Source organism: Dendrobates tinctorius, unplaced genomic scaffold (assembly GCF_039654945.1).
Source record: "Dendrobates tinctorius isolate UK_male_01 unplaced genomic scaffold, ASM3965494v1 ptg000358l, whole genome shotgun sequence".
Classification (NCBI taxonomy): domain Eukaryota; kingdom Metazoa; phylum Chordata; class Amphibia; order Anura; family Dendrobatidae; genus Dendrobates; species Dendrobates tinctorius.
In genome coordinates, this window is record NW_027362024.1 from 585,427 (window position 1) to 701,811 (window position 116,385).

Genomic DNA, 116,385 nt, shown 5'->3' on the forward strand with positions numbered 1-116,385 from the left:
GACACTGGGGCTTTCTTTGGAAGGTGTCTTCATTGTTTGAGCTTTCTTTCTGGGTTCATATTGTTCACCGGTTATTAGACTGGTGAGACAGTTTATATTTTTCTTTGCTCTCCCCTTGGGATTATTCTCCCTTTGGGATTATTATTCTATCAAGCTTTCCAGGTCCTATTGGACAGCTTACATTTGTAGGTTTTGCTTTAGCCTCATGAGCCACTAGGGGAGGGGTTATTTTAGGGTCATTTATTGCCTTCTCTCATGTATGTGGGTCGCCCCTCACACCTAGGGCAGTGGGGTACTCGGTACCGGGCCGGTGTCAGGGGGAATGTGTGTCACAGCAGCGGTGACCCAGTCCGTGGCCCTGGGCACCCAATATCAATGGGGGTGATGTTAATGGTGTAATAGTTTATTTGGATAGTTCGTGACGCCACCCGTGGTGTTTGGCAAGTGAGATGTTGAGCCAACGCTGCATGCAGATCCACTGGGACTGAGGGTGTGAGCACAGAATGGTATAGATGCTGGTACCCAGGTATAGCGGTGCTGGAATAACTGGAGGACACCAGAGTATGCGGTTCCAAAGCTTTACTCACTGTTTGCAGTTCACACAAATGCCTGCCTCCGCACTGTGTTCTTCAGGTCAGGGCCCCAGCCAACCTCCTGGCAGGATAGGATTCTCCCCTCCACACTCCACCAATATGTACCTTACTGAACGACTCCTCCAATGCGCCTTTAGGTGCGAAGCACTCCAGTACTTAGTTACCCTGGAATGCCTCTCTCTAGGTGTTCCTACTCTTTACTTGTATGACAGACAGCTGTAGCCTGCTTCGGGGACTCCTCTCTGCGTCCCGGCTCACTATCCAGTTGCTGTTGTGACCCAAGTCTATGATGGGAGTAAGGCATTAGTGGCTCACTATTCCTCCGTTGTCTGTTGCCGGACATAAAGATCCAATCAACCTCGGGGACTGGGCCCCGGCCTTTGCGCTCTGGACTGGAAGGGTTCTCTCTCTTTCTCAACCTGCTTCCCACCGTCCTTCTAATCTCCTTCGTTCCGATCTGTTCTATCTCTCTTATGGAATCTGTAGTCTCCAGTCTACGTCTCCTTCCTTCTGTTCCTTTCCCGTACCAGCTGGCTCAGGTCACTGAGGCAGCTGCAGCACTCCTTCCTCCATCCCTCTTCCAGGGATCCTCACTCCTGTCTGAGTGACTTCCTTTCTCCCTCACCCTCTGTCAGACTGCCCTGAAGTCCTACACCTTCCCTCTCTTTTATATCTAACTCCACCTGCCTCCCCAGCACCTCATGTGTTACGAAGTCAGGGACCACAAAAGGCATCCCATGACCTTTCCAGCATAAAGCATGGATGATTCCCTGCTGAACTATCCTGTGTGTGAGGTGCAGGTGTTGGAATGTGAAAGGGAGTTCCCACCCTACCTGGATGGTGGGGCACCACACCTTAGGAGAAGGTGCAGTACCTCTGTGGCGACTGAAGCCTCAGGGGCGCCACATATGGGAGTCATTATTGAATTAATTTGTCTCTGTGTACACAGCTCTATGGTTTTTAAGTGTTTTAATTGTAATTGTGTGCCAATAAAATTGTTGTGATTTATATTTTTCATATATAGTTGTGTTGTGCGTTATTCTGGTAGTGCTTTTTTTGCTTCTTTAGTTACAGTCTTAGATGACAACTTGGTTGCATCCCTATATCATACATATTTTCATTTATATAATGCGGTGCGCCAAAATACTTTTTCTCCTTGTATTTGTTTCAATATTAAGTTCATCAATTTTTTTGAATGGGTCACCAGTATCACAAATAAAAGATAATAACATTCAAGTAGAGGCTGTAGTTTGGCATCAATGAATTTACTTGTGGTCTCCAAATTATTACCGCTACCAGAAATAATTGGTCTTCCAAGTGGTGCTATCTCGTTTTTATACATTTTTGGTAAAAAGTAGAGACTGTATAAGTTGGTTTGTCATATTGTAGGGCCAATACCAATTCTTTTGTAATGATTCCATTATCTTTGGCTCCTTTTATCATATGACAAAATTTTGTTGAATATGAACGCTGGGGATTATAGTGAGGGGGGAGGATTCAATGGCCACCACTTTGATCGGAACCTTAAGTCTAACTGTCCCTATCTTACAGCGTGTGACCAATTGGGAGTCAATAAGATTGATGGATGATCCGCAGTCCACGAAAGCTGTAGAGGAAAAAAAACAACCGTCCACTTACAGTTCCACATGAAGCAACACCTTAGAAAACGAGGAAAAGGGTACCTGAGGGTCTGAGTAGTCTCCCCGCTGACTACCCAGAACTAGTCGTTTCCCGTCAATCGGGTTGAGGATGGGCAATCAGGACACTCCCTTTTCCAATGTCCCGTTTTACCACAGTAGAAGCATAACTGCTTTTCTTTCAGGCGTTGTCTCTCCTTTTCCTTCAGGGAGAAAGCCCCTACGTCCAAGGCACAGAAACAGTCTCTTTTGCACTAGGGAACAATGAAGTCTCCGCCTGCATCACCCCCCTGGCCCACAGCCTGCGGTCCATCTGGATGGCCTGGGTCATGGTGTCCTCGAGTGAGTTAGGTGGGGGATGTAATGCCAAGGCATCCTGTAACCACTCGGACAAGCCTCCACGAAAGAGTCCTCGGAGTGCGTCATCGTCCCAAGAGACCTCTGCGGCCCAGCGGTGGAATTCTGTACAAAACAACTCAGCCGAGTGTTTCCCCTGACAGGCACTCATCACCATGTCCTCTGCCAATCGCACTCGGTCCGGCTCATCATATATGTGCCCAAGGGCCTCAAAAAACGCATTCACAGACACTCTCTCAGGGACAGTGGGAGGAAGGGAGAAAGCCCAAGCTTGTGGGGACCCTCTTAATAAAGACATGACCCCAACCTTCTGACTTTCGTCCATAGAGGAACGTGGCCTCAAACTAAAGAAGAGTTTGCAACGCTCCATGAAGACCCTGAACTCCTTTTTGTTCCCAGAAAAGAAATCAGGCAGTTTAACAGGTGGCTCTGGGGACACCAAAACAACATCACTCGCCCCAGCCCCCAGAGACCCAGCAGATAAAGCCCCTCTCACAGTCTCAGAAACCTGCTGCTGAGAACGAGCAAGAGCTTGCTGCTCCAGAGATAAACCCTGAAACATCTGACTCAGATTTTTCATTTGTTCAGCCAGAGATTGTATGGGATCCATATTTCTCAGCAGAGAAAAAAAAAACCCCAAAAAACTTAACGGTCAGTTATAATATCACGGTCCTGTTAAGGTCGGCGTGCAGCCACCGCTGAGCAAGGACTCACCCACACTACAAAGGGGCCCTGGGTCAGACACGGCCGGATAGTTCAAGCAAACAGGACCTGGAGAAGCTAAAGTCAGTGAGCAGTGAAGGACCACAAGGGGGCGGGGCTTAGCATCCTGCTGTCAGAGATAGGCAGAACACTAGTACAAGAATTCTCAAAGTCAGACAAACCGGGTCATACACAGAGATAACAGTAAAGTAAAAGGGATGAGACAGAACGGAGAGTCGGGGCCAAGCAGAGGTCAAAACCAAACAGACATGGAAGGTACCAAGCAGAATCCAACAAGCAGTATCCAGAGAACAGACCGAGTCATACACAGAGTATCAGATAAACAAGAACACAGCACTAACACACTCAGGGGTCACCACACTATGCCAAGGGCGAAAGTATAACTGACGGGGATAGGAGCTTCCTGAGGCTATAAGAAGCCTCTCCCAGAACCAGGGAGAGGCCACAATCATAAGCCCCAGGTGTCCAGGTAAGACTGCACTGGGAACACAACCTTTAACCCCAGAAATGCCAGTCATCAGCACTGGTTCCAGACATTAACCCCATGTGTGCGAGTCAAACCCGCACTGAGATCATGACACCCTGATAAAGAGTTTTGTAAACAAATTTGGTTTCCTAAATCCTGCATCTCGTGTTATTGCGTCACAAAAAGATTCTTTATTTGAATGGGCGCAATCCCTTGATTTTGCTAGGAAATGTGAAAATAATGAAAGGAGGATAAATCATGCTAATTTTGTAAAGACAGGCAGAGTAAAATCTTATCAGAAGCCTGTATCAAAGTGTTCTAAATTGAGTTATCCCCGAAATCAAATCTATGAAGAACGAAGAAAATCACATATTTGCTTTAAGCCTTATGGAATAATGAGTTCTGACCTTCTTTCTGTAAAAAAGATGGCGTTATCTGATGGACAGAAGCAGGTGGTGAGGGAGATCATTGGCTTTAAACTGAACACTCTGCTCAGAGAATCCGTCAGCTTCAAAATGGCAAGAACTTTTCAGGACATTTTTTACAGAGAAATAAGATTGGGTTTAGGAATTGGCTAAAAATGTAATTATATGTTGTGTAAAAGTGTTATACAATGTATTAGTCAGTTATATGTAATTATTATATAGAGTATAATTCTGTAGTTCTATAGTTTTGTAGAGATACATATTCATACAGTATATATAGAGTGTTTGTAGAAGTAGAGATTGTAGAACTGTATTTTTTAGTGAAAATTAAAATTTACTCCAGTAATAATATTTATAATTATGAATATGATATTAACCTTATCTTTTATTTTTCCTTAGAATTTTCATTTCAAAGCAGGACTTAATCGGAAAAAATTCTCTTACAAGGATTTATGCCTTTATTTACATAGGAAGTTGCAATAATTGCATGATTTTATATATTTAACACTTAAAAGAAAATAACTGCATCTTAAATGTGTTCTGTGTGTATGTCTTTACTGCATGGCATGACATGACAACCACAGCATGTGAAATCTGAACCTTGTTCTAATAATAGGTATACCATGTCCCTGTTCCTTAGTGAAAATAATTTTTGGTTTTGATGCCAGCCTTTACTAGTCAAAGGAATTTTTTTTTCTAGGCCTAAAGTTTCAAGTATAGCTAATACAACATATATTTATGTTATGTGTATTTGGGGAACATTCAAAGAAATATTAAGATACTAAATTTAATAGTTTACAATGCGTATTGATAATTAGGACAATTATTTTAGGGTTTGTATTCATGTATTCACACCTTTGTATGTGGAATAATTTGGTTTGAACTTATATGTGACACAGTCTGAGTGACAGATGACAGATGCATGTATGAGCAGCTGCTAAGGGGTAATGTGATACGTTTGATGTATGAAAGAGGCCTCAAGACTATGTATGTTAGAGAAAAAACTTTGTCTTTATAAGAAATATGCAGGTCAGCTTAATTATTAGAATATTAAGATACATAATGAAATATTATCTACACAACATATATTTCTATATTTCTTTAGTAATTATTTCTTGATTTAGTTAATTGTGGATTAGGCTACTTTCACACATCAGGTTTTCGGCGTCAGGCGTGATCCGGCGTCGTGCCGGAACGCCGGATCCGGCAAATGTTTTGTAAAACCCGATGTGATGGATCCGGTTTTCTGCCGGATCCGTCTTGTTCTTGACAGACAAAACCGGATCCGTCTCATCCGGTTCATCCGTTTTTCTATCCATTTTTCGACGGATTACGCCGGATCCGGTTTTTAAAAACACCCCTTGTGGCCTTCCGAACGGGATTGGCTACTGGAAAACTATATATAGTGTGTTCCTATAGCCCTTCTTTGACAGGTTGTAGAGGAGAAAGTGCAGGTTGGAGAGAAGAGCAAGTTACTGGCGAAGATGGATGTTGTCATTGGAAATATTTTGAAGAATTTGGCGGATTTTATAGCGGAGGCGAATCGTTTGAGGGTGATTGTTCTGGAGAAGGAGAGAGCGAGACAGCAGCACATCAGGCATCGTAGACGACGTTTGTGGATCCACCCCATCACAGCCAAGAGAATGACGCGTGGGGTCTATTCTACACTCTGCATGGACCTTCGACGAAACCCGGATACATTTTTTGGATATGTTCGGATGAAAATGGAGAATTTTGATTACTTGGTGGAGCGCATTGCACACCTCATAAGAAAAGCGGACACCTATTGCCGCTTCTCTGTTTCACCCGCAGAGCGTCTGATGGTGACTTTAAGGTAAGCCACATTTATTGGATATGATCGCATCAGAGCACACTTTCACTGCAATCTTGTTGGTGGTAGTTTGTATCTCCAAGTGTTATAGCTGAGTTTTGGTATGTAATGCCGTGATTTAAAACTAATTGATTGTTTTTTAATTCCCCACAGATTTCTTGCAACTGGAGAATCCCTTTCGTCACTGCATTTCCAGTACAGACTCGAGATTTCCACCATATCTGGAATAGTGAAGTACACATGCCGTGCACTGTGGGACTCCTTAGCTGAAGAGTTTTTACCAGAGCTCACAACAGAGAGGTGGATTGAAATTTCAGAAAAGTTTCAACAGATATGTCAGTTTCCCAACTGCTTGGGCGCTGTGGACGGGAAACATATCCGCATTGTAAAGCCAGCCGGATCGGGATCGGAATATTTCAATTACAAGAAATATTTTTCCATTGTCCTCATGGCCATCGCTGACGCGGAATACAAATTTATTGCTGTTGATATTGGGGCCTATGGCCGCTCCAATGACTCTCAAGTTTTCAAACTGTCTGCCATGGGGCGTAAACTGTATGGAAACACCTTCCAGTTCCCACCCCCTAGACCGCTGCCGCAAACATCTGGTCCACCTATGCCATTTGTCTGTGTAGGGGATGAAGCCTTCCAGCTGTCAGAACACCTTTTGAAACCGTACTCTAGCAGAGGATTGACAAGAACAAAACGCATTTTTAATTACCGCCTCACAAGAGCAAGAAGAATGGTTGAATGTACCTTTGGTATTCTGACAGCCAAATGGCGGGTCCTATTGACTGCGATCAACCTCAAGACAGAAACTGTGGACGAGGTGATCAAAGCTTGCGTGGTACTCCACAATTTTGTTATCTGCAAGGAACCCATTTCCATTGAGGACACCTCTGAAGAAACCACCTTGCAAGATTACCATGACATTACCACTAGAAGTTCTGTGACGGTTTCAGTAATGAGGGACAATTTTGCACTATACTTTATGTCACCTCAAGGCAGAGTACACTGGCAGGATGACAGAGTGTGAAAGATTTGTGCCCTTAACCAAACTTGTGTACCTTCTGTACCAACAGTATATACCTTTGCCAACCAAAGTTGGCTATCTTGTCATGGTCTCTATTTTTAGCTTTAGGCCACAGGTGTGTACCTGGTTGTGTTTTATGCAAAGTATTTCACCTTTTAACAAAAGTTGTGTACATTGTTAGGAAATCACCAACAATAAACACAACTTTTTAGGTGAAATACTTTGCTTCAAACGCAACCAGGAACACAACTGTGGCAAAAAGCTAAAATTTACCCACAGTTATATACCTGGTTTTGAATACCTTTTTACCTTTTAAATACCCTGTATTTAACCTTTTTTTAAAACATATTTCGCCGCAGAAAGAAATGACAGACAACCAGTGTAAACAATAATTTAACTTTTATTTAAAATATTTTTTTTTTGTAAACTGTTTTTAAAGTTAAAAAAACTTTTTTAATAAAGGTTTGAAACCAACTGGGCATTTTTATTACAAAACACATCATAAATCTGTGTAGTGTGGGGTGGAAATACTGCTGGAGGGGCTGCGGGACACTTCGACAATGGGAGTGTGGAGAGAGGATTGGGATCGTGGTGGGGAAGGAACAGTTAGAGGTGATGGTGTGGAAAAAGCTACAGAATGGGTGGACATGTGGGAGGCAGAAGAGGTGGTGGGCGGTGGAGTGGAGGGTTGGGCAGGGACTGTAGGAGCAGATGATGTTGATGGCAAGTTGTATGGGGAAGGAGTTTGGTACGGGGAAGGAGTTTGGTACGGGGCAGGTTGCTGGAAGTGGGGAGATGTCTGGTACTGGGGAGGTTGCTGGTACTGGGGAGGTTGCTGGTACTGGGGAGGTTGCTGGTACTGGGGAGGTGGATGGTATGTAATAGGAGGGGGAGGATGGAAAGTGGCTGGAGGGGGTGCAGATGTAATAGGAGGGGGAGGATGGAAAGTGGCTGGAGGGGGTGCAGATGTAATAGGAGGGGGAGGATGGAAAGTGGCTGGAGGGGGTGCAGATGTAATAGGAGGGGGAGGATGGAAAGTGGCTGGAGGGGGTGCAGGTGGAGGAACTACTGTGGTGGGAGGAGGAGGTTGGGAGGTAACTTGCTGGAGAGCACCGTGGCATGAATGCATTACATGCATCTGCTGGGTAGGAGATAGCGTTTCCATGCGCTCCACAACAGACCTGAAAAAGGTGTGGTTTGGCGAAGATCTTGCTTCTGAGTGCATGGTTTGCAGAAGTGTCTTCACCTCCAGAATGCTGGAGTTGATCTGCTGAAAGCCTGTGGAGATTTGCTCTGACAAGACTTTTAGACAGTTCTGGAAAGATGCATTCAGATGCAAGAACTCTGGCGCATAAGTCTTTTCCTGACCCCTCTGCCACTGCCGCCCAGTACCCGCAGGTGTACTAGAGGTGGCAGGGGCAGAAGGGTGGGGTAAAGGGAAAGCGATCTCCTCACCAGCAGCTTCATGTAATGTAGGCGGCCACGATGCTCCTGTGCTGGTGGATGGGACAGATGGGTCAAATGTGTGGGAAGGCTGGGAAGGTGCAGATGTACCGGGGCGGTCGAAGTGTCCCTCGGTGCCGGTCTCCTCAGGGATCGCCTCAGAAGGGTCCAATCGTGCAGGCTCCCGAGTGCTGCTCACCGTGCTGTGGAATAAAGAGAAAAAAAAACAATTAAAATAGTGACATGGTATGGCCCTGGCTGAAAAAAAATTGTTACATCTAAACATTTTTTTTCACATGTGGTGTGTAATATTTACCTTCTAGTGACCATTGTTTCCCGGAGGAACGACAGGGCTTGTGCGTACTTGTACTTGCTCCTGCGTCCTCTAGATCCACTCGGGGCCCGCATCTCTTTATTGAACTCCTTCTTGAAACGATCCCTCACAGACCGCCACGGATTCACAATTCTGTTCCCTGAAACGAGAAAGGAGTGGTTAGTATACAACATCAGTGTTTCCCAAACTCCAGTCCTCATGGTCCCCAGGAGTCATGTTTTCAGGATTTCCATAGTAAATAGAAATCCTGAACACATGATCCGTGGGGACCACGAGGACTGGAGTTCGGGAAACACTGGTTTACATCAAGCAACCGGTACTGTATATACATACGCTCTTTAATCTGGGCCCGAGCATCGAGGTCCTCCCAGCGGCCCACAAGGAGCGAACAGATTTCCTCCCAGAGTCGTCGGGTAACGATCAGGTCAGCGTGGCGGCGGTCAGCCATATTCCAGAGCGGCTCCCTTTCTCTGACGAGATCGATGAGGTGGTCCACATCGATTCCTCCATCCTCACCGTCAGAGTCGGGAGCACGCTGTGAAGGCTGTTAAAGAAAAAGACAAAAATAACATAATTAGCCTCCACAAAAGAAATGAAATAAAAAGTGCAAAAAAACAAAGCAAAAATATTTATACTTACACGCTGGTGACCGCCGCGTTGCTGTCGCCGACGACCCTGGAAGGCACTGCGAGGACCTCTTGGCCGAGCACCAGATTGGGAAGACTAGAGAAGAAAACAAAAAATGTTATGTCTTTGGATGTAGGCATTTGTTTGCTGTGTGTGGTCTGCAGAACATTGTTTTCTATGTGTTGTGTGTAGTGTGATGTTGTGTTTCTGCGTTTGATGCCAAAATCTTACCATTTGTGAGCCCACTCCAGGTGTCTGTCCACCCCTTCCTTCTTCTTCTGGGAGCTCCTCTTCATCTTGTGATTCCTGTTTTGAAATAAAAGCCAATGAATAGACATATATTTACAGAGATGATGGATTTTGGAAATAAAAACTTACCGTCAAACGCTGACGATGCGAGGGAGGGCTCCCAGAAGAAGATGTGCTGTCTTCCTGCTGGCCAGACTCCATGGCTGTGGGTGGTGTTCCTGCTGTTGCCATTGCTGCTGCTGCTGCATCTATTGGGCGGCTGTTGAATAAAGATAAACAAAGGGCCAATGAATATCTTGATATTCCATGGCCCTAGTTTGGAGGAATGGGGGATTTGATAATTACCGTCTCTCATCTGCTGCTGGACTCCCCTCCCGTTGTTCAGCATGCTGCTCCAATTGGGGTGGTGCTGATGGTGCTGCTGCAGATGTCTGCTGCCTTCTCCTGCGCCTGGTTGCTGTCTTGGGTGGCATGTTGGGTGTGGCTGAGGGTCCCACTGTCTTGCTTTTATATATGTCTTGTGGGCAGAGCTACTGAGCATGCTCAGACCAAAAAAACCGGATCCGGCCGCCGGATCCGGCTTTCGCCGGATCCGGTGCATTGCGGCGCTCATAGGCTTTCATTGTGTGAAAAAGCCGGACGCGCCGGATCCGGCGTGTCCGGCTTTTTCGCCGGAGACAAAAAACGTTACAGTAGCCGTTTTTTCCAGACGCCGGATCGCGACACATTGCCGGATCCGGCGAAAACCGGATGAAACGCATGGCCATCCGGCTCGATCCGGCACTAATGCAAGTCAATGGGGGGCATTGCATTTCGCCGGATCCGGTTTTTGTCAAAAGCGCCGGATCGCGCCTGACGGCGAAAACCTGATGTGTGAAAGAGGCCTAAGTGCAATCACACATCAAAATGGTTTATTAAGAAAATCTACATTTAAATTAATTTTTCCAAAGGATAATTTTATGATATTCAATTTTATTTTTGGTTACATAGATAGTTACACATCTTCAGACAAATAAATGGTATAAAGCAAGTATACAATTTACACAATTTATAAATTAATGATTTTTAATTTTGGTTTTGATAAATGAATTATTTCATGAAACAATATTTTTTGGTATTAAGGGGGAATGTGTTTTTGATCCTGACTACATCATCACATTTGATTAATACCTCTTCTTCACACATTTTAATAAAGAAGAAATATAAATAAGGTACAATGGTATAAGTATTGGGTATAATAACATTGAGTATTATAAAGAGTCATTTCTTTACACTAAGAGGAGTATTACATGCAAAGTTGCATAATTTGAATATTTTGGTAATACAAGTTTATGACAATTATGAGATAATCCAGATCATGGAAATATTAAGGGTATGTGTTACTGAAGACATAACTATTCTGCATTTGGTATCAACATAAAGGCCTTATTTTTTATTCTTATTTTTATTCTCATTTTTATTTTTCATTTTCAATTTTTATTATTCTATTTTTATTTTTAATTCTTAAATTTTTATTTTTTCTGTCAATCAAGAAAAAAACAAACAAAAAAATCAATATTTAATAAAGTAATATCTACTATGAGAATATTGCTTCATTAAATATAACAATGATATGGCCATTACAAAGGAAAATGTTTCAATTCTGAGTTATATGCAACAATTCTTTCATTCATTCATTCGCTCACTCATATATTCTTAATTTGGTTCATGGCTATACATTCTAACATATTATTGGTATAATAAATATATTCTATTAATAAAGTTTTATTAATAAAGATGAAAACACTTGTTACATAAAACACACTGACACCTATGGGTTGAAAAAGGTAATTACACCTATGACATAAAAAAATGTTCCATATATAGAAAGAATATGGATAATAATGTATTATCACTTATTATTGTTTTATTATTTCAAACATTGAAATCCATATATGGTACATATTATGATAATAATTATATGGATATTACTGACTGCTATGGTACGCTGTGATATTATAGGTTAGGAAAATTGCCAGATTTGGTATAGAAAAGGGAATGAAGACTTCAAGCAAGATACTGAAACTACAATAATAAAGACTTTTCATATTTCTAAACTTTATTGATTCTTATCAGTTGCAAGAAGAAGAATGCCACGATCCAGAAGTCCCAGAAGGTAACAAAGCTGTGATTTCTGAGTAATAGACTGTGTTAATTACAAATGCAGAATTCACCACTGACAGTCACAATTAAAGTGTCTAATGTGACAACCAGAGGACGATGATCCTATGATGCTGAGATGAACTGTGTTATCACTCTCTTATCAAGTTCCAGGGGTTTCCAATCACCTGTAAAGCTGGTGAACAATAAGGTAATTGTGAGGAAGCTACAACCCTGACCTGTGTCCTGTGCATTAGGACTGAGGACTGGTTATGGTGCTATGTTTAGCAAGGAAGAGTCATTTTAACCCTTGCTTTGCTGACCAAAGACGTCACACCTATTCAAAGACCAGTGCCGATGGAGGATTCCAGAATATCCAAGGCGAGCCAATGTAAGTCCAGGTTTTTAAAAGTGACACTGCACAGATATTAAAGCTACATTTCATCTATGGACTTTGTTTTCTTATCAACATTTGAATTTATGGACTTTGATTTGACACATGACACACGACATGATTTCTACAACATCTATAAGCTATCTCAAAGGAATTATCATATAAAGACTGTTCTAAAAAAGAACCAAGGAAAAGACAGAAGACATCAAAATGAAGACCAGATGACATCTGTCATGTCCCACGACTTGGGAAATCATTTAATATTTGCATTGTTTGTGTTGCATCTCTGTTGCTAGGCAGAAGTTTGCCTTTCCCTGTATTTTGTTCCAACTCTCTCCCTGTAGTCCTGTGATGTACTGTATGTTTGTTCCCTCCTTTATTCTCCATTTTGTGATCGTCCCTCCATCTGTATGCATCCTGTTACATGTCCTCTGAAGAATATTCCTTTTTACCTGCTGCTTTCATCATAATACAAGAATTTCAGTTAAAGCATCCCTCTTTTCCTGGAGTCTTCTTACATGAGATCGTGGCTGAGTTAAGCTGTCTGATTAATCGGTATGAACGTGAGTACAGGTCGATACAGAAGGGGCCCAGAAAGAGAGGTCTATCCAGGCACCATACATTCTACATATCCATGAGTCAGAATAGTAAAAAGGAATAACCTGCCTTCAGAGACAGTAACTCAAGGTCTGTGCTAAATCTCAGTGGAAAAAGACATTTCCCAGATAGACTGTAACCCAGTTCCAGCCAGACCCCAGCGTGCATAGAAGCTACACACTGCAGCTGAACAGAGAGGAATATAACTCCCATCATTACACAGGACCCTGCAGCTGCTCCAGCATTAGATACAAAGTATCAACTCTGTGCAGAGTCTCTGTGTATTTCCTGTTGCTGAACAGTGGGAAGTATAACCCCCATCATCAACTCTTCCTGCCTGCAATCTAATCATGTCTGAAGCAAGGAATACAATGTCCCTACCAGACTTACAAGCACAGGAAAGAGACCCAGACCCCCATCCACCATCTAGTGAACGGGGAAAACGTACAGTCAAACCCACATGGAAAGTCATGGAGAATTTAGAGACTGCAAAATGTGAATTATATAGTGATGTGTCTTCAGTATGGAAGAAAGTGCTGAGTCATATAGATACTGCATCAAGGCCTGCTTCTCATGAGTTACCACCAGAGGGAGTTCTAGAACAATTATGCACAGCATACCAAATGTATATGGAGAAGAGTGACCAATACATTATTCTCCTGAAGAAACTGAATCTCCCAGAGACTTTAAACGAATTGCAAGGTTTCCAGCAGCTTAATTCTGAAAGAGACTGCACTGTACGTGACATTAAAGCCAAGATAGAGGCTAGAATCGCACGGACACCAGATGCATCAACTCGCTCATCCAAATCGTGTAAGCACTCAAAATGTTCATCTAGGTCAAGTTCATCAAAATATTCTACTCTTACTGAGCAGCTTATAAGAGCATGTGCTAAGGCTGAAACTACTAAGGTACAAGCTGCCTTTGCACAAAAGAGAGAAGAAATGGATGCAGCTGCTGCACAAAATAGAGCAGAAATGGATGCAGAAGCGGCACGCGTGAAAGCGGAAATGGAAGCTCTAGAGAAGGAATGTGAGCATGCAACAGCCATGGCAGAATTAAAGGTACTCGAGCAGGCTATCAGTGGGAGTCAAAGAGACAGCGTCAGTTTGTGTGAAATGGAGGCAGAAGACCCTATTGAACGCACAAGAGACTAGGTGCTAAGCCAAGATGGCGAACCGCAGATCATCACTAACACTCTTGATGGTGTTGACGCTTCTCTAGAGCACCAGGATGCTGATCCACTTACAGAATCCTGCATTCAAGGTCATTATACCCTCGACAACCACACAGTGCCACCTCCACATGTAGCAGAAACTATACCCACCAAACCAGTTGCTGGACTAAATGCATATGCCACTCCATACTTCCCCATGTTTCAAGGCCAAGACGTCTCCACCCCTATGTACAACACCGCTCAGCCTACAATTGTGTATCCTAAGTCAGAAAGAACAGACATGTCCGACTTCGCAAGGTACATGATTCGCCGTGAACTTACTAAAACCGGTCTCACAAGGTTTCGACGACCAACCTGAAAATTACAGAGGTTGGAAAAGTGCCTTTAGAACCGTAACTGGTGACCTCGGCATCACTGCTGCGGAAGAGCTGGACCTGCTGATCAGATGGTTAGGACCACAATACACAGAGCGTGTCAAGAGACTCAGGTCTGTACATATCAGTAATCCAACGGCTGGTCTCATGGCTGCATGGGAAAGACTAGAGAGAAACTTTGGCAGTCCAGAAGCCATAGAGGATGCACTATTCAAGCGACTACAGAGTTTTCCAAAGATATCAAGCAAGGACAGTTCAAAGTTCCTAGAGCTCAGTGACCTGCTGTTAGAGCTCCAGCTGGCCAAGGCAGACACCCACCTACCTGGCCTTAGCTACCTGGACACTGCTCGTGGAGTAAACCCCATTATCTCCAAGCTACCATACAATGTACAAGAGAAGTGGACTGCAAAAGGGTCAAAATACAAGAAAGACCATCAAGTGTCATCTCCTCCGTTCTCCTACTTCTGTGAGTTTATAAAAGACATTGCAGAGCGTAAGAACGACCCAAGCTTTTCCTATGGAGAATCCAGTGGCCCAGCTTCACCTCCCTCTAAATACGTGAGCACACGCTGGAATGACAGAAACCGCAGGGGTCCAGTGTCAGTGAAGAAGACGGATATTCTTCCCTTACCAACATCAGCCCCATGCAAGAGCAACAAGGGTGAAAAGATAGAGAACCCAAATTGTGAGTGTCCCATCCACAAGAAGCCACATCCCTTAAAAAAGTGCATCGGCTTCAGAAAGAAACCGCTCCAAGAACGCAAGGAACTTCTAAAGAAGTTCGGGGTATGCTACAGATGTTGTGCTTCTACTGAACACCTTGCTAAAGACTGTAAAACTACAATTAAGTGTATGGAGTGTGACAGTGAGGATCACGTACAAGCACTCCACCCATACCGTCCTGACTCTACACATACTCCTTCCCCCACCACGAGCCATGGCGGGGAGGACGCAGCTCAAACTGCAAGTCATACCACAATATCTTCTTCATGCACAGAAGTCTGCGGAGAAGGTCTCTGGGACAAGTCCTGTGCAAAGATTTGCCTGGTGAACGTATATCCCAACGGTCACCCAGAGAAAGCCGTGAAGGTGTACGTCCTCTTGGATGATCAGAGCAACCGATCACTTGCAAGGTCAGAACTCTTTGATATGTTTAACTGAAAGGGAAATGCTTACCCTTACACCTTAGGTACCTGCAGCGGTGTTACAGAGGTCTCTGGGAGAAGGGCCAGTGGTCTTATAGCGACATCCCTCGACAACACCGTGGAGATACCCTTACCCACACTTGTCGAGTGCAACCAGATTCCATCCAATCAAGAAGAGATCCCAACGCCAGAGGCTGCTCTTCATCACCCACATCTCAAGGGGATAGCAAACAAGATACCAGCCCTCAACAACAGCGCAGATATCCTGATTCTGCTTGGCAGAGACATTCTCCGGCTGCACAAGGTACGTCAGCAAATTAACGGACCACACGACGCACCATTTGCCCAACGCTTTGATGTAGGCTGGGTAATTATAGGCGATGTTTGCATACACAAGATGAAGAGACCTAATAACATCTCCTCTTACAAAACACATCTTGCCAAATGGTCGCAGCACTCATTTTCAGCCATACTCACATCATTACTGGGTGAAAGAGAAAGTGAGCAACACCAAGAGGCAACAGGAATCCTTCAACAACATGAACATGCTCCAGCCCTGGGACAAAAACCACGGGTCAACAGTGTTCGATTCCACAAGTGAAGACAACAAGATAGCACCCACAAGGGAAGATAAAGAATTCATAAAGGTTATGAACAAAGAATTTGTTCAAGATGACTCCAACAGTTGGGTAGCTCCTTTACCCTTTCGTTTCCCAAGAGCGAGGTTGCCAAACAACCTGCAGCAAGCAACTGCAAGGTTATCATCCTTAAAACGTACCCTAAAGAGGAAACCAGAGATGGAGAAGCATTTCATTGACTTTATGCAGAACATCTTTGACAAAGATCATGCTGAACCTGCGCCACCACTGAAGGAAGGAGAAGAATGTTGGTACCTTCCATCCTTTGGTGTCTATCACCCTCGCAAGCCTAACCAGATCAGAGTGGTGTTTGACTCCAGTGCTCAGTATGAAGGCCTCTCTCTCAACAACCTGCTACTAACTGGACCCAACCTGAACAACAGCCTCCTTGGAGTATTGATCTGCTTCAGACAAGAACCTGTTGCTATAATGGCCGACATCCAGCAGATGTTTGGTGGGAGACATGGAAGAAGTCCTTGAAGTTCTTAGAGCAACTCCAAGTCCCACGTTGTTATTCTCTAAGATCATCTTTGGCTGCAACCAGAAGAGAAGTCCATATTTTCTGTGATGCATCTACAGAAGCCATAGCCGCAGTAGCTTATCTGAAGACCTTAGATGCTGATAAGGTGCATTGTGGTTTTGTCCTGGGTAAGGCCAAATTAACTCAGAAGCCTGCACACTCTGTACCCAGACTCGAACTTTGCGCTGCAGTACTGGCAGTAGAAATTGCTGAAGTTGTAAGAGACGAAATGGACATTGCAATTGATTCCTTTACCTTCTACACAGACAGCAGAGTGGTACTCAGGTACATACACAACCAAACAAAGCAGTTCTATGTACAGTATATGTGAGCAACAGAGTAGAGCGCATCAGAAGTTTTTCTACCCCCGAGCAGTGGCATCACATCTCCACCAATCTAAACCCAGCTGACCGAGGTACAAGACTTACATCTGCTTCTAAGTTTGGTGACAACATGTGGTTTACGCCTCCCAGTCTCCTGTACGAAGATTTCTGTGCGAGCAACACCAACAATGCTTATGAGCTGTTGGAACCAGAATCTGATAAGGAAATCAGACAAACTATCTCTGTTCACTATACTTCAACGACACCTAGGCAAGGGTTGAAGTCTCACCGCTTCGAACGCTTCTCTAGCTGGTCCTCCGCTGTACGAACTATAGCTCGTCTCATCCACATTGCTCGCTGTTTTACAAAGGACAAGCCCTCAGGGTGCCATGGTTGGCATGTGTGTAAGAGTCGTCTTACTGCCGACCACATAGACCATGCTGAACAAGTCATCATCAGGTGTGTGCAACAAGAAGAATATTCACACGAGATTGACAGTATTACAAAGGGAGTCGGTATGTCTAGAAACAGCACTCTGCTTGGCTTGAACCCAGTAGTCGATCATCGCCAGTTACTAAGAGTGGGTGGACGTTTAAATAAATCTGACCAATACGATAAGGAGCAGAACCCTATCATCATTCCAGGTTGGCATCACGTCACTACTCTGTTGATTCGGCACTATCACGAACGAGTGCAGCACCAAGGCAGACATCTTACTGAAGGTGCCATCAGGTCTGCTGGCTTGTGGATCATGGGGATGAAGAGGTGCGTCTTCTCAGTTCTCCATAGATGTGTCAAGTGTCGAAGGTTACGAGGAAGACACCAACAACAAATGGTGAACCTTCCAGCAGATCAACTGAGCACAGACCAAACATTCTCATACGTTGGTGTAGACGTCTTCAGCCCATGGTCAGTTGTTGCCAGAAGAACCCGTGGAGGAGCCGCAAAGAGTAAGCGGTGGGCTGTCCTGTTCACCTGTCTCAGTATCCGTGCAGTTCACATCGAGGTAATTGAATCCATGGATACCTCTAGCTTCATCAACGCCCTAAGAAGATTCTTTTCCATCCGGGGACCTGCCAAGCAACTCCGGTCCGACTGCGGCACCAACTCTGTAGGAGCCTGCAAGGAATTTCAGTTTGACAATTTCTTGTCCGACAATGGATGCACTTGGGTATTCAACCCTCCACACTCTTCACACATGGGTGGATCCTGGGAACGCATGATTGGAGTTGCACGAAGGATCCTTGACTCCATGTTGCTGGACCATAAACTTCCTCTTACTCATGAAGTTCTGGTCACTTTCCTCGCAGAAGTGTCAGCCATAATAAATGCTAGACCTTTGGTCCCAGTATCATCTGACCCTGATGCTCCAATGATTCTTACCCCAGCTACACGTCTTACACAGAAGATTGGAGCTGCTACAGTTCCTCTCGGGAATTTCGATAACAAGGACATTTACAAACGTCAGTGGAAGCACGTACAACACATAGCCAACGTGTTTTGGCACCATTGGAAGACCGAATACTTGCACCTGCTTCAAAACCGTCACAAATGGCAGACACCCAGTCCCAATCGCCAAGAAGGAGACCTTGTTCTCTTAAAAGACAAAGAGGCTCATCGTAACGACTGGCCAATGGGTCTTATCACCAAGGTCATGCCCAGCGAGGACGGAAAGACTCGTAAGACAGAAGTTAAGGTGACAAAAGGGGGCTCTACCCGAACCTTCCTCCGTCCGGTCACCGATCTCGTGCTGCTACTGCCAAAGGAGGATGTCACATGAACTGAACATTGCTCCTGGACGTTGCTCACGGCGGGGAGCATTCCTCCTCATTCCCCAGTTTTTAATTGAACATTGACATTTTACATTGGATTGCTGGGTTGGTGGAAGAGTTGGCATGTTTCCAGCTTCCCCAATCCGAAGATGGGTTTATAGTCTTGGACTTATCTTCCGGTGTGATCTACGGGTCAACAACAACGAGTTGGACTTTAAAAATGTTTGATGTGTATTATTGCATACATGTTTTTTTTTCTTTTCTCTTGTTTTTCAGGTTCGAACGACTTCGAAGAATTACGGACATCGTGAAATCCAAGGATTTCAGACGGGGAGTGTCATGTCCCACGACTTGGGAAATCATTTAATATTTGCATTGTTTGTGTTGCATCTCTGTTGCTAGGCAGAAGTTTGCCTTTCCCTGTATTTTGTTCCAACTCTCTCCCTGTAGTCCTGTGATGTATGTTTGTTCCCTCCTTTATTCTCCATTTTGTGATCGTCCCTCCATCTGTATGCATCCTGTTACATGTCCTCTGAAGAATATTCCTCTTTACCTGCTGCTTTCATCATAATACAAGAATTTCAGTTAAAGCATCCCTCTTTTCCTGGAGTCTTCTTACATGAGATCGTGGCTGAGTTAAGCTGTCTGATTAATCGGTATGAACGTGAGTACAGGTCGATACGGAAGGGGCCCAGAAAGAGAGGTCTATCCAGGTACCATACGTTCTACATATCCATGAGTCAGAATAACATCAGATGATGATGACTGGACCTGAGATGCTTCAATTTAGATTTAGGGAAATATAATTATACATATTTTATATGAATATTGTTCACGGCTTACCATAACATTAATTCACATCATTGAGTACATATAACAATAATCTGATATTATTATTATTGATATTAAATTATTTTGTCAAAGAAGAAGAAAATAAGAAAGATCTTATATTTTGAGGGTTCCAATTAATGTCTTTGACCCTCAAAAGGGGGAATTGTTAAATATTAATTGGTTGTTAATTTCTTACACTCAATTCTTTACTGAAGAGTGCCTTCAGCTGACACTGCATGTGTTTTTTTGCAAGTTTAGCTCATGGTAGATGTCAACTCCATTTATAGAGACCACGTGCTTTAGAAGACGTATATTTAAGGTGGGGGCTTACTCTAGGGGTCGCTCGCTCCTTCACCACCATGAGACACAGACTTGAGGAATGATCCTTGCACGACACTACGGACAGCTGGTATGTAACTGAATCACCATGTGACTTCGCTTAACAGAGACAGACGCCATTTACCATGCAGAGTTCCAGGAAAAGAAGGGTACAAGCTTTGCTATGAACAAATGGACAATCTCTTTATAATCATGCACCTATTTTTTACAGTTTTTCTGTAATAATCTTTTCTTTAATGGAAGAATCCAAATAAACCACTACATTTTTTTATAAGAAATTGTCATATCGCATCTGGTAATAAGTCCTGAATAATATACAAGAATAAGCATTTTTTAACAATTATATTTTCTTGTCGTAACTATATACTATAACATTAGAAGCTGTGTATTTTTGTAATTATTTGTAAGTATGCATGATTGATTACCACTTCTGTCTCTGTAAAAACAATCCCCTTTAACCCCTTTCTGACATTGGGCATAAATGTACTTCCCCCTTTGATGTGGGCTATGGCGGTGAGCTCACATCTTTTCCGGCACGTCAGCTGTTTTGAACAGCTGCGATTTGCCCCTAACAGCCTCTGACAGCGGCACATAATGCGCACTTCCAGCAAGCATGCTGGAAATCCCACCCATCGGTGACCCCGTCACATGATCATGGGTCACCGATGGGTTGGCATGACAACCAGAGGTCTCCAGCAGGCCTCTATGCTTGTCACTGCCGGAATGCTATGAGCGCTACCCTCTAGCCAAAACCACATGGATCAGGGATTGTCCCACCAAACTCCCACTCTCCTTTTTATGGGCAAAACGCTACTCAGACAACACAGGGTGAGGGTAAAACAGTGTGGCAATGCTTTAGTGTACCACAAAACAGGCAGATATCACATAGAACAGTCCCAGCAAAATACCCAAGATGGGGCACATTACAGAGTCTCACCCTTCCACTGACCTGCTGGGATAATAGCTACTGTGACTTCAGATCTTCCAGGGTCACTACCCCAGCTGTGGCACAGACACAGAGAGGAGGTAACAAGTGTAGGAAGATGACAGTCCACACATGGCCAGTTGTTCCGAGGATCACAACCTGGCTTCATATTCCAGGGTCAACTACTCCACCTGTGGCACGCACACAGAGATGAGGTAACAACAAGTGTAAGAAGATGACAGTCCATTGATTCTATACAAGGTACAAGGCCAGTTGATCTGAGGATCACAACCTGGCTTCAAACGTATCCATGGTTCAGTGAAGGTCAATGGAGTAGATCTGTATTCTTCTAAATGAGGCCGAAAACCCCTAGGTTGTTTCCTATAGAATGATAGATCCGTGTCCCTTGTGACGATGTTGTGGCTGCTGTCCTGTCTCTTGTCCTTTGGATGAATAGATGTCTTGGCAGAATCTCTCTGGCTGTTTCTCTCTCAGTCTCTTTATACAGAGGAATGTAACCTATTTTTAGACTTAACAAGTGTCCCTCATTCAGTATTTACATAAAGGGTAAGAATGGAGATGAGATTATTATAGCAATACTTGATTATTTAAACTATTTGTATGCCTTCACCCAACCCAAGATCAACCCAAGATCATGAAAAATGGACATGAGACGAATATCGGAAAATGGCGCAATTCTTTTATACTTTACCTAATAAAGATGAGTTATTTTTACTGATACAGTGGGTATGGAAAGTATTCAGACCCCTTTAAATTTTTCACTCTTTGCTTCATTGCAGCCATTTGGTAAATTCAAATTCATACTATATATTCTTGTTATCTATTTTCCTGCTTTGGAGCAGTGCATTTATGGGTAATAGTGTGCTGTGCTTGTTTTTAATTATTTTTATTTTTCTTATTATTTTTTAGATTGTGCACATATACATTCTGTCTGGATTGAAGGCGCTTCATGAACACATGGAGTCCTCCCACCTTCAGTTTCAACATTGGGATCGGAATTTGCCATATTATATACTGTCTCTATATTATGGATTTGATGCCACTTTTATATATGGATGCTTTTGCCATCTATTGCTATAGAATACTATCTTGGATAACATGTCATATGTGTACTTATAAAGTTATATAACTAATAGATGATATATGGTAGATAATGCGATAGGCTGATTTATAGATTCTTACAATAAGTGGATCTAGGAAATATTATGACATAGCTTTTTGACTTTTTATGGTAAATGAATACATTATCTTTAGCAGGTCCCTTACTTGAGATTTGTATCTTCACATATTTTCAATATTGGTGGTGATGCAATAATGTGGGAGGATCTGATGATGCCGCGGCCCTGTACGCGTGTGCGCCCTGCCCCGACACGCCTGATGGTCTGCAGCATCTCTATATGGGGGCGGTTGCCGAGTGACCCACCTGGTTCTGCCTACCACATGATTCTAATGCCACCAGGGAATTCCAGGTTGCTAGGACTACAGATGTGTCATTTCCAGCTGCGGTGTCATCACATCCGGTAGATGGCAATTTAAACCAGTGTCTCTTATTCACTGTCACGCCCCCTGACGAAGGATTCAGTCTCCAAAACGTGCGTCAGGGTGACGCGCTGACTGGGTCTGCCATAATGGGAGACACCACTTTCTAAATGGGCAAAAGGAGAGATGAGACCGGGAAGGATATTAGATTCATATTCATGTGATACAATAGCTGCTATCCTAATTTCAGGTGGTTGCACGACTCATTTGATGGCCCTAATACCTTTGGCCCATTTCCTAAGAGGTATTGCTATTTTTTCAGACTTTGTATTCTTTATCTCTGATGTAACCTTTTAAATATAACTTGGGGGTGGTGATGATATAACAAATATGGTTGAGATACATTGATGGTGGTGGTTCATTGGTCAGCGCGTCCTCTTGTTGCACTGTGGCACTTTTTGCTTATTTTTGCACATGCTCTCCACGACCTTCCTTTTTCTGTCCAATTATCCAAAATAAAGTATATGTTTTTCTAAGATTTGGGTGTTTTGATCATTTATGTGGTTTTGCCACACCCCTGTGATTTTGCATATGTATGACTGATCCATTTATATGTCCATGATTTTCAGCTAGCATGACCTGTTTATTTAAAATATAAATTTGTTACATTTATAGGATGCAGCTTTCTACCATTTGTATTGTTCTATTCCTGACACTGGAGTGGCTTATAAACTTATGAAGTATATAGTTTGAGGTCTGGGATTTGACAATATGTGGCTAGTTTTCTGACTGTTTCGGATAACATGATAAATGATTTTAGTTTTTGTCTAGTCTCACTTGAACATAGGTGAATACTAAATAGTCTCCTGATGAGTTGCCTTTGGTGAGGACAATGAAATGAGAGGCTTGGAGTGTGAATACGTCACCTCACCCTATATACTGAACTGTGGGGTACATGTTTTTTCTATTAGTCACCTACTAACTAACCTTCAGGGGGTGAATTATGGGTATAGTTTTACATTTGGAGTTAATAAGGTTTAGTTTTATTCTTTTGTCAGCAAAGATGAGGAATCTCAAGAGACAACCCATTTAAGAAGATTCAATTTTGGTTAAAACTATTCCAACATTTTGAACATAAAAAAGGCTTCTCCCCTATGTGACGTCTCTGATGTTTATTAACAGTTGATTTCCAAGTAAAATATTTCCCGCATTAAGAAAAATGAAAATGGCTCCTTCTTTATGTGACTGCTCTGATAGCGGTCAAGAAGATCCTTCTGGTTAAAATATTTCCCACAGTCTTAACAGGAAAAAGGCTTCTCCCCTGTGTGAGTTCTCTGGTGGGTAACAACATTTGATTTCTGTGCAAAACATTTCCCACATTCTAAACATGAAAAAGGCTTCTCCCCTGTGTGGATTCTCTGGTGCTTAACACAATCTGATTTACTGTTAAAACATTTCCCACATTCTGAACAGGAAAAAGGCTTCTCCCCTGTGTGAGTTCTCTTATGGGTAACAAAATGTGATTTCTGTGCAAAACATTTCCCACATTCTGAACATGAAAAAGGCTTCTCCCCTGTGTGAGTTCTTTGGTGGGTAACAAAATATGATTTATGTGCAAAACATTTCCCACATTCTGAACAGGAAAAAGGCTTCTCCCCTGTGTGGGTTCTCTGATGGGCAACAAAATTTGATTTCTGTGCAAAACATTTCCCACATTCTGAACATGAATATGAATTCTTTGCTTTAGGAGCAGTTTTTTTTTTATTGCTTCTTTTGTGACTTTGATTTTCCTTAGTAGTCAGTAGTGAATCAGAAGATGGGACCTGTTTCATAGGATCAGATGACAGATCTTTGCTGTGAATGGATGATGGTATATCTGGAGTAATGGCATTCACTTCAGTTGTATCTTGTAGGATCTCAAGAACATCAGATTTAAAAACTGAAGATGTCAGCTGTCCCTCTGATCTCCTGGTACAGTCATCTGCTAAGATAAAAAAACAATTCTTTTTTAATAAAATATCCTTGAGTTTTATATTTTTGAACATTTCTACTTAAACTGTCCATAAAAATGGCAAGCTATGTAAAAAACTTTAATTATTTACCAAGACAATGACACTTCACAGTCTAATAGAAAACCTTGTTGGATGAGCCAGTAGTGTGCGGTGTTCAACTGTTTGTTCATTCTGCCTCCCAAATATCGAATAAAAAGAAACCAATCAATGTTATGTAGGCGAAAAAAATACCAATTCTCATCTCACAAAAAACAAGTCCCCACTCAGGTCCATCATCTGTCAATGGAAAAACAGAGGTTCCCACACTATTAGTGGCTCAAAGGCTGTTGAAAAGCAACAGGTTTTCTATAAACCAATCCAGCAAAATCCGCTCTCACTTCGGAGTCTTGCAGTGTGCGCAAACAACATTTAGGATCCCTGTATTTAGCAATATTATAGTGAGAAGAATCCACTTAATTTGCGGTGTCTCCTGGAGCACAATCTGGGCACTATGTGCTGGGTAATAAAATGACAAATGTGTAATTTTCACTCTCCAACATCCACTGAGTGTTAATTTCCAGAAAGTGGCTGTGGAGTCACAATATTCACTCCTCCTAAGGATTATAACCCTCAGTGAATTAATTTATAAAATGGAATCACTTTATGGGGATTTCGACTGTTCTGTTTTTCTGTCATTTAGTTATATTAGGGATTCTGCATATGGTGTGTCCAATCTCATCTGGGATCTGTTCCTGCTGTCCAGCTGGAGTAATCTGCTCCCTACTTCAGCCAATTGGAAAGTACCACACCCTACTAAAGCGCAAAGCACATGGCCGGAATCTGCCAGATACAGCGTTGTTCTCCTCTGGTTCAGTCCTCTGTGCTCAGCTTGCGGCTTGTGTATTTGTTTCCTGCTGTGACCGTGGCCCGTTTACTGACTACTCTTGTGTCTTCTGATCCTGTATTCTGTCCTTCTGGTTCTGACCCAGCTACCTGACTATTCTTCTTGCCATCGAACACCACAGAATAGCAGATAACACCATGGTCCAAGCCTAGGGGTCCCTGTGTAATGTCAAATCCATGTGAGGGTGTTATAGGGTGATGAGCGAGGCAATCCTTGGGATATGGAAAGCAGAGAAGATAGAGCCAAGCATGTTCATGGTGGACATCTTTTGAGCTTCCAGGTGACCATGAACAGTGCTCCGAATACATTGTGTCTGCAAACTATTCCAGCAAGATCTGCATTCAAATAGCTAAATGGCACTCCTTCCCTTCTGAACACTGCCATGTGCCCAGACAGTAGTGTACAATCGTATGTAGGGTATAGTGCGAAGATGGAAAATAATTTGTAAGATCCATTTATTTTCTATTATCCTTTGTGAAAAATTCCAAACTTACCACCACATAAAGTGACACACGTCAGATAATAATAATGGGGCCTGATTAGGAACTACTGAAATGATCAAACTCCACAGTCTCCATCAGTAATAAATGAGTAACTAGTGGTGAAACCTCTCTGGCGTACGGGTCTCAGAGACTTCACAATCTATACTATTGTAAGCTCCAATATTTTCTGTCAGATGAGTTTCAAGAAGAAATATTAGGCATTTAAAGAGAACTGTGTATAAGGCCGGGTTCACACGTCCTGATATTTCCGGTACCGGAGACGTCCATGTGTGTAATATTTGTGGCAAAATGTGACAACCGTATACCGCCCGTGTGCAGTATCAGTACCACATGGGCGGCCGGCAGGGAAGAAGTGCTACAGTAAGCGCTGTTCCCCGCCGGCGGGTGCTGAAGACACTCTCATTATTCTCCTCTGCTCTGCCAACGGGGAGAATGAGGAGAGTTCTATTAAAGTCAGAATGATGACTGCAGGTGGGGGCTTTTGGGATTATTACTCCCATCAACCTACACCTGCTGCTGCTAAGTACAGTGACAGCAGGAGCGGATGATGGGAGTATTCCTCACCCACCGCCTGCACTAAAACTAAATAAATGAATGAAAATACCGGTGTTGGATCCCCTGTATTTTCTATAACCTGTCTGGCAAAACTCACAACTGGGGGCTGCAACCCTCAGCTGTCAGCTTCAGCAAGGCTGGTTATCAAGAATAGAGGGGTCGTCACACTGTTTTTTTAATTATTTAAATAAATTATTTTAAAAAAACGGCATGGAGTCCCCCCCTATTTTTGACAACCAGCCTTGCTGAAGCTGACAACTGGGGGGCTGGTATTCTTAGGCTTGTAAGGGGCCATGGATATTGACCCCCAGCCTAAAAATAGCAGCCTGCAGCTGCCCAGAAAAGGCACATCTATTAGATGCGCCAATTTTGGTGCTTTGCACTTAGGTGTTAGATGAGTATAACTGTGTTTGCTATTTTTGAAAAAGGAAAACTGTTTTGTTTTATTTCTAATAAAAGACCTTATTCTGGCTGTGTCTTTATTTACCATGTAACTATGGGGTTCGTAATGGATAAACACTTTTCCATTATTAAGGCTAGTTTCACATTTGCGATTCTGGGCGCAGCGACGGCCTGCGCACGGCCGCCGCTAAGCCCCGCCCCCTGCCGAGCCTCCTCCGGTAGCTCCACCTACCGGCGCACGACGCTGCATGCTTCCTGCGTCCCCTATCTTTATCACTGGGGACGCAGGTCATGCGCAGTCTGTTTGGCGGCGCATGGGTCCTTCTGACGGTGCGCCGACCAGCGCCGAACGCAACCTGTTGCATTTTGGTTGCGCTCGGCGCACCATCAAAAGGACGAATGCGCCGCGAAACGCAGACTGTTCATGACCTGTGTCCCCAGTGATAAAGATAGGGGACGCAGGACGCATGCAGCGTCTTGCGCCGGTAGGCGGAGCTACCGGAGGAGGCGCGGCAGGGGGCGCTGTGCCCAGAATCGCAAATGTGAAACTAGCCTAAGCCATGGGCTTGATGTCACCTGACAATACAAGGGTGACATCAACACCACAAACCCACAAACATACAAATACGAACCCCATTTCCCACAGCTACAGGGCAAGTGGGAAGAGCTAGGAAAAGCATCAGAATTGGCACATCTAATAGACATGCTTTTTCTGGGAAGCTGCGGGCTGGTTATTGTTGAATCTGTATTTGTAGTTTTCAGTTAATGAGATTCTCGTGCTTCGGGGTGGGGTTGTGGGAGTGGCTGTGGGTTGGGCTGTGGGTGGGGCCTTATGTGGTGCTCTGCGTACATATTCATCTGTATTGGTTTATGACACTGATCTGCTGTGAATGCATTTTCTGGTTCACCTCTGGCTTCTGGTGAGGGTGATGGAGCTGGCTGTGCTGACAGAGGAGTAATGAGTTCTCTATCTGGACTCCCTCTGTTGGTGAAAGGAGGTAATGAAGCTGATCTAAATGGCAGAGACCTGCCACCTGAGGAGGAGGACTGCGATTGGACATTAGGAGTCTTTGATTGGATTTAAGGCAGCCGACTCCCTATTTTCTTGCTGGTGATTTCTCCTGCCTGTGGCTTCTGGTTTCCAGTTCGGTTCCTGCCTTCTCAAAGCCAAGTTTGCTCTGCTATTGTTCATTTGAGTTTTGGTCTGGTTACTTAGTTTTTTGTGTTCAGCCAGCCCCGGCTGGGGCTGTGCTGAATTCCCATTTTTGTCTCTGATTATTTCAGTTTGTTTTTGTCCCTGATCAGTTGATCTCTTTTGCTCTGTCTTCAGAAATGTTTTGCACACACATTTGCTGTGGGTGGTGTACAACCTAAGTTTCTTTTGGCAATTACTCTGATCTGCTCCTTATCCACATTTTCCGCTAAGGTTTTTGTGGATTCAGGAGTGGCTCTGAACCTGATGGACTTGGATTTTGCTAAACGTTGTGGTTTTCCTATGACACCTCTGCGGACGCCTATTCCTTTGAGGGGTATTGATGCTACTCCTTTGGTGAAGAATAAACCTCAGTTTTGGACCCAGGTGATAATGCGTGTCGCCCCAGACCACCAAGAAAATTGCAGATTTTTGGTCTTGCATAATTTGCATGATACCATTGTTCTGGGTTTTCCCTGGTTGCAAATTCATAATCCAGTTTTGGATTGGAAATCTGTATCTGTGGTGATTTGGGGTTGTCGGTGTGCTCTTGGCAACACTCCTGTTTTCTCCACCTCTCCCCAGTCGCATGATGTTCCCGACTATTTGGCTGATTTTTAGGATGTATTTAGTGAGAGTAAGTCTGCGTCTTTGCCTCCTCATTGGAGTTATGACTGTGCAATTGAGTTGAGGCCTGGGTGTAAATTTCCCAAGGGTCGACTTTTCAATTTATCTGTACCCGAACACGAGGCTATGCGATCTTATATTAAGGAGTCATTGGAAAAGGGTCATATTAGACCATCCTCTTCACCCTTAGGTGCAGGGGTTTTTTTTGTGGCCAAGAAAGATCGTTCATTAAGGCCTTGTATTGACTATCGTTCCCTCAACAAAATTACGGTTAAATATCAGTATCCGTTACCCCTGATTTCTGATTTATTCTCCAGAGTTAAAGGTGCTTGCTGGTTTACTAAGCTTGATCTCAGGGGGGCGTATAATCTTATTCGCATCAAGCATGGGGATGAGTGGAAGATGGCGTTTAATACTCCGGAGGGACATTTTGAGTACCTGGTGATGCCTTTTGGGCTCACTAATGCCCCTTCTGTCTTCCAATCCTTTATGAATGATATTTTCCGGGACTTTGTGGATAAGTTTTTGATCATCTATTTGGATGATATTTTGATCTTTTCTAGTGATTGGGATTCTCATGTGGAACATGTTCGGACTGTGTTACGGATTTTGAGGGAGAATTCCCTGTATGTTAAGGGATGGAAGTGCCTTTTTGGTGTACAGAGGATTTCATTTTTGGGATTTATTTTGTCTCCGTCAACTACTGAAATGGACCCGGCCAAGGTGCAGGCCATTTATGATTGGGTTCAGCCCACTTCTTTGAAGGCTCTCCAGAAGTTTTTGGGTTTTGCTAATTTTTATCGTAAATTTATAGCTAATTTTTCTGGTATTGCCAAACCACTGACTGATTTAACTAAGAAGGGTGTTGATGTGCTGAATTGGTCTTCAGAGGCTGTTTCGGCCTTTCAGGAGCTGAAGCGGAGGTTCACTTCTGCTCCGGTTTTATGGCAACCTGATGTCTCACTTCCTTTTGAGGTAGACGCTTCAGAGATTGGTGCAGGAGCTGTTTTGTCCCAAAAAGATCCAGTGACGTCTAAAATGAATCCCTGTGCCTTCTTTTCCCGAAAGTTCTCCCCATCTGAACGCAAATATGATGTGGGGAATCGGGAATTGTTAGCCATGAAATGCGCATTTGAGGAGTGGAGACATTGGTTGGAGGGAGCTAGACATCAAGTTGTGGTCCTCACTGACCACAAGAATTTGATTTACCTTGAGTCGGCCAAATGCTTGAATCCTAGACAGGCTAGGTGGGCCTTGTTTTTTTACTCGTTTTAATTTTGTGGTCTCCTTTCTTCCAAGAAAGTTAAGGCAGATGCCCTTTCTAGGAGTTTCTTTGCTGATTCTCCTATTGTGACCAAGCCTACTACCATCCTAGGTGAGGGGGTAGTTCTTTCTGCCATCTCGTCCGATTTGAGACGTGCTCTGGAAGAATTTCAGGAGGACAAACCTGAGCGTTGTCCTATGGGAAAGTTGTATGTTCCTGACCAGTGGAGGAAGAGAGTGATGTCTGAAGTTCATTGCTCCGCATTGGCTGGTCATCCAGGTATTTTTGGTACCAGAGATTTGGTGAGTCTGTCTTTTTGGTGGCCTGCCTTATCTCGTGATGTCAGGAATTTTGTGCAGTCCTGTGGGACTTGTTCCCAGTCTAAACCCTGTTCTCGCTCTAGTGGGTTGTTGATGCCCTTGCCATGGATTTCAATGGATTTTATTTCTGATCTTCCTGTCTCTCAGAGAATTACTGTTATCTGGGTGATTTGTGATAAATTCTCTAAGATGGTCCACCTTGTACCACTCCCAAAGATGCCATCTTCCTCAGAGTTGGTACCCTTGTTTTTACAACAGGTGGTTCAGTTGCATGGAATTCCTGAGAACATTGTATCGGACAGAGGAGTTCAGTTTGTTTCCAGATTCTGGAAAGCTTTTTGCTCCAAGCTGGGAATTCAGTTGTCCTTCTCTGAGTTTCACCCTCAGACTAATGGGCAGACAGAGAGAACAAACTAGACTTTGGAGTCCTATTTAAGATGTTTTATATCTGCTGATCAGGATGATTGGGTCTCATTTTTGCCCTTGGCCGAATTCGCTTTAAATAATAGAGCTAGTTCTGCCACCTTGATGTCGCCCTTTTTCTGTAACTTTGGGTTTCATCCTCGATTTTCTTCAGGGCAAGTGGAATCTTCAGCCTACCCAGGTGTTGACACTGTTGTAGAGAGAATGCAGCAGATTTGGGACCAAGTGGTGGATAAGTTGTCTCTCTCCCAGGAAAAGGCCCAGTGGTTTTCCAACCGGCATAGGACCATTGGTCCCCGGTTTAAAGTGCGTGATATGGTTTGGTTATCATCAAAGAATATCTCTATGAAGGTGGCTTCTCCAAAGTTCAAGCCAAGATTTATTGGACCTTGCAAGATTTTGGAGATTCTTAATCCGGTTTCTTTTCGATTGGCTCTTCCTGTTACGTTTAAGATCCATAACGTGTTTCATAAGTCGCTGTTGAAGAGGTTTGTTGAGCCAGTAGTTCCTATGGCGGCACCTCCTGACCCTGTATTGGTTAAAGGTAATGTGGAATATGAGGTAGAGAAAATACTGGATTCTCGTCTGGCTAGACGGAGACTCCAGTATTTGGTCAAGTGGAAGGGTTATGGCCAGGAGGACAATTCTTGGGTCTCTGCCTCTGATATTCATACCAATAGATTGGGCCCATCCTGATCGACCTGGTGGCGTGGATGAGGGTTTGGCGACCCCTCCTCAAGGGGGGGTACTGTTGTGAATGCATTTTCTGGTTCACCTCTGGCTTCTGGTGAGGGTGATGGAGCTGGCTGTGCTGACAGAGGAGTAATGAGTTCTCTATCTGGACTCCCTCTGTTGGTGAAAGGAGGTAATGAAGCTGATCTAAATGGCAGAGACCTGCCACCTGAGGAGGAGGACTGCGATTGGACATCAGGAGTCTTTGATTGGATTTAAGGCAGCCGACTCCCTATTTTCTTGCTGGTGATTTCTCCTGCCTGTGGCTTCTGGTTTCCAGTTTGGTTCCTGCCTTCTCAAAGCTAAGTTTGCTCTGCTATTGTTCATATGAGTTTTGGTCTGGTTACTTAGTTTTTTGTGTTCAGCCAGCCCCGGCTGGGGCAGTGCTGAATTCCCATTTTTGTCTCTGATTATTTCAGTTTGTTTTTGTCCCTGATCAGTTGATCTCTTTTGCTCTGTCTTCAGAATATACCTGAGTGCTGATATAGGGATTTTTCCTATCAGACGTGTTGGACATCTTTTTGGCAGGGTTTTTTTGGATTGCAGACAGCAGCTTTCCTTTGCTATCCTTTCTAGTTAGTGTGGGCCCCACCGTTTGCTCATCCTATCTTTCTATCTGTGTTTGTGTTTTCATCTTGTTTCACCGACAATACATGTTGGGCGCTGTCTATTCCTTTGGGGTCTGCTCTGGGGCAGGTTAGATTTTCCCTTTTCTTTCTTTAGGCTTATTTAGTTCTCCGGCCATGACAAGGCGTCTAGGACCACCGTAGGCATGCTCCACGGCTACTGCTAGTTGTTGTGGATAAGATCAAGGGTCTGCAATCCGCTAGTTACCAACCTCTCCGGTTTTCTGGGCTTAGCATGCTTTTTGTTTTTCCTCCTCGGTGACTCATTAATAACACTGATCCTTCAGTGACCTGCCCCCTATTTTACATAAAAAATTACATCCAGAAAAATGTCACCGGTGATGGCGGCACCTGCGCAGTACCATCTATAAGTAAGAGGTAGAGGCTATTGGACAGGCGCCGCCAGTGTCATGTGAAAATTTTTTTTTCTAAGCCTCACAATAGCCACAATATTATAGGCATTATCAACAATAATATCAACACTATTATATGCATTATGTAAAAATGGGGGGCAGGTCAGTGAGGGATCAGTGACCTGTCATAAGCCAATACAGATACATATGTAATTAGAGCACCACATAAAGCCCCGCCCACAGCCACGCCCCAGAGCACGAGAATCTCATTAACTGAAAACTACAAATACAGATTAAACAACAACCACAAGACGGATTTCACCACCAGGTATCAATGCAATCAGTATAACAGCGCCGACCTGACAGTGTCTGTAGGTTACTGAGCACAATCCTGCTGACGGGTTCCCTTTAAATTTAGATCTTAGACATTTGGAAGAGGCAATGGAGAGATTTTTTTCAAGACTATCAGGGAGTTACAGACTCACATTAGGCAGGAAGGCCGATCCCACCACAATCAAACTATCATACAGAATGAGCAGGTTAAAAAAAGACATAGAACAAAAAAAATGTTATATCCCCAACAACAACGTATGTACTAGGGGTGAACACTAAACTGGAGCTGCCCTCATTTATGGTGGACCATTGGAGCTACTATGAATCCTGACCAGAAGAGGAGAGAATGTATTAGCGCCACCATTTCAGGAGAGATTGTGCAGTAATCTGAATTCCTTAGGATGGAAAACATAATGGAATTCATGACGTTTAGTAAATCTATGAAACCAGGGCTGGAGCCAACACATCTCCTGCAGGCGGGAATAAATGTATATTACAGCCCTCAGCCACGCACAGCTTAGAGATCTATCAGGGCACAGGTGGAATGTTTGTCCTGTTGATTATCACAATCCTCCTTGAAGTTAGTTTGTTTTAAAAGAAATTGAAATTTCAGGCTAAAGGGAAACTCTGTTATTGTACAGAAAATTGACACTTACCGTATTTTTTGAACGATAAGACGCACCTAGGTTTTAGTGGCGGAAATTAGGAAAAACAAATTGAAGCAAAAAATGTGGTCAATTCTGTACTTAATATCCCCTATCCTGGTATATATGGTCCTCACATCCCCATTCTGATACACATGGCCACCTCATCCCCATCCTGGCATGCATGGCCTCATCCCTATCCTGGTATGCATGGCCCCTCATCTCATAGAATCGTAGAGTTGGAAGGGACCTCCTGGGCCATCTGGTCCAACCCCCTGCTCAAAGCAGGATTCGCTAAATCATCCCAGTCAGATGTCTGTCCAGCCTCTGTTTGAAGACTTCCATTGAAGGAGAACTCACCACTTCTCGTGGCAGCCTGTTCCACTCATTGATCACTCTAACTGTCAAAAAGTTTTTTCTAATATCTAATCTGTGTTTCCTCCCATTCAGTTTCATCCCATTGCTTCTAGTCTTTCCTTGTGCAAATGAGAATAAAGTTGATCCTTCTACAATGTGACAGCCCTTTAGATATTTGTAGACAGCTATTAAGTCTCCTCTCAGTCTTCTCTTTTGCAAACTAAACATTCCCAAATCCTGCAACCTTTCCTCATAAGACAGGGTTTGCAGACCGGTCACCATTCTGGTCGCTCTTTTCTGAACTTGCTCCAGTTTGTTGATGTCTTTTTTAAAATGTGGTGCCCAAAACTGGACACAATATTCCAGATGAGGTCTGACCAAAGAGGAGTAGAGGGAAATAATGACTTCACGTGATCTAGACTGTATGCTTCTGTTAATACATCCTAGAATTGCATTTGCCTTTTTTGCTGCTGCATCACACTGTTGACTCATATTCAGTCTGTGATCTATTAGTATACCCAAGTCTTTTTCACATGTGCTGTCACTTAGCCCTATTCCTCCCATTCTATATATGCTTTTTCCATTTTTATTGCCCAGATGTAGTACTTTGCATTTCTCCCTGTTAAAAACCATTCTGTTAGTTGCTGCCCACTTCTCCAGTTTATTTAAATCTTTTTGAATCCTCTCTCTCTCTTCTCTAGTATTAGCTATCCCTCCTAGCTTTGTGTCATCAGCAAATTTAATCAGTTTACCCTCAATTCCTTCATCTAAATCGTTGATAAAGATGTTGAACAATACAGGGCCCAGGACAGAGCCCTGTGGTACCCCACTTGAGACATTCTTCCAACTGGATGTGCAGCCATTTACGACCACTCTTTGGGTCCGATCACTAAGCCAGTTATGAATCCACCTAACAGTTGCCTTGTCCATTCCATACTTAATCATTTTTTCAATAAGGATTGTATGAGAGACTTTGTCAAATGCTTTGCTGAAGTCAAGATATACTATATCTACAGCATTTCCTTGATCTACCCAATCAGTGATACCGTCATAGAAGGAAATTAAGTTAGTCTGACATGACTTATTAGTTACAAACCCATGCTGACTCTGTTTAATCACTTCATTCTTATCCAGGTATTGACATACATGTTGTTTAATAATTTGTTCAAAGATCTTTCCTGGTATAGAAGTCAGACTCACCGGCCTATAGTTACCTGGGTCCACCTTCTTCCCCTTTTTGAAGATAGGAACAACATTTGCTCTTCTCCAGTCTTCTGGCACTTCTCCTGTTCTCCAAGAATTTTCAAAGATTATAGAGAGGGGTTCAAAAATTTCTTCTGCTATCTCCTTCAGTACTCTGGGGTGTAATTCATCTGGACCTGGAGACTTGAATTCATTTAGGTTAGCTAAGTGTTTCCTCACTATCTTTCTGTTTATAGATATCCTGGATTCTTCTATTCCCTTAATAGGACAGTGAATAACAGTTGATGTTACATTTCCTTTCTGAGAGAAAACACATGCAAAATAGGAATTTAAAAGTTCAGCCTTCTCAACATCCTGTCTTACCATTTCATCATTTTCATCCTGTAAAAATCCTATAGCATCTTTGACTTTTCTTTTACTTTTGACATATCCCCAAAATCCTTTATTATTGCTTTTGACATCTCTTGCAAGCCTCAATTCATTTTCAGCTTTAGATAATCTGATTTGTGCCCTGCAGGTTCTGCAGACAGCATTATATTCTTCTTTAGATATGCCTCCCTCTTTCCATTTTATAAACATTTTTTTCTTCCTTTTTAGCATGTGCTTAAGTTCTGTGTTCATCCATCCTGGTTTCCTTAACTGCTTCCTATTCTTCCCTCTTTTCGGAATTAACAACTGTGCTTTGAGAATTTCATTTTTCAAGATTTCCCATCCTTCCTGGACATTTTTGTCTTTAAGGATATCCAGCCATTGGATCCCTCCAATTCTCTTTCTGAATCCCTTAAAATCTGCCTTTCTGAAATCTAACCTTGACGTCTGAGTCTTCACAGGTCTTCCGCCTCTAGTTATCCAAAATTCTAAAATAGCATGGTCGCTACCTCCTAGGGTCCCAGCCACTTTTACCTCCTCAACCATTTCCTCCCAGTTTATAAGGATTAGATCCAAGGTAGCAGTTCCCCTTGTTTTCTCCCTTACCTTTTGGAAGATAAAGTTGTCAGCAAGAGAGGATAAGAATTTCCTTGACCTGTTAGTTTTGCCTGAGAGAGATTCCCAACAAATGTCTGGATAGTTGAAATCTCCCATGACAACTATGTCATATTTTTTGGAGAACTTGGCCATTTGATGCATAAAGAGTTCATCCATAGCTTCAGCTTGCACAGGCGGCCTGTAGTAAATGCCTACAATGGTGTCCTTTCCGTTGTTCTGTCCTTGTATTCTTACCCAAACAGTTTCCACAGAACTCCCAGTCTCTGAAGCTTCAATCTCTGTGCAGATATACGCGTTTCTAACATACAATGCGACACCCCCTCCTCGTTTATCAAGTCTGTTTCTTGCAAATAAGTTGTATCCTTCTAGTCTTGTATTCCAATCATGTGTATTGTCCCACCAAGTTTCAGTGATTCCAATGACATCATATTTCTTTTCCTGTGTTAGTAGTTCCAATTCTCCTTGTTTGTTGCCCATGCTTTGTGCATTAGTATAGAAACATTTTAGTTTGTGATTGGTTTCTCTTTCTCCAATATTTTTATTAATTAGATTCTTTCGTCTTTGTTCTTCCTTTCCACTTCTAATAGCAGAGTTCTCAATAGCATTTGTCAGGTGTATGGCTTTTTCTGGTCTTTTGCTTCCCTTCCCATGTTGTTCTAGTTTAAAGCTCTCCTTACAAGTGTAGCAAGGCGACTTCCAAATACATGCTTACCAGTCTTCGTAAGGTGCACCCCATCTCTAGCAAGTAGTCCATCGTATAAGTAGTTCACTCCGTGATCCAGAAATCCAAATCGTTGCTGACGGCATCATCGACGTAGCCAGTTGTTCACCTGCAGAATCTTATTCCACCTCCTTGTTCCATGGCCATCCACTGGGAGGATGGAAGAGAAGACCACCTGCGCTATCCAGTTCTTTCACTTTCTTGCCTAAGTCTTCAAAGTCTCTGCAGATGGTTTCCAGGTCGTTTCTTGCGGTGTCATTTGTCCCCACATGTAGTAGCAGGAATGGGTAGTCATCTGTAGGTCTGAAGAGTCCTGATATCCTGTCAGACACATCTTTAATTTTTGCACCTGGAAGACAACACATTTCTCTTGAAGTTATATCCGGTCTGCAGATAGCGGCCTCAGTTCCTCTCAACAGGGAATCCCCCATGACCACCACTCTCCGTTTCTTCTTCACAACATTTTTCTTTCTCCATCCAGGAGGACTCTGAAGGCGTACAAGGTTGCTGCTTGTTAGCAAAGTCTTATCCTGATGTATTTCTTCATTGTTTTCCTGCGTGAGAGCCTGGTACTGGTTTCTGAGCAGTATGGGTGCTGACTGCCTCCTGATCCTCCTGCTTCTCTGGGTCACATGTCTCCATTTCTCTGTTTCTTCAGGTGCACTTCGAATTTCTTCTCTTTCTGTAACATGAAGAGATAATTCTGCTCTGTCCAAGAACTCTTCACCTTCCTTAATGATCTTCAACGTAGCTAACCTCTCTTCGAGATTTTGCAACTTTTCCTCCAACAGGGACACAAGCTTGCATTTGTGGCATGTGAAGTTTGGCTTTTCCACTGGTAAATCTGTGAACATGTAGCAAGAAATGCAGCTCACCAAATGGCTCCTGGCCTCTTCCATCTTGAGATTTCTTAAAAACGATGAAAGATGAGCCCAAATTTTTCCGATTTCCTCTTTTCAGCTGCAACGGCCAAAACCCAGTGATCGTTGAGCTCGCGGAGACTCTTCACTTATCCCAGAAGGCACTGGGAATATGCAAATGATCTCCTCAAGACTCTTCCCCTAGTATGCATGTATCCCTCATCCCTATCCTGGTATGCATGACCCCATCATCCCTATCCTGGTATGCAGGGCCCCATCTCGTCCTGGTATGCATGGCCCCATCTCGTCCTGGTATGCAGGGCCCCATCTCGTCCTGGTATGCATGGTCCCATCTCGTCCTGGTGTGCATGGCCCCATCTCGTCCTGGTATGCAGGGTCCCCATCTCGTCCTGGTATGCATGGTACCATCATCCCTATCCTGGTATGCATGGTCCCATCCCTATCCTGGTATGCATGGCCCGTCATCTCATCCTAGTATGCATGTATCCCTCATCCCTATCCTGGTATGCATGACCCCATCATCCCTATCCTGGTATGCAGGGCCCCATTTTGTCCTAGTATGCATGGCCCCATCTCGTCCTGGTATGCAGGGCCCCATCTCGTCTTGGTATGCATGGCCCCATCTCGCCCTGGTATGCATGGTCCCATCTCATCCTGGTGTGCATGGCCCATCTCATCCTGGTATGCAGGGCCCCATCTCGTCCTGGTTTGCATGGTACCATCATCCATATCCTGGTATGCATGGTCCCATCCCTATCCTGGTATGCAGGGTCCCCTATCTCCTCCTAGTATGCATGGTACTATCATCCCTATCCTGGTATGCATGTCCCCATCCTTATCCTGGTATGCATGGCCCTGTAGGAGGAAGGACCGGAACAATAAAGGCAACAGTGTGGGAATGCCACTAGTGTGGCAGGGGAACAGAGAACCTGACCGGGACAGACCTGTGACCTCTGCTGCAAAGGGCGAGTCTGATATAAAAAGGGGGGTGCGCTGGAACCTGGGGCTTCTGGCGGGAAGACAGGAGGTGCAGCAGAGGAAGGTTTGCTCCCTCCCTGCGGATAACACTACTGACGACAAACTGCGCTTGTGTGCGCACCCCCCAACATCCAGCAACAGCACCAGTGACCACTTACTGCTGCCGGATGCCGACCCTACGCGACTGCAGGCAGGAAGCGCTGACCATACTGTGCAACGCTTAACAGCAGACAGTGTAGAGTGCATGACTCCCGTCGGAGACTTTCACTTTACATCTGCGGCTGCGGCCTTGATACTAGAACCCTCCACCTCATCTGGACATACAGCAGCCCACCAAAAGGTCCCGGACTCTTCTTCGCCGCTAAGAGACAGCGCCTCCGGTACATCGAGGACCGCTTCCTCAACGTGACGCGGCGTCTGCGGCGCCATCGTGGAATCTTTCAACCACCTCCCTTCGGACAACAGAGTCTGATAAGTTGAACCCTACCGTTTTTTCCTCTCCCGCCGTTAGCAATTCTTTTTTTGTTGTTACCACTGTTGACAGCTGAAGTCAAGCTGTCACTGCATAATACTGAACTTCCACATATTTGCCCGCCCAATACTTCTGTGCATCTTGTATATATTAACTCCCTGCATGGAGAAAGCGTTGTTATCTTTTCCTCTGGGTATATAAAAACACCCATTAACACTTGCTCTGTTTTCTGCTCGTCACTGCATCCAACGCACCTGCTGGTAGCCTACAGCCCCATCCCGTCCTGGTATACAGGGCCCCATACTTATAAGTGGCCCCCACCCCCATTCCTATCCTGGTATGCATGGCCCTATCAGAAAACATTAAAAAAACAAACCATTACACTTACCTACCCGGCGCTCCCTTGCAGCCTCCTGCTCCGGTGCCAGCAACTGCTTTATGCTTGTAAGCAGCGCTGAGAACAGTGAGAATTCATGAATATTCATTTCTCTTACGTAGTGGCACACGTGACCGCCAGTAGCAGCAGGAAGCCGGTGGCTGACACTGCGCGCTACTGAAGAGCAATGAATACTCACTGTCCTTTGTGTCCACAGTCCTGGCAGCTGTGCTCTGCTTGTGAGCAGTACATGACGTCCCTGCCATGCGCTGCTTACAAGCATATAGCAGTTCCTGGCACCAGAGCAGGACGCTGCGAGGGAGCACGGGGTAAGTAAGTGTAATGATTTGTTTTTTAATGTTTTCTGATGGGGCCATGCATACAAGGATTTGGATGGGAGCCAATTATAAGGATGGGGCCATGCATACCAGGACCGAGGTGGGGGGTGTAATCAGATCAAGATACTATTATTAAAGAGAAATGAATATTCATTGCCCTTCAAGCCCATGGGAGTGGAATGCAGTGAATATTAATTTCTCTTTAGCAGCGGGAACAGGAGTTAGCCGCAGCCACCGGCTCCAGCCTCCTGTGACCCGATGCTCCGCCGATGCCGTTCCCCCACCTACCCATCATAGCCAGAGTCGGTACATCCGGACTATAAGATGTACCCCCCATTTTCCTCAAGCATCTTATAGTCCGAAAATTATGCTACTTTTAACACAAATTGAAAAGTCAGGATAAAGAGAAACTCTGCTGTTATTGTACAGAAATTCACACTCGGCCTCACTGCACATTTACTGTTGTCGATCATAAAAGGGAAGTTTGGCCAGAAAGACTGGACCTGGTCTTGTAGGGACCATGAGACATTCAGCAGCACAGAAGGGAGAGAAGATTCATCCGATAAGATCTCAGGGATCTAGGAAGCCAACAGCATCATTACCCTCCGCTTTCTCTTACAGGCCCATCATAATATTTTTCTTCAAGGGATTTTCTAACCTGTCAGCACATTCTACGTACGCTGTCATTAGGCTTTATAGTTACAGATCTGGGCAGGTAACGGTCAGCGTCTCCTAATCACAGGGGTTAGGTGGATCCTCCAGGTTGTAAGTTCTATAGAAAAGGGCTTTCAATGCCCAAAGTCATTTGAACAATTTTGGGTGGAGGAGAATGTTGAGGTCTAGAGGCAAAATGGTGATCATGGTAATACGGCTGGACTACACCACCGTTAAAGCAGCCACAGCCGGTGACTGAGAGGAATCTGTGACTTCTCTGCATTCAGTGGTTACTACTCACCTGGGTAGTCATATGTGGGAATCTCCTCTTTACACCGCTCATCACCCCTCACATATGTCTCTGTAGTATTAATATGGGTCAGATCTTCTCCCTGAAACAAATATTGTAAAAGTCACCGACAGATAGAGAAGTCCCATCTATGATCAGCTCTAATCCTGCCATCTCCACCGCTCTCATTACACAAGTATAAAACATATAATACTGGTGGATAAAACAAGACTGAGCACAAGACCTTCACAGCCGTCTACACATCATAGGGGAGATCTCCTGACACCTTCTCTCCATCTACCTGATGATCCTGAGGAGCACTGGGATCTTCTTGGTTACAGTCCTGTGGAAGAAGAGGACGGGGACATCTCTCTGGTGTTGTCCTCTTACTGGATAGATCTGGAGGAAACACATACAGGGACTGAATTCATTCTCTACATACAGATAATTATAGGCCGTGTGTATTTAGTCCTGTCTATTACCTGGTGATGTGAGGGGCTGGGGAACCTCCATTATGACGTTCTTGTGCAGATCTCTGTGTCCTTCTAAATACTCCCACTCCTCCATGGAGAAATAGACAGCGACATCCTGACACCTTATAGGAACCTGACACATACAATGATACCGTCATCCCCCCGATCCCTTCATAGTGTTACTGTATAATGTCACAGCATTCCCAGCAGTGTCACCTCTCCAGTCAGCAGCCCAGTCATCTTGTAGGTGAGGTCTAGGATCTTCTGGTCATTGATGTCCTCATGGATCAGGGGGTGAGGTGGAGGCCCCGTGATTGGGCTCAGGGGTCTTCCACATCCCTCAGACACAGGGTCCTGAAAGCGATCACTAGAGGTCTTCTTCATCACTGTGTAATCCTGGTTATGGAGAGACACATTAATAAATCTCACTACAGACATTTCCAGAGTCCTCACCTCTCCAGTTCTGTCCATCTGTTATTCCCATAGATAAGAATGATGTAATGTGACGTCATCAGAATCTCTCACCTCTCCAGTGAGACGGAAGAGGATCTCTAGGGTGAGGAGTAATATCCTCTCCGCCATGTTGTCTCTGTCCATATCCATCCTTGATGGGGAAATCAGGAAAATTCTCTTTTGTAGAAGATCTTCACTGAGAGGATCCGATATTGTAGAGACCTGAATGAGAAGAAGATGATCCGATGTAACATCATAAGAATCCTGTGTAATAATACAACGACAGCTGCAATCTGCAGAGTCGGGAGATATGACTCTGACAAATATATATATACATACATACACATATCTATCTATATATATAATTTCACCAAAAAAAGTAAGGACTGCAGCACTCACTGATCCATATTGAAAGTCCGTAGTTTATTTGTAGCAAAAGTGTAAAACTTCATGGCCGGGAGGCTGAAGAAAGGAGTGAGCAAACTCTGACGACGGCCTAACAGCGCTTCCACGGGTCAGCTATATATAATCGTCTAATTCTGTCTGTCTGTAACGGAAATCCCGCATCGCTGATTGGTTGCGTCTGGGGACATCACTGAAGGTGGAGGAAGATGGCGCCCGCAGCAGTCCTCCACTGAAACTTCAACGATGTGCCCTGCCTTAACTTGAGCAGAGGGCGAAAACCCCCCGGTCAGCAAGGGGCAAGCCTAAGGCAGGACGCAGATGCTGTTCAGAAGGAAATCTCCACACCGCCCGAACACCGGGTAGCGGTGATGTCACCACAGAGTAGGAAGATGGCGCGTGCAGCAGGCAGAGACGGAACCTTCACCAGCGGTGTGCCCATGGAAAACAAGGTCAGATGAGGGTCCAGCCCCCCAGGTCTGCAAGGGGCAATCCCAAAGTCGATCCCAGAAGCTTTTCCAAAGCAATTTTCTACACTACCCGAACATATATATTTGGCAGAGTCATAACTCACGACTCTGCAGATTGCTGCTGCCGTTGTAGGCCCAGACCAGATGGTATAGAGATGAATGAGGGAGACCAAAGTTCAAAATAGACTTTCCTTTATTTAACAAGACCTTGATGAGAAGTATACACATTGTTAGCGAGGGTAGTCTGGAGCCGGAAACTCCAGGAGTGGACCCTCTGGACCGTGGCACCGAGGGGCCCCGGGCGAGCTGCCAGGTGGAACCGACCCCTATACAGGGACCGTTAGGAGCAGGCCCAGGGGTTCGAGTACCACGGTAGCCGGTACTGAGAGGGGCGGCTCAGGATGGACCGGAGTAGGACTGTGGGACAGAAGTATAGATGACGGAACAGGAACACTGGAGGCAGGACTGGAGTAGGACGGCAGGACTGGAGTAGGATGGAACAGGAACACTGGAGGCAGGACTGGAGTAGGACGGCAGGACTGGAGCAGGATGGAACAGGACCACTGGAGGACGGCAGGACTGGAGTAGGATGGAACAGGAACACTGGAGACAGGACTGGAGTAGGATGGCAGGAACACCGGAGACAGGACTGAGAGGCTGCTGCGGAGAGCAGGCAAGAACGGAACTGCAGGAGCTGAGAGCACACGATGCAGCGAGGCCAGTGTGCTTGGAAACACAACAATCAGGCACCTCCCACAGGGGGAAGCGGCCTGATATGCTCCTGTCTGGTCTGCCATTGGTCAGGGAGGTGCTTCCAGGTCAGGGCATAGCCAGAGCACAAGAAGCTGGAGGGAGGCGCGGCCGCGGCCTATGGCGCATGCGCATTGCATGCAGGGATGCCGCCGACCGCGCACCTGCCAGAGGCGACCTACGTGGATGTCGGGCAGCGGGGGGCTGTGGCGTGGGAGCGATGGCCGGGTGAGTACGCAGGGACGGTGTAACAGTACCCCCTCCTCTAAGTCGCCCTCCCCGGACATTAGCAAGAAATCTCTTGAGGATACGGGGAGCATTGATATTCTCCTGAGGCTCCCAGGATCTCTCCTCAGGACCAAAGCCCTTCCAGTCAACAAGGAAAAATGTCCTACCTCTAACCTTCTTCATGGCGATAATGTCCTCCACTTCAAAGACATCATCGGCACCCACCGGCTGAGGACCAGAAGCAGGCAAGGAATGGAAGCGATTCAGCACCACAGGTTTCAGGAGAGAGACATGGAAGGTGTTCGGGACCCGGAGCGAAGCAGGCAACCTCAATTTGTAGGCGACTTCATTGATACGTCCAAGAATTTCAAACGGACCGATGTAGCGTGGCCCCAACTTGTAAGAAGGCAGTTTCAACCGGATGAATTTGGATGAGAGCCAGACCTTGTCCCCAACACGATAGGGTGGAGGATCCAATCTCTTCTTGTTGGCAAAGTTCTTCATCCGATCAGCGGATTTCTTGAGTGACGTGTTGGTCTCGGCCCAGATCTTGGAAAACTTGGAGGACAAAGGGTTGGCCGCGGGTACCTCGGAGGCAGGAGTTATCGGAAGAGGAACACCAGGATGTCTGCCGAACACAATGAAAAACGGAGACTTGGCCGAGGACTCACTGGCATGGTTGTTGTAAGCGAACTCTGCCCAGGGAAGTAAGTCAACCCAATCGCTCTGGTGTGCGTTGGAGAAATGACGTAGGTACCCAGTCAACGTCTGGTTGGTGCGCTCCACCTGCCCATTGGACTGTGGATGGTAGGCTGAGGAGAAGTCAAGGGAAATGTTCATGAGCATACAAAGCGATCGCCAGAACTTGGAGGTAAACTGAACCCCTCGGTCCGACACTATGCGTTGAGGTAGTCCATGGAGTCTGAAGATTTGGTGGACAAAGACTTTAGCCAGCTCCGGAGCCGAGGGAAGAGCGGGCAGAGGGACGAAGTGGGCCATCTTGGAAAAACGATCCACCACCACCAAGATGACTGTGCAGCCAGAAGAACAGGGGAGGTCTGTTCGAAGAGACATTTCTCAATCTTCGCATACAGGCGGTTCTCCCGAAGACGCTGTAACACCAAGCGGACACTCTTTCTGTGGGACAAGATATCCGGCGAGAAGACGAGGATGTCGTCCAAGTATACGACCACACAGGAGTACAAGAGGTCCCGGAAGATCTCATTGACGAACTCTTGAAACACCGCAGGAGCATTGCAGAGGCCAAAGGGCATGACCAGGTACTCGTAATGGCCGTCTCGAGTGTTGAAAGCCGTCTTCCACTCGTCTCCAGCCCGGATGCGGACCAGATTATAGGCTCCTCTGAGGTCCAGCTTGGAGAAGACCCGGGCTCCTCTAAGACGATCAAACAGCTCCAGAATGAGTGGAAGGGGTACCTGTTCTTAATGGTAATTTCATTCAGACCCCTATAGTCAATGCATGGCCGTAGAGCTCTGTCCTTCTTTTTGACGAAGAAAAACCCGGCTCCCGCGGGTGACGAGGATTTCCGTATAAAACCCTTGGCAAGGTTCTCTCGAACGTATTCGGACATAGCTGTGGTCTCAGCGGGAGACAGGGGGTAGATTCTGCCCCTTGGGGGAGTTGAACCAGGAACAAGTTCAATTGGGCAGTCAAAAGGCCGGTGTGGAGGAAGGACCTCCGCTTCCTTCTTATCAAAGACATCGGCGTAGGAACTGTAGGCTGGAGGAAGACCCAGAAGGTCTGGGAGCGGCCTAGGAGCGGCCACCAGGTGGACAGGAATCAGACAGCGAGCTTGGCACTGGTGCCCCCAGCGGAGTATCGCCCCAGAAGACCAATCGAGGACAGGCTGATGAGTCCTTAACCATGGGAGACCGAGTAGAATGGCATGGGAGAGCTTAGGCAAAACGTAAAAGGCTATCTTCTCTCGATGTAAGGCACCAACTTGCAACTCCACTTCCTCAGTGACCAAGGTGACGGTCACCTGTAGCGGTTTGCCATCCACCGCGGCAATCTGGAGAGGGTTAGATAGGGCAACCACGGGAAATTGGTATTTGTCCACCTCTTCTGGCCGAATGAAGTTACCTGCCGAACCCGAATCCACGTAGGCCACCTCGGACCCACGTCTCTCCCCGGAAACCAGAAGCACAGAAATAGTAAGAGGTTGAGAGGGACCATCGTCGCCTAGGGAGGCCTCTCTTACCAGACCTAGGCGGAGGAGTTTCCCTGTCTCTTAGGACAGGTGCGGATATAGTGCGATGAAGCTCCGCAATAGAGGCACAGACCTTGTGCCCGCCTCTCTTGCTGACGTACCTCGTGAAGTTGAGACGGTCAATCTGCATGGGCTTGACTGACTGAGGACTGGCAGAACGGATGCAAAAGGGGACTGGCCTGGTGAATCTCCTCTCTCTCGCTGACTCCCGAGCGCGCTCCTGGAAGCGTAGGTCAATGCGGGTAGCCAGCGAAATAAGGTCCTCTAATGAGTTCGGGGTCTCTCGACCTGCGAGTTCATCTTTTATTCTGCCTGAAAGACCGCGCCAGAACGCCCCTACCAAAGCCGTGTTATTCCAGCCGAGCTCGGAGGAGATAGTGCGAAAGCGAATAGCGTACTGACCGACCGTGAGAGAACCCTGATGTAGATTAAAGAGTGATTCAGTGAGGACAGCTAACCGACCCGACTCATTGAAGACCCTGCGAAAAGTATCCAAGAAAACCGGAAGACTCGAGACAACGGGATCGTCACGTTCCCAGAGGGGATTCAACCAGGACAGGGCCTCTCCCTCCAGATGGGACATAATGAAGGCTACTTTGGCCCGGTCAGAGGGATATTGCTGCGGCAACAATTCAAAGTGGAGACTACACTGATTTAAGAACCCCCTGCAACGCTTAGGATCCCCAGTGAAGCGAGGCGGGGTGTTGGGAGAGCTGTAGGAGCGGGGGGAGGAGTCAGAGCTGCGGCGGCAGAACATAGGGCCGACAGGCGGCTATCAAAGGAGGCCATGTGAGACAAAATATGACGCTTGGGTATCTTGTTGCTGGACCAGCTCCTGTTGAAGACTGGTCAGTAACGTGGCAGTTCCAGGATCGGTCACCTGCAGGGCCGACAAACGGGTGTCCATGGACTTCATGATGGACATAATGCGTCCCTGATTTTCCCGCAGGAAGAGTAACTCTTTCTGGGTGGCAGCTGTGGTACCGGCGGGATCCATGGCCTGATTGTACTGTTAGCGTGGGTAGTCTGGAGCCGGAAACTCCAGGAGTGGACCCTCTGGACCGTGGCACCGAGGGGCCCCGGGCGAGCTGCCAGGTGGAACCGACCCCTATACAGGGACCGTTAGGAGCAGGCCCAGGGGTTCGAGTACCACGGTAGCCGCTACCGAGAGGGGCGGCTCAGGATGGACCGGAGTAGGACTGTGGGACAGAAGTATAGATGACGGAACAGGAACACTGGAGGCAGGACTGGAGTAGGACGGCAGGACTGGAGTAGGATGGAACAGGAACACTGGAGGCAAGACTGGAGTAGGACGGCAGGACTGGAGCAGGATGGAACAGGACCACTGGAGGACGGCAGGACTGGAGTAGGATGGAACAGGAACACTGGAGACAGGACTGGAGTAGGATGGCAGGAACACCGGAGACAGGACTGAGAGGCTGCTGCGGAGAGCAGGCAAGAACGGAACTGCAGGAGCTGAGAGCACATGATGCAGCGAGGCCAGTGTGCTTGGAAACACAACAATCAGGCACCTCCCACAGGGGGAAGTGGCCTGATATGCTCCTGTCTGGTCTGCCATTGGTCAGGGAGGTGCTTCCAGGTCAGGGCATAGCCAGAGCACAAGAAGCTGGAGGGAGGCGCGGCCGCGGCCTATGGCGCATGCGCATTGCATGCAGGGACGCCGCCGACCGCGCACCTGTCAGAGGCGACCTACGTGGATGTCGGGCGGCGGGGGGCTGCGGCGTGGGAGCGATGGCCGGGTGAGTACGCAGGGACGGTGTAACACACATCAGATGGCAGGCACAACACTTTATTAATGCTTCTTCTGCATTATGCAGTCAGGAACTTTCCGGTGACATGCGGCAGTACATAACCTTTGTTATAAGCCACAATAGTGCAGCAAACCTGAGCTACTGACCTCTTCCTGCTCTGTGTCTCCGCTATGCTCCCTGCCTGGAATCCGAATTCTTACTGCCATTATATCTTTGCTTTCCTTCAGAACGTACTATCTGATGTCTCTCTCCTGGCACACAACACCATATCAATTCAGGAGGACGGCAATCAGATAGACCAAAGGCCTGGATTTCTCACTTTCTATCTGACTCATCACAAGGAAATTGTTCTCCTGTGTGGCCATGTAGCTCAGTATGAGGTCTCCCACACAGTATGACGGCCCCACAGCACCTCACACAGTATTATGGCGCGAGATGAGCAAATATTTCAATGTTCGGTTCAAGATCGCCGAATTTGCAATATTTGCCGATTTAATCGCAGAATATAGCGGAAAATGCACAGCACAAAAGCCGGTGTTTCCCAAGCTGTGTGGCAGTGTGGTAAACACTGATGTAGCGCTTCTGATTGGTGGTAAAATCATCCCTGCCGGTCACAGAGCCGCGGTTCACACACTGTCAGAACACAGCATGACCGCTCAGCTGTGATCGGAAGTAAAAAGTTTATCTCCGGTCACTGGTGTCACCTCTAATCCTGCCATCTCCACCGTTCTCATTACACAAGTATAAAACATATAATACTGGTGGATAAAACAAGACTGAGCACAAGACCTTCACAGCCGTCTACACATCATAGGGGAGATCTCCTGACACCTTCTCTCCATCTACCTGATGATCCTGAGGAGCACTGGGATCTTCTTGGTTACAGTCCTGTGGAAGAAGAGGACGGGGACATCTCTCTGGTGTTGTCCTCTTACTGGATAGATCTGGAGGAAACACATACAGGGACTGAATTCATTCTCTACATACAGATAATTATAGGCCGTGTGTATTTAGTCCTGTCTATTACCTGGAGATGTGAAGGGCTGGGGAACCTCCATTATGACATCCTTGTACAGATCTCTGTGTCCTTCTAAATACTCCCACTCCTCCATGGAGAAATAGACAGCGACATCCTGACACCTTATAGGAACCTGACAAATACAATGATACCGTCATCCCCCGATCCCTTCATAGTGTTACTGTATAATGTCAGTCTGTCATTCCAAGGATGTCGTTCTAAGGATAACATCTGAAATATGCCTGAAAATGACTCCCTGCTATAGATGCTTCATTATTATTATTACTATGCTTCACTATTACTATCACTCTGACAATCGATCTGCTTCATCCACAGGTATGTGTTCTGGCTGCAATACCATCATCACCCATCTTTCCGAAATCCCAATCACCCCAATATCTGTCTGCTATCTATGGTATGTGTTCTGGCTGCAATACCATCATCACCCATCTTTCCTGAACCCCAATCACCCCTGTATCTGTCTGCTATCAATGGTATGTGTCCCGGCTGCAATACCATCATCACCCATCTTTCCGGAACCCCAATCACCCCTGTATCTGTCTGCTATCAATGGTATGTGTCCCGGGTGCAATACCATCATCACCCATCTTTCCGGAACCCCAATCACCCCTGTATCTGTCTGCTATCAATGGTATGTGTTATGGCTGCAATACCATCATCACCCATCTTTCCTGAACCCCAATCATCCCTGTATCTGTCTGCTATCAATGGTATGTGTCCCGGCTGCAATACCATCATCACCCATCTTTCCTGAACCCCAATCACCCCTGTATCTGTCTGCTATCACTGGTATGTGTTCTGGCTGCAATACCATCATCACCCATCTTTCCTGAACCCCAATCACCCCAGTATCTGTCTGCTATCTATGGTATGTGTTCAGGCTGCAATACCATCATCACCCAGCTTTCCTGAACCCCAATCACCCCTGTATCTGTCTGCCATCACTGGTATATGTTATGGCTGCAATACTATCTCCCTTTGCATTTCCTCTTGTGACTTTAATTAATCGTCTCCTGTGTCTGCATCCAGTCTCCCTGCTGCACCTCCCTTTCTGATCACACCTGGGCCCTTTCATGTGCTGTTAAGTTAGTATAAATTCAGACTTAGAGGTCTGTCTGACCTCGGTCTGTCGTTGCAAGGATGTCTTCTAAGGATAACATCTGAAATGAGCCTGAAGTGACCAGAAGGTACGACTAACCGCTGCATTTACATGTTCTAAATTTCTTTTGCCTTCTAAATTACTCTCACCATGCTGACATACGCACTAACAGTTTTGGCTCCACTACTCACTCTCCATCGCTATCTGCAAACCCCAGCACCTGCTAACCAAATAATACTCTCTCCTTCCCTCTTGCCTCCCCACCTGACCTCCTCTGCTGACCTGCTCCTCGACCTCAGAGCTCTCCTAATAAAATACAAAACAAGCCACCAACCCTCCTTCTCCCATATGCTCTCCCTTTCTCTGCTTCTCCTCACTGCTGGTGACATATCTCCCAACCCTGGACCCCCACAGCCCATACCTCCCATCATTACCCCCTTCTATCATTTCCAAACCAACACAAACACCAGAAATCTTTCCCACCTCAAATCCGTGCCCTTGACACCCACCACCCTGTTTCCACTCTTTGGATCACTCTGGAATGCCCGCTCCGTCTGCAATAAACTCCATGTGATTCCCAACCTCTTTACCTCTCGTAATTTTTCCTTCCTTGGCCTCACTGAAACATGGCTGACACCCTCCAACACAGCCTCCCCTGCTGTGCTAGGTTACGGCGGCCTCCACTTCATCCATACTCCTCGCCCTGGCCACAGACATGTCGGAGGAGTGGGCCTTCTCCTTTCTTCCAACTGCACCTTCAACCCAATCCCACCTCTTCCCTGCCTTGTCCTCCCCTCTTTTGAAGTCCACTCTGTCCGCATCTACTCTCCCTCCAACCTCCAAGTGGCCGTCATATACCGACCTCCAGGCCCGACCACTGCCTTCATTGACCAATTCTCCACCTGGCTCCTTCACTTTCTCTCCGCTGACATTCCCACCATCATCATGGGTGACTTCAACATCCCCATTGACACCCAACATTCAGCAGCCTCCAAACTCATGTCCCTTACTTCATCTTTTGGACTCACTCAGTGGTCCTCCTCAGCCACCCACACAGACGGACATGCATACATTAGACCTGGCCTTCACCCGCCTCTGCTCTCTTTCTAACTTCACCACCTCCCATCTCCTATCTGACCACCCTCTACTCAGTTTATCATCCCTGTCCACCTCACCTGTCACCGATGTCCAGAAGCATGCACACCCCCGCAGAAACCTCACACATCTAGACACTCGCACACTCTCTGACTCTATTCTACCACTGTCCTCCATATCTTCACTCCACGACACTGACACTACCACTACTTTCTACAATGCCACTCTTGCATCAGCCATCAACTTGGTCGCCTGTTGTGAATTCGCTTTCTGGCCTGCTTTTGAGTACCCTAGGATCTGCGGTTTAGGCTGGTGAACTAAGACCTCAGGAGGCACCGCAGATCCTAGGGTACTCAAAAGCAGGCCAGAAAGCAAATTCACAACAGTTGTGGTCAGCCAGCCCCGGCGGGGGCTGTGCTGAATTTCCATCCTTATGTTACTGTTTGTGCCAGTTTGTTTTTGTCCCTTATTAGATTGGCCTCTTTTTGCTCTGCTTTCAGAATATACCAGAGTGCTGATATAGTGGGCGAAGTTTAGTGACTTCAGTATTTTTCCATCAGACGTGTTGGGCATTTTTTGCAGGGTTTTTTGCGTGATTGCAGACAGTGTCTTTCCATTCCTGTCCTGTCTAGTTAGTGTGGGCCCCATCGTTTGCTCAGTCTATTTTCCTACCTGCATTTGTGTTTTCATCTTGTCTCACCGACAATATATGTTTGGGGGCTATCTATTCCTTTGGGGTCTGCTCTGGGGCAGTTTAGATTTCCCCTTTCTTGCTTTAGGCTTATTTAGTTCTCCGGCTGTGTCGAGGCGTCTAGGATCATCGTAGGTACGCTCCACGGCTACTGCTAGTTGTGTGGATAGCATCAGGGGTCTGCAATCCGCTTAGTTACCAACCTCTCTGGTTTTCTGTGGCTTAGCTTGGGCCTGCTCTCCTCCTCGGTGACCCAATCATAACAGTCGCCCCTGTCATGCATAACAGAGTGCGACGAATCAATAGACAACCCTGGCACAATAACACCACCAAAAAGCTTCGGCAAGCATCCAGAATTGCAGAACGGCGCAGGAAGAAAACACATTCCCAAGACGACTTCACTGCACTCAAACAAACAACACTTGCATTCATATCGGCTCTCACCTCTGCTAAATAGGCCTACTTTACATCCCTTGTATCTTCCTTATCCCACAACCCCAAACAGTTGTTCAATACTTTTAACTCCCTCCTCCGCCCACCACTGCCCCCTCGACTTCCCTAATCTCTGCCGAGGAATTTGCCGCACCACAACCCCTTTGTATACCAGACCAATGCCCAAACCCCATAACCTCCCTATATAACATCACTGAAGGGGAGCTTGCTCATCTTCTCTCCAAATCACACCTCACCACTTGTGCACTTGACCCTATCCCATCCCACCTCCTCCCCAACATCACCACCACCCTTATCCCCTCCCTAACCCACCTCTTCAACCTATCACTAACTTTGGGTACCTTCCCTTCTGCTTTCAAGCATGCCACAATCACACCTATCATTAAAAAGCCAACCCTCGATCCAACAGCCACGTCCAGCTATTGCCCAATATCGTTGCTCCCATTCGCTTCTAAACTCCTGGAGCAGCATGTCCACACTGAATTTTCCACCCACCTCTCATCTAACTTGCTCTTTGACAATCTACAATCTGGCTTCTGCCCCCATCATTCTACTGAGACAGCCCTGACCAAAATTACCAATGACCTACTTACAGCCAAAGCTAACCCACAATACTCTATACTCCTCCTTCTAGACCTGTCCTCTGCTTTCGACACAGTTGACAACTGCCTCCTACTACAGATCCTCCTCTGCCCACCACTGCCCCCTCCAACCTCCCTCATCTCTTCGCGCACACTTCAAAACCAAGATAGACCAAACACGGCATGTCTTTGTTGCTCAACCACCACAACCCCTTTGCACACAAGACCAATGCCCAAATCCCATAACCTCCCTATCTAACATCACTGAAGGGGAGCTTGCTCATCTTCTTTCCAAATCACACCTTACCACTTGTGCACTTGACCCTATGCCATCCCACCTCCTCCCCAACCTCACCACCACACTTATCCCATCCTTAACCCACCTCTTCAACCTATCACTAACTTCTGGTACCTTATCTTCTGCTTTCAAACATGCCACAATCACGCCTATCCTTAAAAAGCTAACCCTCGACCCAACAGCCATGTCCAGCTATCACCCAATATCGCTGCTCCCATTTGCTTCTAAACTCCTGGAGCAGCATGTCCACGCTGAACTTTCCTCCCACCTCTCATCTAACTTGCTCTTTGACAACCTACAATCTAGTTTCCGCCCCCATCACTCCACTGAGACAGCCCTGACCAAAATTACTAACGACTTACTTACAGCCAAAGCTAACGGACAATACTCTATACTCCTCCTTCTAGACCTGTCCTCTGCTTTCAACACAGTTGACCACTGCCTCCTACTACAGATCCTCTCCTCCTTCGGCATCAAAGACCTCGCCCTATCCTGGATCTCCTCATACCTCTCCAACTGCACATTCAGCGTCTCCCACACTACCTCCTCATCCCACCCTCTCTCTGTTGGAGTCCCCCAAGGCTCTGTTCTAGGACCCCTACTCTTCTCAGTCTATACACTTGGCCTGGGGCAACTCAAAGTCCCACGGATTCCAGTACCACCTTTATGCCGATGATACTCAGATCTACCTCTCTGGCCAAGACGTCACCTCTCTGCTCTCCAGAATCCCAGAGTGTCTATCAGCCATATTCTCCGTCTTCTCCTCTCGCTTCCTCAAACTCAATGTGGACAAATCTGAACTAATCATCTTTCCCCCATCTCAAAGATCTTCCTTACCCGACCTTTCTATAACAATTGACATCACGCTTTCCCCCCTACCGGAGGTCCGCTGCCTCGGAGTAACCCTTGACTCTGCCCTGTTCTTCAAACCGCACATCCAAGCTCTCTCCACCTCCTGCCGCCTCCAGCTCAAAAATATTTCCAGAATCCATCCTTTCCTCAACCTGCTAAACTACTTGTGCATGCCCTCATCATCTCCCGCCTCGACTATTGCAGCATCCTTTTCTGTGGCTTCCCTGCTAACACCCTTGCACCTCTCCAGTCCATCCTTAACTCTGCCGCCTGACTAATTCATCTCTCTCCTCACTACTCCTCCGCTTCTCCCCTTTGCAAATGTCTTCACTGGCTCTCATTCACTCAGCGTATCAAATTCAAATTACTAATACTGACCTACAAGGCCATCTATAACCTGTCTCCTCCATATATCTCAGAACTAATCTCCCGATACCTTCCCTCACGTAATCTCTGGTCCTCCCAAGACCTCCTTCTCTCCTCCACACTTATTCACTCCTCACCCAACCGCTTCCAAGACTTCTCCCGAATAGCCCCCATCCTCTGGAATTCCCTGCCCCAACACGTCCGGCTATCATTCACACTCAGATCCTTCAGACGGAACCTGAAAACCCACCTCTTCAAAAAAGCCTACAGCCTGCAATGATCCCGCTGCCTCCTCATCACTACTGGAGCTACCGCCTAACCATCACTGGAGCTACTGCAACCCCCTAACCTACTGTCTCCTTCCCCACCATCCTGTAGCATGTAAGCCCAAAAGGGAAGGGTCCTCTCTCCCCTCTGTATCAGTCTGTCATTGTTAGTTTGCTTACTGTAAGTGATATCTGTAATTTGTATATAACTCCTTCTCATGTACAGCACCATGGAACCAATGGTGCTCTATAAATAAATAATAATAATAATGTCCCAGCAATGTCACCTCTCCAATCAGCAGCTCAATCATCTTGTAGATGAGGTCTAGGTTCTTCTGGTGATTGATGTCCTCATGGATCAGGGGGTGAGGTGGAGGCCCCGTGATTGGGCTCAGGGGTCTTTCACATCCCTCAGACACAGGGTCCTGACAGTAATCACTAGAGGTCTTCTTCACCACTGTGTAATCCTGGTTATGGAGAGACACATTAATAAATCTAACTACAGACATTTCCAGAGTCCTCACCTCTCCAGTTCTGTCCATCTGTTATTCCCATAGATAAGAATGATGTAATGTGACGTCATCAGAATCTCTCACCTCTCCAGTGAGACGGAAGTGGATCTCTAGGGTGAGGTGTAATATCCTCTCCGCCATCTTGTCTCTGTCCATATCCATCCTTGATGGGTAAATCAGGAAAACTCTCTTCTGTAGAAGATCTTCACTGAGAGGATCCGATATTGTAGAGACCTGAATGAGAAGAAGATGATCCGATGTAACATCATAAGAATCCTGTGTAATAATACAATTACTGGAGATAATAAGGGAAACATATGAGATTTATTATTTTACAGGGTTTAGTTTTCTCCCCTGACATCTACTAATAAAACCTATATATTTAGGCCACAGACAAGAAGTAGTTTCCTCCTCGGAGTCGGCAGCTGAACACGTTCCTCATAGACTCATCTTCCATAACGCTAATTCTCGTCTCATTACCGACACTGGAATCCGCATTAGCAATACTGCAGGAGATATTCATTACACGCGACATGAGAAATAACTCCTTCATGATGAGGACGACATCTTCATCTTCTACTACGGCTCTAGAGACAGATTTGGCCAGAGTCGGTCACTGCCTCCATCCCCACCGGCCGTCTATATGAAGGTTTCCCGTCTTCCCCGCACTGGAATCTTCTATCCCGTTAGATCTCAGCTCTGAGTCACACACAGAAGTTTGAGGCTTTTAGAAAAGATTTTTAGTTTCCACAATCAACGCGGACAGAAATGATCTGATCCCAAAGTCTCCATGTACAGTGATTTATGGGGTTTATTTCTGGCCTTAGGCTTTCCTACATTACAAGAAAAACTCCAGAAAAAGCCGATATTAAAATGTTTCTCATGTGTATGGGGCCGTTAGTATTACACTGACAGGCAGTGATCATACACGGCACTACAGTAGTACAGGGCATCACTGGAGCCATCAGAGGCTTGTATGTTGTATGATCGCACTGATCAGAGGGGTTTAAAAAAAGATTTAAAGTGGAAAAAAAATCACAGTTTCAGCAACAAGAAATATCCATTACTATATGGAAAGCAGAGTCACTGCACAATGTTAGTTACGTCACCTCCATAACTACTTTATTATACTCTATTATCCTGTACACAGTGGAGTAGATAGAAATCACAGATCCCACAGCAATAGCTGGAATTGGACCCTCCAACGTAAAGAAAAAAAATCTCTCTATCTATATACACTATTCAAAAAAAATAAAGGGAACACTTAAACAACAGAATATAACTCCAAGTAAATCAAACTTCTGTGAAATCAAACTGTCCACTTAGACCTGTTTCACACTTCAGTTTTTTGAAGTCAGTCAAAATCCGCCAGTTTTAGAAAAAACGGATCCGCCCCTTTTTTGGCGGATCCGTTTTCTTTCCCCCTTAGACTTGCATTAGCGGCGGATTTTGACTGACAGTCGCTCTCTCTCTCTCCTTTTTCAGACCGCGGTTCCTTTAAATTTCCTGCCCTTTGCAACTTCGGTGGATCCGTCCAAAAAACTGTCCGCTGACATCCGTTTGTTCCAAAACAGAAACGGATCCGTTTTTTTCATCTTTGGCGGATTTCAACTGATTACAAAAAACTGAAGTGTGAAAAAGGCCTTAGGAAGTAACACTGATTGACAATCAGTTTCACATGCTTTCGTGCAAATGGAATAGACAACAGATGGAAATTATTGGCAATTATCAAGACACCCTCAATAAAGGAGTGGTTCTGCAGGTGGGGACCACAGACCACATCTCAGTACCAATACTTTCTGGCTGATGTTTTCATCGCTTTTGAATGTTGGTTGGGCTTTCATACTCGTGGTAGCATGAGACGGACTCTACAACCCACACAAGTGGCTCAGGTAGTGCAGCTCATGCAGGATGGCACATCAATGTGAGCTGTGGCAAGAAGGTTTGCTGTGTCTGTCAGCGTAGTGTCCAGAGGCTGGAGGCGCTACCAGGAGACAGGCCAGTACACCAGGAGATGTGGAGGGGGCCGTATGAGGGCAACAACCCAGCAGCAGGACCTCTACCTCCAACTTTGTGCAAGGAGGAACAGGAGGAGCACTGCCAGAGACCTGCAAAATGATCTTCAGCAGGCCACAAATGTGCATGTGTCTGCACAAACCATTAGAAACTGACTCCATTAGGATGGTCTGAGGGCCTGAGGTCCACAGATGGGGGTTGTACTCACAGCCCAACACCGTACAGGACGCTTGGCATTTGCCACAGATCACCAGGATTGGCAAATTCTCCACTGGCGCCCTGTGCTCTTCACAGATGGAAGCAGGTTCACACTGAGCACATGTGACAGACGTGACAGAGTCTGGAGACACCGTGGAGAGCGATCTGCTGCCTGCAACATCCTTCAGCATGACCGGTTTGGCAGTGGTCAGTAATGGTGTGGGGTGGCATTTCTTTGGAGGCCACACGATGTTGGGCTGTGAGCACAACCCCCATGGAGACACAATTGTGCCTTTACCTGGAGATAAATTCCCAGTGGGGGGCAATCTCCAAAATGCAATAACTTAAGTGGGGAATTCAGCTCTTTTCTCACTTAAGGGATCTGTATATCAATCAATCAATCAATCAAATTTATTATCGCCAAGTACATATTACATATATACAAGGAATTCTTTGTGGCAAAGAGGCAACATAATATATAACAACAGATACAACAAGTAACATCTAACAAGACAGATACAGTATATAGTCTACACATGACGATTCAATTGTTGAACAGAGAGTGGATAGAAGCTGTTCATATGGCGGTTGGTACTGCATTTGGGGACTCTGAAGCGACGTCCTGAAGGGAGTAGTTGGAATGAGGAGTGTCCCGGGTGAGAGGGATCGGATGAAATTTTCAATGCGTGGGATCGAATACTCTTATCATAAAGATCCTGGATTTTAGGCAGGGGGAGCCTATAATTCTCTCTGCTGTTCTGAAAGTGCTTTGTAAGCGGAGTTTGTCATGCGCAGTGGCTCCCCCATACCAGACTATCAGAGAGGAACAAATCACAGATCTGATGACAGCATTAAAGAATAAGATCAGGAGATTCTTAGACAAACCATATCTTTTCAGCTGACGCAGGAAGAACATCCTCTGTTGTGCTTTTCTTATAACAGCATCCACGTTTTTCCCCCATTTAAGATCATGAGAGATGATAACACCAAGGAATTTGGTCTCTGTGACCCTAAGAACCACTTCGTCATGGATGTAGATTGGAAGTATCTCATGTTGATCTTTCCTAAAATCCACAACCATCTCAGCAGTTTTTTTAGTGTTGAGTACAAGATTATTGGCTTTACACCAGTCACATATTCTTTCCACCTCACTCCGATACAAGTCTTCAGCATTTCCCCTGATGAGACCAATCAGTGTCATATCATCGGCAAATTTCAAGATTTTTACTGAGTCTGCTGAAGAGATGCAATCATTCGTATAGAAAGAAAACAGTAACGGGGACAAAACACACCCCTGAGGTGCCCCGATGTTTGTGACCAAGGTGTCCGAAGTGAATGGTCCAACTTTTACACTCTGTATCCTGGCTGTCAGGAAGTTATAAATCCACAAGCATAAGTTGAGAGGGACTCCAAGAGCTACCATTTTCTTATGAAGTAAATTCGGAGTCTACAAACTACAGTGGGGGAAATAAGGATTTGTTACGCTGACAATTTTGGGGCTAATGTCACATTTTTGTGAGGAAAAAAAAGTAAAATTGTCATTTTTTCCTTCCACATTGCTTAAATTCCTGTCACACTATCCGGATTCAGATATTGTCCTGTCAGAAAGGAGAATACAGAGAGTGAAAGGGTTAATAGGACTCAAAGGAGGAACCGGCCCAGAAAGCAGAAGATCCAGGAGTGTCCGCCACATATATGACTGCTCTGTGCGCACAGGACCTGTGATGAGGTCACAGGAGGGGAGGAGTCAGGGGTCACATGATCAGCGGCCTCAGTGCGTGCAGGACTCAGTGTGCTGGAGCGCTCCCGATTATCAGCTGCGTGTGTCGCGCTGTGTGATAGTCACAGCACCTGCATGGAGGGCGACACATGCAGCTGATTATCGGGAGCGCTCCAGGGATCCGGGGTCCCGATGCAGCTATTCGGTAAGCGATATTAGCCAATAACAACTTCTCCGACAATATTCGCTCATCTCTAGTAATAACAGCTCAAAGGAATTCACCAAACTTTTCATTAAGTTTAATAGTAAGACCCTATTAAATATTGAGCACCAGCGGGATGAAGCATTGACAGTGGCATGTAAAAGTGTGGGCGCCCCTGGTCAAAATGACCGTTATTGTGAGCAGTAGTAAGATGAAGATGAAATGATCTCTAAAAGGCCGAACCTCTAAGATGACACATGGCCTTTGTATTTTAGGCAACTATAATAATAAAAAAATATATAGACTTTTTTACAATTTCATAATTGCAAAAAGGAAAAAGGGCGATGCAAAACTTTGGGCACCTTTAGAGATTTGTGTACTGAGATAATTTTGATCAAGATTTCACACCTTAATTAGCTTGTTAGGGTTATGGTGAGATCACATGGTGACCAGGAGCTACAGTCTGAGGAATGGGCTAAAAAGAGTTCACTAGACCCATGCACAGCTGTATAATGAGGCCCAGGCTTTATAGTGAGGGGACAGGAGTGAGGGCCTGTGCCCAGGAGCTACAGTCTGAGGAAAGGGCTAAAAAGCCTTCACTACACCGCTGTTCAGCTGTATAATGAGGCCCAGGCTTTATAGTGAGGGGACAGGAGTGAGGGCCTGTGCCCAGGAGCTACAGTCTGAGGAAAGGGCTAAAAAGCCTTCACTAGACCCCTGTACAGCTGTATAATGAGGCCCAGGCTTTATAGTGAAGGGACAAGAGTGAGAGCCTGTTCCCAGGAGCTACAGTCTGAGGAAAGGGCTAAAAAGCCTTCACTAGACCCCTGTACAGCTGTATAATGAGGCCCAGGCTTTATAGTGAAGGGACAGGAGTGAGGGCCTGTGCCCAGGAGCTACAGTCTGAGGAAAGGGCTAAAAAGCCTTCACTAGACCCCTGTACAGCTGTATAATGAGGCCAGGCTTTATAGTGAAGAGACAGGAGTGAGGGCCTGTTCCCAGGAGCTACAGTCTGAGGAAAGGGCTAAAAAGCCTTCACTAGACCCCTGTACAGCTGTATAATGAGGCCCAGGCTTTATAGTGAGGGGACAGGAGTGAGGGCCTGTGCCCAGGAGCTACAGTCTGAGGAAAGGGCTAAAAAGCCTTCACTAGACCGCTGTACAGCTGTATAATGAGGCCCAGGCTTTAAAATGAAGGGACAGGAGTGAGAGCCTGTTCCCAGGAGCTACAGTCTGAGGAAAGGGCTAAAAAGCCTTCACTAGACCCCTGTACAGCTGTATAATGAGGCCCAGGCTTTATAGTGAAGGGACAGGAGTGAGGGCCTGTTCCCAGGAGCTACAGTCTGAGGAAAGGGCTAAAAAGCCTTCACTAGACCCCTGTGCAGCTGCATAATGAGGCCCAGGCTTTATAGTGAAGGGACAGGAGTGAGGGCCTGTTCCCAGGAGCTACAGTCTGAGGAAAGGGCTAAAAAGCCTTCACTAGACCCCTGTACAGCTGTATAATGAGGCCCAGGCTTTATAGTGAAGGGACAGGAGTGAGGGCCTGTTCCCAGGAGCTACAGTCTGGGGAAAGGGCTAAAAAGCCTTCACTAGACCCCTGTACAGCTGTATAATGAGGCCCAGGCTTTATAGTGAAGGGACAGGAGTGAGGGCCTGTTCCCAGGAGCTACAGTCTGAGGAAAGGGCTAAAAAGCCTTCACTAGACCCCTGTACAGCTGTATAATGAGGCCCAGGCTTTATAGTGAAGGGACAGGAGTGAGGGCCTGTGCCCAGGAGCTACAGTCTGAGGAAAGGGCTAAAAAGCCTTCACTAGACCCCTGTACAGCTGTATAATGAGGCCAGGCTTTATAGTGAAGAGACAGGAGTGAGGGCCTGTTCCCAGGAGCTACAGTCTGAGGAAAGGGCTAAAAAGCCTTCACTAGACCCCTGTACAGCTGTATAATGAGGCCCAGGCTTTATAGTGAGGGGACAGGAGTGAGGGCCTGTGCCCAGGAGCTACAGTCTGAGGAAAGGGCTAAAAAGCCTTCACTAGACCCCTGTACAGCTGTATAATGAGGCCCAGGCTTTAAAATGAAGGGACAGGAGTGAGAGCCTGTTCCCAGGAGCTACAGTCTGAGGAAAGGGCTAAAAAGCCTTCACTAGACCCCTGTACAGCTGTATAATGAGGCCCAGGCTTTATAGTGAAGGGACAGGAGTGAGGGCCTGTTCCCAGGAGCTACAGTCTGAGGAAAGGGCTAAAAAGCCTTCACTAGACCCCTGTGCAGCTGCATAATGAGGCCCAGGCTTTATAGTGAAGGGACAGGAGTGAGGGCCTGTTCCCAGGAGCTACAGTCTGAGGAAAGGGCTAAAAAGCCTTCACTAGACCCCTGTACAGCTGTATAATGAGGCCCAGGCTTTATAGTGAAGGGACAGGAGTGAGGGCCTGTTCCCAGGAGCTACAGTCTGGGGAAAGGGCTAAAAAGCCTTCACTAGACCCCTGTACAGCTGTATAATGAGGCCCAGGCTTTATAGTGAAGGGACAGGAGTGAGGGCCTGTTCCCAGGAGCTACAGTCTGAGGAAAGGGCTAAAAAGCCTTCACTAGACCCCTGTACAGCTGTATAATGAGGCCCAGGCTTTATAGTGAAGGGACTGGAGTGAGGGCCTGTGCCCAGGATCTACAGTCTGAGGAAAGGGCTAAAAAGCCTTCACTAGACCGCTGTACAGCTGTATAATGAGGCCCAGGCTTTAAAATGAAGGGACAGGAGTGAGAGCCTGTTCCCAGGAGCTACAGTCTGAGGAAAGGGCTAAAAAGCCTTCACTAGACCCCTGTACAGATGTATAATGAGGCCCAGGCTTTATAGTGAAGGGACTGGAGTGAGGGCCTGTGCCCAGGATCTACAGTCTGAGGAAAGGGCTAAAAAGCCTTCACTAGACCGCCGTACAGCTGTATAATGAGGCCCAGGCTTTATAGTGAAGGGACAGGAGTGAGGGCCTGTTCCCAGGAGCTAGACTGAGGAAAGGGCTAAAAAGCCTTCACTAGACCCCTGTACAGCTGTATAATGAGGCCCAGGCTTTAAAATGAAGGGACAGGAGTGAGAGCCTGTTCCCAGGAGCTACAGTCTGAGGAAAGGGCTAAAAAGCCTTCACTAGACCCCTGTACAGCTGTATAATGAGGCCCAGGCTTTATAGTGAAGGGACAGGAGTGAGGGCCTGTTCCCAGGAGCTACAGTCTGAGGAAAGGGCTAAAAAGCCTTCACTAGACCCCTGTGCAGCTGTATAATGAGGCCCAGGCTTTATAGTGAAGGGACAGGAGTGAGGGCCTGTTCCCAGGAGCTACAGTCTGAGGAAAGGGCTAAAAAGCCTTCACTAGACCCCTGTACAGCTGTATAATGAGGCCCAGGCTTTATAGTGAAGGGACAGGAGTGAGGGCCTGTTCCCAGGAGCTACAGTCTGGGGAAAGGGCTAAAAAGCCTTCACTAGACCCCTGTACAGCTGTATAATGAGGCCCAGGCTTTATAGTGAAGGGACAGGAGTGAGGGCCTGTTCCCAGGAGCTACAGTCTGAGGAAAGGGCTAAAAAGCCTTCACTAGACCCCTGTACAGCTGTATAATGAGGCCCAGGCTTTATAGTGAAGGGACAGGAGTGAGGGCCTGTTCCCAGGAGCTACAGTCTGAGGAAAGGGCTAAAAAGCCTTCACTAGACCCCTGTACAGCTGTATAATGAGGCCCAGGCTTTATAGTGAAGGGACAGGAGTGAGGGCCTGTTCCCAGGAGCTACAGTCTGAGGAAAGGGCTAAAAAGCCTTCACTAGACCCCTGTACAGCTGTATAATGAGGCCCAGGCTTTATAGTGAAGGGACTGGAGTGAGGGCCTGTGCCCAGGAGCTACAGTCTGAGGAAAGGGCTAAAAAGCCTTCACTAGACCCCTGTACAGCTGTATATTGAGGCCCAGGCTTTATAGTGAAGGGACAGGAGGGCCTGTGCACAGGATCTACAGTCTGAGGAAAGGGCTAAAAAGCCTTCACTAGACCCCTGTACAGCTGTATAATGAGGCCCAGGCTTTATAGTGAAGGGACAGGAGTGAGGGCCTGTTCCCAGGAGCTACAGTCTGGGGAAAGGGCTAAAAAGCCTTCACTAGACCCCTGTACAGCTGTATAATGAGGCCCAGGCTTTATAGTGAAGGGACAGGAGGGCCTGTGCACAGGATCTACAGTCTGAGGAAAGGGCTAAAAAGCCTTCACTAGACCCCTGTACAGCTGTATATTGAGGCCCAGGCTTTATAGTGAAGGGACAGGAGTGAGGGCCTGTTCCCAGGAGCTACAGTCTGAGGAAAGGGCTAAAAAGCCTTCACTAGACCCCTGTACAGCTGTATAATGAGGCCCAGGCTTTATAGTGAAGGGACAGGAGTGAGGGCCTGTTCCCAGGAGCTACAGTCTGAGGAAAGGGCTAAAAAGCCTTCACTAGACCCCTGTACAGCTGTATAATGAGGCCCAGGCTTTATAGTGAAGGGACAGGAGTGAGGGCCTGTTCCCAGGAGCTACAGTCTGAGGAAAGGGCTAAAAAGCCTTCACTAGACTCCTGTACAGCTGTATAATGAGGCCCAGGCTTTATAGTGAAGGGACTGGAGTGAGGGCCTGTGCACAGGATCTACAGTCTGAGGAAAGGGCTAAAAAGCCTTCACTAGACCCCTGTACAGCTGTATAATGAGACCCAGGCTTTATAGTGAAGGGACAGGAGTGAGGGCCTGATCCCAGGAGCTACAGTCTGAGGAAAGAGCTAAAAAGCCTTCACTAGATCCCTGTACAGCTGTATAATGAGGCGCAGGCTTTATAATGAAGGGACAGGAGTGAGGGCCTGTTCCCAGGAGCTACAGTTTGAGGAAAGGGCTAAAAAGCCTTCACTAGACCCCTGTACAGCTGTATAATGAGGCTCAGGCTTTATAGTGAAGGGACTGGAGTGAGGGCCTGTTCCCAGGAGCTACAGTCTGAGGAAAGGGCTAAAAAGCCTTCACTAGACCCCTGTACAGCTGTATAATGAGGCCCAGGCTTTAGGCTGTGTGCACACGCTGCGGATTTTGCTGCGGTTCCGCAGCGGTTTTGGCCGCTGCGGACCCGCAGCAGTTTCTACTGCGGTGTACAGTACCATGATTCCCTATGGGAATCAAAAACCGCAGTGCAGACGGTGCGGAATTTTCCGCGCGGATTATCTGCGGTTTTCAATCCGCAGAAAGAATTGACATGTCAATTCTTTCTGCGGATTCTCCTGCGGTTTGCCATCTCCTCCATTGAGGAGATGAAAAACCGCAGGGCAAAACCGCAGAGCAATCCGCAGGTAAAACCGCAGGTCTTTTGACCTGCGGTTTCACCTGCGGATTTTACAAAATCCGCGCGGATGAATCCGCACATAATCTGCAGCGTGTGCACACAGCCTTATAGTGAAGGGACAGGAGGGAGAAAAGTGGGGGAAGGAGCCAGAAGAGCCGGACTGCCCATCACTAACCTGCAGAGCCGCACTCCACATATATGGCTGCTCTGTGCACAGGACCTGTGATGAGGTCACAGGAGGGGAGGAGTCAGGGGTCACATGATCTCCGAAGTGCAGACCTCCATGGAGGCTTCTCCTCAGTCAGTGACATTCCCGCCATTATTCGCCCCTCACTACTGGCACAATTACCCCGCGCCGCCTTCTCTACACAGTGTTATGTGTGGAATGTAACGTGTGATTTCTCTGGAGGGAAATAGACCCCACACAGGAGGGAATTCTCACCGGTTACCGGCCGTCTACTATATGGCGGCATATGATTGTGCTATCGACTCCACACCAGGAGCTAAAATGCCCAAATCTCGGTTATTTCCCCCTTCCGAGTCCGGCTGAGGCCGGGGTCACACTTGGGAGAAACTCGCCCGAGTCTCGCACCTCAGGGCCCTTGTGGATTATCCTCTGTAGGGGAAACGACACCGGCTGTCAGGGACAGGGGGCCCCAATATAAATCCAATATTCGTTGTAAGAAAACCCAACCTGATGCCGCCATTCGGGGTAACCAATGCTCCGGCAGTCTGTGACAATGTCAGTAATTATATTTTCCTCACTGATTGGTAGATTTGTGGTAATTTTCCTGGATGATATAGTGAGTTACTCCCGTCCTCTGGAGGAGCATGCTGAGCATGTCAGACAGGTTCTCCAGGTTCTACGTGACAACTATTTATTTGGTAACCTGGAGAAATGACAATTTGTGGTCCAGCAGGTCCAGTTCTCAGGACATGTGGCTTCTGCATTGGGGTCTCAGATGGACCCCGTTACGGTCCCAGCAGTCCCTTCATTGGTTTTATCCAAGTAACCTGAAAGTGTTACAGAGATTTCTTGTAGTCGAGATACTGAGGAACAAACAAGCGAAAAATAGGGTCTTACCTGATAACCAGATGTAATGAGAGTAGGGGAGTATTACACTCACCTGATGGAGTGGCGCCTTTACACCATGCTCAATGCATAAATCAGCTGCTGCAGGACCCGGGGCCAAAGACCGAGCAGAAGAGCTGATCCGGGTATAATGTGTCTGTACCTGCGCTGCTGATGGAGACGATCGGAGATGGAGATTTTCACTAAAAATGTTTATTCAAACAGGTTTTCAAAGTCAACGCGTTTCACAGTCACACAGGACGTCTTCCTCAGGACGAAACCTGAGAGCGGATAAACATGTCAAGCCTGGAACGTTTTATATGCAGTCTTTATAATAATAATAATAATAATCTTTTTATTTATATAGCGCCAACATATTCCGCAGCGCTTTACAGTTTGCACACATTATCATCGCTGTCCCCGATGGGGCTCACAATCTAAATTCCCTATCAGTATGTCTTTGGAAGGAAAAATGCCAACAAAGCACAAAATGTCAAAGTTCATGAGAAAGTCCGCCACACAAAGATAAATTATAGTTCCTGAGAAAACAGAACACACTTACATACAATAATTATATTATAAAGTGCCTATGAATGAAGTGAGGTCACCTAAAAGAATGAATAAAAATATACTGTATCTTCTGACTATAAGCCGCACCGGACCATAAGACGCACCCCAAATATTCAGAAGGAAAATAGGGAAAAAGTTAATGTGTGAAATGGGGGTCTGTCCCACGGTCTGAATTCAGTAAACCCGGGGGGGATCGGCAGCGCTGGTGGAGCCGGGTCACAGGAGGTGTTCGGGGATCCAGCGATGATCTGACTTATCCCAGGCTGGTGCAGCAGGAGGCCCTGTAACATCTGTAATCTCACTGAGGCCATTTGGAGTAAGGGGGTTTAGTTTATAAATCCAGAAGATTTCTTCCCGATGTAGTTGTCCAATGCGATTCTGTTCCTGTGGGGGAATCTCCTCTGTGGGGAATATTCTCAGTTGTGTGGAATCTTTCTTGTGTTTGATGGTGCAGTGACGTGAAAGCCCATGTTGGAGAAAACCCTATGGAGTATTGGAGCGGTGTGAGTTCAGCCTTTTGTGGAGGGGTTGGGTCGTCCTTCCCACATATAATTTCTGGTATGAGCATATAATCACGTGTGTAACACAACTGGTGGGACATGACATGGGAGTTTTGGTCGATAAAATTTCACCAGTAGAAATAAGGGTGAATTCAGAGAGACCATGGCAGATCGAGTCACAGCAGAGGCAAGTTTTCAGATTGCATGTAATGAGTTTATTCGGGAGACAGGCGATTTTTAGCAAATCTTCCTTCGTCTCTTTTATGTTTCTTGGTGCTAGGACATTTTTCAATGATACAAATCTTCAAAATGTCAAAAAGGGATTGCTGGGTAATGTTTTTCCCACTCCAGCTGTCTGACATGCTCATGATGCTCCTGCAGAGGACGTGAGTAACTCAATATATCATCCAGGTAAACTACCGCAAATCTACCCATCGGGGAGAAAAAAAATGACATTTTTAAAGACTGCTGGAGCATTGTTTAATCTGAATGGCATCACCAAATTTTCACTATGCCCCTCCGGTTTAATAATAATAATAATAATCTTTATTTATACAGCGCCAATATATTCCGCAGCGCTTTACAGTTTAACAGTTTCAAAACACAAGTCATAAGTAACAACGTTAACAATACAATAATTAAAGCAAAATAAGACGCCCCTGCTGGTGAGAGCTTACAATCTACAATATAATGCGGCCTTCCATTCGTCACCATTGTGTATAAATGTAAGAGAAATCATAAGAGATTGAAAGAATTGTCACCCAGATCCTTCTTGCAATTTTATTCCATGGTGAAACGTGACATCAAACCATATTAGAGTGCGGCGTGCAGGTAGCAGGGAGCTATACAGATGAGAGAGCCTGACAGACTACGGCCGTTTCGCACTTGCTTAGCGCTTCTACCGGTCCATGCTTGTCAGGGGGTTACACCACTTTTTTTTAACAAGGGTTAGGGAATGGTTAACTGAGAAGTGCAAAACATTTACAGTGAGTACAGTGAAATGATTAATACAAAAAATGTAAAGAAATATAACATAGATCATAGCCACACAGACATATTCAATGTATCACTGAGGCCAAGGGGAACTTGTGCACCGCAATCCACAATCCATGCTGCTTCTCTTGTTAGTAGTAATCTATTCTGGTCACCGCCTTGTACGGGATAATCAGCGGGCTCAATTCCTGCAGATCTCAGCACATTGGGGTCCGCATTATGGACCTCTCTTATATCATTAATGTCACAGATCCTTTCCCTGTGTGACTGAATGGAAATGTTCTCTGAGCCTGATGTGCCGCGGTCTAATAGTCTGGGCAGTATAATAATTGTCCTGGGCAGTATATGACATAAAGCACTTGCTCTGTGCGGCCCGTGATTAGTTTATCTAACGTCATCGCACCGATCCTCAGATTTCTCCTGTAAGATGGAGATGACAGAAGGAGCAATCCCCACAATGGAAATGGCCTCTTGGGCGTCTTTCATGTAACCAGGTGACTTTATTGTTCTTCTCCTGGAATCTTTCCTGTAGCGATAAGTCATCTAAGTCACCGCTTCTTCTAGAAGCAATCGAGGGTTGTTCTTTGCTGCTACGGCTAAATCTTTATCTCCTCACAAATGCCAATTCCTTTTTATCGCTGATTTTATTACATTCATATTGGGATTAGGTATAAAAGTAACAATAAACCTTTTATTATCTCGTCCTTTTTTCTGATCTTCCTCCTGGATCTTGTAACTAGACCCACATGGGTTCCTCCATCACTCTAGCAGAGTGTAATACTGTTGGCAGATGACCTCTGTGTAATAAGTCGTCTGTCAGGTCATTCGCTTGTTGTAGGAAACCTTCTTCTCTACCATTCATTGTTCTCAGCCTCAGATACCGGCTGTATGGTCGGCCTCTGTTAGTATGTTCCAGGTGCGCATTATTAGAATGGAGGGACATATTGATGGCTGCAGGTTTTTATAGGTGCTGGTTATTATTCTACCATCCACTATTTTATTATTCACGTCTGAGAAAAAAGTTATTCCATCCAAATTGTGAATAAATCTCATATTAACCTTATTCTCCTCGTTCATATATTTAATGAAATCATTAACCCCTTTCTGTACCCCTTTCTGTCCCAGCCCACACCAGAAACACATCATCCACGTACCGGTGGTCCACACGGAGGTGTCAGGTGGGGGTTTTACACTATAAATATATTTATTTTCAAAGTCTGGCAAGAACAAATTAGTGAAACTGCAGCATCTGGCGCCCCCATCGCTGTCCCCGTCATCTGGGTGGACCAGCTGCCCCCAAAAGAGAAGGCCTTATGGGACAATATAACATTCAGGCTTTCCAGGATGAATCCAATATAGTCATCTGTTTCAGCAGTTTTTTCCATAGATTTTTTATTGCTTCCAGTCCTGTGATTTGTGGAATTCGTGCATACAAGCTCCCGACGTCGATCAAAGCCAATTTATAACCCTCCTGCCAATCTATATCGGACACAATTCTCTATAAATGTCATGGGAAGCCTAGGTGACTTTAGGCTAAAACCCCGGGGCCCCTGCGGTGTCCCTCAGACTAGGGGAAACCCTGTCTGTCCCTCAACCCAGGGTTTACACTGAAGGTGTGCCTGCCTGGGCCTCCACCCTGTCCTTGTCTCCTGTCCAGCCCTAAGCTGAACCCACCACCCTCCACCCAGTGAGGAGACCAAACACCAGACCCCACAAATAAGTATGGACAGGGATAACGGAAATGCACCACACCGCGTACACACAGGGGAATACAGTAATGTGCAAGGGCAACCAAATAATACAACACAGGGAGGCAAAATGGCAACAATGGAATATACTACACCAGCAACCGTATGCTCCTTAGACCACCACTCCAGACCGGTATCGCTTAGCACAAGGCAAGAGCTATAGTCGGCGACGCCCATAGTCACGCAGGACAATTTAAAGACAGTGGGCGTGGCTAAGACCTCAGCCAGAATGACAACCTGGTTAACCCAATCCAAGCCGGATCAGAGGAACAACCAGCGCCGCTGAGAACAAAGTGGTAGGATGGGGTATTACCGCTGTCTGCCGGACACCCTGGTGCGAACAGTGTCCAACATGACAGTACCCCGTCTGCTACGAGGGACCCCAGGAACCTCACAATGTCGAGGACCCGGCTTGTCCGGATGGCGGCGATGAAACATTGTAACCAGTCAGTCCGTATGTATGTCCGAAGCCGGCACCCAAGTCCTCTCCTCCGGACCATAGCCACGCCAGTGGACCAGGTACTGTAGAGTGCGACGCACTACCCGAGAGTCCACCACCTTGGACACCTCAAACTCCAATGTGCCATCCACCCAGACGGGAGGTGGTGGCACGGGCGAAACATCAACCGCACCCACGGCCTTCTTAAGTAACGCCCTGTGAAACACATTATGTATCTTGTATACGGCAGGTAACTCCAAACGAAATGCCACAGGGTTGATAATTGCGGAGATCCTAAATAGACCAATGAACCTGGGACCCAACTTAAGCGATGGTATTTTGAGTTTGATGTTCCTTGTAGACAACCACATCCAATCACCCACACACAGGTCCGGACCTGGCACACGTCTACCGTCAGCCACACGTTTGTACCTAGAACCTACATTCAGCAAGCGCTGCTTTACTCTCCTCCAAACGGATGACAATTGTGCTCCCAACTGGTCCTCCTCAGGGATGCCTGCCGAGCACCCTTGGCGCAAGGTACAGAATTGGGGATGTTGACCATAAACACAAAAGAAGGGAGATTCCCCAGACGATTCCTGACAATGATTGTTTATCGCGAATTCAGCCAGAGGAAGAAACGCCGACCACTCCTCCTGATTGTCAGACACAAAACAGCGTAAGTATTGTTCTAGGTTTTGGTTCATACGCTCAGTCTGCCCATTCGACTGCGGATGGAAAGCCGATGAATGAGACAATTTAATCCCTAGGCGTGAACAAAAAGCTCTCCAAAATTTTGCCACAAATTGTGTACCTCTATCAGATACAATGTCAGACGGGACACCATGAAGTCTGACCACCTCGCGAATAAATACCTGAGCAAGGGTCTTCGCATTGGGCAAAGATGGCAAAGCAACGAAATGCGACATTTTAGAGAACCGATCAACTAATACCAGAATGACCGTGTTCCCAGCCGAGGAGGGCAAATCAGTAATGAAATCCATGGAAATATCAGTCATTGGCTTACTGGGCACACAGAGAGGATGCAACGTGCCAGCAGGACGGGAGCGTGGTGTCTTGGCCCGTGCGCACGTGGTACAGGCTGACACATATGAGGCCACTTCCTGCCGGATTTTGGGCCACCAAAAACGACGTGATACAAGTTCCAGAGTGCCCTTAACCCCTGGGTAGCCCGCCAGGACAGTATCGTGATGTTCCCCTAACACCTTTAAGCGTAGGTGTAGTGGCACAAACGATTTATTAGGAGGCAGATCCGGCGGTACCTCCTCCTGAGCCTCAGCAATCTCTGCCTCAACTTCTGTCGTGAGAGCCGAGACCACAACACCCTTTTGGAGGATAGGCGATCCTCACGTGGCTCTCCACCCGGGAAACATCTGGACAAGGCGTCCGCCTTAATATTCTTAGAACCTGGTCGGTATGTCACAAAAAAATTGAACCGGGTGAAGAATAACGCCCAGCGAGCCTGTCTGGGGGACAGGCGTTTAGCAGACTCTAAATAAAGCAGTGTCTGTTATAACAGTAATCTGATGGACAGCCCCCTCCAAGAAGTGTCGCCACTCCTCAAATGCCAACTTGATGGCCAACAATTCCCTGTTACCAATATCGTAATTATGCTCGGCAGGCGACAGCTTCTTGGAGAAGTAGGCACACGGATGCAATTTGCCCAAGGATGGACCCTGAGACAGTACCGCCCCCACTCCAACTTCGGATGCATCCACCTCCACAGTAAATGGTAGGGAGACATCAGGCTGAACCAGGATGGGAGCTGAAGCAAAACTGTTTTTCAGGAATTCAAACGCGCGCACAGCAGCCTCAGACCAGTCAGAAAAATTGATACCTTTTTTAGTCATGTCGGTGAGCGGTTTAGCAATCATAGAAAAATTCTTAATAAATTTCCTATAATAGTTTGAAAAGCCCAGGAATCGCTGAAGCGCCTTGAGATTATCAGGCCGTTCCCACTGCAGCACCGCTTGCACCTTAGCGGTGTCCATTTTAAACCCTGCGGCGGAAATTACATAACCAAAAAAAGGTAATTCTTGGACGACAAATACACATTTCTCAAGCTTGGCATAGAGCTTGTTTTCCCTGAGTAACTGCAATACCTGCCTAACATGCTCTATGTGTGCATCACGGTCGCGTGAGTAAATAAGAATGTCATCAAGGTATATAATAACAAATTTCCCCAAGAGATGAGAAAAGACATCATTTATGAAATGTTGAAATACTGCTGGCGCGCTGGTCAACCCAAATGGCATCACCAAACTCTCAAAATGACCCTCAGGGGTATTAAATGCCGTCTTCCATTCATCCCCTTGATGGACTCTTATGAGATTGTATGCCCCCCTGAGGTCAAGCTTGGAAAACCATTTGGCACCAGACACCTGGTTGAACAAATCGGGTATCAGTGGCATCGGGTATGGGTCACGAACCGTGATCTGGTTGAGTTCCCTGAAATCCAGACAAGGACGTAATCCGCCATCTTTCTTCTTGACAAAGAAGAACCCAGCCGCCAATGGAGATGATGAGGGCCTGATGTGCCCTTTGCTTAGACTCTCTGCAATGTATTCCTTGAGCGCTTGCCTCTCAGGACCTGAGATATTAAACATCCTGGCTTTCGGTAACTTGGCCCCCCGTTTTCATCTAATAGCACAGTCATAGGGTCGGTGCGGTGGCAGCTCAGAACAACCTCTTTCAGAAAATACATCAGCAAAGTCCAGCAGTGGCTCCGGGATGCTGGGAGTCACAGCGGAGATACACGTGGCCAGACAACTCTCCTGGCAGTATCTGCTCCACTGAATTATGTCCTGGGTTTTCCAATCAATCACCGGATTGTGCATAGACAACCATGGAAACCCCAGAGCTATCTGAGCAGGTAAATTACTGAGCACCTTACATGTTACCCGCTCAGAGTGTAGGACCCCAATGTGGAGTTTTACATCAGCCACAAACTCTTTAATCTCCCCTTGTGAGAGAGGGGAGGCATTGATGGTAACCACCCGGATAGGATTAGGCAGCTCTTCCACCTTAAATCCCGCTGTACGCGCAAACTTTTCATCAATGAGATTAGCAGCTGAACCACTATCTACAAATACAGTAATTGACAGCTCTTGGCCCCCGATAACTACCTTGGCAGGGAGCATGCACTGGGAGACCACCACGGAGGATATGCAAAGGCTCAGACTAGACTCCTCCAAACCCTCTGAGTCTAGCAGTTTTTCCGCCGACGCGTCCTTCTTAGGTACCAGGGGGCATGCATTAATAAAATGTCCTTTTTTGCCACAAAAAAACAGACCCCTTGCTTTCTGGGCAAGGGACATTTATGTTTGTTATTATGTGTATGAGATATACCAGTGATCTGCATAGGTTCCACGGATTCACCCGAAGCAACCTTACCAGAAACTGCCCCCCCTCCCATAGGCAATGTCTCCTGCGACCTCTGACAAAAGTGGCGATCAATGCGTACAACAAGTACCATAGCAGCCTCCAGAGAGGCGGGAGTCTCATACATTAGCAGGGCTTGTTTAACCCTTCCAGAAACCCCATGCAAAAATTGACTTCTTAGAGCAGGGTCATTCCATTGAGTGTCCACAGCCCAGCGACGAAATTCAGTGCAGTAATCCTCCGCCAGTCGCTCACCCTGGAGCAGAGAGCGTATTTTAGACTCTGCTAACGCCAGTCTGTCTGGATCGTCATAGATTAAACCAAGAGCAGAAAAAAAAATGTCTACGGACTCAAATGCATGTGAATCCGGAGGTAGTGAAAAGGCCCATGCTTGTGGGTCACCACCCAGCAAGGAAACTACCAAGCCCACACGCTGAGCCTCATCTCCTGAGGAGAGAGGACGCATATGAAAATACAATTTGCAGGATTCACGAAATACAACGAACTTACAGCGATCACCAGAAAATCGTTCAGGGAGAGGTAACTTGGGTTCAGCTGCCCTGGCTGCTGTCTCAGTTTGCACAGCAGGAACTGACAGGCCTTGTTGCTGGACCGCCCCCCTCAGTTCAGTGACCTGTGTGGACAGAGCCTCCAGCTGCTTAGTAATGGAGACTATGGGATCCATGGTAAATAACCCCTTTTTTTTTTTTTTTGGGCCGACTATAATGTCATGGGAAGCCTAGGTGACTTTAGGCTAAAACCCCGGGGCCCCTGCGGTGTCCCTCAGACTAGGGGAAACCCTGTCTGTCCCTCAACCCAGGGTTTACACTGAAGGTGTGCCTGCCTGGGCCTCCACCCTGTCCTTGTCTCCTGTCCAGCCCTAAGCTGAACTCACCACCCTCCACCCAGTGAGGAGACCAAACACCAGACCCCACAAATAAGTATGGACAGGGATAACGGAAATGCACCACACCGCGTACATACAGGGGAATACAGTAATGTGCAAGGGCAACCAAATAATACAACACAGGGAGGCAAAATGGCAACAATGGAATATACTACACCAGCAACCGTATGCTCCTTAGACCACCACTCCAGACCGGTATCGCTTAGCACAAGGCAAGAGCTATAGTCGGCGACGCCCATAGTCACACAGGGCAATTTAAAGACAGTGGGCGTGGCTAAGACCCCAGCCAGAATGACAACCTGGTTAACCCAATCCAAGCCGGATCAGAGGAACAACCAGCGCCGCTGAGAACAAAGTGGTAGGATGGGGTATTACCGCTGTCTGCCGGACACCCTGGTGCGAACAGTGTCCGACATGACAATAAATCTCCGGTGTCCTTGATGTGAGCAGGTGCTATTCTCAGTAATGGTCTCAGACACCGGTCTATAAATGTAGATAAAGATTCTGTTACTGATCCAACCCCGCACACTATCGGGCGACCTGGTGGGGGCGCTGCGTCTTTGTGGACTTTAGGAATATAACACCAATGCGGCTTGTGTGGAAATTCAGGGAAGAGTTTCTCTGTTATTTCTTAGACAATCGTCCCTTCTCTATGTGAAATCTCAGAGAAGATCTTAGTTGTTCCTTCTCGTTATTTGTGGGATCAGCGCTTGTTTTCCTATCTGCTGCTATCTGATCGCTGTCTTTCTGCTCCTTACTATATTGTCCATTGCTACTAAAGGTACTGTCACACTAAGCGATATCGCTAGCAATATCGCTGTGTCTGATACTTACCTACGACCCGCTCCCCCGCTGGTTATCGCTGATCACGCGAGAACGTCCAGGACTGTTTCTCGTCGTCAGCTTCCTGCGGCACTTCCTGTGGAGAGACGAGCGACGAGCGTGGAGCTGGGCGGGAGGACGCAGGATCGCCTAGTGTGACAGGTAAGTAGCGACCCCCGTCCCCAGCGACGTCGCTGGTGAGATCTGCCTGTGTGGCAGCTCACTAGCGACCACTTAGCGATGCACCAGCGATCCTGTCCGCATCATATCGCTGGTCGGGATCGCTGGTGCATCGCTAAGTGTGACAGTACCTTTACAGAGGGAAATGAGATCATTGGGGGTGAAACATAGAGCCACAAGTCACCTGTGTATAGAGCGAGTGTATAGAGCTGTGAGCCTATAGTGACCCCACTAATATCGGGATTTATACGTAATGCCACCACTAACTGCTCCATCACCGGTGTGTATAGGAGAAGTGATGAGGGACGCCCTCGCCTCTTCCCATTATTAATAGATAATGTGTCAGATAGAAGGCCATCTCCCCTAATTATCAGTTTAGGGTCAGTGTATAAGGAGAGAATGATAGATAACAAGAAAAGGCCCAACCCAATATGTCGTAGGGTGATCTTCAAGAAAGTCCGGGCTCTATGTCCAACGCTTCTTCAGTGTCGGCAGAAACAAGACACATTGGGATCCCCGGGGTTTCTGCATGTGACATTAATAACAATGTTTTCTCACGAGCTTCTCTGTCCTTAATAAAGCCAACCTGATGGTTGGTAACAATTGGGGGCAGGTAGTGGGAGAGCCGGGCTGTAATCACTTTAGAGAATATTTTCACATCTACAGTAATTAGTGATATTGGATGAAAATTAGGGCAGACATTTGGTTCTTCTCCAGGCTTTCAGAAACAATGTTATGTCAGCCTCAAGTAATTAAGGGGCGAAGAGGGAGTCTTCTGAGATATTACTGAACACTTTTCCTAAAATGGTAATAACTGGGGTGCAAACATCTTATAAAATCTATTATTGCCTCCATCCGGCCCAGGGCTCTTCCCGATAGGGAATGATGTAATGGCCTCTCCGATCTCTTCCTCAGTGACAGCTTTGTCTAGTTCCTCCTGCTCAGGGGTCTGTAAGGAAGGAAGAGCAGCGTCCATAATATATTTGTCAGTTTTTCTTTCCAGAATATTAGGTGGCATGTCGTGGTATTATCCATGGATATTATATAGCGAGCTATAACAGCAACAACATGCCTCAGCTGTGTCAGAGGGGTTATGCATTTCTGGCCCGGGTGCCCCTTTTATTTTGGGTACATATGTCCCTTGCATACATGGATATAACCTCCTTGCCAATCAGCGACCACATTTATCAGTGAATTCGTACGAGCACCTTCTCATGTGATCTTGGTATTTTCTATACGTTTCATCTATTAACAACTTTATCACCTTTCTTTTTTCAATCAGATCCTTTTTATTAAAGAAAACAAAGAATTACTAACATTGTGTTTTTCTTATACAAATATTGTGAGAAAAACAATAAAAAGAGAGAAAAACCAGTAAACAATACAACAACCGGTTACAATGAGATAAATCCCGATTTCGCTCTATAGTATAAAGCTTTGGAATAGTAATTTTACATTTGTACAGACATAATATCTGAATACTTAATGACTGATTATTTTTTCCCTATTGGGGCATCAAAAGAAAAAGAATAGATCTAAGAAGGATCAGTTTTGTGGTCTGAGAGAATTATTATCTTCGGACATCTTGGGTATAAATATATAAATTCCCAGTTTACTGTAAGGGAATGGAGAAACGGTCCAGTGTAGGATTTCTGAGAAGGTTTTCTGAAGCAATACCTGGGGTAATGTGGTATGTGGATGGATTTCTTGAGAGCGTTCCATTAATATAAGCTTCCCCTTTCCAAGCATAGAGTGATATATATCCTGGATTTTAGCCCTTTTATCATTGGGTGAGAATTGTGTATCCAATGTAGAGCCAACAACTTTCTGGCTAGAATAATATTCTTGAGCTATTCCCATATGGAGTCTGGGTCTACACCCTCTCCCAGGAGTCCTAGGAGAAAGATTTTAGGCTCCTACTGAAGTTGTATCCCAAATACAGAATTACAAGAGTGAACACCCCCTTCCTGTAGTCGCCAATATTACCACGTCCAGGGCCGGCGTTTGGGGCAGGCAGACCAGGCAGATGCCCAGGGCCCGCACCCACAAAGGGGGCCTCCTGCATCTGCAGCCCCTTTATGAAGTGCACAGAGGGTGCACAGCAGTGAATAACACTGTGCATCCTCTGTAGTCCTAGAGCTTCTCTCCCAAACCCCCTCCAGCCTCCCTCTCTCTCTCTTTCTCCCTACAGTCAGGTTAGAAGTTGAGAGTGAGGTGGAGGGGCCAATTACAGCACAGCAGAGATCAGAGCAGGGCCAGAAAGATGCCTGCAACCCTGTGTCTCTGTGTCATTTCCTCCAAGTGCTCATCATGGCTGCTCATAAAACAATGTCCTGGGAATGGATCTGTACAAGTGAAGCCACAGAACCTTGTAAGTATACATGTATATGTGTATCTGTGCATGTACATGTGCAGTATATAGTGTGTGTGTCTGTATATAGTATGTGTGTGCATATGTGTGCATATATATAGTATACAGTATGATTGTGTATATCTGTGGTGCATGTGAGTATATATAATATATATATACAGTATGTTGTAAGGTTCCACCATGTGAGTGGATGGGGATTACTCTCTTGGCAGGTCTTTGAGGTAAACACTGGCACGCTCAGGGTTAAAATTAAGCCATTCAGTTTATTATTTAGACAGTTCCAGCAGTCATTTGCACTGTCTGTTAAACCTTCAGCTTTAACACATGGATGCAGATACATGGATGCTTATCCACAGAGGCACCCTATAGCCACTTCTCACACAGTCTTTCACTGACCCGGTCAGTATAACACACAGTTGTCAATACCGTTACCTGTTGGATCACCACACAGGTTCGCGGATACCTCTTGTCCTCAGAGGCATCCGATAGATATCAGTTCACACACAGTCTCTTTCTGACCCCGGTCAGTATCACACGGTTTTCAAGACCGTTAACAGTTGGCCACACAGGTTCCCAGATCCCTCTTACCGCAGAGGCACAAACACGTCTCCACTCTGTACACCGTGTACACATGTCTCTGCTCCGTACACCTCGTACACATGCGGCTCCGGTCCGTACACACCATACACTCATGGCTCCGCTCCGTACACCTCGTACACACGCGGCTCCGCTCCACACACTCCGTACACTCATGGCTCCGCTCCGTACACCTCGTACACACATGGCTCCGCTCCGTATACCTCGTACACACACGGCTCTGCTACGTACACCTCGTACACACACGGCTCCGCTCCGTACACCTTGTACACACACGGCTCCGCTCCGTACACCTCGTACACACACGGTTCCGTTCCGTACACCTCGTACACACACGGCTCCGCTCCGTACAACTCGTACACGCGGCTCCACTCCGTACACCTCGTATACAGGCAGCTCCGCCCCATACATCTCGTACACACACGGCTCCGCTCCGTGCAACTCGTACACACCCGGCTCCGCTCCGTACACCCGGTACACACACGGCTCCGCTCCGTACACCACGTACACGCGGCTCCGCTACGTACACCTCGTATACAGGCAGCTCCACTCCGTACACACACGGCTCCGCTCCGTACAACTCGTACACACTTGGCTCCGCTCCGTACACCTCGTACACACTCGGCTCTGCTCCGTACATCTCGCACACACGGCTCTGCTCCGTACACCTCATACACTCTCGGCTCCGCTCCGTACAACTCGTACACACTCGGCTCCGCTCCGTACACCTCGTATACACTCGGCTCCGCTCCGTACACCTCGCACACATGGCTCCGCTCCGTACACCTCGTACACACTCGGTTCTGCTCTGTACACCTCGTACACATGGCTCCGCTCCGTACACCTCGTACATACTCGGCTCCACTCCGTACACCTTGTACACACTCGGCTCTGCTCCGTACACCTCGTAGACATGCGGCTCCACTCCGAACACCTCGTACACACTCGGCTCCGCTCCGTACACCTCGCACACACGGCTCTGCTCCGTACACCTCATACACACACGGCTCCGCTCCGTACACATGGCTCGGCTCCGCTCCGTACACCCCGTACACACTCGGCTCCACTCCGTACACCTTGTACACACACGGCTCTGCTCCGTACACCTCGTACACATGCGGTTCCGCTCCGTACACCTCGTACACACACGACTCTGCTCCGTACACCTCGTACACACGCGGTTCCGCTCCGTACACCTTGTACACACACGGCGCCACTCCGAACACCTCGAACACACTCGGCTCCACTCCGTACACCTCGTACACACGCGGCTCCGCTCCGTACACCTCGTACACACACGGCTCCGCTCCGTACACCTCGTACACATGACTCCGCTCTGTACACCTCATACACACGCGGCTCCGTTCCGTACACCTCATACACACACGGCTCCGCTCCGTACACCTCGTACACACGCGGCTCCGCTCCGTACACCTCGAACACACACGGCTCCGCTCCGTACATCTCGTACACACGCGGCTCCGCTCCGTACACCGCGTACACACACGGCTCCGCTCCGTACACCTCGTACACACACGGCTCCGCTCCGTACACCTCGTACACACGCGGCTCCGCTCCGTACACCTCGTACACACACGGCTCCGCTCCGTACACCTCGTACACACACGGCTCCGCTCCGTACACCTCGTACACAGGCGGCTCCGCTCCGTACACCTCGTACACACAGGGCTCCTCTCCGTACACCTCGTACACACACGGCTCCGCTCCGTACACCTCGTTCACACGCGGCTCCGCTCCGTACACCTCGTACACACGCGGCTCCGCTCCGTACACCTCGTACACACACGGCTCCGCTCCGTACACCTCGTACACACAGGGCTCCTCTCCGTACACCTTGTACACACACGGCTCTGCTCCGTACACCTCGTACACACGCGGCTCTGCTACATCCACCCTGTAAACCCCTCCTGACCCCACACATAAACTTCCCCTCATCCAGCACCATGACAACCAGCACAGCAGAGTCCTGCACACACTGAGGCCCCTGATCATGTGACCCCCTGACTCCTCCCCTCCTGTGACCTCATCACAGGTCCTGTGCGCACAGAGCAGCTGTAGAAATCTCCGGCCTCGGGGGTCTCACCAGACTTCGCTCTTTTCTTGCAGGGGCCGCAGTGGATTTCATCCTGGATCCATAGAGCTGAATAGAGGAGCGATGTTCCTTCACTCTGATGGGAATTGATGGTGACGTTTGTCCAACGTCCACGTTACCGAGTAAATCCCCCCAGGACTGCAGCCGGTAAAGACCCCGATATCCACAGGTGTCCCCTCTAATTGGGGGAAAGGGATAGAAAAGCCTCTTATCCCGAGGGGAAACCCTGTACATGGAGACATCGGCCTCAGATCTCTCCTGTCCTGTTCTTCCAGAAAAGCCTCAAACTTCTGTGTGTGACTCAGAGCTGAGATCTAACGGGAGAGAAGATTCCAGTGCGGGGAAGACGGGAAACCTTCATATAGACGGCCGGTGGGGATGGAGGCAGTGACCGACTCTGGCCACATCTGTCTCTAGAGCCGCAATAGAAGATGAAGATGTCGTCCTCATCATGAAGGAGTTATTTCTCATGTCGCGTGTAATGAATCTCTCCTGCAGTATTGCTAATGCCGATTCCAGTGTCGGTAATGAGACGAGAATTAGCGTTATGGAAGATGAGTCTATGAGGAACGTGTTCAGCTGCCGACTCCGAGGAGGAAACTGCTTGATGTCTGTGGCCTAAATATATAGGTTTTATTAGTAGATGTCAGGGGAGAAAACTAAACCCTGTAAGATAATAAATCTCCTCATATGTTTCCCTTATTATCTCCAGTAATTGTATTATTACACAGGATTCTTATGATGTTACATCGGATCATCTTCTTCTCATTCAGGTCTCTACAATATCGGATCCTCTCAGTGAAGATCTTCTACAGAAGAGAATTTTCCTGATTTACCCATCAAGGATGGATATGGACAGAGACAAGATGGCGGAGAGGATGTTACACCTCACCCTAGAGATCCTCTTCCGTCTCACTGGAGAGGTGAGAGATTCTGATGACGTCACATTACATCATTCTTATCTATGGGAATAACAGATGGACAGAACTGGAGAGGTGAGGACTCTGGAAATGTCTGTAGTGAGATTTATTAATGTGTCTCTCCATAACCAGGATTACACAGTGGTGAAGAAGACCTCTAGTGATCGCTGTCAGGACCCTGTGTCTGAGGGATGGGGAAGACCCCTGAGCCCAATCACGGGGCCTCCTCCTCACCCCCTGATCCATGAGGACATCAATGACCAGAAGATCCTAGAACTCACCTACAAGATGATTGAGCTGCTGACTGGAGAGGTGACACTGCTGGGAATGCTGGGACATTATACAGTAACACTATGAAGGGATCGGGGGATGACGGTATCATTGTATGTGTCAGGTTCCTATAAGGTGTCAGGATGTCGCTGTCTATTTCTCCATGGAGGAGTGGGAGTATTTAGAAGGACACAGAGATCTGTACAAGAACGTCATAATGGAGGTTCCCCAGCCCCTCACATCTCCAGGTAATAGACAGGACTAAATACACACGGCCTATAATTATCTGTATGTAGAGAATGAATTCAGTCCCTATATGTGTTTCCTCCAGATCTATCCAGTAAGAGGACAACACCAGAGAGATGTCACCGTCCTTTTCTTCCACAGGACTGTAACCAAGAAGATCCCAGTGCTCCTCAGGATCATCAGGTAGATGGAGAGAAGGTGTCAGGAGATCTCCCCTATGATGTGTAGACGGCTGTGAAGGTCTTGTGCTCAGTCTTGTTTTATCCACCAGTATTATATGTTTTATACTTGTGTAATGAGAACGGTGGAGATGGCAGGATTACAGCTGATCATAGATGGGACTTCTCCATCTGTCGGTGACTTTTACAATATTTGTTTCAGGGTGAAGATCTGACCCATATTAATACTACAGAGACATATGTGAGGGGTGATGAGTGGTGTAAAGAGGAGATTCCCACATATGACTACCCAGGTGAGTAGTAACCACTGAATGCAGAGACGTCACAGATTCCTCTCAGTCACCGGCTGTGGCTGCTTTATCGGTGGTGTAGTCCGGCCGTATTACCATGATCACCATTTTGCCTCTAGACCACAACATTCTCCTCCACCCAAAACTGTTCAAATGACTTTGATACAGGAAAGATATATAACTTTGTACCGTGTTAGCCAGTAGATAGAAGAATATTTAGAATTGAGAGTCCTCAGTGGTTGATACCTTTTAATGGCTAACTGAAAAGGTGGTAACACATTGCAAGCTTTCGAGACTACTCAGGTCTCTTCGTCAGGCTAGACTAATACAACATCTGAAAAATCACATATTTATACACAAAACAACACAGAAATATCGCAATAGATAAGACAAGTGACATTTAGCAGAATTGTCATTATGGGAGAGGGATAAACATAAATATTGGAACAGTTCACAGATAAGGAGTGTGAAAGTTTTATTATCCACTGATTGGGGTCTAGTTCTGTGTTGTGTGATGACCCCAGAAGTTCTGAAGAGCAAATTCCTTAATTGATGTAAAAAGACATAAATCCATGTGACACATTCATTCCTGCACTGAGTGTGTCAAAAGATGTCACAAATTTATACTCCCAAACCCTCCTGTCTCTCTGAGAGTTGAAGTTACCATTTAATACAAGTAATTTAATGTCCATCATGCTATGACCGGGGATACAAAAATGTTTTGCCACAGGTAGATCCCTTCTTTTTTCTCTTATTGTGTGACGATGAGCATTCATCCTTGTTCTAAGCTTTTTCCCTGTCTCCCCCACATACAGACCCCCAGTTGGACATTTAGTACAAATAATTAAGTACACCCCATTAGATGTGATGCAGCTGAGAGTACCTGGGATCTTGTAGTCCTGATGTGAGTTGGGGATCTTTATCTTGTCGGTGGTCATTATAAATGGACAGGCTTTACATTTTTTCTGGTTGCAAGGAAAGGTTCCTGCAGCTGTTGGAGAGGACAGGGAGCTTCTGACAATGATGCTTCTTAGATTTGGGGGCTGCCTAAAACACAGTAGTGGGGGGTCTGGAAACATGGATTGTAATCGGGCATCTTTTTGTAGTAAAGGTTGTAATTTCCGTGCCGCTCCCCTTAGCACCTCCAGATTTGGGTTGTAGGTGACCACTAGAGGCTCCCGGTTATTCTCTTCTTTAGCTTTGTAATGTAGCAGGTGATTCCTTGATATTCTGGTGGCTCTTGTAATTTGGTTTTCTATTGTTCTTGGATGGTAGCCCTGACTCAAAAAGGTCTTTCTGAGGCGACCAAGGTGTTTGTCTCAATCCATGGGGTTGGAACATACGTTATATGTTATATATTGGTAACGTATGATATTCCGATCACACTCAGTAATGCAATACAATGAGTGCGTGGAAAACACCAAACCACTCCGATGACACAATGGAGAAGAGTTTGATCTCCATCTTTTCCTCAGTGTTCTCTGATTCTCTCATCCTAGACAATCGGACCACACTGTACTGACACTCGGGTCAGATCCTGATCCAAGTGTCAGCTGTACAGTATAATTGGCCGATTCTCTCAGATCAGGGAATATATATGGCCGTCTGCATTGGCCCTTAGAAATCCATACAATCACAAAATTGGCGCAAAAAGCATGAATCCATGCATAAATAATACACCACAGAATCATATTATTACTTTTGTGGTAACAACGTAACAAAAAATGTTGACCCCACACAATAGTGTATACTTGTTAAAAATTTATATTTTATTGCACAAAAAGACACAAAAATATATACACAGGAAAAGTGCTGGAACATAAAATAAGGAGGGGGCCTACAAGTCCATGGAATCTCACATCCTAACACCAAAATTCACCAAAGAAAAAGTAAGGGGGTAAAAGAACAATGCACCTGATATCCTACAGATCATCACCTTGCAATGGTAAAACATTTGCTGGCCACATCATTTGTATTATGACATTTCATTGCTGCATAAAAGCAGCTATATCCAATTATCCCAAAAATGAACCTCAATTGAGGTAAAATTAATGCCGGTGAATATAATAAAGGCTAGACAATTCTATACCTGTAAATGCGGGTGGAGATGCCTGGACGTCCCTCGACCCCAACGCGCGTTTCGCACTGCTTCTTCGGGAGGCGTGTCAGGGCAGGGGGAGATCCGATTTATATACCAGTACCACGTGTGCATAATCATTAAAAGTTGCGCAAACCTGCGTTCACTATGTCCACCATAATAGATCGCTACTGGCGCCTGCGCAGAAAACAATTGTACCGTTGTGGGGGATCAGTGGCGGCGCCTGCGCAGCATAGGTCTATAGTCACTATACCAAATGATCAGCTGCACCTGCGTGCGATGAACACCAAAGGTCCTGCTCAAATCCCAATACTGAGGTGTTTATGACGCATGCGCTGCATCACGTGGGACATAGAGTCCAATGGGAATAATACTTTGCGGTCACATGATAAGGCATCGCCAGGTCCTATGTGGAGATGTGCGCACCTAATTCATGAACAGACCGCTTTGCATTTTCCACCGTCCCCGTATACCACGCACGCGTGCTACCACAAATGGGTGGGCATGAAATAACACGACCACAATTCCATCATATCATATTAGTGAATACATAGCTATAATAAAGTGACGGTGCAATTAAAGTATCAGTAAATCGATAAAAGAGCTATGTCTAAATATTCATATCTAGTGCAAACATGAACTCGATTATGATATTCCAATGCCCTGTCAATATCAAAAAAGTATATATAACGTTTATACGCTGTACTAGGATTAACCAATACATTTGTTATTAATATCACATGATAATATTCCTCAGTAATATCAGACTTTTGATTATAGTATTTAACTGACAAGACAATATCAAAAACTATACATAATATTTGAATGCCGTACTAGAATGGTATTATTAATATCGCATAGCGGTATCACTCAGCAACATCACCACTCAAGTGCAAAGCACAAGAGATGATAATGTCACACAAGGCGTCACTGCTGCGGTGTCAACCAAAAACAGCATAACACAAGATCTCATGGTCATTTCATATCCATAATGGCATCCATCCATCTATTAGTGCAGGACAACGAAACCCCATCGTAAAAAATCCTCTTCATGATCCCATCTGAGGAAAGATGTACATCATTCTGCGATATGAACAGGAGTGGAGGCAGGAGTACTAAACAAAAATAAATAAAATTAAAAACAGACACACAAACTAATTGACACATTAAAACCCCCTACCCTCAAAGTAGCCACCCCTAAAGTTATCAGAGATAAGCGCTAAAGCCAAAGCTTTCATCTAGACCCTGGGGTGTGAGGGTCCCCAGCCTATAAATCCATTGACATTCTTTTTTGGCCAGTATTTTAGAAACATCCCCCCCCTCTAGGGCCAAGGGTCACCATATCATTCCCCTTCACCTTAAGCAGTCTAGAATTACATTGATGGAACTTCCTGAAATGCCTAGGAAGGGTCTTTAGAGAGCTGATGTCAGTGGCTGTTTTAGCTTTCTCAGTGGTCTAAACAGTGCTCACGGACATGAACTTTGAGCTCACGACTGGTCATACCTATGTAAATTTTTCCACAGGGACACTCTGCATAATACACAACCCCCTTAGATGAACAGGTGATATTGACCCTAATGTCAAATTTTCTAGACTGGTCAAAGTTAGAGAAACTAAAGCCCTTTTTCATATTAGCACAACCCTTGCAAAACCCGTAAGGGAAAAACCCTGTTAAGAGTGGCGGAAGGCACTAAAAAAAATAAATAATTAAAGTGCCTTTGCCACTCGGGGTCCACCGTGCGGCAGATGGCAAAACCGCTGCTAAGGGAGGCAGTGCACTACAGCGGTAGTGTGCACAGGGTTCTAAATCACCCAAGTGCAAAAGAGGCAGTCTCTGTTATGGGACACAGAGCTGCACAGGAAAATAATAAAGAAAAGGTAACGCTGAGCCTGTTAAACGCACAGCGGCACACTTACGGTAGCCGAACACAGGAGTAGTTAAAGTGGCACTACAACCAAACGGACTTACCGTAAATGAGCGTGTGCATGGCGTCGCAACTGCGAATGCCACAGAAGTCTGCAACCGCAATAACGCAAGCGCGATGCAGGACGCTTTGCTGCTGAGATGGCTTGAAGCTTGAGCGCGCTGGCGCTAGCGCTGCTACTGGCTGACCCAATCACTCACACACTCGTAATAACCGAGGGAAGGGGTTTCATAATAAGTCATCCACCAGACCAAGCATCCATCAACAAACATACAGCTGCAAGTATCAGAAAATACTAGCGCATGGCATAATGGCCATGCGCACTTTTTATAGTGACCGGGACCTTCCGGAAATCTCCAGAGACCTCAGCTGAACCAATGGAATCAGGAGCAGGACCTGAGCACCTGACTCCTGAACTCCAATGGGAGCTCATTCCAGGAGCATGCTCACAAGCTGGCAGAAAGGACTTAGCCTCTGGAGATGAATGTGAGGATCTGGATCTCTGCATTAGTATGGCAGGACACAGATTCCTAACATTACCCCCCCTCCTAAGGCCCCCTCCTCCCCGAGCCCTGGTAGGAGTTACAGTAACCCGAGACACCTGGAAGGCATCAGAGGAACCGAGGTCACCAGGTTTCAAGAGGGACACTTGGGAGATAGTAGGAGCGGGAGTGACAGAGGCAGTTGTCGCCACCCTCTGTCTAGGAGGGTTAGGCTGAGCACACAAGGTGCAAGCCTGAATATATCTTTTTATGTCCCGAGCTCAATGGGGCCACCAATACGCACCAGCCAACAGTTTTGAGACCTGCATATAGCCCCGATGGTGGTGCGTGTTAGGTGCATGCGCCCAGGCGAGCACCTGATCCCTAAGATGAGGAGGAACAATGGTCTCGATAACTGGTTCAGACTCCAACCTTTGCGGGGAGACGGCTTCCGGAGAAACCGCACAGACAGATGACAACCGCAGATGGATTCCTGGTCGGAGTCTGAATTAAGGTTGGTACGAGATATCTCCATGGGCTCAGGAGGTAGAACCTCTGGCTCCGCCAGCTCAAGGGGTTCAAAAAATTTGGGAGCTGAAACGGATTTGCGCTTGGAGTGCGCCCGCTCCATACCGCGCTCCGAAAAACGGAGGTCAATCCGTGAGGAGACGGAGATTAGCTCCTCTAAGCTGGTGGGGATCTCTCTAGTAGAGAGAGCATCCTTCACATGCTCCGCTAGACCTCGCCAAAAAACGGGGATTAGGGCCTTGTCGGACCATTCCAACTCGGACGCCAGTGTCCGAAAACGGACGGCATACTGGCTAACCGAGAGTAACCCCTGAGTAAGGGCGAGTAGCTGCAGGGACGTATCATGCGTGACCCGAGGACCGAGAAAAACTTGCCTGATGGCAGTCAGCAAGTTAGCCGCGGACCGAATCTCGGGGTCACCACGCTCCCACAGAGGCGTAGCCCATTCCAGCGCCTTGCCCGACAGTAGGGAGATGACAAAAGCCACCTTAGCCCGCTCCGTAGGGAATTGCGCAGCCAGCAGCTCTAGGTGTATCGAGCAATACTGATAAAACCCCTACAGGAGGCGCCATCCCCAGCATATTTATCGGGCAACGGGAGGTGGGTAACTGTCGGCGCAAGGGCGGACATGGACATACGCCCTACCGCGTCCGTAAGTGCCTGGACGGCAGCATCTGTGGCCTGCGCAGCTGCGAGAGACCTCTCGAGGGAGGCCAAGCGAGCCTCGAGCTGACGCACAAGCTGTAACAGCTGCTGCTGATCCGCCATCTCTAGCCAGACCCTGGCGCTAGTATTATGTTAAGAGTGGCGGAAGGCACTAAAAAAATAAATAATTAAAGTGCCTTCGCCACTCGGGGTCCACCGTGCGGCAGATGGCAAAACCGCTGCTAAGGGAGGCAGTGCACTACAGCGGTAGTGTGCACAGGGTTCTAAATCACCCAAGTGCAAAAGAGGCAGTCTCTGTTATGGGACACAGAGCTGCACAGGAAAATAATAAAGAAAAGGTAACGCTGAGCCTGTTAAACGCACAGGGGCACAGCGGCACACTTACGGTAGCCGAACACAGGAGTAGTTAAAGTGGCACTACAACCAAACGGACTTACCGTAAATGAGCGTGTGCACGACGTCGCAACTGCGAACGCCACAGAAGTCTGCAACCGCAATAACGCAAGCGCGATGCAGGACGCTTTGCTGCTGAGATGGCTTGAAGCTTGAGCGCGCTGGCGCTAGCGCTGCTACTGGCTGACCCAATCACTCACACACTCGTAATAACCGAGGGAAGGGGTTTCATAATAAGTCATCCACCAGACCACGCATCCATCAACAAACATACAGCAGCAAGTATCAGAAAATACTAGCGCATGGCATAACGGCCATGCGCACTTTTTATAGTGACCGGGACCTTCCGGAAATCTCCAGAGACCTCAGCTGAACCAATGGAATCAGGAGCAGGACCTGAGCACCTGACTCCTGAACTCCAAAGGGAGCTCATTCCAGGAGCATGCTCACAAGCTGGCAGAAAGGACTTAGCCTCTGGAGATGAATGTGAGGATCTGGATCTCTGCATTAGTATGGCAGGACACAGATTCCTAACAAACCCCTTACGTTCTGAATTTTTCTTATTTTTTTCTTTTCTTTTGGGGTCATATGCACTGTGGACCAATATATCCCGCAGGTTGGGGGCCCTTCTTGCCACAAAAGACGGTGCATCTGGCAAGCATTGTTTAAGAATGGGATCAGTGAGAAGGATTTTCCAGTGTTTGTCAATAATTCCTCTCAATTCTGGCCACCTACTGTTATAATTGGTAATAAACCTTACCTGCTTGTCCCCCTCATCACACGACACCAGGGGCTGATTTTTGTGAAGAAGTGATTCTCTTGGCGTATTTTTGGCTTTATTATATCCCCTTTGAATGGCCTGGTGGCCGTACCCTTGATCTTGGAACCGTTTTTAAGAATACTGGATTGTTCCTCAAACTGAGGATCTTCCGAACAAATCCTCCTGATGCGCAGAAACTGGCCAATTGGTATGCCTTGAATTGTTGATTTAGGATGAGCGGCAGCGGCGGATTAAGTGGACTATGGGCCCGGGGCTGTTCATAAAACCTGGGCCCCTGTACCCCCCTTCCCACCTGAGCGCTGCGGTCCCCGTGCGGGAATTGACAGCCGTACGGACCGCAGCACTTGGTTTGCTGCGGGTCCATACGGAAAACCCGTCACCATTCCACCATGTGAAGCCCCCACTCATCCCCCCTTCATCCTGTGAAGCCCCCACTCACCCCCTTCATCCTGTACAACCCCAGTCACCCCCCTTCATCATATACATCCCCCAGTCACCCCCCCGTCATCATATACAGCCCCCAGTCACCCCCCTTCATCATATACAGCCCCCAGTCACCCCCCTTCATCATATACAGCCCCCAGTCACCCCCCCGTCATCATATACAGGCCCCAGTCACCCCCCCTTCATTGTGTACAGCCCCCACTCACCCCCTCCCCCATTTAATTCATTTTATAAATAAAAAAAAAATAAAAAAGTTCCCCATACTTACCTCACAGCCGGCTCGCTCCCCAGCAGCGCCTCTGCTTTCAGCATCCTCCGGGACATGTTGGCGCGTGCACGATGACGTCATCGCGCACGCCCGACATCTGACCCGGAAGTATAGCCGGAGGGCAGAGGCGTATCTAAGCTTTCTGGCACCCGGGGCAAGAATTTGGTCCGGGTGGCATTTGCCTCTCTGCCACCCGGCCCAGCCCGCCCCTGCCCCTGGGCCCCCAAAAAACCTTGGGCCCGGGGCGACCGCCCCATCCGCCCCTATTAGGATCCGCCATTGATGAGCGGAGGATGCATGCAGTAAGTAATTAGTTGATGTTGGTTTACGAAAAACCGTGGTAGACAAACTTCCATCAGGGAGCACTGAAAATGGATAAATCCAAGAAATTGATCTTTCGTCCAAATTTATAAGATAGTCTGATATTTTCATCGTTATCATTAAGTGCATTCATAAATGTCTCAAGGTCCACAACTGGACCCTCCCAGATGAACAAAATATCATCAATATAACGAATCCAGTTGTGGACCCGATCAACATTAGGGATCTCCTCACCTTGGACGATGGACCATTCCCAGGCCCCCATAAACAAATTTGCATAAGAGGGGGCGCACGAGGCCCCCATTGCTGTTCCTCTTTGCTGCAAAAATATCTTCCCATCGAAAGTGAAGTCATTATGAGTAAGGATAAACCTCAACAGTTTCTGAATGACCGATAGAAAAATATAATGCCTCCACATCTGCGGTGACATGTACCATTTCCTCAGTAAGTTGAATGTTCTCCAGATGACCCTAAGCTGCGCTAGTGTCTTTAATAAAAGAGGGCAGTTGTGTCACAAGAGGTTTCAAAAAGTGATCCACAATAGCACACGCTATTTCACAAAGGCCTTCATTAGCTAATTTTTTTTTTACTTTCACAAGAGTAACAGGAGAAAATGGACGATACATTTTGTTTTGCAAATTCTCATTTTTTTTTAGTGTAAAATATGCTGGAATAATTAGCGGTTGCCATGTCGCATTTGCAGAGCCCCTGATGTGTCTAAACAGTGGAAACTCCCAACAAGTGACCCTATTTTGGAAACTAGACCCCTTAGGGAGCTTATCCAGATGTGTATTGAGCACCTTGAACCCACAGGTGCTTTACAGAAGTTCATAATGTAGAGCCGTGGAAATAAAAAGGCTAAACCACTGTATGGGCGCATGGCAGAGCTTGAAAGGGAAGGAGCGCCATATTGGAGAGCAGATTTTGCTGGAATTATTTGTGGGTGACATGTCACAATGACGTGTCTAAACAGTGAAGTGACCCCATTTTGGAAACTAAACCCCCCAAGGAACTTATCTAGATGTGTGATGGGCACTTTGAACCCCCAAGTGCTTCACAGAAGTTAGTTACATACAGTTGTGAAAATAAAAAATCATATTTTTTCGACAAAAAATGAACTTTTCGATCTCAAATGTTTTTTCCAAAGGGTAACAGGAGAAATTGCACCCAGAAAGTTATTTTGCAATTTGTCCTGAGTATTCTGACACCTCATATGTGGGGGTAATCCACTGTTTTGGCGCATGGCAGAGCTCGGAAGGGAAGGAGCGCCATATTGGAGAGCAGATTTTGCTGGAATTGTTTGTGGGTGACATGTCACATTGTCAGAGCCCCTGAGGTGCCAGAACAGCATAAGCCCCAAAAGTGACTGCATTTTACCAAATACTTCCCTGAATGAATTCTTCTAGTGGTGCAGTGAGCATACTGACACCACAGCTGTTCCATAGAAAATTATACCATTGGGCAGTGAAGAAAAAATTACTGTAGTTTTCGGACCATAAGATGCACCCCAAATTTTCAAAACGAAAATAGGGGAAAAAATGTGCAAAATGGGGGTCCGTCTTACAGTCTGAATTCAGCTTACCGGGGGGATCAGCACAGGTGCAAGAGTGATCACAGAGGTTGTTCGGTGGTCCATGCTGGTGCAGTGGCCTCCGGAAAATCCCATCCCAGGCTGGTGCGGCAGCGGTGCTCTGTGCTGGGGTGGCGGCAGCGCTCTATGCTGGTGCAGCAGCGCTCTACCTGGGATGGTGGCAGCGCTCTGTGCTGGGGCGGCGGCGCCATTTTGTCAAAGCCGGAGGCCTCTGCAGCTCCATTGCTGCGATGTGGTGGCTTCTGGAAAAATGGCAACTGGGGGCGGTGCATGCTCAGATTCAGATCTCGGCAACGAGATCTTGGGGCGAGATCTGAATCTGAGCATGAGCCGCCCACAGCGGCCATTTTTCTGGAGACCACCACATCGCAGCAATGGAGCTGCAGGGGCCTCTGGGCTTTGACAAAATGCTGGCGGAGCCCTCCACGCAGCACAGAGTGCCGCTGCATCATTTGTAAGTATATTCCTACTATAAGACACACCCCCATTTCCCAAAAAAAATATTTGGGAAAAAGTGCGTCTGATATTCCGAATAAAATGGTACATTTATGAGACGAAAATGTTTTTTAACCCCAGATATTACATTGGAAAATAGGTAGATAGGTAAATGGTCACTACACCCATAGATGAATTCCCAGAGGGGTGTCATTTCCAAAATGGGATCACTTCAGGGGGGATTCTGCTGTTATGGCACTTTGGAGAGCCGCTAAGTAACAGAACAACAGAATCCCCCCTGAAGTGACCCCATTTTGGAAATGACACCCCTCTGGGAATTCATCTGTGTATATTGTGACCATTTTCACTACATGGATGATTTCCAGAAACTCGTAGTAGAAGTTTTATAGCAAAAATTGCAGAAATGTCATTGTAGTGCCCAATATATTGTGCCCAGCTTGTGTCTCTGGAGACCTCCCCCCACCTGCCCCCGGAAATTGTTAAGTCAGCTCTACTCAAATGTGTCTGTCACTAAATAATCCAAATGCTTGAATGTCAAAACAGTTCAAAAACGTGGTTCTGTGTGGAAGATTGTAAAGCCGTCATGGAGGCATAAGGCTGGCAGTGATGGGCATTGTGGGTAATAATAGCGGGGATCATGCATCATTCCTCTCTAGGAACATACACGACATCTTCTCTGGGGGTTCTTTCTTGTTTCAGTTACTGGGATGAGTGCAATAAAATGTCGCTCAGTGAGTCTTCTCACATCTTCAGATTCTAAAGGATTGTCGGGGACAACATTGTCAAAAACAAGATTTTCAGTGACCTTTTCCTGATAATCAAGGAAAGTATCTGCATTTCCGGCTTTTTTGTATAACACAAAAGAATTATATGTGGCCACCTGAAACAAATACATGACTAACTTTTTATACCAGATATATGATTTTCTTGATACCTGGTATGGCTGTAGAACCTGATCTGCAAGGTCCACACCCCCATATATTTGTTGTAGTCACTGACAGACACAGGTTTTGGAGTAGTGGATCCCTGTTGGTCTGCAGTGGCCCTTGTGGCATCTGTGTGGATCGAGCTCAGGATAAAAATATCTTTTTTATCCTTATACTTAAGGGCAAGCAGCTCTCCATTGTGTAAAGCCCCTGACTGCCCCTTTTGGAAATTTTCTTTGACCAATGACTGTGGAAACCCCTGACGGTTTTAGTGAATGGTCCCACAAGCCCCTATGTTATGTTCAACTAGATTTTTAAATAGAGGTATGCTGGTGTAGTAGTTGTCAACATACAGATTGTAGCCTTTATGTAAAAAAAAAAGGCTCAAAACCATTTTTCCAGATGTCCCCAGATAAGTAGGGCATCCTGGTGGGTTTAGTTGGCTGTCTTTCCCCTCATAAATGCGAAAAGCTGATGTGTATCCGGTTGAACTCTCGCACATTTTATAGAGCTTTATTCCGAACCTTGCCCTCTTAGAAGGAATAAATTGCTTGAGGTGCAGTCTTCCTTTGAATTTTACAAGGGACTCATCAATGGAAATAACATAGGGGTGGCTTGAACAGGGCAGTTGGACCAATGGGACTGAATGCTCATTTTTTTTAACAAGCCCCATAGCGAATGTAAGTCCTAAAAATGTTTTCATTTCTAGGATATTGGTTGGTCCCATAAATGTGACCTAGCATAATAGGATGGTGGATTCTGGCTGATGAATTGGGAAACACATAAATTTGTCGGATAATATGCTCTAGCAAGCTATCTGTCAGAAACAAATTAATAAATATAATTAGTCCAAAATTTTCCACCTCCACATTTATACCAGGAATGGCATTAAAATTAGGGATGAATGGAGTAGCCGAATCCGAAGCCTCCCTTCTGAGAAATGCTACATCAAGAGGCAAAGCCCCTTGGACATTGGTGTGCACCAATTCACGAGCACTAGGGACAGCGCTAGTACTGGGCATTGTTTTCTGAGTTGGAGACATTTCTCCAGAAGCGCTATTTGTCCTTCTTGTTGTACTGGTCCTTGTGTGTGTCAGGAACACCGCACTGCACTTGCTCACTGAACCAGTGCACGTGTCCTGAGTAAGACAAACTGTGCTCAGCGATACCTGTGGAGCGGGCAGCAGCAGAGAAGGTGCGTGCTTCAGACCAGCAGGACCTAAAGCATGTGACTGCTGGGGGCATGGCCTAAACCTCAGAGAGCTAGGAGCTGCAGGAAAACTCCTAGCAGGGTAACTACGGGACAAAGTTACCAAGGGGCATAGACAGGCTGGGGTCAAAGCACGAGATAGCACTACAAAACCAGAGGATAGGCAGAACGGTGAGTCAGGATGTATCCAATGAGTCATACACAGAGATAGCTGCAAAGTACAAGAGAGGCGAGCAAAGAATAGTCAGGTCACAGGCAAGGAGTCATACACAGAGAGGGTAGCGCAGTACAGAATCAACAGGCAAATGCACAACGGGGGACAGAACCGGGTCAGAACCATATAAGCAAGCTAGAAGACAACGAACAGGCACACAGGGGTCAACACACTCGGCCAAAGGCAAAAGTATAACTGATTGGAGTTTCTCAGGGCTATAAGAAGCTCTCCCTGAACCAAAGAGAGTCCACAATAATTAACCCCAGGCGTGCAGGTCAAAGCTTGCACTGGGCTCAAGACATTAACCCCTAACTGTGCAGGTCAAAACTTGCACTGGGATCATGACAGTGTGTGAGGATGGACCGGAATCACTGCTCATTTCTGAGCTATCACTTCGCTGCTACTAAAGCCCTCGAAATCCACATCGCCATCTGGCACTGCACTTTCTTCACTGTCAGAACATAAAAGTGCATAAGCCTCCTCTGCACTATAATACTGATGGGCCATTTTATTCGTTTTATTTTTTTTTTCTGTAAATAGAAATCTCTGACATGACCAAATTATTGGGGAGACAATTGAGAAAAGCCTAATTCTTTACCCTACCCCTTACTTTAGAATAAACCCTAACCCTAACTTTAGCCTAACAGTAACCCTAACCCTAATACTAACCCTAACCTGCCTTATCTGTTTTTTTTACTTTCTAGCACAATCGCTGACTGACACAGCTGTTCCCAGCAGCACTTGTAACACTGTTTCTCCTCTAATCTTTCACTGACAGGAGATCTGAGGAGAAACAGTGTTTTTATGAGGCAGATCGTCCGGGAAAGTTCGCTGCTACAACAAACTTTCCTAGTGATTTGTCTCATTGGCTGGTGTGATGCTGACGTCATGAGGACCTGAACCAATCAGGTCTCAGTGAGGTCAAGGGTCACAGGATGCATTGTGCGGTGGAATCTCCTTGTTATAGGATACATGGGGGCCCGATGAGCATAAAACCGCCCACCATAGACAAATGTCGGTACTGCACAAAGCCCTGCTAGCGCCAGCTTTTATCTACCTTTGACAGTCTGGAAGCGCATAAGTTAAGGGTACCATCATTTCTGTCCAGGCCTATTTCATGAGGTTTAATTTTCAAAAAATACTATGGAATCATGGTTGAAAAGCAATGTCTGACTTTCATTTGTTCATTTTCATAGAGTTTTGATTTATTATTACTTTTGTCAGATTCAAGTTATTTCTGTGACCATTGTGGGTTTATCTGTCATTAAACGAGGGGCACCAACAATTTTGACCATGTGTGTAGGAGGAGTGAATATTTTGACTCCACAGCCACTTTCCAGAAATTAACACGCAGTGGATGTTGGAGACTGAAAATTACACATTTGCTATTTTCTTACCCAGCACATAGTGCCCAGATTGTGCTCCAGGAGACACCGCAAATTAAGTGGATTCTTCTCACTATAATATTGCTAAATACAGGGATCCTAAATGTTGTTTGCGCACACTGCAAGACTCCGAAGTGAGAGCGGATTTTGCTGGATTGGTTTATAGAAACCTTGTTGGTTTTCAATTGAGCCACTAATAGTGCGGGAACCTCTGTTTTCCATTGACAGATAATGGACCTGAGTGGGGACTTGTTTTTTGTGAGATGAGAATTGGTATTATTTTCGCCTACATAACATTGATTGGTTTCTTTATATGCAATATTTGGGAGGCAGAATGAACAAACAGTTGAACACCGCACACTACTGGTTCATCCAACAAGGTTTTCTATTAGACTGTGAACTGTCATTGTCTTGGCAAATAATTAATTTTTTTTTTTACATAGCTTGCCATTTTTATGGACAGTTTAAGTAGAAACGTTCAAAAATATAAAACTCAATGATATTTTATAAAAATAATTGTTTTTTATCTTAGCAGATGACTGTACCAGGAGATCAGAGGGACAGCTGACATCTTCAGTTTTTAAATCTGATGATCTTGAGATCCTACAAGTTACAACTGAAGTGATTGCTATTACTCCAGATATACCATCATCCATTCACAGCAAAGATCTGTCATCTGATCCTATGAAACAGGTCCCATCTTCTAATTCATTATTGACTACTAAGGAAAATCAAAGTCACAAAAGAGGCATTAAAAAACAAACTGCTCCTAAAGCAAAGAAGCCATTTTCATGTTCGGAATGTGGGAAATGTTTTAACAAGAAATCACATCTTGTTAATCACCATAGAACTCACACAGGGGAGAAGCCTTTTGCCTGTTCAGAATGTGGGACATGTTTTACCCATAAAGGGAATCTTGTTACACACCAGAGAACTCACACAGGGGTGAAGCCTTTTTCCTGTTCAGAATGTGGAAAATATTTTGCAAATAAATCACATTTTGTTAGACACCAGAGAACTCACACAGGGGAGAAGCCTTTTTCTTGTTCAGAATGTGGGAAATGCTTTAGCCATAATTCACATTTGGTTAATCACCAGAGAACTCACACAGGGGAGAAGCCTTTTTCATGTTCAGAATGTGGGAAATGTTTTAGCCATAAATCACATTTGGTTAATCACCATAGAACTCACACAGGGGAGAAGCCTTTTTCATGTTCAGCATGTGGGAAATGTTTTAAATGGAAAATAGATCTTTGTAGCCATCAAAGAACCCACACAGGGGAGCTTTTTAACTGTTCAGAATGTGGGAAATATTTTAACCATAAAGGGAATTTTGTTAGTCACCAGAGAACACACACAGGGGAGAAGCCATTTTCCTGTTCACAATGTGGGGAATGTTTTAACCGGAAAGCGCTTCTTGTTAGACATCAGAGCAGTCACACAGAGGAGAAGCCTTTTTCATTTTCTTAATGTGGGAAATATTTTACTTGGAAATCAACTGTTAATAAATATCAGAGACGTCACATAGGGGAGAAGTCTTTTTTATGTTCATAATGTTGGAATAATTTTAGCCAAAACTGAATTTTCTTAAATGGGTTGTCTGTTGTCATTCCTCATGTTTGCTGACAAAATGATAAAACTAAACTTTATTAATTCCAGATATAAAACTATACCCATAATTCACCCCCTGAAGGTTAGTCAGTAGGTGACTAATAGAAAAAAAATGTACACCACATCTCAGTATATAGAGTGAGGTGACGTTTACACACTCACTCTCCAAGCCTCTCATTTCTATGGGTTTCATCGTCCTCACCGAAGGCGACTCATCAGGAGACTAGTTAATATTGTCCTATATTCAAGCGAAACTAGACAAAAAAAAACTAAAATCATGTATCATGTTATCCGAAAGAGAAAACTATCCACATATTGGCAGACCCATCCAGTCCAGAATTCAGTATAAACTTATTACCCTCACCCACAAAGCCCTCCATGGCTCAGCACCACCCTACATCTCCTCCCTTGCTTCAGTATACCACCCATCCCGCGCCCTCCGTTCTGCTGATGACCTGAGGTTAGCATCCTCAATAATCAGAACCTCCCACTCCCGTCTCCAAGTCTATACACGTGCTGCGCCAATTCTTTGGAATGCACTTCCCAGGTCAATACGATTAGTCCCCAATCCCTACAATTTTAAGTGTGCTGTGAAAAAGCATTTATTCAGACTGGACTACCGCCTCAATGCATTAACCTAATCTATCCCTGTGTGGCCCAGTCAAAAGTTTTTACCATGGCCAGGTTCCTCGCATCATGTTCCCACATGCTTTATGCATCCATTAGCCCTCTGTGTCTGTACTGTTACACACTTAACATTATGGCTGGTCCAAACAATCAGGGCAACTGTTACCACCCACCTTTCGTATCTCCCTCTTTCCTCATAGACTGTAAGATTGCGAGCAGGACCCTCACTCCTCTTGGTATGTTATGATCTATGTGATTATTGTTATGCTGTAATGTCTATTGTCGATACAAGTCCCCTCTGAAATGTAAAGTGCTGCAGAATATGTTGGCGCTATAGAAATAAAATTTATTATTATATTATTATCACCTGTAAAAAAAATTAAAATAATAAAGTAACCTACTGTATACTGACCTTTCTGCTGTAATCCCTCAGGGTCCAATTTTGTGGGTGGGGCCCCTCAGGGTCCGATTTTGTGGCCGGGGACCGTCAGGGTCCGATTTTGTGGGTGGGGCCCTCAGGGTCCGATTTGGTGGGTGGGGCCCCTCAGGGTCCAATTTGGTGGGCGGGGCCCCTCAGGGTCCAATTTGGTGGGCAGGGCCCCTCAGGGTCCGATTTTGTGGCCGGGGCCCCTCAGGGTCCGATTTTGTGTCAGGGGCCCCTCAGGGTCCGATTTTGTGGTTGGGGCCCCTCAGGGTCCGATTTTGTGGCCGCGGCCCCTCAGGGTCTGATTTTGTGGCCGCGGCCCCTCAGGGTCTGATTTTGTGGCAGGGGCCCCTTTGGGTCCGATTTTGTGGGTGGGGCCCCTCTGGGTCCAATTTGGTGGGCGGGACCACTCTGGGTCCAATTTGGTGGGCGGGGCCTCTCAGGGTCCGATTTTGTGGTTGGGTCCCCACAGGGTCCGATTTTGTGGTTGGGGCCTCTCAGAGTCCGATTTTGTGGCCGGGGCCTATCAGGGTCCAATTTTGTGACTGGGGCCCATCATCCGATTTTGTGGCCGCGGCCCCTCAGGGTCTGATTTTGTGGCAGGGGCCCCTCTGGGTCTGATTTTGTGGGCGGAGCCCCTCTGGGTCCAATTTGGTGGGCGGGACCACTCTGGGTCCAATTTGGTGGGCGGGACCACTCTGGGTCCAATTTAGTGGGCGGGGCCTCTCAGGGTCCGATTTGGTGGGCGGGGCCCCACAGGGTCCGATTTGGTTGGCGGGGCCCCTCAGGGTCCGATTTGGTGGGCAGGGCCTCTCTGGGTCTTATTTGGTGGGTGGGGCCACTCTGGGTAAGATTTGGAGGCTGGGGTTGCTCAGCCTCCAATTTGGAGACCGGGGTCGTTGAGCTTCCTTTTTGGAGGCCGAGGTCAAAGAGCCTCCGATTTGGAGGCCGGGGTCGATGAGCTTCCGATTTGGAGGCCGGGGTCGATGAGCCTCCGATTTGGAGGCCAGGGTGGCTCAGCCTCCGATTTGGAGGCCGGGGTGGCTCAGCCTCCGATTTGGAGGCCGGGGTGGCTCAGCCTCCGATTTGGAGGCCGGGGTGGCTCAGCCTCCGATTTGGTGGCCGGGGTGGCTCAGCCTCCGATTTGGAGGCCAGGGTGGCTCAGCCTCCGATTTGGAGGCCGGGGTGGCTCAGCCTCCGATTTGGAGGCCGGGGTGGTTCAGCCTCCGATTTGGAGGCCGGGGTGGCTCAGCCTCCGATTTGGAGGCCGGGGTGGCTCAGCCTCCGATTTGGAGGCCGGGGTGGCTCAGCCTCCGATTTGGAGGCCGGGGTGGCTCAGCCTCCGATTTGGAAGCCGGGGTGGCTCAGCCTCCGATTTGGAGGCCGGGGTGGCTCAGCGTCCGATTTGGAGGCCGGGGTGGCTCAGCCTCCGATTTGGAGGCCGGGGTGGCTCAGCCTCCGATTTGGAAGCCGGGGTGGCTCAGCCTCCGATTTGGAGGCCGGGGTGGCTCAGCCTCCGATTTGGAAGTCTGGGTCGATCAGCCTCCGATTTGGAGGCCGAGGTGGATCAGGCTCCGATTTGGAGGCCGGGGTGGATCAGGCTCCGATTTGGAGGCCGGGGTGGATCAGCCTCCGATTTGGAGGCCGGGGTGGATCAGCCTCCGATTTGGAGGCCGGGGTGGCTCAGCCTCCGATTTGGAGGCCGGGGTGACTCAGCGTCCGATTTGGAGGCCGGGGTGGCTCAGCCTCCGATTTGGAGGCCGGGGTGGCTCAGCCTCTGATTTGGAGGCCGGGGTGGCTCAGTCTCCGATTTGGTGTGTCGGCCCTTTAAGACTCATTTGGGTGCGCTGGCCCTTTAACAATCACTTTGGCGCGTTGGCCCTTTAAGAGCTAGTTTGGCTGACTGGGCTTCTTTTAAATCCACTTTGGCGCACACATTCTCTCTCAGGGGCATGTGTCATGTGATGAAGCTAGATTTGCATTTGTGCTGTGGGTTTCGCTTTAAGAGCTGATATTATGTGGCAGAGGCTCTGTGCTGGGGTTCAAGTGAAGTTCGTAGGCGTTGGCATAGTAACTGGTTCTGCCTGCGCATATCAATGAGCTCAACTGTCATTTCAATCGCCTCAGGGCACGTTTTGCCACTTCCTATTGAAAAGCATTGGAGACAGTGCATTCCAATGACGGGAAAAAAAATTTTCAAACGCAAATTGCGCAAAAACTACAAATCCGATCGACACGAAAAATACTTAGCACACCTCTCAAGGACGCTGGCTTCGAAATGACACCTCAACGGAGTCTGTGCGTGTAGCGGTTCGGGCCGCATTAATTGCGGAAATCAACTTAATAACTAGATGTGTATTTCCTGAAGGAAGTACAGATAGTGGTTTGAAATGGTGCCCGGGCTGCCCCTTTAAGAGAGACTTGCCTGCTGCCCCTGCAAGACTTTCAACTCAGGATACGATTTAACTGTGGGTGCCTCTCAGGGGCCACTTTGGCCTCATGGTCTGATTTTGTGGGTGGGGCCCCTCAGGGCCTGATTTTGTGGGTGGGGCCCCTCAGGGTCCGATTTTTTTGGGTGGGGCCTCTCAGGGTCCGATTTTGTGGCCGGGGCCACTCAGGGTCCGATTTGGTGGCCGGGGCCCCTCAGGGTCCGATTTGGTGGCCGGGGCCCCTCAGGGTCTGATTTGGTGGGTGGGGCCCCTCAAGGTCCGATTTTGTGGCTGGGGCCCCTCAGGGTCCGATTTTGTGGCCGGGGCCAATCACGATCCGATTTTTGTGGCCGGAACCCCTCAGGGTCCAATTTTGCAGGTGGGGCCCCTCAGGGTCCGATTTTGTGGCCGGGGCCCGTCAGGGTCCGATTTTGTGGGTGGGACCTCTCAGGGTCCGATTTGGTGGGCGGGGCCCCTCAGGGTCCAATTTGGTGGGCAGGTCCCCTCAGGGTCCGATTTTGTGGGTTGGGCCCCTCAGGGTCCGATTTTGTGTCAGGGGCCCCTCAGGGTCCGATTTTGTGGTTGGGTCACATCAGGGTCCGATTTTGTGGCCGCGGCCCCTCAGGGTCTGATTTTGTGGCCACGGCCCCTCAGGGTCCGATTTTGTGGCAGGGGCCCCTCTGGGTCCGATTTTGTGGGTGGGGCCCCTCTGGGTCCAATTTGGTGGGCGGGACCACTCTGGGTCCAATTTGGTGGGCGGGGCCTCTCAGGGTCCGATTTTGTGGTTGGGTCCCCTCAGGGTCCGATTTTGTGGTTGGGGCCCCTCAGGGTCGGATTTTGTGGCCGGGGCCTATCAGGGTCCAATTTTGTGACTGGGGCCCATCAGGGTCCGATTTTGTGGCCGCGGCCCCTCAGGGTCTGATTTTGTGGCAGGGGCCCCTCTGGGTCTGATTTTGTGGGCGGAGCCCCTCTGGGTCCAATTTGGTGGGCGGGACCACTCTGGGTCCAATTTGGTGGGCGGGACCACTCTGGGTCCGATTTGGTGGGCGGGGCCCCACAGGGTCCGATTTGGTGGGCGGGGCCACTCTGGGTAAGATTTGGAGGCTGGGGTCGCTCAGCCTCCAATTTGGAGGCCGGGGTCGTTGAGTTTCCGATTTCGAGGCCGACGTCAAAAAGCCTCTGATTTGGAGGCTGGGGTGGCTCAGCCTCCGATTTGGAGGCCGGGGTGGCTCAGCCTCCGATTTGGAGGCCGGGGTGGCTCAGCCTCCGATTTGGAGGCCGGGGTGGATCAGCCTCCGATTTGGAGGCCGGGGTGGCTCAGCCTCCGATTTGGAGGCCGGGGTGGCTCAGCCTCCGATTTGGAGGCCGGGGTGGATCAGCCTCCGATTTGGAGGCCGGGGTGGCTCAGCCTCCGATTTGGAGGCCGGGGTGGATCAGCCTCCGATTTGGAGGCCGGGGTGGCTCAGCTTCCTATTTGGAGGCCGGGGTGGATCAGCCTCCGATTTGGAGGCCGGGGTGGATCAGCCTCTTATTTGGAGGCCGGGGTCGATCAGCCTCCTATTTGGAGGCCGGGGTCGATCAGCCTCCTATTTGGAGGCCGGGGTGGCTCATTGTCCGATTTGGAGGCCGGGGTCGATCAGCCTCCTATTTGGAGGCCGGGGTCGATCAGCCTCCTATTTGGAGGCCGGGGTGGCTCAGCCTCCGATTTGGAGGCCGGGGTGGCTCAGCCTCGGATTTGGAGGCCGGGGTGGCTCATTGTCCGATTTGGAGGCCGGGGTGGCTCATTGTCCGATTTGGAGGCCGGGGTGGCTCAGCCTCCGATTTGGAGGCCGGGGTGGCTCAGCCTCCGATTTGGAGGCCGGGGTGGCTCAGCCTCCGATTTGGAGGCCGGGGTGGATCAGCCTCCGATTTGGAGGCCGGGGTGGCTCAGCCTCCTATTTGGAGGCCGGGGTGGCTCAGCCTCCTATTTGGAGGCCGGGGTGGCTCAGCCTCCGATTTGGAGGCTGGGGTGGCTCAGCCTCCGATTTGGAGGCCGGGGTGGATCAGCCTCCGATTTGGAGGCCGGGGTGGATCAGCCTCCGATTTGGAGGCCGGGGTGGCTCAGCCTCCGATTTGGAGGCCGGGGTGGCTCAGCCTCCGATTTGGAGGCCGGGGTGGATCAGCCTCCGATTTGGAGGCCAGGGTGGATCAGCCTCCGATTTGGAGGCCGGGGTGGCTCAGCCTCCGATTTGGAGGCCGGGGTGGATCAGCCTCCGATTTGGAGGCCGGGGTGGCTCAGCCTCCGATTTGGAGGCCGGGGTCGATCAGCCTCCGTTTTGGAGGCCGGGGTGTCTCAGCCTCCGATTTGGAGGCCGGGGTGGCTCAGCCTCCTATTTGGAGGCTGGGGTGGATCAGCCTCTGATTTGGAGGCCTGGGTCGATCAGCCTCCGATTTGGAGGCCGGTGTGGATCAGGCTCCGATTTGAAGGCCGGGGTGGATCAGGCTCCGATTTGGAGGCCGGGGTGGCTCATTGTCTGATTTGGAGGCCGGGGTGGCTCAGCCTCTGATTTGGAGGCCGGGGTGGCTCAGTCTCCGATTTGGTGTGTCGGCCCTTTAAGACTCATTTGGGTGCGCTGGCCCTTTAACAATCACTTTGGCGCGTTGGCCCTTTAAGAGCTAGTTTGGCTGACTGGGCTTCTTTTAAATCCACTTTGGCGCACACATTCTCTCTCAGGGGCATGTGTCATGTGATGAAGCTAGATTTGCATTTGTGCTGTGGGTTTCGCTTTAAGAGCTGATATTATGTGGCAGAGGCTCTGTGCTGGGGTTCAAGTGACGTTCGTAGGCGTTGGCATAGTAACTGGGTCTGCCTGCGCATATCAATGAGCTCAACTGTCATTTCAATCGCCTCAGGGCACGTTTTGCCATTTCCTATTGAAAAGCATTGGAGACAGTGCATTCCAATGACGGGAAAAAAAATTTTCAAACGCAAATTGCGCAAAAACTACAAATCCGATCGACACGAAAAATACTTAGCACACCTCTCATGGACACTGGCTTCGAAACGACACCTCAACGGCGTCTGTGCGTGTAGCGGTTCGGGCCGCATTAATTGCGGAAATCAACTTAATAATAATAATAAGAAGAAGAATAAGTTAGCAGCGTTCGGATTACAATATAGTGGTTTTTTCAAACCACTATAACTAGATGTGTATTTCCTGAAGGAAGTACAGATAGTGGTTTGAAATGGTGCCCGGGCTGCCCCTTTAAGAGAGACTTGCCTGCTGCCCCTGCAAGACTTTCAACTCAGGATACGATTTAACTGTGGGTGCCTCTCAGGGGCCACTTTGGCCTCAGGGTCTGATTTTGTGGGTGGGGCCCCTCAGGGCCTGATTTTGTGGCCGGGGCCCGTCAGGGTCCGATTTTGTGGGTGGGGCCTCTCAGGGTCCGATTTGGTGGGCGGGGCCCCTCAGGGTCCAATTTGGTGGGCAGGGCCCCTCAGGGTCCGATTTTGTGGGTTGGGCCCCTCAGGGTCCGATTTTGTGGCCGGGGCCCCTCAGGGTCCGATTTTGTGTCAGGGGCCCTCAGGGTCTGATTTTGTGGTTGGGTCCCCTCAGGGTCCGATTTTGTGGTTGGGGCCCCTCAGGGTCCGATTTTGTGGCCGCGGCCCCTCAGGGTCTGATTTTGTGGCCACGGCCCCTCAGGGTCCGATTTTGTGGCAGGGGCCCCTCTGGGTCCGATTTTGTGGGTGGGGCCCCTCTGGGTCCAATTTGGTGGGCGGGACCACTCTGGGTCCAATTTGGTGGGCGGGGCCTCTCAGGGTCCGATTTTGTGGTTGGGGCCCCTTAGGGTCCGATTTTGTGGCCGAGGCCCATCAGGGTCCAATTTTGTGACTGGGGCCCATCAGGGTCCGATTTTGTGGCCGTGGCCCCTCAGGGTCTGATTTTGTGGCAGGGGCCCCTCAGGGTCTGATTTTGTGGCAGGGGCCCCTCTGGGTCTGATTTTGTGGGCGGAGCCCCTCTGGGTCCAATTTGGTGGGCGGGACCACTCTGGGTCCAATTTGGTGGGCGGGGCCTCTCAGGGTTCGATTTGGTGGGCGGGGCCCCACAGGGTCCGATATGGTGGGCGGGGCCCCTCAGGGTCCGATTTGGTGGGCAGGGCCTCTCTGGGTCTGATTTGGTGGGTGGGGCCACTCTGGGTAAGATTTGGAGGCTGGGGTCGCTCAGCCTCCAATTTGGAGGCCGGGGTCGTTGAGCTTCCGATTTGGAGGCCGAGGTCAAAGAGCCTCCGATTTGGAGGCCGGGGTCGATGAGCTTCCGATTTGTAGGCCGGGGTCGATGAGCTTCCGATTTGTAGGCCGGGGTCAATGAGCCTCCGATTTGGAGGCCGGGGTGGCTCAGCCTCCGATTTGGAGGCCGAGGTGGCTCAGCCTCCGATTTGGAGGCCGGGGTGGCTCAGCCTCCGATTTGGAGGCCGGGGTGGCTCAGCCTCCGATTTGGAGGCCGGGGTGGCTCAGCCTCCGATTTGGAGGCCGGGGTGCCTCAGCCTCCGATTTGGAGGCCGGGGTGGCTCAGCCTCCGATTTGGAGGCCGGGGTGGCTCAGCCTCCGATTTGGAGAACGGGGTCGATCAGCCTCCGATTTGGAGGCCGGGGTGGCTCAGCCTCCGATTTGGAGGCCAGGGTGGCTCAGCCTCCGATTTGGAGGCCGGGGTGGCTCAGCCTCCGATTTGGAGGCCGGGGTGGCTCAGCCTCCTATTTGGAGGCCGGGGTGGCTCAGCCTCTGATTTGGAGGCCGGGGTCGATCAGCCTCTGATTTGGAGGCCGGGGTCGATCAGCCTCCGATTTGGAGGCCGGGGTGGATCAGCCTCCGATTTGGAGGCCGGGGTGGATCAGCCTCCGATTTGGAGGCCGGGGTGGATCAGCCTCCGATTTGGAGGCCGGGGTGGATCAGTCTCTGATTTGGTGTGTCGGCCCTTTAAGACTCATTTGGGTGCGCTGGCCCTTTAACAATCACTTTGGCGTGTTGGCCCTTTAAGAGCTAGTTTGGCTCACTGGGCTTCTTTTAAATCCACTTTGGCGCACACATTCTCTCTCGGGCATGTGTCATGTGATGAAGCTAGATTTGCATTTGTGCTGTGAGTTTCGCTTTAAGAGCTGATATTATGTGGCAGAGGCTCTGTGCTGGGGTTCAAGTGAAGTTCGTAGGCGTTGGCATAGTAACTGGGTCTGCCTGCGTATATCAATGAGCTCAACTGTCATTTCAATCGCCTCAGGGCACGTTTTGCCATTACCCATTGAAAAGCATTGGAGACAGTGCATTCCAATGACGGGAAAAAAAAATTTCAAACGCAAATTGCGCAAAAACTACAAATCCGATCGACACGAAAAATACTTAGCACACCTCTCGTGGACGCTGGCTTCGAAACAACACCTCAACGGCGTCTGTGCGTGTAGCGGTTCGGGCTGTATTAATTGCGGAAATCAACTTAATAATAATAATAAGAAGAATAAGTTAGCAGCGTTCGGATTACAATATAGTGGTTTTTTCAAACCACTATAACTAGATGTGTATTTCCTGAAGGAAGTACAGATAGTGGTTTGAAATGGTGCCTGGGCTGCCCCTTTAAGAGAGACTTGCCTGCTGCCCCTGCAAGATTTTCAACTCAGGATCCGTTTTAACTGTGCGTGCTTCTCAGGGGCCACTTTGGCCTCGGGGTCTGATTTGGTGGGTGGGGCGCCTCAGGATCCGATTCGGTGGCCTGGGCTCCTCAGGATTTGAATTAGTGGCTGGGATTCCTCAGGGTCTGATTTTGTGGGTGTGGCCCCTCAGGGTCCGATTTTATGGGTGGGGCCCCTCAGGGTCCGATTTTGTGGGTGGGGCCCCTCATGGTCTGATTTTGTGGGTGGGGCCCCTCAGGGTACGATTTTGTGGCCGGGGCCCCTCAGGGACCGATTTCGTGGCCGTGTCCCCTCAGGGTCTGATTTTATGGCCGGGGCCCCTCAGGGACTGATTTTGTGGGTGGGGCCCCTCAGGGTCTGATTTTGTGGCCGGGGCCCCTCAGGGTCCGATTTTGTGGCCGAGTCCCCTCAGGGTCCGATTTTGTGGCCAGGGCCCCTCAGGGTCCGATTTTGAGGGCGGGGCCCCTCAGGGTCCGATTTGGTTGGCGGGGCCCCTCAGGGTCCGATTTGATGGGCGGGGCCCCTCAGGGTCCGATTTGGTGGGCGGGGCCCCTCAGGGTCCAATTTTGTGGGTGGGGCCCCTCTGGGTTCGATTTTGTGGCCGGGGTCTCTCAGGGTCCGATTTTGAGGCCGGGGCCCCTCAGGGTCCGATTTTGTGGCCGGGGCTCCTCAGGGTCCGATTTTGTGGTTGGGGCCCCTCAGGGTCTGATTTTGTGGTTTGGGCCCCTCAGGGTCCGATTTTGTGGCCGGGGCCCCTCAGGGTCCGATTTTGTGGTTGGGGCCCCTCAGGGTCCGATTTTGTGGCCGGGGCCCCTCAGGGTCCGATTTTGTGGCCGGGGCCCCTCAGGTTCCGATTTTGTGGCCGGGTCCACTCAGGGTCCGATTTTGTGGGTGGGGCCCCTTAGGGTCTGATTTTGTGGGTGGAGCCCCCTGGGTCCATTTTGGTGGGTGGGGCCACTCTGGGTCCGATTTGGTGGGCGGGGACCCTCAGGGTCTGATTTGGTGAGCGGGGCCCCTCGGGGTCTGATTTGGTGGGCGGGGCTCCTCGGGGTCCGATTTGGTGGGCGTGGCCTCTCGGTCCGATTTAGTGGGCAGTGCCCCTCAGGGTCCGATTTGGTGGGTGGGGCCCCTCAGGGTCCGATTTGGTGGGCGGGGCCGCTCAGGGTCCGATTTGGTGGGCAGGGGCCACTCTGAGTCTGATTTGGTGGGCGGGGCCCCTCAGTGTCCGATTTGGTGGGCTGTGCCACTCTGGGTCCGTTTTTGGTGGGCGGGGCCACTCTGGGTCCGATTTGGAGGCCAGGGTGGCTCAGCCTCCGATTTGGAGGCCGGGGTGGCTCAGCCTCCGATTTGGAGCCTGGGGTCACTCAGCTTTCGATTTGGCGCGTCGGCCCTTTAAGACTCATTTCGGTGCGCCGGCCCTTTAAGAATCACTTTGGCGCTTCGGCCCTTTAAGAGCCAGTTTGGCTCTCTGGGCTTCTAAATACACTTTGGCGTACATTCTCTCTCAGGGGCATGCGTCATATGATGAAGCTAGATTTGCATTTGTGCTGTGGGTTTCGCTTTAAGAGCTGATATTATGTGGCAGAAGCTGTGTCCTTGGGGCGTCATGTGACGTTCGTAGGCGTTGGCATAGTAACTGGGTCTGCCTGTGCATATCAATGAGCTCAACTGCCATTTCAATCGCCTCAGGGCACGTTTTGCCATTTCCCATTCAAATGCATTGGAGACAGTGCATTCCAATGACGGGAAAAAAAAATTTCAAACGCAAATTGCGCAAAAACTACAAATCCGATCGACACGAAAAATACTTAGCACACCTCTCGTGGATGCTGGCTTCGAAACGACACCTCAACGGAGTCTGTGCGTGTAGCGGTTCGGGCCGCATTAATTGCGGAAATCAACTGGAAAATAAGAAGAAGAAGAAGAAGATGAAGAATAAGTTAGCAGCGTTCGGATTACAATATAGTGGTTTTTTCAAACCACTATAACTAGATGTGTATTTCCTGAAGGAAGTACAGATAGTGGTTTGAAATGGTGCCCGGGCTGCCCCTTTAAGAGAGACTTGCCTGCTGCCCCTGCAAGACTTTCAACTCAGGATCCATTTTAACTGTGAGTGCCTCTCAGGGGCCACTTTGGCCTCAGGGTCTGATTTGGTGGGTGGGGCCCCTCAGGATCTGATTCCTTGGACTGGGCTCCTCAGGGCTTGAATTGTTGGCCGGGATCCCTTAGGCTCCTCTTTTGAGGGTGTGGCCCCTCAGGGTCCGATTTTGAGGGTGTGGCCCCTCAGTGTCCGATTTTGTGGGTGGGGCCCCTCAGGGTCCGATTTTGTGGCCTGGGCCCCTCAGGGTCCGATTTTGTGGCCGGGGCCCCTCAGGGTCCGATTTTGTGGGCGGGGCCCTTCAGGGCCCGATTTTGTAGCCGGGGCTCATCAGGGTCCGATTTTGTGGTTGAGGCCCCTCAGGGTCCGATTTTGTGGGTGGGGCCACTCTGGGTCCGATTTGGTGGGTGGGGCCACTCTGGGTCCGTTTTGGTGGGTGGGGCTCCTCAGGGTCCGATTTGGTGGGCGGGGCCACTCAGGGTTCAATTTGGTGGGTGGGGCCCCTTAGGGTCTGATTTGGTGGGCGGGGCCACTCTGGGTCCGATTTGGTGGGTGGGGTCACTCTGGGTCTGTTTTGGTGGGCGGGGCCCCTCAGGGTCCGATTTGGTGGGCGGGGCCCCTCAGGGTTCAATTTGGTGGGCGGGGCCCCTCAGGGTCTGATTTGGTGGGCGGGGCCCCTCAGGGTCCGATTTTTTGGCCGGGGCCCCTCAGGGTCCGATTTTGTGGGTTGGGCCCCTCAGGGTCCAATTTTGTGGCCGGGGCCCCTCAGGGTCCGATTTTGTGTCAGGGGCCCCTCAGGGTCCGATTTTGTGGTTGGGACCCCTCAGGGTCCGATTTTGTGGTTGGGGCCCCTCAGGGTCCGATTTTGTGGCCAGGGCCCATCAGGGTCCGATTTTGTGACTGAGGCCCATCAGGGTCTGATTTTGTGGCTGAGGCCCCTCAGGGTCCGATTTTGTTGGGGCCCCTCAGGGTCTGATTTTGTGGCAGGGGCCCCTCAGGGTCCGATTTTGTGGGTGGGGCACCTTAGGGTCTGATTTTGTGGGCGGAGCTCCTCTGGGTCCAATTTGGTGGGCAGGACCACTCTGGGTCCGATTTGGTGGGCGGGACCACTCTCGGTCCAATTTGGTGGGCGGGGCCTCTCAGGGTCCGATTTGGTGGGCGGGGCCACTCTGGGTCCGATTTTGTGGGCGTGGCCCCACAGGGTACGATTTGGTGGGCGGGGCCCCTCAGGGTCCAGTTTGGTGGGCAGGGCCTCTCTGGCTCCGATTTGGTGGGTGGGGCCACTCTGGGTAAGATTTGGAGGCTGGGGTCGCTCAGCCTCCTATTTGGAGGCCGGGGTCGTTGAGCTTCTGATTTGGAGGCCGGGGTCGATGAGCTTCCGATTTGGAGGCCGGGGTCGATGAGCCTCCGATATAGAGGCCGGGGTCATTGAGCCTCCGATTTGGAGGCCGGGGTCGTTGAGCCTCCGATTTGGAGGACGGGGTAGTTAAGCCTCCGATTTGGAGGCCGGGATAGTTAAGCCTCCGATTTGGAGGCCGGGGTCGATGAGCCTCCGATTTGGAGGCCGGGGTCGCTCAGCCTCCGATTTGGACCCCAGGGTCGATCAGCCTCCGATTTGAAGGCTGGGGTCGCTCAGCCTCTGATTCAGAGGCTGGGGTCGCTCAGCCTCCGATTTGGAGGCCCTGGTGGCTCAGCCTCCGATTTGCAAGCCGGGGTGGCTCAGCCTCCGATTTGGAGGCTGGGTGGCTCAGCCTCCGACTTGGAGGCAGGGGTGGCTCAGCCTTCGATTTGGAGGCCGGGGTGGCTCAGCCTCCGATTTGGAGGCCGGGGTGGCTCAGCCTCCGAATTGGAGGCCGGGGTGGCTCAGCCTTTGATCTGGAGGCCGGGGTGGCTCAGCCTCCTATTTGGAGGCCGGAGTGGCTCAGCCTCCTATTTGGAGGCAGGGGTGGCTCAGCCTCCATTTTAGAGGCCGGGGTCGATCAGCCTCCGATTTGGAGGCCGGAGTGACTCAGCCTCCGATTTGGAGGCCGGGGTGGCTCAGCCTCCGATTTGGAGACCGCGGTGGCTCAGCCTCCGATTTGGAGGCCGTGGTGGATCTGCCTCCGATTTGGAGGCCGGGGTGGATCAGCCTCCGATTTGGAGGTCGGGGACGATCAGCCTCCGATTTGGAGGCCGGGGTGGCTCAGCCTCCGATTTGGAGCCTGGGGTCACTCAGCTTTCGATTTGATGTGTCGGCCCTTTAAGACTCATTTCCGTGCGCCGGCCCTTTAACAATCACATTGGCGCGTTGGCCCTTGAAGAGCTATTTTGGCTCACTGGGCTTCTTCTAAATCAACTTTGGCGCACATTCTCTCTCAGGGGCATGTGTCATGTGATGAAGCTAGATTTGCATTTGTGCTGTGGGTTTCGCTTTAAGAGCTGATATTAATCATAGAATCATAGAATCATAGAATCGTAGAGTTGGAAGGGACCTCCTGGGCCATCTGGTCCAACCCCCTGCTCAAAGCAGGATTCGCTAAATCATCCCAGTCAGATGTCTGTCCAGCCTCTGTTTGAAGACTTCCATTGAAGGAGAACTCACCACTTCTCGTGGCAGCCTGTTCCACTCATTGATCACTCTAACTGTCAAAAAGTTTTTTCTAATATCTAATCTGTGTCTCCTCCCATTCAGTTTCATCCCATTGCTTCTAGTCTTTCCTTGTGCAAATGAGAATAAAGTTGATCCTTCTACAATGTGACAGCCCTTTAGATATTTGTAGACAGCTATTAAGTCTCCTCTCAGTCTTCTCTTTTGCAAACTAAACATTCCCAAATCCTGCAACCTTTCCTCATAAGACAGGGTTTGCAGACCGGTCACCATTCTGGTCGCTCTTTTCTGAACTTGCTCCAGTTTGTTGATGTCTTTTTTAAAATGTGGTGCCCAAAACTGGACACAATATTCCAGATGAGGTCTGACCAAAGAGGAGTAGAGGGAAATAATGACTTCACGTGATCTAGACTGTATGCTTCTGTTAATACATCCTAGAATTGCATTTGCCTTTTTTGCTGCTGCATCACACTGTTGACTCATATTCAGTCTGTGATCTATTAGTATACCCAAGTCTTTTTCACATGTGCTGTCACTTAGCCCTATTCCTCCCATTCTATATATGCTTTTTCCATTTTTATTGCCCAGATGTAGTACTTTGCATTTCTCCCTGTTAAAAACCATTCTGTTTGTTGCTGCCCACTTCTCCAGTTTATTTAAATCTTTTTGAATCCTCTCTCTCTCTTCTCTAGTATTAGCTATCCCTCCTAGCTTTGTGTCATCAGCAAATTTAATCAGTTTACCCTCAATTCCTTCATCTAAATCGTTGATAAAGATGTTGAACAATACAGGGCCCAGGACAGAGCCCTGTGGTACCCCACTTGAGACATTCTTCCAACTGGATGTGCAGCCATTTACGACCACTCTTTGCGTCCGATCACTAAGCCAGTTATGAATCCACCTAACAGTTGCCTTGTCCATTCCATACTTAGTCATTTTTTCAATAAGGATTGTATGAGAGACTTTGTCAAATGCTTTGCTGAAGTCAAGATATACTATATCTACAGCATTTCCTTGATCCACCCAATCAGTGATACCGTCATAGAAGGAAATTAAGTTAGTCTGACATGACTTATTAGTTACAAACCCATGCTGACTCTGTTTAATCACTTCATTCTTATCCAGGTATTGACATACATGTTGTTTAATAATTTGTTCAAAGATCTTTCCTGGTATAGAAGTCAGACTCACCGGCCTATAGTTACCTGGGTCCACCTTCTTCCCCTTTTTGAAGATAGGAACAACATTTGCTCTTCTCCAGTCTTCTGGCACTTCTCCTGTTCTCCAAGAATTTTCAAAGATTATAGAGAGGGGTTCAAAAATTTCTTCTGCTATCTCCTTCAGTACTCTGGGGTGTAATTCATCTGGACCTGGAGACTTGAATTCATTTAGGCTAGCTAAGTGTTTCCTCACTATCTTTCTGTTTATAGATATCCTGGATTCTTCTATTCCCTTAATAGGACAGTGAATAACAGTTGATGTTACATTTCCTTTCTGAGAGAAATGTGGCAGAAGCTCTGTCCTGGGGGCGTCATGTGATGTTCGTAGGCGTTGGCATAGTAACTGGGTCTGCCTGCGCATATCAATGAAAAAATGAGGATGAGTGACCTCATGGAGATCAACATCCAACACTGCGGAGACACCATCACATGTTTCTCAATGCAAGCAATGACTAGCCAGGTCTTTCATCGGGAAGGAACAACCACGGGAAGGGCAGTCTCCAATGAAGGAAACCACCTATGCCAAAACATAGTATCCATCCACAGACAGCTGTTTCGGGGTATCGTTGGCATAGTAACTGGGTGTGCCTGCGCATATCAATGAGCTTAACTGCCATTTCAATCGCCTCAGGGCACGTTTTGCCATTTCCCATTGAAAAGCATTGGAGACAGTGCATTCCAATGACAGGAAAAAAAATTTTCAAACGCAAATTGCGCAAAAACTACAAATCCGATCAACACGAAAAATACTTAGCACACCTCACATGGACGCTGGCTTCGAAACGACACCTCAACGGAGTCTGTGCGTGTAGCGGTTCGAGCCGCATTAATTGCGGAAATCAACTGGAAAATAATAATAATAAGAAGAAGAAGTTAGCAGCGTTCGGATTACAGTATAGTGGTTTTTTCAAACCACTATAATAAGTCAAATTCTGAGTGGAAACAAAAATGTCATTGTCTTGAACAGAACATGGATTGCATTTTGGATCCTGAAGAGATGATAATGTACAAATGGCTTTCTGTTCCTCAAGTGAAAATAATGCGGTAGTCAAAGGTGATGAAGCGGGTTCAAATGTTGGTCAATTACATTGCCGATCCACAGAGAAAAAGTGTCTTTTGACGGTTAACAACCTCGTAAGTTTATTAACATCTTTGATGGTCTGGAATAAGTTGAACTTTTTGCTCGGTACAGAATTCAGTCCTTTTGATAAAACTTCCATTTGTGCTTGAGATAAAACCACAGGGGCCAGAATCAGGACATAAGAAAAACTATCAATGGCTTTTACTAAGTTGTTTTCCTGTGCCTCGTAGGATAGCGTCTCCATGGACGGTTTTCTCTGTCTCTGTCCTCCTCTCCTACGCAAATTGCGTTTTTTGTTGCAACAGTGGAAAAATTACGAGGGTCACGTGTATCCACAGCCCTCCTACGTGAGGAATGGCCAGTGTCCTAATCCGAGCTATTGTATTCAGATGAAGAAAAATAGACCGTTTTATTGTGTTTATAACCAGGTTTGGAAGCGTTCACATTATTTCTCAAGATGGATTTTTTAGAGGAACCATGAAAAGAAGATTTATTCCAACTATATACTTTGTTGTTTTTATAGTTCATAGTGTCTCTGGAAAACGTAGATTTTTTATGTCAGGATCCTGACAGCGCCGGCATGCAGCCTCCGCTGAGCAGGGACTCACCCACACTGTAGGGGGCCCGGGGTCAGGTACAGCTGGAAAGTACAGATGCACAGGACCTGTGGATGCTGAAGTTTGCAAGCATTCACAGGACCTATGGTCATGTGACTGCAAGGGGGCGGGGCTTAGCATCCTGATTTCAGAGATGGCAGGACATTATCCAAAAACTCAGAGTCAGTCAAAACGAAGGTCATACACAGTACGGGCAAGCGAGGTACAGGAGGGATATTCAGGAGGGAGGTCAGACAAAGCCAAGGGTCATACACAGCACAGGCAAAGCAGGTACAGAGTCAGCAAACCAGAGACATAAACCATAACAGAGCAGGGTCAGAATACCAGGCAGACGGACAATGATTGACAATGAGTGACGCACGGACAAAGCAGGGTCGGGCACACTCACATAGGAGTATAAGTGACAGGGGATGGCTCTCCCCTGAAGCTATAAAAACCCTCCCCAGATCCACAGAGAGGCTCTCAGAGTTAACTCCTTCACCACCTACCCAAAACACACCATGACATTTTAGTCTTGATTATATTGTCTTCCAATGAATTTATATTATCAGTGATTTTTTTCATGAAAATGTCAAATCAGGTCGTGAGTTAAATTTCTTTACCGTATATACTCGTGTATAAGCTGAGATTTTCAACCCATTTTTTAGGCTGAAAGTGCTCCTCTCGGCTTATTCTCGAGTCATTGTCTCAGGGGGTAGGCGTTGGAGGGGGAGCACAGGAGTCGGCGGCTGTCAGATCATACTCACCCCTTCCTGGCACGGTCTCTGCACTTCCCTGCTTCTCAGATGGTTTCCGGTGCCGCAGATCTTCCTGTGTTCAGCTGTCACGTGGTACAGCAAGATTAAGTGGCGCGTGGAGGTGAAACAGGGACAGGTGAATATCACAGGTGTCGGGGCCCTGAGCAAGCGGCGACACTGGCACCTGGCCCCCATAGCGTGTCAGTATCCGCACCTGCTCATGACACCGTCACCTGGCCAACAGCGGCGAGAGGTGAGTATGTCATTTTTTTTTAAATCACAGCAGCATATGGTGCATATATATATATCTATGGAGCATCTTATGGGGCCATCAACATTTATGCAGCATTATATGGGGCATATATATCTATAGAGCATCTTATGGGGCCATCAACCTTTATGGAGCAGCATATGGAGCAGCATATGGGGCATAATATTCTATGGAGCATCTATTGGGGCCATCAACCTTTATGAAGCAGCATATGGGGCATATTATTCTATGGAGCATCTTATGGGGCCATCAGCCTTTATGGAGCAGCTCTCCTCAACCACGACTATAAACTTGGTGAGGATCCTGGCGAACTGACTGCAGATGCTGCTACATGGCCTCCTATGTGAGGCTAAGACAGGATTTAATCAGGGATGCAGCAGCGTGGCAAATATTCGCATTTCAAACCTTTCAAACCTTTGCGGGCATTAAGGTTCCCGTGTCAATTTACTAATGGCTCACTGAAATGCTTGGGAATACAGGTGACAAAACACCCAGCTAAATTATAGAAAACTAATATTGATACATATCTTAAAAACTTAGAATCTACCTTAGTGAAATGGAAAGATTTTAACTTGTCATATCTAGGCAGAGCCAACTTAATTTAGATGACGGAATTCCCACGTCTCCTCTACCTCTTCCATACTATCCCAATTAACTATCTGTATCGCTCATTCATCTGGGAGGGAAAAATGCCCAGTATAGCCTTCAAAATACTCCAATGATTGCGGGGAAACGGGGGGATAAATTTCCCTGACATTTGACACTATACCTTAGCATCCCTGTACCGGGTGGTGGTGGACTGGCTGAGAGGAATGTCTTATTATGCCCAATATGACCTGGAGCGGTCTTACCCCGGCACTGGCTCTCCCTACCCTTCTACATCTCCCTTATACGGAATTGCTGACTGAAGTATAAGGGAGGGACAGGACTGTAGTCGTGACCTGTATTCCGGTGACAGCTGTGTCCAGTCCTTTCCCTACATGAAACAATACTATTCTCGGCATACCTGCATCTCCAGATTCAGGTTCACCCAGGCACTTCCCAGGCCATAGCAGTCTCTCTTCTAGGCGACCCCCATCAATGGAGACACAGTCCGAGACAACTTTAACACTTTCTCTACTTAGAATTTTGCACGTTACATTCACAGTTGGTACATCATAACATTTTCTTGCTTCCTGATCTTTCCTTTGCTTGTTGTCACTTCTGTGCAGTAAACGCCCGGACTGGACCGTACTAGACTGCTTCCCAGTTCCTTCCAGGCCTGACCTCACTATAATGACATTTCCTTCAGCCTGTTTCACCCCAGACATGAATTCATCAATCACTATGTTTGGTGGCCCCTAGTGAAGCATCCGGCCCGTCTGTACTGATCTTGTCGAAGCTCCAACTCCTTTCATCTCCTTAGTCCAGCCAACTTATGCCCTAAAAGCATTGGCCCAGGCGGTAAAATGCCACATCTTCCTTTTCCGATTCTGACCCACTGCTTAGGCATGCAGTGGCCGTGGGTAACGTGGACAATAACGACTTAATTTTATGTGACTGCCGAGCTGTCCGGCCCTATAGCCCATGTGGACACTTGGGCACCCTGGCCCCATCTGACTAAACCACTCTTCATCACTAACCTTAACTCTCAGCAGCCCCTCCTACAAATAACCCTCTAAGAACCTCCTATCAGGCCCCACTAGTATACCCCCTCTAGTGGTCCGCAACATAATTACAACTACCTGGTCTAT

At 47.6% G+C, this 116,385-nt stretch overlaps 4 protein-coding genes across 4 annotated transcripts; 2 read left to right on the forward strand and 2 right to left on the reverse strand.

Annotated features, from left to right (window-relative positions):
* Positions 1–23,549: 23,549 nt before the first annotated feature.
* LOC141075495 (gastrula zinc finger protein XlCGF66.1-like) lies at positions 23,550–50,150 on the reverse strand. Its single transcript, XM_073562581.1, has 5 exons — positions 50,106–50,150; positions 41,000–41,123; positions 40,819–40,916; positions 40,530–40,620; positions 23,550–24,376 (listed from the first exon to the last, which is right to left on the reverse strand). Exons 1-5 carry the CDS (start codon positions 50,148–50,150, stop codon positions 23,691–23,693), a joined length of 1,044 nt encoding a protein of 347 aa, XP_073418682.1. The 3' UTR covers positions 23,550–23,690.
* A 2,723-nt stretch (positions 50,151–52,873) lies between these two features.
* On the reverse strand, positions 52,874–75,635 carry LOC141075496 (uncharacterized). The gene is made up of 3 exons (XM_073562582.1): positions 75,445–75,635; positions 54,632–54,842; positions 52,874–54,502 (listed from the first exon to the last, which is right to left on the reverse strand). The coding sequence occupies exons 1-3, from the start codon at positions 75,633–75,635 to the stop codon at positions 54,212–54,214; spliced, it is 693 nt and encodes a 230-aa protein (XP_073418683.1). The 3' UTR covers positions 52,874–54,211.
* A 4,018-nt stretch (positions 75,636–79,653) lies between these two features.
* Positions 79,654–85,360, forward strand: LOC141075497 (oocyte zinc finger protein XlCOF29-like). The gene is made up of 7 exons (XM_073562585.1): positions 79,654–80,366; positions 80,472–80,621; positions 80,751–80,930; positions 81,013–81,136; positions 81,220–81,317; positions 81,516–81,606; positions 85,296–85,360. The coding sequence occupies exons 2-7, from the start codon at positions 80,544–80,546 to the stop codon at positions 85,358–85,360; spliced, it is 636 nt and encodes a 211-aa protein (XP_073418686.1). The 5' UTR covers positions 79,654–80,366; positions 80,472–80,543.
* Positions 85,361–95,828: 10,468 nt separating this feature from the next.
* On the forward strand, positions 95,829–97,942 carry LOC141075509 (uncharacterized). The gene has a single exon (XM_073562592.1). The coding sequence runs from the start codon at positions 95,977–95,979 to the stop codon at positions 96,760–96,762; it is 786 nt and encodes a 261-aa protein (XP_073418693.1). The 5' UTR covers positions 95,829–95,976; the 3' UTR covers positions 96,763–97,942.
* Positions 97,943–116,385: the final 18,443 nt, after the last annotated feature.

Bases quoted from the DNA above. Each gene is read 5' to 3' on its own strand.
- LOC141075495 (XM_073562581.1), bottom strand. From the start codon at position 50,150: ATGTCTGTGGCCAGGGCGAGGAGTATGGATGAAGTGGAGGCCGCC. The intron at 40,917-40,999 runs GTAATAGACAGG...TGTTTCCTCCAG, and splicing joins CCAGCCCCTCACATCACCAG to ATCTATCCAGTAAGAGGACA. The intron at 24,377-40,529 runs GTGAGTAGTAAC...TTTTTATCTTAG, and splicing joins TCCCACATATGACTACCCAG to CAGATGACTGTACCAGGAGA.
- LOC141075496 (XM_073562582.1), bottom strand. From the start codon at position 75,635: ATGCCACCTAATATTCTGGAAAGAAAAACTGACAAATATATTATGGAC. The intron at 54,843-75,444 runs GTTTGCACCCCA...TATTATCTCCAG, and splicing joins AATAATAGATTTTATAAGAT to TAATTGTATTATTACACAGG. The intron at 54,503-54,631 runs GTGAGAGATTCT...CTCCATAACCAG, and splicing joins ACTTCCGTCTCACTGGAGAG to GATTACACAGTGGTGAAGAA.
- LOC141075497 (XM_073562585.1), top strand. From the start codon at position 80,544: ATGGATATGGACAGAGACAAGATGGCGGAGAGGATGTTACACCTCACC. The intron at 81,318-81,515 runs GTAGATGGAGAG...TATTTGTTTCAG, and splicing joins GTGCTCCTCAGGATCATCAG to GGTGAAGATCTGACCCATAT. The intron at 81,607-85,295 runs GTGAGTAGTAAC...CAAATTTTCTAG, and splicing joins TCCCACATATGACTACCCAG to ACTGGTCAAAGTTAGAGAAA.
- LOC141075509 (XM_073562592.1), top strand. From the start codon at position 95,977: ATGAAACAGGTCCCATCTTCTAATTCATTATTGACTACTAAGGAAAAT.